The sequence below is a fragment of the Hydractinia symbiolongicarpus genome, chromosome 7 (assembly GCF_029227915.1).
Source record: "Hydractinia symbiolongicarpus strain clone_291-10 chromosome 7, HSymV2.1, whole genome shotgun sequence".
Lineage (NCBI taxonomy): Eukaryota > Metazoa > Cnidaria > Hydrozoa > Anthoathecata > Hydractiniidae > Hydractinia > Hydractinia symbiolongicarpus.
The window spans coordinates 16,243,315-16,365,210 of NC_079881.1; the positions used below are offsets into that span (position 1 = coordinate 16,243,315).

The 121,896-nt window shown below is 33.8% G+C and overlaps 13 protein-coding genes and 1 long non-coding RNA gene across 19 annotated transcripts in view; 9 read left to right on the forward strand and 5 right to left on the reverse strand.

The window, feature by feature from the left end:
• The window catches only part of LOC130648958 (vasorin-like), a 7,246-nt gene extending 5,652 nt beyond the window's left edge, over positions 1 to 1,594 (forward strand). For 4 of the 5 annotated variants that reach the window (XM_057455107.1, XM_057455108.1, XM_057455105.1 and 1 more), the window contains 4 exons: positions 1 to 75; positions 268 to 450; positions 649 to 769; positions 860 to 1,594. The exon at positions 1 to 75 is cut by the window's left edge and continues 77 nt beyond it. In XM_057455107.1, the coding sequence (XP_057311090.1) occupies positions 1 to 75; positions 268 to 450; positions 649 to 769; positions 860 to 989 (509 nt within the window). In that variant the 3' untranslated portion in view covers positions 990 to 1,594. The remainder of the gene's footprint in view (positions 76 to 267; positions 451 to 648; positions 770 to 859) is intronic. The other variant, XM_057455109.1, reaches the window with a different exon arrangement.
• Positions 1,595 to 4,215: 2,621 nt separating this feature from the next.
• Positions 4,216 to 6,541, forward strand: LOC130648991 (amiloride-sensitive sodium channel subunit alpha-like). Its single transcript, XM_057455163.1, is given in 2 exon segments — positions 4,216 to 4,909; positions 4,912 to 6,541. Coding segments are annotated over 2 exon segments (1,434 nt in total). The 5' UTR covers positions 4,216 to 4,240; the 3' UTR covers positions 5,677 to 6,541.
• A 3,917-nt stretch (positions 6,542 to 10,458) lies between these two features.
• LOC130648990 (fibrillin-2-like) lies at positions 10,459 to 22,743 on the forward strand. Its single transcript, XM_057455162.1, has 15 exons — positions 10,459 to 10,489; positions 12,070 to 12,133; positions 12,449 to 12,550; positions 12,632 to 12,838; positions 12,947 to 12,976; positions 13,249 to 13,362; positions 13,790 to 13,918; positions 14,441 to 15,769; positions 16,507 to 16,743; positions 17,193 to 17,507; positions 17,708 to 18,046; positions 19,019 to 19,612; positions 19,809 to 20,543; positions 20,997 to 21,314; positions 21,975 to 22,743. Exons 1-15 carry the CDS (start codon positions 10,466 to 10,468, stop codon positions 22,358 to 22,360), a joined length of 4,923 nt encoding a protein of 1,640 aa, XP_057311145.1. The 5' UTR covers positions 10,459 to 10,465; the 3' UTR covers positions 22,361 to 22,743.
• Positions 22,744 to 23,254: 511 nt separating this feature from the next.
• On the reverse strand, positions 23,255 to 30,178 carry LOC130648733 (uncharacterized). The gene is made up of 19 exons (XM_057454812.1): positions 30,055 to 30,178; positions 29,743 to 29,789; positions 29,558 to 29,600; positions 29,240 to 29,346; positions 28,736 to 29,008; positions 28,447 to 28,564; positions 28,133 to 28,234; positions 27,380 to 27,459; positions 27,152 to 27,270; positions 26,773 to 26,911; positions 26,215 to 26,315; positions 25,900 to 25,988; positions 25,101 to 25,137; positions 24,867 to 24,901; positions 24,488 to 24,570; positions 24,174 to 24,255; positions 23,747 to 23,778; positions 23,463 to 23,575; positions 23,255 to 23,388 (listed from the first exon to the last, which is right to left on the reverse strand). Exons 1-19 carry the CDS (start codon positions 30,113 to 30,115, stop codon positions 23,292 to 23,294), a joined length of 1,758 nt encoding a protein of 585 aa, XP_057310795.1. The 5' UTR covers positions 30,116 to 30,178; the 3' UTR covers positions 23,255 to 23,291.
• A 360-nt stretch (positions 30,179 to 30,538) lies between these two features.
• On the reverse strand, positions 30,539 to 37,222 carry LOC130648735 (WW domain-binding protein 11-like). Its single transcript, XM_057454815.1, has 15 exons — positions 37,172 to 37,222; positions 36,609 to 36,816; positions 36,154 to 36,248; positions 35,261 to 35,298; positions 35,085 to 35,134; positions 34,968 to 34,987; positions 33,159 to 33,234; positions 32,837 to 32,894; positions 32,456 to 32,618; positions 32,183 to 32,285; positions 31,787 to 31,911; positions 31,574 to 31,688; positions 31,360 to 31,431; positions 31,068 to 31,205; positions 30,539 to 30,970 (listed from the first exon to the last, which is right to left on the reverse strand). Exons 2-15 carry the CDS (start codon positions 36,796 to 36,798, stop codon positions 30,732 to 30,734), a joined length of 1,482 nt encoding a protein of 493 aa, XP_057310798.1. The 5' UTR covers positions 36,799 to 36,816; positions 37,172 to 37,222; the 3' UTR covers positions 30,539 to 30,731.
• Positions 37,223 to 41,087: 3,865 nt separating this feature from the next.
• On the forward strand, positions 41,088 to 43,550 carry LOC130648545 (uncharacterized). Its single transcript, XM_057454597.1, has 2 exons — positions 41,088 to 41,707; positions 41,762 to 43,550. Exons 1-2 carry the CDS (start codon positions 41,088 to 41,090, stop codon positions 43,548 to 43,550), a joined length of 2,409 nt encoding a protein of 802 aa, XP_057310580.1.
• Positions 43,551 to 45,552: 2,002 nt separating this feature from the next.
• LOC130648732 (inactive rhomboid protein 1-like) lies at positions 45,553 to 59,375 on the forward strand. The gene is made up of 16 exons (XM_057454811.1): positions 45,553 to 45,648; positions 51,356 to 51,556; positions 52,159 to 52,278; positions 52,410 to 52,531; positions 53,050 to 53,225; positions 53,295 to 53,599; positions 53,687 to 53,959; positions 54,961 to 55,072; positions 55,557 to 55,640; positions 56,135 to 56,296; positions 56,970 to 57,019; positions 57,163 to 57,229; positions 57,616 to 57,795; positions 58,271 to 58,371; positions 58,581 to 58,734; positions 58,880 to 59,375. The coding sequence occupies exons 2-16, from the start codon at positions 51,363 to 51,365 to the stop codon at positions 59,318 to 59,320; spliced, it is 2,541 nt and encodes an 846-aa protein (XP_057310794.1). The 5' UTR covers positions 45,553 to 45,648; positions 51,356 to 51,362; the 3' UTR covers positions 59,321 to 59,375.
• A 2,542-nt stretch (positions 59,376 to 61,917) lies between these two features.
• On the forward strand, positions 61,918 to 64,211 carry LOC130648741 (uncharacterized). The gene is made up of 2 exons (XR_008982961.1): positions 61,918 to 62,517; positions 63,500 to 64,211. It is a non-coding gene; the product is annotated as an uncharacterized LOC130648741 (long non-coding RNA).
• Positions 64,212 to 66,066: 1,855 nt separating this feature from the next.
• On the reverse strand, positions 66,067 to 75,533 carry LOC130648737 (BUB3-interacting and GLEBS motif-containing protein ZNF207-like). The gene is made up of 10 exons (XM_057454816.1): positions 75,236 to 75,533; positions 72,518 to 72,644; positions 72,305 to 72,443; positions 69,707 to 69,904; positions 69,602 to 69,623; positions 69,248 to 69,368; positions 68,891 to 68,957; positions 67,266 to 67,375; positions 66,945 to 67,131; positions 66,067 to 66,540 (listed from the first exon to the last, which is right to left on the reverse strand). Exons 1-10 carry the CDS (start codon positions 75,274 to 75,276, stop codon positions 66,239 to 66,241), a joined length of 1,314 nt encoding a protein of 437 aa, XP_057310799.1. The 5' UTR covers positions 75,277 to 75,533; the 3' UTR covers positions 66,067 to 66,238.
• Positions 75,534 to 75,696: 163 nt separating this feature from the next.
• Positions 75,697 to 82,293, forward strand: LOC130648740 (ubiquitin-conjugating enzyme E2 S-like). Its single transcript, XM_057454820.1, has 5 exons — positions 75,697 to 75,846; positions 78,740 to 78,887; positions 79,210 to 79,287; positions 79,439 to 79,551; positions 81,379 to 82,293. The coding sequence occupies exons 1-5, from the start codon at positions 75,838 to 75,840 to the stop codon at positions 81,637 to 81,639; spliced, it is 609 nt and encodes a 202-aa protein (XP_057310803.1). The 5' UTR covers positions 75,697 to 75,837; the 3' UTR covers positions 81,640 to 82,293.
• Positions 82,294 to 82,519: 226 nt separating this feature from the next.
• Positions 82,520 to 90,431, reverse strand: LOC130648739 (uncharacterized). Its single transcript, XM_057454818.1, has 5 exons — positions 90,033 to 90,431; positions 88,448 to 88,582; positions 83,681 to 83,779; positions 83,049 to 83,145; positions 82,520 to 82,950 (listed from the first exon to the last, which is right to left on the reverse strand). The coding sequence occupies exons 1-5, from the start codon at positions 90,276 to 90,278 to the stop codon at positions 82,847 to 82,849; spliced, it is 681 nt and encodes a 226-aa protein (XP_057310801.1). The 5' UTR covers positions 90,279 to 90,431; the 3' UTR covers positions 82,520 to 82,846.
• Positions 90,432 to 90,552: 121 nt separating this feature from the next.
• On the forward strand, positions 90,553 to 108,423 carry LOC130648734 (eukaryotic peptide chain release factor GTP-binding subunit ERF3A-like). Of its 2 annotated transcripts, none has more exons than XM_057454813.1 (14): positions 90,553 to 90,853; positions 94,967 to 95,092; positions 99,175 to 99,279; positions 100,297 to 100,330; positions 100,857 to 100,934; positions 101,122 to 101,167; positions 101,269 to 101,403; positions 101,541 to 101,599; positions 105,009 to 105,104; positions 105,193 to 105,254; positions 105,453 to 105,976; positions 106,535 to 106,590; positions 106,720 to 106,832; positions 107,679 to 108,423. In XM_057454813.1, the coding sequence occupies exons 1-14, from the start codon at positions 90,655 to 90,657 to the stop codon at positions 107,738 to 107,740; spliced, it is 1,695 nt and encodes a 564-aa protein (XP_057310796.1). In that variant the 5' UTR covers positions 90,553 to 90,654; the 3' UTR covers positions 107,741 to 108,423. The 2 variants fall into 2 exon arrangements, with proteins under 2 accessions (XP_057310796.1, XP_057310797.1); XM_057454814.1 differs by having other exon boundaries at positions 90,554 to 90,853; positions 94,967 to 95,083.
• Positions 108,424 to 110,524: 2,101 nt separating this feature from the next.
• Positions 110,525 to 112,279, forward strand: LOC130648738 (actin, non-muscle 6.2). The gene is made up of 3 exons (XM_057454817.1): positions 110,525 to 110,877; positions 111,075 to 111,185; positions 111,292 to 112,279. The coding sequence occupies exons 1-3, from the start codon at positions 110,623 to 110,625 to the stop codon at positions 112,054 to 112,056; spliced, it is 1,131 nt and encodes a 376-aa protein (XP_057310800.1). The 5' UTR covers positions 110,525 to 110,622; the 3' UTR covers positions 112,057 to 112,279.
• A 2,751-nt stretch (positions 112,280 to 115,030) lies between these two features.
• On the reverse strand, positions 115,031 to 121,586 carry LOC130648726 (RNA-binding protein with serine-rich domain 1-A-like). Its single transcript, XM_057454801.1, has 6 exons — positions 121,446 to 121,586; positions 121,171 to 121,329; positions 118,045 to 118,163; positions 117,401 to 117,579; positions 117,203 to 117,262; positions 115,031 to 116,154 (listed from the first exon to the last, which is right to left on the reverse strand). Coding segments are annotated over exons 1-6 (1,524 nt in total). The 5' UTR covers positions 121,448 to 121,586; the 3' UTR covers positions 115,031 to 115,149.
• Positions 121,587 to 121,896: the final 310 nt, after the last annotated feature.

The following is a 121,896-nucleotide window of genomic DNA, read 5'->3' on the forward strand; positions in this document are numbered from 1 at the left end:
TAAAAGACATCAACCAAATCACCTGTGTGAATGAAACAAAAACAGTGTCTGAAGCATTGATGGAATTAAATTGCGGTGAGTGTCGTAGACAATGTCTTATCAATTTGCAACGTATTCTAATACAGACTTAATGTTTGTTTTGCTCAATTGATTCTCACCATGGATATACGAAAAGATATCTACGTTGTCACGCAACGTAGTATTTACAAGGAACTCACTTGCACTCACTTGTGGAAATTCTAAGTAAGGAAGTTTTTTGTTTTACAGTCCCCTCAACAACTGCAGCTCCAACCACCATTGAAAAGAAGTCGTCATCATTTACAGGAACAACAAAAGCGGGCGGTCACGTTAAAGTTGAAACTACCGACACAATAAGCACGACGATGACAACGACGTCATCAAAAAGAATAACTCGAACAACATCTACATTTGGTGGGGAAAAAATTAAAAGTATGTAGCCTATGTTTTGTTTCTGTTTTATTTTGTTTGTTTGTTTGTTTTTTTGCTTGTTTGTTTACTTTCCTAATTCCTGCTTCCGTCAGAACATCGAACCAACACCAACCATGTCGTTAGATATAGATATTGCTAGAGTGTAAGTCTGTCAGCCGATAATAGTGGGCTTTTACACTGTGATTGTTTTCCTTTTAGGAAAACGAGAAAGCAACTTGGCTCTTATACTTGGTATTGTCCTGGGTGTGATTGTCTTAATTGTGGTTGCAGTGTTATTTACTTATTTATATAGAAGATTAATAGCCGAAAAAATATACGAGTAAGTATGCGGCTGTGGCTTTATCAGCTGTCTTGGTCCTATTTATTTTAAAAAAAATTGCACGGAACTTTTATTCTTTGTCATTTTTAGAGCTGCAACATTAACCCTACCTCGTAAAAAGAGAGAAAAATCTTGCACAACCAGTACGGACGATCTGGCATTTCATGGCTGGAACGAAGCAAGCACCGCCATGTTGGCTAAGACTGAGGGTACAATTTGAACTCACGTGAATACCACACGTGACAATCAAACTAAGCCACACGTTTACGCTCTTGTCGTATGTAAGTGCATGGATCAGTGACAATGCTGCCTTTACTTACATCAGCCGTTACACGTTTGATGAACTTCCTAGTGATAAACATTCAGATATTCAAAAAAGATTTTTGTACTCGTAACATACACGCTGTTAAAAGTGTATACACGTTTATGTATATCAGTTCCTGATCCATAATCAGATCTATTGCAAGTAGGCTCGATGTATAATTAGGGACAGACTAACTCTACTTATTAGAACAAGGATTGCACTGGACTTACTTGCCAGAAATAAACACATTCGATACTGATGATGCTTGCGAGTTCTTAACGCAATCCAAACAGCTGCATGGCGAATCTTGAAGGCGTTTTTAGTAGTATATAATTGTAGATAATAAGTTTTTAATAAGTATCTAGCTTAGTGCAATACAATTTTACAATATACTTTAAAATATGTTTGTTATTTATTTTACGTTTTTCAGATTTTTATTTAGAAATATTTAAGTTGTTAACTTGTAAATAACTGTTTTAAAAGTAAATATTTTTAACCCCTCTTTCTCAGGGTTAAAGAAGTGTAAAGTGGGCGTTCATTCTGTATTTTGATTCTAGGCCTGAACTTTTCTCCAAGGCCTGACCAGCTAGCATTTACTTTAAAATGATTTGGTTTCAGACGCTTATCAGAAAAATAGAGCTCATCAAAACCACCTCGATAATTCTGATCTCTTAAATTTAGTCACGATAAAGCAACGTGAAAGTCATTTCTTTTTGTCAAATGAATTACTTTAAGGGATTGATTTTGGCAAAAATTGATTCTCTCAAAATTTGCAAAAAAAATTGTTTGGTTACATAAGACTTTTAAATTGTCTTTCTGTTTGTCTGTCTTTCTGTGTGTGTGTTAAAACTGTAGCTGCCTATCGAGACGGGCGAATTGTGATAGATTTATGTACAAGTTAGCGGTATGTAAAAAGCATTACATTTTTGTCAAATTGTTGATTGGAAAAATTTGCGAAAAAATTAATTTCCGCGAAAATTAATTGTCTGAAAGTAAGTCTGCGCGAATTATAGCAAACTGTGGCAATATGCGAAAAAGTAAACCCACTGAAGGTAGATGTTTCATGACGAAGTGCTTTGTTTACAGCTATTTCTATCCATAAGATTTTAATCTAATTAACATTTTTAAGGTGATTAGTGAGTGTGAAATTTACGCCAAAAAAACAATCACGAAAATAAGAAGTGAATATTGATTGTGGACACCTTAATTTAATTTACGCTAATTTACAATATGCTTTAGCAAGAGTTTGAAATATTCAGTTTCTGCTGAAAGTGATAACAAACATTTTGTCAGACACATTTTTTTTCATCTGCAGAATTAAATTGAAGAAGCATTCATAAGTTTAAACTAGGTGGTAATAGAATAGAAGGTACTACTCTGGTTCAGTGGTACTTTTACTGTTTTTTCATCTCATACTCCTGATTTCTTTTTCTTTTTTCTCTTCGTCGACCGTTTGTGACTTCGAGATGTCTGCAACCCCAACAGAGTTTCAACCTTTTTTAACTTTTATTTCTCTTATAAGTACTCGTTGTTAATAAAACAGGATCAGATATATCGGTCTTCTTAATTTTCTCAATTTCCCTTTACTACCAAATACAACCTGTAAAAGTTGACTTGACTGAATTGTAGTCAGCAGAGATCTCTACATCTATTCATGCAAAAAGGAGGTGTGAAAAATATGTTGCTCGGGCAGAAAAAATAAATTAAAACGAAAAGAGCTCTATGCAGCTTTTAACTACAAAAAATTCTGCAGGAGGTCCAAAATGATTTTTTTAACCATATTTCTGCTCCTGTTCTTTCGTATTTTACGTCGAAGATTGATCTAAGGTAAATCGGACCGTACCTGCGGTCGGAGCGTTTAAGTTTAAGAGCGCTTAGTACATGTGTACTACACGACACATACCTGTTGAATTATTATTAAAGTTTCCCGTAACAACGGTTTAAATCGAAACAAATTATATATAAAGTACAAACTACCGCCAACCTTATATATGAACAACAGGACACCCAGGATTTTCTATTTCGCGAATATGCTTCTGTAAAAGTTCCAAAAGTGAATCGTAACATCGGTTTAAATAGGTTACGATTGTTTGTTTTGAACAACGTGGCCTTAAGTTAAAAAAACGTGAATAGCTAATTTTGAGCAGTGTAAAATATACCTTAGAAGAAGAAACAAATCTTTCATCTCGTGTTGATAAAAAATTACAAACAAATGGGAAACACAGGCCTGTCTTTACCCCGTCGTAGCAAAAATTCAAAAAAACAAGAACGAAAACGGTGTGAGAGCTTTGAATGTTAAGCCTTGTTGTGTCGTGTTTTGTTGGACTGTTATAGCCTAGAGTGAGTTTTTTGTATTTATATCTAAAAATGTTTGCCATTATTGCCACATAAGATCCAACAACATTTCTCATCACCGAAAAAACTTTGTTTAATTAGCGTCAATTAAGCTTCGAAGAATTTTAGGCTAATTAAGTTTTTTTTACGGTTATCCCTTTAGCCTTTTCTCTTTCATACATGAATTCCATGCATTGGAAACAAAATTATTAAAACAAAGGCAGTTTTTGTCATCTTTAAAATATGGATAAATCAAATGATCAATACTTTGAGACCGGTGCAAAATTGTATTTATAGGGATGTTTAAATATTTGAATATTTGTTTTCCAAAGATGACCATTTCTAAATATATTATGTCAAGGTTAGTTAGGTGGCTTTAATGAGTTCTACATATGGAGAAAAATAAAGCATTTTGTTAGCATTTATTACATATACAAAAATACATCATCTTACTTTACCCAACGTCAAAAAAAATTTCTAACACTCCGTTTCGTATGGGGCCTTAAACGTGACTTTGGTACTTAAACGTCCAGGAATTCCAGTTATTTGTCGGAAGTAAAGAGCAATGGTACGTCATATAATTTCTTGTAACAATGCTTAGACTTTAGAAATTTTAAACGACCAATTAAAGCGGCGATGAATGTATATCTATTATTAATTACTATGTAACAAATCAATATAAATTTTTCATAAGGTTTTTTGAAAGGATCCGTAGTGAGTATAGCGGAGCTTATCCAATCAGAAGTCAATTGTAATAATACTGATTTTTTTAGCAGGTGAACAAAATTCAACATTTATTTCTACATTTTACTAGCAAGAAAACAAACGCAATAATGGAATTGAACGCTGCCGTGTCAAAAGATACCCAGACATCGTCTGCAAAGAAATTATTATCCAGATTTGCTGAAAACACCACAGCTCATGGCTTTGCTCAGATCGCACTAACAAAAAATTGCTGGGTTAAATTGTTTTGGCTACTGGCAATTACTGCTTGTCACATAGGAATTTATTTTCAAATTAAACCTTTACTTACACGGTATGCAAAGAAACCAGTTGTAACAAAGATATATCAAACTACTGATAATTTGATGACCTTCCCTGTTGTTACAATTTGCAATATGAATCCTGTAAGAAAAAAATACGCAGATGCAATTTTTAATGCTACCACTGATGAATTTGAAGCGGATAGCAATAACACTAACACTTCCAACGCGTCTGTCTCAACATCCCTTCAAATGACTCAAACAACGTTAGGGAAGGATAAGACTGTCAAAGAGTCAATACTATCCAACTTAAGTTTCAACTTAGGGGATAAGATTTTCGAATATGGACATCAATTTGAGAGTATGCTATCCAAATGTGAATGGAACTTATTCTACGATTGCAAGAATTTGATATACTGGACCAAATTTGGCATTGGAAGTATGGTAACTGTTTTACTTTCAATAGCGGTTATGCACGCGACAACCAAACTGTCCCAGTTTTGCACTCATCGCAAACAAACATTAATGAAATACTCTTATTAGAGCTTGATATAAGCTTTAACGATTACTACCTGCCATTAACGAAAAAAGCTGGAATTATTCTTCATGTTAGTGATCATGATGTAGCAAAAGATATAACGTCACAGTCCCACTACTTGTCTCCAGGTTACGAGCATCTTGTTTCCATGGAAAAAACAAAACGAAAGAGAGCTGATCCTTTTAAAAATAAAACATGCATAGAGCATTATGAAACTGATTTTGGAAAGCAGCCGTTCAATGACCAAAGAATTGTTAAGAAATATACCAACAAAATATGCATGGATGTCTGCTTTGCTCAAACTGCAATAAAAAGATGCAACTGCACCCCATTTTGGTTGCCTTCCTTGAATGGCAGCAGAAGGTGCGTTTTCGGTGACGCAAAATGTGCCCTTGATGTTGATTATGAGTACAGTCGCAGCAATTTGTCATGTCTAGCGGGGTGTAAATTTCCCTGCGATGAAATTAACTATAAGTTAAGCATATCGTCGGCTAAATTTCCCTTGGATGAAAAAGAGACAGGTGCGCAGAATAAGTTAGGAGTTGCTCTCTCTTTTGGAAGGCGTCAGACAGTTGTTATGCAAGACGAAGAGTACTACATGATTCAGAATTTGTTGAGCGATATTGGGGGACAACTTGGTTTATGGTCAGGTGTTTCTGTGTTAACATTAGTTGAAGTAATATTTTTCTTAGCATATGGGGTACGCATTTTCGGTGAATGGACAGTAATACTTAAAAAGCGTCGGTAAAGAAAGGTAGAAAAGAAGGGCGAGGTGGAAAATGCTATAGAGCTGGACCTTAGCACGATGTTTGTTGTTGTTGTTGTTGTTGTTGAATATACGTTCACGTTTGTATCAAGTAATATTCTAAATAAATAAATCAATAAATGGTGATATCAAAAAATTAGCAAGGTTATGTCAGCTCGCACGTAGATTATCACTGTCAACTAACGTCTAGGTTATTGTGTTTGCTTCTGATTTGATAGAGAATGATGTCTGGCATAGTGGACCTTCGTTTCATCAAGACCACTCCCTCATGGTAAATTTCAATCGAAAAATTGCAATCCATCAGTATGTAAAAATTGTTTTGAAACACTGGATTCCGTTTTAGCACGCTGAGATGAGTGGGATGATTTCGGGTGTGTCAGTACAACTTCTTTTATGTGTCGGAATTATTAAAAAATTTAAACTATTTAGTTTATTGAAGAAAATTTCGCCATTATGAAGATGGCAAGCTTTTTGTCACTTTTTTTTATCATAACGTTTGTGTTGACAACTAGTCGTGACAAAAGCCTGAGAAATCACTGTCGCTACTTTTAGAGGTCAACATTTCCATTTGATTAAAGATGGTAGCGTTGTCCGAATTTTCATTGGCTGTCTAAAGCTGCTAAATTACAGACGCCGCAGCTAGAAAACAATTTAATGCGTATGGACAGATACTAAACGCTGGGACCCGCACCTACAAAATTTTTTATGAACCCATGTTTACCCATGTACATTATTGCCTTTCCTTACATCGCGCATCCATATTTAAAGTTTCAGTTAGCTTTTTATTTTAAGACTCCGTTTTATTTAGCACAGTACTCTAACTCACTATTACAGCGATGTATTAATATCATTGGCGTAGTAACTTCAGTTTAGTCACCTAAGTGTTGCATTTGGCGATTTTTACTCGGATTTTTGCGTACGTTGCGGGAGGCTATTGCACGTGTTGAAAAAAGTTATTGCAAAAGTGCAGTTTGCCCAACCCCGATGATAAACTACATGTGAACAGAGTTCATGAAAAGCTTATTTATGGACTCTGACAAGACAAGTTTGCCTCTAAAGGAAAATACCAGACCAGGCCAAAATTCGTCTTTCTAAAAAGATGTTTTTCCCTCCTAAAAAATGCGCAGTTTAAGTTCAATAACTTGAAAACAAGTGGAAATAACTGACGTCATCTCCTACATGGTTAACTAGGGACCACCTGGGACGTTTTTGAGTCTCAAATGTTTAAATAACTCGAATAACTCGACTGTTAAGCGAACAACTCGACTTTTAAACGGATACATCGACTTAAGTTGTGTGAAAAAACGATATTTCCCAGGTTTTAAAATTACCCAAAAGACCGCAATTCTCTGAATCACCGCCTACTTTATCCTATTTTTACTGTTTAAGTGCTTTGCAAATGTATAAACAGGAGAGAAATGCGGAGGATTTATAAATATTTATCATATTCCATTGATACGTCATCATAAATGTGTCAAATGTTAATGTCATAATATTTTTTTGCAATTGACTATGCGGTTTTATCACATCTATGCTGCATCAACCACGGGGGACAGCTATAGTTTGTAGTTCGTAGAGAAAATCACATTTTTTGACTAAAGTTTGATTGGTAATGCTTTTACAATCATCTAAACACGTTAGAACAATATAATTGCAAAAAATTCACCATAATAAATGTGCTAACTTATACAACTTGATATAGACCATTTTTGGTAGAAGACGGGAATTGTATTGACTTCAGTAGCGAACACAAGCTCATTGTTTTGATACAATATTGCGTGAGACTGTTAACATGTGTTAAGAGAATTTCTAATCTTTTTTCTCGCCTTGTGTTGATGACATGTTCAAACATAAGTTAGGTGACAAGGTCTTACGTTCTCCTTTTAATACGTGAGTTTTATTTACCTTTTTTATCAGGAAAAAGTGACCATTCTGTAAATAATGACTACGAATAAATCCAAACCCAATTCTATCCACGTTATACATATACTAGTCAACAACCTTTGAAAAAAACCACGGGATCACCCGTCCTTTATTTATAGCATTTTGTGTTTTCGTAACTGACAGGTAAACAGACAGACGACGGCTATTATTAGAGAGAAGCATGATGGAGTGTTTGATATGTATAGAAAGAAAAGATAAATACTGTGGAGATAAATACTCTGGAGTACTGAATGTATTCAAAATTAATAGTTGTAGGTGTGGAACAATTAAACAGGAAAACATGGATATTTGGGAAAAAATCCCAAATTTTGGTTGTTTAACTTAAATATCATTCACAACAGCAGTACGGCATTGTTGGTAATTGGCTTCTGCAGACTTTTGCATGATAAATGAAAAATTGGATTGTTACGATAAATAAATCAATAAATATGTGAAGAAACTAAGAAGGAGGGATTGTAAAAAATATCAAAACAATAACAATCAATTCATACAAAAAATTTAACACGCCTTTGTTTAAAATGTTTGAACAGTTTAAGAATAAAAAGTAAGAACTTGCGAGAAGCTTTTCTTTTCGCTGTTATCTTATTTTTTGTTTTTGTAAACAAAGATAATATATGATGGAAACAAACATTAAGGAGAATTTGATAGACAGTTAAGATTGACAGTTTGACATGCATCGTTCGAGAAAACTTTCGAAAACAAATAAACTTTGTTAATTCGTCTATTAAAATTGTTTTTAACAACACGTTGAATCGTTCTTGATAATTCGATGAAAAATAGTGTGCTCTGTCCATGTTTCATTTGACCCTGGGTTTACGTCACTATTTGACCCTGGGTTTACCTTATCATTTGACCAGAATGCTCTAGGACTTTATGAAATCTCTGCTTAGCCTTCATAAAAATCTTTGCTTGACTTTCATAGCAATGTTGTTCATAGATACATCATCTTTAGATATAAAGATTTGATATATATACATTTGAACAGCTAACTTCCTTTAATTTTTTTATGTCATTTTGGTCTTCAAAAATAGTAAATATTTAGATCTTGGAAATATTTCGGTACATGAAAATTTGCAACATTTCAATTATCTTTAAATCGACTCCTTTGTACAACAAGTGTTTGCTTGATGGTACTTCAAAGTTCTTTAACTTGTAGCTATTTTTCTCACACGTGCTTTCAACAAAACTTAAAATTATGGATCATATGCAAGCTATTGTCTGTAAATATTGAAAGCTCGATATCTAAATGCTTACCATCACAAATATTTTCTTAGTAAGTTAATATTCTCCATATTTTCATATTTTGTTATGTTTATTAATTCGTTACTGTACTAAACTTTTGTAATATATGGCGACCTTTGTTGTTTTGGAACAGTGTAAGAAAGAAGCAGCGGTACAGCGGAGCCTTTTAGGAGCTTAACTGTTGCTTTGAAATACGAAAGAATGTCTCCATGATCCCATTCAAAAGGAAACAGTTAACTGCTCTAGCTCTAGGTCAAAAAAATTATGTATTTGTGTTTAACTGTTTCATAAATATGTCGGAATGTAGATTTTTTTTATTTATTTATTTATTTTTTTTCATTTAAAAGAATTAACCATCTGAAGTGACATCGTAAAAACGTTTGTATAAAGTATTAGCCAACAAAAGCATGTCTTCTACTAGGTTTTCCAAACCCCGTTTTTTCCCTTAACAGATATATAGGGCTGTATTCTAACCCAATCAAAAAACAATGTTACGTAAAAGTACGCAACCAGAAAACACAGTGACGCCAAGGTATCCAATCAGAAAACACGGTTACATCAGGGTAATCAATCACAAATCCCAGTTACGTTATGGTTAAACAGGACAAACAAACAAGTAGTTCTTCTTCAATAAAACAAATTGGTGTTTATAAAACAGTTTACGGATTAACGCAGGGAAACTTAAATCATAGACAAACATAAAAGAACACAAGCTGTGCTAATTCATTCCCTAGAGCCGTTATATGCTGGCAAGAGAGAAATTTTACTGTGGTGAGGAGACAACGTGGCGAAGGTTGGTTTGTATAGACTTATATGCCTCTTAGATTCAGAATACAACAATATTTTATATCAGCGTTTCATAATTGCTCCACTAACCATCTCCTAATCTTAAAAGTTACTTATTAGGGTAATTTGAACAGGTTTTATGCAGTGTTATATAGAGCGTGTTTAGCTGACAATTTTATAACATTGATCAAATTTCACACTCAACTTTTCCATGCCCTTCCTCTGCTCTCTCTCTTTACAGTGCGTTAATTAATTTAATGTTTATTTCGCTTAGCAAGTACCTCTTCATTTTTATTTTTGCGCAAAGGAAACATTTGAAGTTAATCAAAGTATATCCGATACGTTGTCAATCAAAATTGACAAGAATTTCGTGTATTATTATCATTATTGGTACAGCAATCGATAAAGCAGAAACCACAGTATCCGCTATAGTTTATTTGTACAAGCTTGCTGCACTGCTCGTCTTACATACTAGTATACTGAAGCAGTTGCTGAGAAAGAGTTAGTGAAAATAGTATAAGATGTTTTTTTTTTAATATAGTGTCTAATGATTTAAAGTTAGTTTAGAGATGTTAGATCTATTTTTACGTATTAGTCACGCATGCGTCGTTTTTAACATTTTTTTTTCTTTGCTTGGAATTGGATATACATATACATACTTGATAAAGTATTTTTATATATATGTTAAAGGATAAGTGTTCAGGTCATAAAAGCATGTTTAGCTGATAATATTTATCTATCTTTTTTAATTTTATAATAATGTATATTATATTTCATTCGTTTCTTTTTTAGGTTAAAAATGAAATTAATCGAGTTGCTGACGGTAAGTGATTTTAAAAAGAATGAATTAATAAATGAATGAATGTTTTTTTATTTTTTAATATCTAATGCAGATACAACATTCCTTTGAATATTAAAATATTCCAGTACTTGAAAAAGGGACAACAATTGCTTTAGAGAGCTAAGGATGAAAGTCCAAGTAATTTGTTGGAAGGAGAAGTGTCGATGTGCGTTGTGTTGCACATTCTATACCTCAGCTAAGATAATATTCTGATGCTAATATTTTCGGTTTAGTTTTTGCCTAAACTTTGTTGTTCTTAAGTAAAGTAAGAAGGAGTAAGTACGAAGTAATAAGAGGCGAACAAAAGTATGGATCATTTCCAATTTTTGTTGCTAATTAAACCATTGCTAAAGAGTCTTATTTGAGTAAATTTTGAATAAGTCACAAAAAACAGACCTCTGGCAAGATACATGTAAAATTAAGTTACACCCCATTGCTGAAAATAAAAAAAATTCTCTTTGCTATAGCAGTAAGAACTTTTTTACTTTTTTAAAAATGTGTGAAGTCAGAGAAATATTGTTATATTCTACAGTTTCCTCTTATTACTTCCATATAAAGAAATGATTCATCCTCTCGACGGAAAGGAAGTGTTATTTCATATCAAAACAAGGAATCTATTAACATCTCCCATTTGCGTTTTGTTTCACTGTATGACTTTGTTTAGTTCTGATGTTGTTCAAAAAAATGTGTCCTTAGAAAAAACAACTGAATTTGCTTTGCTTAGAAGTTCCGATTATCCGTTAACTTATCCGTCCTGTCCAGGGATAACCTTGCGTACTTCACACGTGAGGTGCGAAACGAGGATATTTGAGTCCATGACCTTAAGTAAATTATTTGTCAATATTTGGATTATAAGATAATATGCAAATGGAAAAAGTATTTTAAAATAAGCAGAGCTCAAAAGTATTGTTCGTCAAACAACAAAACTAGAGGAATGTTGAAACCTTCCTCCAATGAAGTCAAATCTTTTTATAGTTAGATTTGTTTACCAATGAAAGAGATATCTTCACGCGATATTATTTCTTAGCCAACCAACCGTAAGTAGGTTAGACAGAAATAGACTTTTATACTTCTAGGCGAACAGGCGAACAAGCGAACCGGCGAAGAAGCGATCGGGACAGCTGGGTATTAATTTAACAACTAAACAAATTAAACAGGGGTAGTACATCATCACATCCTGTTTCGCTTTTTATTTTGTTTGCTAAGTGGGTATTACTAATGAAATCTGAGAAATATTTATGGAGGGGCTTTAAGGGGATTTAAGGCTTAAGGTGATTTAAGGCTTAAGGAAAAAAATTATGCACATTTCTGCTGAGGATGTAAGTGTGACCATGCATTTTAAAACGGCACATATGTAGACGCCATTTTAAAATATATTTTCTTTCTAACTCCGAATTCCTTCTCCGTTCATTCATAAACGAAGTATTTACATTAAGAATTTGTTCGAATAAACCCAGGAAAAAAAATAGGAAGTAAATTTTGAAGTGAGTTTAAAAAGTTTAATTTGCTATTTATGACCACATTTTTACTTACCAATCCGCATTGTATTCTTGTCTTTCTAGATCAGCTTGTGTTGGTCCGTCGTAGCGAGTGTGAAGATGACGTATGTTACTTATGAAAGTCCAGGTAAAAAACGGCATCAAAAAATAACGTCATTGACGCGTCACCAAACGTTAAAAGCTTCCCTTAGTTTAAACATTTTATTGACGTTAGCATACTACTCTGGTATTCTTGCGAACGCTCTCTCAAAATAATGTGTCATATTAAGTCTACGGTAACGCAAGAATTGTAATAATAAATTCGGATTTTATCATATTTTGTTTTGCCACATTCGGGTTCGGATTCTCTACAGCAGGTTTAATATTAACTAATGACCTACTCAAAGCCTGATTGTTTTAAAAGGAAGCTACTCATAAAATTTCTGACTTATTTCTCTCACAGAGCGGTGTATTTCTCAATGCATGAATGGTATTTGCATCATGGGATCGGACAACACGACCTTTTGCAACTGTATAAATGGTTACCATGGCAAAAACTGTCAAGGTAAACAAATCTTCTTATAATTTTTTAGATTCTTATTGCTAGTGTAGACGATCAACATATTGCGTTTATTTTCATTTTTAGAGCATCCCTGTGATCAGAATCCCTGCAAGCATGGTGGAAAATGCATCCCAGAAAGCATTGATGCACGTTACTCAAAAAGTGCTTTGCTACGAATGAAATCAATGCCCAGTCTGATGTATCAGTTGATGTCGTCAAAATATGCTAACAATGTTGTTCTCGGCTACCGTTGCGATTGTCCCAATGGATTTCCTGGCGAACATTGCGAACGTAATAAGACTTATATTTTTTTGATAATAATTCGAATGCAACAAGACTCTATGTTCGTGTATTTTGCAGAGCAAGGTTAAGTAAGAAGAATGTTTTATTCTTTTCTAGGTCGGGCGGTATGTGCAGGAAATACTATAGGTATGTTTATGTTTCATAATTACTTAACAAGTCTTCAATTTATAGCGTTTACAGAGACGTGGGTTTGAGTGTAAAATGGGTGGACCTTACCAATGGCCTTTCATATAAAAATATACTGCTAAATAGGAAATTAATTCTGTTTCATATGGCTCAAGTTTGATTATATCGACGTTGAGTGATTACGGGTTACGGTTATTAGATTGCATGTCTGTATTTCAGCCTTGCTGTTATGTCAATTTCCATCTGTTTTTTTTATCCTTCATGTTTACCAGAAACACCGTTTGATACTGATGTGGTTACATGCGCTGGTGTGGGAAAGTGCATAAATGATGGTGGTTCTATCTCGTGCAAGTGTGAGCACGGTCATGAAGGCATCCGTTGTCGAAGTAAGATAATTATCAACAACACTGTTCACATCTGTTCTGTTTTTTATACTTTCACGTTAGTAGTAGGAGACACAAAATATATGCCTTAATGTTCCACAGTTCTTTCTGACTCGTAGTTAATGCTAAGCAAACTAATTTGTCTATGATTTCATTGAAACCTTGACTGACAAAAGGGATGTAATAAAAAAAAAAGCCACTTCGATCACAAAACTTTTACAGAGGCGGCGTCTTACGTCGCTAATAACATCGATTTTCTCTTCTCTTTGCTGAATATTTCGTCTCATAAGAAAGAAAGTACTTACGTAGTGGCTCTTTTTAGAATTTTGTGATCGGATTTGAATTTTTTTAAGCGCTATATAATAAGCCACAAGGATATGTAGCCACGTATATCATTGAATATATATCACTACATATATTTTTATTTCAGCATACACGCCGTGTGTACCGAATCCGTGTGCTAATGGATTTCCTTGCTTACCCTTATATGGGCCTGCTTCTCGATTCACCTCCAATTTCTCATGCGCGTGTCAAGGATCTGATAAATTCTGTCGAAAATGTAAGTTGAAATGCTGCAATAATTTTGTGTGTGAAGATAGCCAAGAGATAAAGAGTTTAATGTGGTCACAACATCTGACAGTTAATCTCTTTAATAAAAACCGTATTTTGACTGTCTGTCCGCGAGAAAAACGTCGTGTTACAGAAACACGAAATGCGATACATAACGACCCCGTGGATTTTTCCACGGGTTAACGACTAGCCTTTTTAATAAACGCCGTATTCCATCTGTCTGTCTTTGCGCAAAAAATGTCGTGCAATTGACACACAAAATGTTTATTTTCAGCAAGAAAATAATCTCTGTCTATGCGCAGAAAAGTTCGGGCTACGGAAACGCGGAATTGAATTATAAAAGTTGACTTTTCCACGGGCTACCGACTAGTCTCTCTATAATAATAACAGCCGTAGTTTGTTCAAATTGGTAGGCGAATTGCTACTTTGTGTAGAGGACGCACGAAATGGTCCAGAATGTGTCCAACTGGCAATACCGGAGTTTAAAATGAAATCAATCTTTTCTCCATAGATGATTTGAACGAATGTTTAGTTGGCGCCAAATGCCATAAAAGTGCTACGTGTCGGAATACTATTGGTTCATATAAGTGTAGGTGTAAAGCTGGATATATCGGAGACGGTAAGACGTGTATATCACGAGATCCATGCAAAGATGGTACCGCAAGATGTGATAAAAATGCTGAATGTACGAACTTGCCAGGCGAAGATTTTATGTGTAAATGTAACAGCGGCTTTAAAGGTAATGGCTTCAATTGTCAAGATATAAACGAATGCTCTGCAGATTTGAATATTTGTGATGAGAATGCTCTGTGTGAAAACACACCAGGTTCCTTTAAATGTAAGTGTAAAAGTGGTTATATTGGCAATGGTCAAACATGCGAAGTATTAAATGCTTGTTCTGCAAGAGGAATTAAGTGTGATAGGAGCGCTAATTGTAACGAAAATGGAAACACACCGACATGTGAATGTAAAAGTGGTTACCGTGGCAACGGTTTCAAGTGTACTGATATCAACGAATGCATAGCAGGGCATGCGTGCCATAGCAATGCCAATTGCGAAAATACTATTGGCTCGCACACCTGCAAGTGTAAACCGGGATTTACAGGCAATGGACTACATTGTGAAGATGTAAACGAATGTCAAAACAACGCAAATAAATGCCACAGAAACGCAGACTGCATAAACAATGTTGGTGCATACTCGTGCAGATGTAAAAGAGGATATTTCGGAAGCGGATACAATTGTATTTATACGCGGGATTGCAGCCGAGCTCAGTGTCCGACAGTGAGCGCTATGTGTTCACAACAAGACGGAAAAGAGAGATGCAGATGCGAACCGGGGTATGATTTGCATGGGTATAGGTGCACAGATGTGAATGAATGTGAGAGAGGCACGCATAAATGTCACGCACACGCAAGTTGTAGCAACACGATTGGTTCTTATACCTGTCGCTGTCACTCAGGATGGACCGGTGATGGAGTGTCATGTCTCGACATTAACGAGTGCAAACAGTTGTCATATAGATGCCACCATAATGCAGATTGTGTAAACTCGAATGGTTCGTATAAATGTCGGTGTGACCGCGGTTATCGTGGGAATGGTTTCTATTGTCTTGATATCGACGAGTGTCGAACAGGTGTGGCTAGGTGTCCACGTAACAGCGTCTGTGTAAACTTAAGAGGAACATACAAGTGCACATGCGGTAATGGGTATGACCGACATGGATCGGAATGTGTTGATTTGAATGAATGTGCGCGAAGGACGGACAACTGCGATAAAAATGCTGACTGCTTAAATACAGTTGGTTCGTACCAATGTAAATGCCGCGAAGGATTCAAAGGTGAGTATGGAAACCACTTTCAAATAAGTTTACTTTTAACACAGCTTTCTAAGTCAGCCCAATTTTCTGTTTGTCAGTTTTGTAAATAACGCTCCTGTTTTATCCACTTTGCTTGATCCTATTTGACACGGAAAAACATGGCGTCGCTACAGGTTAAAAATAACAAAATAAATTATTCGCAACAGAGATATGAACTTTGTTTTAACAAAAGTTAGCAAAAAGTTAGCGCTATATTTAGCATACGCTCTGCAATACCAAAAAGAAAGTAAAACCTTATTCACAAGTTGTTTTTTTCACAAGTAACATTTAGTTAAGTTCGCCTTAGTTTTTGAAAATTAATCAATTTATCATAAAAATCTTTGATGATAACTATCAACAAATTCTTCTGCGGTAACTGCAATATGAATTATCTGCATTTCACACCAAGGTCAGACATCCGGACCTCCTTCTTTCTCTCATATTACAGAGTGTTTTACATATTCATCATGTAAATTTATGCAATTTTCAAACAGCCTCGTAGCAGCATAATCTTAACTAACGATAGAGTTTATAAAACGTTTAGATTTAATGTTGGTGTATATTAAACCTTTTTGAAAACGGCTGTTTAACCTTGGCGTAAAATTTATGTTTGGTTTCAGATAAGCAGGTTGTACTGAAGTTATTCCTCGTAAAATAATCTTAAAAGAAAAGATGTTTATCCGCGCAAATTATACATTGACCATCTTGCTCTTCACTAGGTGACGGTACATCGTGTAACGATGTCAACGAATGTCAAGATGGTAGCCATAGATGCCATAAAAACGGTATTTGTAGAAACAAACTTGGCTCTTATTCGTGCTCTTGTAAGCCTGGTTACGACGGAGATGGTTTCTATTGCACCGATATAAACGAATGCTCAAGAGGTACGCATGCGTGCAACAAGCTCACAACAAACTGCGTGAATTTCGACGGCGGATACACCTGCAGGAAAAATGGTACAGTTTTTTTTTTATTATCCACGCTAAAAACTTTATACCTGTAGCTATAAACCTTTAAGGTTATATTTGATCTCCACATGCATTGTTAATATGAATACAGTGTATTCTGTGTAGGATTTTTAGTTTATTAACACTTAAAACTAACTGCCGTTCCACTTGTATGCCAGACAAGTAGGTGACAAAAATGCTAGCTACAATTTTATTACGTGACGCAAGACGGACTTTGGCACTTTTGCTAAGAAAGTGCAGTGGTATTGAGAAGTACATAGGCTTAGATAAGAGGTTGGGCCAAAGGGTTTCTGTCAATCGACACAGATGTCGGTTGTTATGGTAAAGTGACCATAAAGATTTTGTGGTACAGATCAGAAAGAAAATTAGCAAAGAATAGAAAAATAGAATAGAAAACTGATTGATTAAAACCTGTGACATATTTGTACATTTTTTAGAAGACAGAAACTTTGCTCTTCACTTTGCTGACCGTACTATCACACGTGACACGCCAATTATTTATAACGTCAAAAACAAACAAACGCGAAATGTAGCAATGTGTGCATGGTACAAGCTCTCCAGGTACCCTCAGCCTTATGAACGAAGTTTATTTCAATATGTTATTGAACAGAGAGTTGAAGGCTTTCAAGTCATACTTCATTCAAGCCCGGAAGAAAAACTCGAAGTGCATTTTGGGGGAGAATCTCCGTTATTCATTCCATTTCCCGTCAAATCCTATAAATGGACTCACTTGTGCGTTGTCTGGAAAGCTGGTAAGGAAGTTGCTTGTTTTATTATTTTTGTATAGGACAACTTCGTACTTATTCCACAATTCGTAAACAGTTAATAATTTGATTATATTTTGATTTTTGGGTTTGTCAATACTGCCCATATAGATACGCCATCCCCTTAAATAGACCATTCATCAGATTTTCGCATACAAACCGAGTAAAACATCACTTTTTACGTTTAGGTAAACTTCGTGTGTGGAGGAATGGAAAACCACACAACAATGGCCGCACGTACGATACTTATTTTTTAAAAGAAGGTATCTTTCCGATCAGTAACACTGGAAAGCTGATCCTTGGTCAGGATTCGCATGACTTTATGGTTCCTTACGGTATCAATGATCCTTCGCGTGCCTTCCAAGGTCTCATTACGCACTTCATGTTGTGGCAACGTGCTTTGAGTAAGAAAGACATCGAAGATGCTTACAACAAGGTACCGCCAACTGATGACGTTATAATGGATTGGAAAGACTGGAAGACAAGAGCCCGAGGACGAACTGTCAGAGTTGTTCGCTTGACTACTAGTAATCAACCATAATTCTATTGTTTATTCCTCTACAACCAACTTAGTACTCTGTTTTTCTTATAAGTTGCAGAATACGTTGATAGTTAATCGAAACACGTGTCATTACTTGATATAAACTGTCACATAGTACAAACATATTTTTTTGTCACACCATAAAATTATATAAAGTACCTACAATCGCACAGTCAGTGCTTGTTTTTTTCTGCTTTTTAAAAATTTATTTAATAAACATATGTAGTATATAAAAATATTTAAAATACAAATCAAAAGAACAAATTTTCTTATAAATTCCATGCCTCATTCAAAAAAATATAGTCACGGTCGTGAGTGATTTAAGAAATTCTTTCCATTTCGTATCTCAATTTATTTAAAGATTGGGCACTAAGTTTGTTTGTTTATTTATATTTATTTTAAGGCTTGCATTCTTTGTATAATACAAACAATTAACAAATTTAAATAGATAACATTAAATAATGACCTTAAGAATACTTTGTTTTCAATTTACAAAAATGGTAAAAATGTACAGCTCTTTGGTGACGCCCTAGATCTGAACTGTTAGTGTGTTGTGAATCCATGGTTTAAACAAACCATTCTAATTACCATATAATCCTGATTTTTTAACTCTGTTTTTTTTACCACTGCTGATAAATGCATAAGCTAATCCCTTGAGACCACCACGAAAAACATACATAAAGTAATCCAAATATTTAACTAAAAGATTTTTTAGGTGTTTCACAGGGATCAGAACTCCGTATAATCAAAACAATATAAACATACAGAAAATCATTTTATAATCCAAACAAACGAGAATGACTGACAGATTGTCAATCTTTTTTTGATAAATTAAGTTTATTGCTTTAACTTAAAAAAAACACTTTATTAGTCTGCAACCTAATTTTTGAGAAAGAAAATGTGACCAAGGAAAAATTGCTTGATTATCTGTCAATCATTCTTTTCGTATTTTTTATAGATGAATTGAAGGAATGTGATGTTACTTCTCATGACTGCCACAAAAATGCAGTGTGTGTGACCACAGCAGCTGCGTATTCATGTGTATGCAAGGGCGGCTTTATTGGAAATGGACGAACGTGTCAGGACATAAACGAGTGCGAAACTAAATCACACAAATGTGGGCGAGATGCAGTATGTGAGAACCAACCAGGGAGTTACACATGCAGATGTAAAAAAGGATATAACGGGAATGGCCTCACGTGTGTGGATATAAATGAGTGCAAAGAGAAATCACAAGCATGTCACAAAAACGCCAACTGCGTTAATAATATCGGTTCGTTTAGTTGCGAATGTAAGAATGGATATGTTGGAAATGGTCATACATGCAAAGATAAAAACGAATGTGTTGATGGTTCGAGCAAATGCGACAAGAACGCAGAGTGCATCAATATAGTTGGTTCTTATCGATGTAAGTGCAATCAAGGATATTCTGGTACTGGTGTTACGTGTGGAAAAGAACTCGATAACTGTAAAGAAGTGAAGTGTCATCGTTTCGCTTCGTGTGTCAAATCAAACGGTTTATATTCTTGCAAATGTAACACAGGATTTATTGGTAGGTAAAGCTATGTTTACATTTATTGAAATTTTAAATTCTTGTTGCGCTCATTGATATATAATATTGTTTTATTTTACGAGTAGGCAAATGCCATGAACAACCTGCGGTACAAACTTTGTGCAAAGTTGCTTTTTAGGCAGCGGACTGAAATTGTGTATTTTTTCTGCCCTTCTAAACTTTCACTTCTTCTCAGGAAATGGCTTGCTTTGTGAAGATATCAACGAATGCATATCGAAAGAAAATAATTGTAGCAAAAATGCAAGATGTGTTAACGATGTAGGGACATACATGTGTGAATGCAAGCTAGGTTTTATAGGAAATGGATATGTGTGTAATGATGTAAACGAGTGTGGCCAAGGAAAACATCTTTGCGATAAACAGAACGCTAAATGCACGAATTTAATTGGTTCATATTCATGTCAATGTAACAAAGGCTACTCAGGAGATGGTTACACGTGCGCGGATGTAAACGAATGTCTGCTCGGAAGTAATCGATGCGACTCGAAGACATCGATATGCGTTAATAATGTTGGCTCTTATTCGTGCAACTGTAAGCGAGGTTACACTGGGAACGGTTATTATTGTGCTGACATAAACGAATGCAAAGAAAATATAAACAGTTGCAATCGCAACGCCAAGTGTGTGAACACTATAGGCTCGTTTACCTGCAGATGCAAAGAAGGTTATCGAGGCAATGGAGTATCGTGCGCCGATATCAACGAGTGTAATCAAAGAAGTGATATTTGTAATGTCAATGCTGTATGTAGAAATATACAAGGTTCGTATGCTTGTACATGTAAACGAGGCTACGTAGGAGATGGACGAACTTGCCAAGATGTGGATGAATGTAAGCAAAAAACTGATCACTGTAGAAGGATGAGAAAAAGGTGTGTTAACATTGTGGGTAGTTACACATGCCAAGATCAAAGTAAGTTTAATTTTATTCTGTCCTGTGTCTAAGTAAGGTTAAATATCAAAATTTACCAGAGACATTTAAGGAGAAAAAGAGATTGGCAGCTAAACATGCACAAAACATTTTCCCTATTAAAAAATTACTCGGTTATCATTTCGTATCATTTTCCACATTATACTAACTTCGTTCCCAGGATATTTTACCTTTTAATCAAAAAATCATTATTCTATTTTTCCTGAAAATGAGGTTGTTATTTGACCTAGTAACATATTTTATTTGGACATAGAAACGACAAGAAAAATATTAGTAATCATTTTTTAATTCATTAACCTATAAAAAAACAACCGTGAAATATAAATATAATTAAAACTACAAAGAAGAAAAATTCATACTGGCTGGCTTGTTAAAGACTTGTTTTGTCAAGTGAAACACAGGGTCGACAATAAAGTTATATCCTTTTTTGTTTAGGAGATATGACGTACTCTATTTACTTTAACAAGCGTACCCGAACAAGAGACACGCCCATATTATTTAACGTTAAGAACAAACGGACAAATGGTATTTCCATGTGTACTTGGTATAAACTCTCACAAGCGCCCTCTCCGTTTTCAAGAAGTTTGTTTCAATACGTCACTGAACAACGTGTGGAAGGATTTCAAGTTTGGTTGCATGCTTTTCCGTTCGAGAAGTTGGAAATACAATTTGGCGGGAAATATTCTATATTTATTAATGGCTATCAAACGAAAGATTTAAGTTGGACACATCTCTGTGTGGTTTGGAACAAAGGTTTGTATTTTTTTTATTTCCATGAAAGATTTATATAGAGTGAAGCAACTTCGGTACCATAGTCTTATCTGAAAACATACCATATACACATTTTAAAAAATTATTTATTTGAGCCTGAAGTGTTTCTTGAAAGTTTCTTAGGTTTCAAGCATTGTAGTGTTTTTTAAACTCGCATTTCTTATGGTACATGTAAATTAACTTTCTCTCTCTCTTTTTTTCATTTTAATAAGCTTTTTTCTTTCTATTTATTTTATTCTATCTTTTATTCTATTCTCATCATTGATTATCATGTTTAATAACCTCTTATCCGAGATAGATTTGTCTTTATTTGGATATTTTTAAAGATTTTTTTTGTTTTGTTTACTAACATCACAGTGGCAGTGTTTTCAAATGTTTTTTAAATTTTTGGCATTCTGAGCCTCATGTTTCTTAAACTCGTGTTCTTAAAAGAATGTGTAGACACTAACTTTGCTGTCCAAAGTGCTAAATTTTGAGGTTACAAAAATTGGGGACGACAACATAAAGCACATTAACATACAAAAAAATTCTGCAAAAACTAAAGCATCACCTTATTGAGAAATCTGTTAAAGAAAACATTAAAGTTAGCGATCATGCATTACAAAATATTGTTTAATAACACACCTGATTTATTTATTCTAGGTTTATTCACAATTTGGAGAAATGGTCAACAGTTTAATGCTAATAGGTCTTACTACTCATATTTTCTCTTTAAAATTTACTTTCCTGCAAACAACAATGGAAAAGTTATTCTCGGTCAAGACACAGACGATAGAAGTGTACCATTTGGTATCACAGATGAATACAAAGCCTTCCAAGGATGGATCACTCACTTCATGTTGTATGAACGAGCTTTAAATAAAACAGATATCCATGCTTCATACAACAGAAGTCCATCAATGGACGATGTTATCATAAGCTGGCATCAATGGAAATCCAATGTTAGAGGAAGAACTATTAGTACTGTCCGCCTTTACGAACATCAACTCCCGAAGCAAATTAAGCAGTCAAGCTTAGAGAGTGCGTAACTATAAATATGGCGGAAACACAAGTCTCACTCTCCCCTTAGTTTGCGAGAATATAAAGAGTTCCAAAGTTCGAAATATAAAGAACTAGCAAGACGGAGAGTTGAATCAGGCATCGAATCCAGACTTTTTTAGATAAAATTTTATAAACAAACAAAACATTGACAATCTCGTTTCCAGAGCTTCTTTTCACAGTTCTAGCCGTACATCCGAAAGCCAAAAAGAAGCCCCTAGGAACGATATTCAATACATTGATTTATTTATTTTTGTATGAGCACATATAATATGGACGTATATATTTATAACATATGTATATATACATAATGCAGTTAGAATGACATCTGAAAAGTTCTTGGTTGAATGTGCATCTTTCCGAATTTGAAAACTGTTTTTTTAGTTTGATTTTTAGAATTTGGCTTTTACAGGTCAACTACAGTATCAGTCTAGCTTTATCATGCAGAACAGAACCTTTTTAAACCCAATTTCAAAAAGAAACACGTAATTCTAAAATCATAACCTGCTCATATGCGCACGCTGCAATGCAAACGCTGCGGCCGGAACTAAAAACGATCAAAAGGTGCCCCGGCGTACATTTTCTTCAGTATAAATTTACCTTTAAATTTAGCCTTAAAGTCGTTTTCATCAATGCGTTTTTAGTAGCGGCTCCTAGCGTTTAATATCTGGGTACGCGCATTAGAATTTGCGGGCGCGACGCCTGGATTTTGGCAGCTTTGTAAATAGTCAATCATTTGCAGAAGACCTTTTTTAGAACCAATAAAAAATTCGAAAACGCTACCATCTTTAGTGTATTGCAAATTGAGTCGCTAAGAGATGCGGGTATTAACGCTATAACGCAAAGCAGCCCTTAGTGGTATTTACAAAAACTTCAAGCACGTATTTTAATTTAAAACATTCTTCTTTTATGAAATAATAACTATGTTGTCACTTTAACAAAACAAAGTCCTTTTTTAGCTTTCTTAACTGCGTTTTGCACTATCGTGGAATTTCTTTTTTCTTTGTCTTTCGCTAACCTGGAATATAAAATAAAAAATTTATAAAAAAAGACTATAGAAAAAATTCAAAAAATAAGAATTTAACTACTCACGCTACTATGCTTGGAGGAATGAAGCCACTGCTAAGCGAGACAACGATCAGACAACTCGATGGCACAACTGATACAATCTGTTGTATGGACTTATCGATTTGCTTTAACATAACCTGAAACAGTAAAACACCAAATTTAAAGAAAATCGCACAGATTAAAGCTAAATTCACACTGAAAACACAGTTCCTTGTGGCGCGGCACGTCGCCGCATAGCTTTTGTATTTTTTTTGTTCACAGGTGATTCCAGAATAACAATGAAAAATTCCAATAACAGTAATTAATACCTGTTTTGTTTCCTCTGACGGATTGTCTTGGCCTAAACACAAAACAATACACAAAATAAAATACGAGTTTTGAACTTGTGAACAGCATGGATAGGTCTAAAATTCTAAGCTTTACTTAACTTATACTGACGTCAGCATAAATTTCTAAATTTGAAAAATTCTGCAAAATCTTAATTTTTCAAATGATAAATGTCGTGACGAGAGTATGCTGTACACTGCGGAAAGCTGATTTTTTAAGGCTGTTTCGCTAGTAAGTTTTTAACTTTTCACACAAAAAACAAGCCTGTCTTTGATTTAAGAAATTAAAATGAAATCCAACAAGATGCCTAAATGGCAAATATATCATCATTTACAAAAAACTTTGTTCTCTAATACACCCGAGAGAGAAATAGAGAAGAAGGGCCAATGGTCTGTAGTTTAATTTCACCTTTTAAAAACTGTTCGTATGATTTTAGATGAGTAAAGATGAAGTCAGCATGATTCATGATACGTGTTGACTTTAACACCGCCTAAAATTGAATCAGTGGTTTTAGAAAACAAGAACATACAGTAACCAAAAGTTCTTCAATAAGCAAAATGAAATCACTTTTGCTTAATTTAATGAGTTGTGCAGGAAAAAAATAGTTTTAAATTTTAAAGCACCTTAATCTTTCATTCGAATTTCCACTACGCTTTATTGTAAGCAAAAAAGTATGACAACAAAAAAGAAGAAAGAAAAGGAGGTTGTTACAAGGGCCGCACCTCTTCATCTGTTTCACATGGCAATCCATGGTGGTCTCCATCGCAGTGCTGACGGATAATATAACTCGAATCAACCAAAGCTCCTAAAATAAATTTTTTGTGTCACATATACCGTTTACGCGATGACGGTGAAAAATAAAAATCTCATATGAAAATCTTGACATGCGTATTTCTGTTCATTATCGACGAAGTAAACATATCTTTAATTGTCGTCGTAATCCATGCCCTAACCAGGCAAAAAGTCATGATGAAAAATTCAAACCAATACAAATTCTATAAAACCTGTTACCTAACAAATCACAAAAAGGATAGCTCCATTAACAAAAATTTGCGTTCATCACTTAAAGTAAAAATTCGCCACACAACATAGTCAGCTTACCTCGTTTGCCAACTCTTGTTAAGGCTTCGTATACACTAGCAAAAGAAAACACGTGATGACGCAACACAAATGAAATAAATACGAAAGGACAAGGACTCAAAAAACAGCGCTTATAAGTGCAGCAAGCGACGAGATGCTTTTTCTTAATTTGATTTGATTTATAGGCGCAAGATTTATTTCAGCACAAATCGATGACGCAAGATTTATTTCAGCACAAACGACACAATTACCAACCTTTCACTCTCTAGTTCAGGATTGCCAAAATTTGCTCCTAAAAACATTGCCATAAGAAAATCACCAGCCGTACGTAATTTTTAACAAAGTTGAAAGTGGATTGTTTATTTCGTGTATTTATGGCTATGTTATATCTGCATACAATAAACTTATATATTCTCCTGAACACGGTGTTACAGGGTGTCCGCCATTTTCTTTTTAAAGGTTTGCAAGGGATTTCTGTCGACAGAAATATTTTTGAAAGTTTTCATACTTTCAGGGATATTCAAGGTTGTTGAGTTCACCTAGCTGATTTTGAGATTTTTAAGGATCGCCTGATGCCTGTTTTACCAACGAATAAAAGTTAATAACTCTCTTAAACCTAGCTCTTCCCTCATATTCATAATCCTTAACACATTAAACAGCAACAAGCAAGGTATGTTAACATGACTTTACATGTATTTATGTCTAAACAGAGGTGGTGGCCCAGTTTGGTAACAGATTCAACTCGTTTTCCGAAGTTGCAGTACTGTAGTAAGAAGTATTCATTTCTGTGATAAGAAAGTTGGTCGGATTAGTTATGCACAAACTCTTTTCCGCTTTTTCCAAAAATTTCACAAAGATTTACCGACTTTCCTTCTTTTTTTGAAGGCATGTGTATTCCCTGATTTCGCTGATCTGACAGACACCTTGTGATAAAAAAGGGAGGCTAAGTTACAGTCAGTGTATAAAACATCAAACCAAAAAAATGATACTACTAATAATGTTTACTAACAAGACTAAACACCTTGTAGAGTAAAAATTTCATTAAAAGACTCACCTTTCTTTAGTTTCAAGAGCACAAGTTCCATACAAGATTTCGCATCTTCTATAGAGCAGTGGCCATCCACTGAATTTTGGATGTGACGACTAATAAAAAACAGAATGGTCAGAAAATGGACTCCATGTCAATTTATTTTTACTTCAAAGAACTTTCCAGAATAAGTCAGATCAAAAAGACATGAGATAAACACACTCTAAATTTTGCTGGGTATTCGTGCATGCTGTACTGCACCGCTTAAGTCTTTTCAAGACACAAATAAACATTCAGCAATTTTCCAGAACAGTGACGCAACTACATACTAACCATCCTTACTTTAAGTAAGTTTTCATCAAATATCGTAAAGATGATTTAAACCTTGGTCCACGCTGGTCGGGATATAAAACAGCAGTGTCGATAATATTATCATGGTGAAGCTAAAAGAGAAAAAAAAATATGTTCACAACGTGTGGACGACGTAAATTCTTCATTGAATTTATTGTCATATTCAGGCTCAGCAAGATAATTATAACGACATCTTTATAGAATTAGGTTCAATACTACTCTTTTATAATTTCATGCGTATATTTTAAGGAAAAGGTATAAGTATAATATATTTGGGTCGGTTGGTCAGCAAAATAAAAATAATCATACTGAAAATATAAGTATAAACATATTTTACGAGCGTGCGATCTTCAAACATTAAAATTTATAGCATTTAATGATATGAAGTCACAAAATTCACAGGGAATGCTGCTTTGATGGCAGACACATTTATACAAGTTTTGAAGTTCAAATGAGAAGACAACTTAAAAAAACGTTTATTATTTTTTACCATTTAGCCAAGTCTAGCGATGGCATTATTGTAGCACATTTTCCACACAAAAATAATACCTTCAAGGACCGCAAGTCAAAATCCAGGGAATGACCAACTAGAATAGCGTCAGGTGGAATGATCTCGAGCAAATCCTTTTGAACGTCTTCTAATCGTGTCGTTACATTTTCCAACATTTCAGCTGTTATACCACTGAACCTGAAGAAATGAAGAAATTATAAAAACTCAATAATGTATTTTTTGTTTAGTCAATTGCGTAGCCAGTCAAATAATTCATAAAGCTGACTTACTGAGTCAAATAACCAATAAAGCTGACTTAGTGAATCAAATAATAAGCTACGAAGCTGACTTACTTAGCCTAATAATCAGTTACAAAATTAATAATTAGTTACAAAGCTGACCTACTAAGTCAAATAATTAGTTACAAAGCTGACTTACTGAGTCAAATAATCAGTTATCGGATGGTCAGGTTTGACCAGCTTATCATAAACGGTATTCAAGTCTCGATCAACAACTGATATTCGAGTTAATGCACGGTTGTCTCTGGAAGTGTTACACTACAAAAGAAAAAAAAATGAAGTAACAAATCAAGTTATCGTACGAACAGATACGTTTAAATAGAGAAAATGAAATCAACTTTTGAGTAAATTTCGAAAACCACCTTACCATTTCACAGTCGATTGCTAACAATTTACTTGTCTCGGTTGGTGCTGTCCTCTCATCACGTCTTCTAGTAGAAACCACACCTAGGTGAAACATCTATATAAGACGTGCACAAATTCTGTATCACAGATTTTTGTATTGAAAAAATGGTCGCCAGCAAATAGAAACCACGTATAATTATATGTTTTTATAAAAACAATGAACTGTAAGAAAAACTTCAGAAGTTTGGTTGCGCCACCTGAAATGAAATGAAGTGAAACCACTTTGGTCCACGTTGAGAAGCTTTAAAACTTTTATGATAGACCAAAATAACTTCGGTTTGAGATTTCATTTTACGTTAATGCTGCCTCAGACATTTTTTGCAAACAAAAAAAATTAATGACCAGTCCCTTAATCAACGTTCTAGCAGCTTTCTCACCGAACTTTCCATAAAAAATAAATTCTACTCATATAAAAAGCAGGTTAGCTCACTAAGTGAGATCTCCCTTCAGATTGCACAAAACTTAGATAAAAATTTTCCATACGACCACGCCAGCCGGGCTGGGGTAGGGTATATTTTGGACCAAAGCTCTTCAGTTTAAAATAATCACATGACTTTAAGACGAAAACGCATTTTGTAGCCCTGCCAAGTGGGATCAAAAAGATCATCAAAATACTGGATGAATTCCATATCACTAAGCCATCCTGGCGTACTGGGCGATCTCATTTCAAATTTCAACAAATAACACATCATGCAAATGTATGAACTTATCTAACCATGCTCTTTTGCTGCGGAATTCCAGTCTGGGAAATCGTTCGCACTTAGTTGACTCGGTGAAAGAATGAAGTCTTGAAATGTAGTCATTGATGAAGGCTTCTCTAAATAGAATCAGTGAAAAATTTTCCTATGTAGAATTTATCGTATTTATTTCAGCTAACTGAATAAGAATCATCCGCACTAAGCCAGTAACAGGTATTTGTGCTATAAATCTTGCAGCGGAGATCATATTCCAACATATAATGCAGACAATATTTATTTGTTGCTTCAGTGACTCATCTACACGAAAAGAAGAAAGTAATGAATTACTCACCTAAATTGAACTGTGATTTTTTCTTCTGCTGTAACTTCTTCGGCATACGGTAACGCAACATACATTCTAAGGGTGACCTTATCATGCTGCTGGAACCATCATTCCAAACAGGCAAAGGCTAATAGTGAAGAAAATATAAAGAGTTTTTCTTAACGAATGATTCTGTATAATTTGTTTTTTACTTAAAAACAAGACTTTAGAAATAGTTAAAGAAAATCCTCAGTACAAACAAACATTAGACACTCTACTAAGTGTCTTATAAAAAATATATTCGTGCTCAAAGTGATACCTTTCCAAAGTTTGTGTTCAAAAAATTGAAGCAACTTTTATTTTGCTGATAGTCGTCTTCTGAAATATAACCTGCCAGTATAACAACAGTCTTTAAAACTTTTTGCCATGCATTGAAACTACACCAGGTTGGTAAGCAAGGAAATTCACCCCCATGGACTGTTAACATTATTAATGTTCGAATGTCAATCATGTTCAAGTGAGAACCTTGAGGTCGTTTACCATTTAGTGAAAACAGTTCATCTAAGTCGTATGTAATAGATAGTTCCTCACTCTAAGACAAATAGTAAGAACGATAGAAATGAAGCAAACACCACCATTAAAAACAAAACTAAAACAACAGGATAGTAGCAACAGCGACAAAAACAACAAAAAAAACAACAATAACCAAAACAACAACAACAACAACAACAACAACGGCCGCTGTCGCCACCAGCAGCATCTTTGCCACCAACATTATCGCCATCACTGCAACAACAACAACAACAATGTAAACACAACTCACCTTTTCTTTCTTTTTCTTTTTTCTTGACACTATTTCAACGTCTTCATAAGTTTTTCTTTTTTTGTTATTATCATTGCTTTGAGCATCAACATTCATATTTGATATAGCTAGATAAAACAAAGGTACACCTTAATTTCTCCCCAACCAAATATATACTGATGTATATATCTTTTCCACTCAATCACTTGAAAAAACCGGACACAAATTCTTGTCAAAAGGTGCAAAACAAATCGCTTCTTTCATTGTTTAATAAGTTAATAAAAAATTAAGATGGGTTGTTTTGTCACGTGACAAAGAAATACACAGCTAACAACTCACATTCCTGAATATCTTTACTGCTGTCAGAAGTTTCAGTTTCTTTCTAAAAAAATTATAACAAACAGCATTGACCAACCATTTTTCTTTGTTGCTTACATCAACACCTCAATTATCAAAAAAGGTAGCTACTGCATTTTTTTTTTACATGATAAATAAATTTGTATAATGATACAATTTTTCTATACCTTATGCAATTTCTTCTTCCTTTTTCTTTTCTTTTTTACGTCTAATTCTAAAAAACAAAAAACACATTAAGGCAAGCTACGATGTACTGAATAAGAATGTTTCCATAATATAGGATTTGACAACCATCCCCTTACTCAAAATTTATTATGCTTTGATGACTAGACTCACAATACAGATTGTACACATACCGATATCAGGGAAAAATATTTAACAACAATAACAAACATTTAAAGGATAGACCAGGATATACTTTTGAAAGAGTGGCTTTTAAGAACTCAGATAATTAAGAAGGATAGATGTACCATACTAACCAGAATTTGTTGGTATTTTCTCTTTTTCTGTTGTTTTACTGACTTTATTTTTCTTGCCCATTTTTTTATTTTATGAAATACTAAAATAAGAAAAATATTTATTGAATACCGAAGAAAAATTTGTTGCTGCATTGCAATCATCAAAAAGCAGTCCACAGACGACTAAAATTTCTTATATCCATCTATCTATTTCAGGGCATAAACTGAATATGGAAGTTTGTTGGGAGACTGTAAATTAAAAATCTATAAAGGCAAGCTGTATTCTATTTTTAACTAATTTTCAATTACAGAAATAGAAGTTCTGATGTATTGGAAAAAATTAAGAAGAAATAATTCATTTTTGTGATGGAGGTTCACATTCAGGGAAAGTTAAAACGTCTTTATTTCCTCATTTTTGTTATCCCCTCCTCTCCTCCTCCATGGTATCAGTGTTGCGACCATTGATATGTCTCAAAATCTATCTCAAAAAATCAACACGCACATATACAAATTGAAGATTAAAAATATGTATTAATAAAATATGCAACCAAATTTTGTTTCACTAAACATTATCTGTGTACAGAGTGTTATAATCATTGTCATGTCATTTATAAGTGTAGATCATGGGCCGGTTTAAGTTTTGTTAGCCACTAGCTACACATAAGCAGGTATCAATTCGACTTTATGAAGACACCATGCTACAGAAAACCAGTCATTTCTTTCATAAAGCTTGCGTACACATCGTCTTTTGTAGGTCCCTGGTTTTGTTTTTGTAACGGTTTAATTTCGTTGGTGTTGGGCAGGTTAACCTTCGGTGGTGCCTTTGATTTTGTGGAAGATGGATTACGTCGAATTTTAACAGCAGTTGGAACAAATCTTGTTAACTCAGCACGAATATTTCGAAGTTGTGGTTCAGCACTAATAATTGGTGCGTTTCCTAACGTAGGTGAAATTAAAATTGCGTTTAAAATAATCGAAAATAACATAAGAAAGAATAAAAAAACCAAGAAAATTCAATTTGCATAAGTACTTACCTTCTTTACCAGCAACCTTTTTGATCTCTGGTCCTTTCTCAATAACATTTTGGGGACCAGGGTTTTGTGCTCTAGAACCAAACAACACATGACCAGGACCCATAAATGGTGGTCTCATTCCAGGCGGTGGAGGTAAACCTGTAAAAATGAAAAAATTAATATCCATTTTAGAAATAAAATTGTTGAAAAAAAATGCTACAACAAACTACAATTTTTTTTATATTTTGAAAACTTTATAGATAATCCCAACAATAAGCCAACTTTTACTCTGATTGACCACTGAAGCATTTACCTGGAGGCATTCTTGGTGGTAATCCCATTGGTGGTAACCCAGGTGGTGGGCGTGGTAGACCAGGTGGTGGACCTATACAGAACATTATAATGAAAACAAAATGATAGAAACATGATAAATTTCTTTTTTTGACACTATAGAATTCATCTTAAATTCAACATTTAGGGCAAGTAAAGTAATGGTTTAAAGATGCTAAACAAGAACAAATCATTACCAGGAGGTCGACCTGGTGGTGGGCCTGGTGGCATAACTCGTGGTGGAGCACCAGGAGGAGGCCCTGGAGGTCCTCCTGGTTGTACAGGATTTTCTTGAGTAGTAGTTGCTTGATTCTAACAATACAAAAAGTTGATATGACAAACTTTTCAGTCAGATAATAATGTACATTATTGTATTGTATTATGAATCAAAAAACAGTGGCCAAACTCACTGGGTCATGTCCAGCAAGTTTTAGTAGTCTTTTCTGCATAGTCATGGAACCATCATCATCCATTTCAACATCATCACCATCTTCGTCCTCGAAATGGACCTTCCTACTTCTTCTTGATCCACCGTCTAAAAAGTTACACGTAAACTACAATGAAAATGTGTACTATGTTAATAATTATATTATTACAATGTCTAACACACAAGTATTGAAAATAGTTTTCAAAGTGGCAATATGTAAATTCTTTGCAGGCTTACAAACTTCGAAATAAATTCTTAGACTATTGTTTTTTATTTTAATAATATTTATACAGGTTCAAAATAAGATCAGTTAAAATATAGTTCTTCCTATAACGCCCTGTGCATAAATAAATATCAAAAGTTCAAAAAAACTTTCCACCTTCCTTATTACCCTCTCCATGTTTCATATCTTGAAATTCATGTTCAAGTTTTTCAAGTTCAGCAATTGGATCACTTCCAGCTTTTCCATGGACGCGAGATTGCTAAATAACAACAAAACACACCCACCATGCTAATATTAACATGTGCTTTACATATATTTCAAAACACAACACCACAAAACAGTAAATACTGGTAATTATTTTTTACGATGTGTTTCAAGTCAAGTAAATAGGAAGGGATAACATTTGAATATTGCATCATATAGACGTACTTCATGTTCTGCATCATCATCCTCATATTCTGGGCTTGGAGGTGGTGGTAAACCTGGAGGTGGTCCTGGAGGTATAAGACCTGGTGGGAGACCAGGAATCTGTGGAATGTTGTGTTCTGTTGTAAGATGGGAACCTAGCATGGGGACTTCAGGTGGCTGCATTCTACAAAAGAAAGACACAAACACAATACAGAAGAATTTTAGGTATTTAGGGAAAATAACATGTGTTAAAGAGATACACAGAAAGACATATTGCTAACTCAATAATATAGAAAGATTTTCTGTGAAAAAAGTTATTTAATTTATAGGAAATTGTGCATTACACATCATACATCAGGTTATAGTCAGTTTAAACTGCTAGCAAACTTGAGAAGCACTTACTCTGGCATACCAGGCATCATTTGGTGAGGTAAAGGTATCTCATCAGGAGCAAGGTTTCCTATTGATTTTAACAAGAGTGTTATAGAATCTATATTTAAAGTTTATATCATACGTTTCACATATTTTTAGGCACAAGCTTTTTAGGGTAGAAAACTTCCCAAAGAAGAAAAAATGCAAAATTTTGGGCTTTTGCCTTCGTGAATGCACGATTTCGACATAAATTCAGGGCAAAAACTTTCACAAATGGGAGTATACATCACTGTTGAACAAGAGTTTGTACACAAAGAATGTTATGCATAAATAATCCCGATATATAACATACCAGAATGTGGAAGAGCAACATCAGAAAGTTGAAATGTGGCTTCCGACTCATCTTTCAGTCGCTGTACTTCTTCTTGCTGTTAAGAGTTAGAGGACATAAAGTTATTTAAATTAAATATTTGTTATAATTTGTTGAATAAAATTCTAGATGATTCTGGAAAATTTTCAAACAGAGACAGGAGTAAAAGAGATCCAGCCATAAAGTGCACCAAATATTATAACATCTTTGCTTAAAAACATACTTTATAAAGCTTTATAAAGCTAATGTTTTGGACAACCTCATACTTTAATTTTTTTACTTATTACTGAAGTGTGACCTGTCCTCCACATTTCCATTCAGTGTTTTTATGCTGTGGAAAGAAAGAAGACTAACTCATCTTGCACAATACATGTGCAATGAAAATAATTGCCGCTTACCTGGCACAAAACATTACAGCATAGATGTAGCATAGATTAAAAATTTAAACTAATTCAACTTTTGTATCTAGAAAGTTGACGTTTTAGCATTTTATACTAACATTATTTGGTGAATTTAGGTACAAAATATATGTATATATTCAAAAAAAGGTTTAGCTAATTATTCTGAATTATAACATCATTTTAGTTAATTGTTGAGAAACAATTGCAGGGCTCGAATTAAATATTAAAATTGATCACTGAAAGTTTTTTTGCCTATGAAGCTTACGTTGAGCAAAACATGTTGTTTAAGCTCTATACGATTGTGTTTTGATAATTTTAAAATAATACCTGGCATTGGTTACGTTTTTTACGAACACGTTTTGAAGATTTTTTAATAAAATTTGGCATAGGTTAAGCTTCTTATGATCATGTTTTAATGACTTTAGAATAAAATATGGCGTTGTTCAAGCTCCATATGATCGTGTTTAATAAAACACTACGTTGTATCAATCACGTTTTGATGTAGTAATACGAACTTTGTTGCTATTATAAAGATGTGTGATTTGATAAAATTATAAAGGTATATTTGATATGCGAAAAAAAGGAAATGGTTTGTGAATCTTAATGCTGACTTGCTAGTATGAACGATAATCAGAATAATCAAATATTATATATATATATTAATATAATATTAAAATGAAAATATCAAAATATTTGAAAATATCAACAAAAAAATTTAAACATATTTACATGACCCCAAATCTTAATTCCTAAAACAGCACCTTATGTATTTATATAAAATACATGTCATGCATTAATTAGCATAATTATCAAAATTTCTAAGTCAAAAATTTTGAGAACCGATCAGATTCAAAGGCAACTTCTCAAGCTTTTTCACATGAAGCCAACTTGTTTTTCATGGGAGATAAGCTTAAAAATCTAGTATCATTTATTTAAAGCCTCCTATTTTTTTTAATAACTCCTTAATGCTATGGTACATGGCTACAATACTTAGTAAGTTTAATAATTATCTATTAGACATCTGCTTGCAAAATTTTTAGGTTTAATACCTTTCAGAGGCTTTGATATTGGCTATTACTTGAAACTACCCAAAAAAATTTCTATGAAACCCTTATAATAGTCAAAGTATAATAACTCATGTTAGGATTATCCTTAGAATCTGAAACCTACAACACTTTCTTTCGTCAAGAAGAATCATTCTGCAAGTTTTGGACACATGATTAATCCGATTTCCCGATTTTTTTGGAATATACCCAAAAATCAGAAAAAACGGATTTTTGGGCAATATTTCATGTGATCTATGTAACATGTTCAAAAAACCCCAGACTGAATAGGGTTAAAAGGCATTGTGCCAGGTTTGTTGGGTGCGAGAAAAAAACAAACTTGTCACCTCTTTCATCCGTTGTGTTTCTAAAAAAAATAAAAATATGTCAACTACAAATTTACAGAAAATTTTATAAATTGGCCAAACTTAAAAAACAATAGCAAAATAGATGCTAAAACTTACGATAGGTAAGGTACGCTCTATGACGTTTGCGATCACATTCTGCTTGAAATCTATTGAGAAAAAAAAACTTAAGTATATATACAAACTACACAAGAAATAAGAAATAATAAGTTCTTAATAAGAAATGCCAGCAGCATTTAAGAAATTCTGGCAGTTACAGAGATTTCAAAACCTACTTTTTTATTTCCCCAAATTTTTCTTTATCTTGCTTCTCCTATTACAAAAACAAGAAAAAAAAGTCAATTACAAGCAAAAATAGTAAGAATTGTGATAAATAGCTGTAAAGTTATCAGAATTATTTTTTTTCTCCCCAGCACATTATGCAAAAATACAGATCAACTTCCACATAGATTCTATATGAATAATTTTTACAGGAGTATAAAGTTGAGTGCCAATGTTCGATGATATGGGTGTAGTTTAGTCTTTTTTTAATTATTCCTGGAATACTTAGATAGAAGTCCTTCATTTCTAATACAATTTTTTTTGCCTGCCTGCCTGCATGCTATGTTAACACATCAGCGTTCACACCTGTAATTAATGACATAAAAAAATGGATAAGATACATTTAAATTGTGGCAGGAGTGGGAAAAATAAAAAAAATGGATATGTTAAGGAAAAATAAATTCTGTTGTTTTGATCTGTTTAGAGGGAATAGTTAATTGGCTGGTTCTTTCAAACAAGTTGAATACTTTGCTCATTTCACTAAAAATTGGGGTTGGATTGAACGCAGGGGATGACACATTATTTTTCTGGTAGATTTATCTCTGTTTGGTACACTAAAATACTATCCATAGTTACCACTAATGCATCTAGTTTGGAGTTTTATTGACATCCAAAACACAAATTCCACTTATTCTTTTGTAAAATAGAAACAAATCTCACCCCAGAAAAAAGCCTGCATAAAAACAAAAGACACTACATGTGTATACCTGTACTTCTTTATTGGGGCACAATTATTTTAAGTGTCAAATTGCAATATACAAAAATTTTATGTCAGTATGTTAAAAAAGTTTACCATCACACCATGAATAATGTAATCCAATGTTTACTTTACAGTAAAAACACTTACATACAGAGTCAGAATTCTTGTCAATGTTTCTTGCAGTTTCTTTTTCTTGTCTGAAATAACTTTGTCGTTTACTGCATCTGTGAGTCCCTCGATTTCTAAAACAAAACAAAACATATAATTTGATGCAAGCAAAGAGGCACACACATCACTTGAATCCCAGTTCCAAGATCCTATGCTAACACAATGAAAATGTTGACAGGGTATACATAATTAACTTAAGTAGCACAGTGCAATCAGGCTTTTTAAAAAAATATGTGTTGTTTGCTGTAGTCTGAACAAATTACTACAGCACCAGGTGGAAAATTTGTTTGTCGTTAGACTCACAAAAATGTTTCAATAAGTATATAAACTCTTTCATCTGCGTAAAAAATTGTATAGATAAAAGATAACTATTCATCTATAAGTTGATTTGTGGTTCTTCGTATCGTGAAATCAAATAAAATGCAAGATCTTACCAAGCAGATCAAGTCGCAACATCTCCTCAATTATTTGGGTAGGATCTTTTAGTTTCAACACAGTTTCTCGCACAAGCTTTCGTTGTTTTTTATTCTTTTTAAGCTCTCGTTTACGGGCTTCTTTTCTTGCCTGATCCGTTGGATTCATAAACTTTCCACTTTTTGTCGTATTTGTTGATCTTCTACCCATTTTTTTTTATTTATATATCTATGAATCCAGATTCAAAATATTTTAGAAAGCTTAGTAGTTGTGAACACAAAGTAGCTGTGTTTAATACTAATTAAATGCATCATTCCCATAGTAAAAAGAACAGTGAAAAAAGCACATTGCGCAAAGAAGATATCCAATTTGCTTTGCTTCTCTGAAAACAACAGTTTTAAACACTATTACCTAAAAAAACAAAATAGAAATATCTGGAAGTACATGCGGATGCCGAAAATACATGTTGTGTTGGTTTAAAAGGGAACTAAACACAAAAATTATATTTTGATATATTGTCAAAAACGGGTGGTATATATCTTTCAAAAAATATAGAAGTGCAGTTTAATTATGTCTCTTTTACCTTAATACAGCAGTTCCTTTGCCAACAATATACCTTTTTTTCAACAGGCTGCTAAAAACAAGATATAGTATTAAAAACAACGTCGCAAAATGCATCATTGAGCAAACTGCAGTGAGATGTAGGGGTTGGGATTTCTAGCTATATTTTGAGGTGATAAAGTTCGAATTGCGTCACTTCAGAGACATTACTTGAATTCGTTTTCTTATAGTGTAGTAGTAACAACATATCAAAAAATAATTTTTGTGTTTAGTTCCCCTTTAAAAATGGTTGTGTTGGCACTAAAATTACTCAACTTCAATTTCTTATTTTAAGACAGAAAAAACTGACAAGAAATAAATTACATACACTAGCTGGTTTTAAACAAGAGACTTTGTGGACTCTGACACCAATGGAATGTCACATATAATGTATTTTTAACATTTGAAACTCTTTTATAAAGCTGTATAATATCCTAATCATCTGGAAAGGTAACATACTACATACTTTTAGCATTATATAGCCAATAAACAAGTTCAGCATGGCTAAAGAACCGGTGCCAGCTCTTTAACTAAAGAACCAGTACCGGCTCTTTAACTAAAGAACCGGTAAATTTTTAGGTCACATGATTCATCTGGATTGCATTCCCTCATGCGCACTCTTTCAAAAATGGCTCTTTTTGCAGAAGGTCAGTTAAACTTTTCGTTTGAAGAACTACAACAAAAAATTAGCTTGTATAAGCAGAAAAAATTTACTGAATTGTGGATAAGGGATTGTAGAACCATAAAAGCAGCACAGGGAAGGGTTAAAAAAGAATTAAGTCCTGATTCGGAATATTACGGGTTAGAGTACCTTAAAAAAGGTTTTTTTACCTATAAGTTATACATGTGTTAATGGAGGAAGGTTGTTCAAATCTTGTGGGTCAGGATTGCGAACTTCATCGTGACTAATTTTTTTCTATTTTTATGCTTTCTTGTGAGAAGATTTCCTAAATTGTCAACTCTTTTCTTTTGTAATGTTCTCCATAGAACTATGCAACCAGGATGCCCCTTTACTATAGCTGTAAGAGTGTCTAAGGATGGAAAACACTTGCAAGTAAATTCATTCATTCACGATCCTGTCAGTGAGGTAAATATGCCTTATTCAATGCATATCTACATATTTAAATTGTTACATTTTTCTTGGTTAACCTTTGCCTTTAACAATTAGAAGATGTCCATGTGCAGTAAAAGGTCTTTTGTCTAAATTCCTCAAGTTTAAATAAAAAGACAAGAGGCATATTTCCCTGTTTTTAGTCAGTCTGGTAGCGAGCTAAGAGGGTTCCTTTCATATCCCTGCTGCCATTACATAACGTTAGGGTTAATAATTAGGGCTGTTATTGCGCTATATGTTTTTGAATACGTTTTTACAGTAAAGTAATTTCACAAATCGTTAGGAATTAGGTGAAACTCCTGTGGTCTAAAGGTAAGATTCTTGTGGTAAGAGATCCAGGTTCAAATTTTGGCCTGAGTTAATAGGGCCAATGTAATGCCTCTCTTTGGTCATGCTACTTTGTTTGTTTGTTTTGCAGATACAGTGTGCAAAAGCAGTATTTGGAAATTTGGCATGACAAGTGAATAAAAATATATTTAAGTTTTTCTAATTCTAATTTTAGAATGTTCTCTTTCCATTGCATTTTTTGATAAAATACATATTACCCCAATATCCACTTTTATTTCATAAGTTACTGATTACTTGTCTTTTTTAAAAACACTTTTAACCAGCACTCTAAGTATATATCTCTGAAAAAATCTGGTGCCTTAAGTCTATTGAATCGCACGGAAAAAACCGGCACTCTAAGTATTTCTGAAAAAAAGGTGCTTTAAGGTAACTTTGTCTCCTACAAAAAACCTGAAACTCTAAGTCTAATAAATTTCTGTCAAAAAACACTGGCACTGAAGTATCTCTTTAAAAACCAGCATACTAGGTAACTTTGTCTCCTACAAAAAAACCCAGCACTCTAAGTCCAATGAATGCTCTAATATCTCTAAAAAAAAACGGCACTCTAAGGTAACCTTGTCTCCTACAAAAAAACCTCTAACAAGGTTCGAATTAGAAAAGTAAAGTCGGTTCACAAAAATTTCGGCACTCTGTAACTCTGTAAACCACCATCTAGATGTGGCCTGGGAAGACCTTAAATCATTCTTGTTTCTTAAGCTTTTAAAATGCGATCTAAAAAAGTATTTTTATTGCTGCTTTTCATTCTTAAACTTCTAAAATGTGATCTAAAACAGCATTTCTATCGCCATTCTGTTTAAGATGTTTACTATGTTTACTACTGATATATTTTAGATTAGTTTATAATTGTGTTGTATGACTGGGGGTTTTACCTATCTCAGTAAATAAATTGATGTTAACAGTGGTAGCAGAGGATGAGTCACAATTACAAGATACCCCCAGTCTTTAATGACAAGAAGCCATATAATCGTTATGTTGATGAATTGAAAGCATGGACATAATTAAGAGATTTAGAGAAGCAGAAGCAAGGCATCACAGTAGCCTTATCTTTACCAGAAGAAGATTCAACACAAGTAAGAGATAAAGTGTTCAGTGAGATTAGTATTGCTGATTTGAATAAAGAATATGGAATAGACACTAGCGTTTATGGACAACTTGTTTAAGAAAGATGAATTAACTGATATGTATGAACATTACACAAACTTTGATAGTTATAAAAGAAAAAGTGATGAAACTATGGAGTCGTATATAATAGAATTTGAAAAGTTGTACAATAAAACAAAGAAATTTGATATGGCATTACCAGAAAGTGTTTTAGCATTCAAATTACTTGATGGAGCTTGTTTAAAACATTCGGACAGACAGCTTGTACTTACTGGTGTAAACTATGAAGAAGTAAATACTATGTTTAAACAAATGAAAAGTGCATTAAAAAAGTTTTTCGGAGAACAATCATTACCTACTAATAGCAATGAAAGCATAAAAGTTGAACCATCTATTACTAAAACTGAACCTGTATTTATTACTGGAACTCATGGAAATTCAGTTAGACCTCGAAATGAACGTTTCAGATATGGTAACAGAAATAATTATGAACGAAACAATCAACGACCATTACGTAAAAGAAATAATCCACTCGATGAAAAGGGTGAACCACTTAGATGTTACATTTGTCAGTCAGTTATGCACTTTGCTTGGTTTTGTCCTCATGGGAATAAAACCTTTGACAAGCCAGTGTTCCAAGCAAGCGATGAAAATGATATGGTGGAAAAAGCAGTTCTTTTTACGGGCGCAGTAATTGAAGATAAAAGTGTTTTATTGTCAGAAGCTCTTAACTGTGCTGTACTAGATAGTGCTTGTTCAGCAACTGTTACCAGAGAAGATTGGCTTAAGTGTTATTTGGATTCACTAACAACAGAACAAAAGTGTAAAATACAACAATCTCCCAGTGACACTGTTTTTCGATTCGGTGGTGGGGAAAGATTAAAATCCAATGGCAAAGTTAAAATACCATGTAGTATGGCTGGGAAGGAATGTGAAATTGTGACAGAGATAGTTGAATGTGATATACCTCTTCTTCTTAGTAAAACAGCTATGAAGAAAGCGGACATGAAATTAGATCTGGTAAACGACACTGCTGAAATATTTGGTACATTAGTTGATTTGCAGAATACAACATCAGGCCATTATTGCGTACCCTTGAAAGAGGATGAAGTCTGTTTATCCAACTCAATATTGATAAATGAGCAATTCACAAGCAATTTGGACATCCCACTGCAAAACAGCAAGTTTGTTGGTTGATGCAAAACTATATGATGAAGACTGTAAGAGAATCCTGGATCAAATTGAACAGGACTGTGAAACATGCAAGAAGTTTAAACGGACACCACCTAGACCAGTGGACTCACTGCCATTAGCTACTGATTTCAATCAGTGTGTTGTAATGGATCTTAAAGAATGGGTAAAAAGTAAAATATGGTTGTTTTACCTCATTAATGCAGCTACTCGATTCACTTTAGCTACAGTAATTCGAAGCAAATTACCTTCTGTTATTATTGACAAAACCATGCAGTTGTGGATTGGCAATGGATTTGGTGTTCCTGGACGCTTATTAGCAGACAATGGAGGAGAATTTGCTAATGAAGAGTACCGGGATATGTGTGATAACCTAAATATTGAAGTTTTAAACACAGCAGCTTGTAGTCCATGGCAAAATGGATTGTGTGAACGGAACCATGCAATTGTAGATGATTGTTTGAGAAAGATTCTTGATGAAAACCCAAAATTATCGTTGGAAGTTGGTTTGGTCTGGGAACTTAATGCCAAGAATTCCTTGCATATGAATTCTGGTTATAGTTTCTATCAATTAGTTTTCGGACGGAATCCGAATTTGCCATCAGTGTTAAATGCAAATCCACCAGCTTTAGAGGGTGTAACCGTATCACATGTTTTTGCAAAGCATATTAATGCCCTTCATAATGCACGTAAAGCATTTATTGAAGCTGAAGCTTCAGAAAGAGTTAGAAGAGCTTTGCGTCATCAGATTCGAAGTACTATCACACAGTATTACACTGGAGAGAAAGTCTACTATAAACGTGATGATTCATTAAAGTGAAGGGGTCCTGCTAAAGTAATTGGTCAAGACAGCAAGGTTGTTTTTGTTCGGCAAGGCAGTTTGTATGTCAGAGTCCCACCTTGTCGATTAGTTAAAGTGGGTCAAGAATTTTCTGCCTCTAATCAGAACAAACTTGACAATACAGATCTTAAAGAGAACAAAGATGTAGGTGATCATCAATCAGATGTAGGTGATCATCAATCAGAAGTAGTGATTGATTTAGAGGTTGAAGAGTCAAATGCTACACCTGTGCAACAAGAACAACGTAACAGAAGTGAACATGAGGAAAATGTTTTAGATGTACCAGAAGCAGAAATGAATTTGGAAGAACAACAGGTGTCTGTTCGAAAAGAGCATGATTTTCCTAAAGTTAACAACCATGTTGAAGTGAAAATAAAAGATGTACCAGAAGGATTTTCAGCAAAAGTGATAAGTAGAGGTGGAAAAGCTACAGGGAAGTACAGCAGTTGGTACAACATAAGGAAAGAAGGTACAAATGATGAAATGTGCCTAGATTTTAAGGACGTTGAAATTTGGAAAAAAGTTGAAAGTGTCAATGTAGTTATTCTTCCAGAACATGTACATGATACTTTAGAGGCGGTTAAAGCAAAACAGAAGGAATTAGACAACTGGAAATTGTTTGATGTTGTTCGACAGGTTCCGAATGATAAACAAAGTAAGATATCAACAAGATGGATTATCACTGAAAAAGAAGTGGATTCTTCTAAAGTTGTTAAGGCACGTCTTGTTGTTAGAGGATTTGAGGAAGAGCACAAACTGCAACGTGACTCACCAACTGCAGCTAAAGACACTCTTCGTATGTTTTTTGGAATAGCAGCCTGCAAGAATTGGAATTGTGTGGCATTAGATGTAAAGTCTGCATTTCTGCAAGGTCACACTATCGATCGTGATGTTTATGTTACACCACCCAAAGAAGCAAATGTTCCAGATGGATTCACATGGAAGCTTGTTAAAGTCGTTTACGGCTTAAACGATGCTTTAAGAAATTGGTATTTCAGTGTACGTCAGACCTTATTAAAGCTGAAGGCAGAGCAGTCCACAGTAGATAAAACACTTTTCTACTGGAAAGATACAGATAACAATCTTTGTGGCATCTTTATAATGCATGTAGATGATTTTGTACTTGCAGGAAATAAAATTTTTGAAGCATCTATTATGTCACAGTTGATTAAGACCTATAAGGTTGGTAAGATAGAAGAGACCAACTTTAAATACATTGGGATAAACATTTCTCAAGATGGTGGAAATATAACTATGGATCAAAAGCAGTATGTTGAATGCATTCAGGAAATACAGATTTCAAACAAACGATCCACTAGAAAGCGTGATGAACTCAATGATGACGAATTACATGAGCTTAGATCTGCAATAGAACAATTGAACTTGATAGCTACTCAAACTCGCCCAGATTTGGCTTTCGATGTGCTGGAATTAAGTGTTTCCATTAAAAATGCAAGAGTAGAGCATCTTTTGGTGGCGAACAAGGTTATAAAGAAAATGAAAGCCACTAACAATGTGTGCTTAATCTTTCCAAATATGCCAAAGTATGAATTGTGGAAGTTGGTAGTCTTTTCAGATGTGTCATATGCAAACTTACCAGATGGCGTCTCCAGTGCTGGCGGTAGTATAGTGATTGTCTTTGCAGAGGATGGGAAATGTTTCCCAATTTCTTGGTGTTCAAAGAAGATCAAGAGGGTTGTTAAGAGTACCATTGCTGCTGAAACCTTATCCTTAGTTAATGATATTGATAATGCATACTACATAGGCTGATTAATGTCACAGATTTTGTTTTCACAGAGAACAAATGAGAATTGTATTCCCATAACAGCTTATATTGATAATAAATCTTTGTATGAAAATATTCATGCTACTACTCTGGTGTCAGAAAAACGTCTTAGAATCGATATAGCAGCTATTCAACAAATGGTCAATGAAGGAAAAGTCTCTGTTCGATGGGTACCTGCATCATTACAATTGTCAGATGGAATGACCAAGCGAGGAGCATTCTTGCAGCGGTTGATGAATGTTTTAACAAATGGGAAGATTACGCTTGATTGATTACGTTATGAGCAAGTTGTTGTAGCCCCTAGGAAGATGATATGTCAGGGACAATAATTCTTGTTGTTGAACAAATCAAAAAAGAAAACAAAACAAAACTACATTCTTTTATTTTTAAACATTTCATTTTGTTCAGAAGACAGTTATTGCAGAATGCTATCTCTCTTAAAAGATGGGAGAATGTTTAAGATGTTTACTATGTTTACTACTGTTATATTTTAGATTAGTTTATAATTGTGTTGTATGACTGGGGGTTTTATCTATCTCAGTAAATAAATTGATGTTAACACATTCTTCCTTCTAAGTTTTTAAAACGCGATCTAAAAAACCATTTCTATTGCCGTTCTTTGTTCTTATTTTAAAAACGCAATCTAAAAAGCATTTTTATCGGTGTTCTTCATTCTTAAAATGCGATCTAAAAAACCTTCCTATTGCTGTTCTTCATTCTTAAACTTTTAAAATGCGATCTAAAAAAGTTTTTCTATCGCCATTCTTCGTGCTTAAACTTTTAAATAGGGATCTAAAAAAGCATTTCTATCGCCACTTAAAAATATTCGATTCGTAATTTTATCATTTTCTTTGCAAAGTGGTTCTCGAAGCATCACTGGAAAAAAACAGGCAATCTAACTTTTACGAAAAAAAACGGTTCTCTAAGTATCACTGCAAAAAAACTGGCACTGCAAAAATCCTACTGTTTTTTACAAAAAAACGGCACTTTAAGCTTTAGAACGCTTAAAGTATATACTGGTACCGTCTCTTTAAGTAATTTCCAGCTTAAAGCACCGGTAGCTCTTATACACGCCATTCGCTTTGGTTATTTAAAGAGGAGGTTAAAAGCTGACCTCATAGAAGTATTTAAATTAATGAATGGGTATGAAAATTTGAACCCTTAATGACTTTTTGGAAGTGTTTGAGAATACACTGACAAGAGGGGACACTCCAAAAAATACGGAAGTCTCATAGTATGCTGGATAAAAGAAAATTTTTATTTGTTTCTCGGGTTATTAATGAATGGAACATTTAGCCAGAGAAAGCAGTGTCTGCTACTTCAATAAACAATTTAAATAACTTTATTCAACCACATTTCGAGACTGTTAGGGGGTTTTATACAAGTCAATGAAGACTGCCTGGCCTTAGTTCTAAAACGACCACCAATGTTGGCCTACACCGGTAAGTTATCCAGTAAGTTAGTTCATTCAGTTAACAAATATCATGTCAATATCTTACGTATCGTTGCGAACATGCCATTTTTAAATTTACCACTTCTTTAAGCAATTTTGAGCTTAAAGAACCGGTACTACTGGTGCAATAGCAACGTCCAAACAAGTTTGATAAGTCACCCCTCCTAGGCGTACACAGACAGAGGAAACATCTCCCTATCTATTTCTCATCTCAAACAATTGACAAGGGATGTTGTTTAAAATTAGTGAGGTTAACCACATTTTAATTAGCTAGCTACCAATCTCTCCCTCTACACCCTGTTGTCAGAGCAGCTGCTAGACTGATGAAAGAGAAAACTCAAAGACATTTAGATATAAATCGCATTACCATAAATAAATAATACGTCTTTTAACATGTATTTATACAATATATAAAACCGGACAGGACAGAAGGACGCAAGAAAAAAAGACTAAAACTGATAAATGCGCATTGTGGTTCCGCCAATATGCGCCCCTCTATCTACACCTGATAACTGGAAACATTGGTGCGTATGAGCAAACCGGGACCCGCGACCCCAGAGTGAGACCCAAGACGATATTCAGAAAGAAGTACACATTTAAGGTAACCGGTCATTGTGGATAGTACATGTGTAAGTAAAATACTCTTTTTAATGTTTTATTGTCTTTTTGAGTCAACTGTTTGTTTGTATGTTTGTTTGTTTTTATTATGTATGGTATACAATATTCAAAGAATAATAAAACGGGTCAGCCGCCAAAACGAGCCTTCTTTCACGTATCTATCATAACTATATGTTTCCTTATAACTACTACCGCGCATACAACTTACATAATGCATTTAGTTCTTTATTAGCGTCGCTGTTTAGGAGAGGTTGGATGTGTTAAACCAGGTCTACATTATACTGGATAGGTTTTAGTACCGATATGGAAATCTATGTGGTATGGTTGGAACAAAAAATCGTTACATGTAACATATAACGTTTTCTGGCGTTCCCATTATAATCTTTGAATTGTTTGAAACATACGTGCTTGTAAATCTATTTTAAAAACACGACGGGGAAGTGTGTCTAGACTTTCATAAGTAGTACTAGATGCCTAAAGTGATAGTTCGTCGCACTCCTACCGAGGGATTTTTTCAGAATGATTATGTGAAGGAAAAGTGGAGAAATAAATGCTGTTTCATATTTGATTAAAACAATATTTATGATCAGCAACTGGCTGGACCAATCAATGTGTAACGGCTTTTTCGATTAATATACCTGTCGAACTATTAGAAGGCCCTTTGATAGATATATGTGTTTCATTGTGGAAACCCGTGTTTGGTGTAAAAAAGAGCAGAGAATTCTTTAATCTCTTCCTCAGAACAAGTTTTATGTATTTTGATGCAAAATAATCGGAAACAGGTCTAGTAACACGCCGAATGATATTTAAAATTGTACATTTTTCAGGTCTGAAAACATTGACAATTTTTCTCATTCTTTTTTCGTCTGCCAGATGATAAAGTGTCAGTGCCGTAACCACAATTTTAATAATAGGGGGGGGGGGGAGCTATATAGAAAAATTACATTTTTATGAAAATTTTAAATTTTAGATCTCTAGATTGGCGGAAAATGCCCTACTAGACGTCAACGATCTCATGGTTTATTATTAAAATCACGATAGATATTTACATATTTTTGTAATTTAGAAAAGTTGCATTGTTTGATTGGCATCGCAATTTTGATAAAAATTTCCATCAGAAACCAAAAGATAGAAAGAGATACATATTTACATTACAGGACTACAATAACATAAAAAATGTTAAATACACTAGAAATTTTAAGGGTGATGGTACTTTTTAGAAAATTTACATCGCATTTGGACTTTTTAAAATGTGCTGCCAGCCCCCTTAAAACATTTAGTGACATTTATAGTTACCAGTAGCTACCAGCGATGGACTCTATAATTTATTGAACGTGTACTACATACTCAGGAATTCATTCAGGAATTCTAAAAACATATGCAAAGGTGATAAAAATTATTTATTGATGAAAGAGGAAGCAAATCCAGCTTTTAACTCATTCTTAGATCAGAAGTCTGGTGGTGCATTTGGGTTGCCAGCAACATAGCTGAGTTAAAAAAAAATTCCGGAGATTGCAGCACAATTGCAAAAGGTTATGGAAAATGAAATTCCCGCTAATTTCATTTCTGCGTTTTTAAAGAGAAAATTTCCTGATAAAATATCATACGGGAAAGAAAATCCAATATGGTGCAATACATTACTGTATAGTTAATTTATTTAATTTGATTCCGGTTAAGCCGAAAACGTTGCTTTACTGCCAAAATATTTTACAGAAAGAAAATTTAAGTTCAAAATTATAATATATGTTTCTGTTGTTTTAGCATATGATGTAATTTACTGTTTGCGTTTTGTATGAAGTTTATTTTTATATGGCTTCAATTATACTAGCTTTAGAACTTTGTTTTGTCTGCTGTTTCTATATGTCAATGACTTTTTATTATGCAATGCATACTTTTATACTTTTATACCATTGTATACCTTAACGCATTATCGAATTCTGTTCCTACCAAACATGTCACACTCCGCAAACTCAGCATGTCACACTCCGTCTACCAAGCATGTCACACTCTGTAATGGCATACTTCGTATATTAAGCATGTCATACTACTCTGTATACTAAGCATGTCACACTCCGTATACTAAGCGTCACACTCCTTATACTAAACATGTCACACTCCGTATACTAAGCATGTCACATTCCGTATAGCATATTCCGTATATAAAGCATGTCACGCTTCGTAATAGCATACTTTGTACCTTATAGCACATTCTACATATTTCGCATAGCAAATTCTGCATAACATACTCTCGGTATCTTACAAGCTGTATGCCATTTATCCGTGTATTGCAATCAAACTAATGTTCCCACACTCCGTATAGCTACAATAATCCGTATGTGTACACATGGACAAAAATGTAGGAAAATGATGTGCTTGTCTTTTTAACTTGTTCTTTATGGTAATTATTTTTTATTTCTTTCCGAAATAATGTTAAACAGTCATATATTGCAATATTTCACTTTAAAAAAATGATTGAGATCACAATACTCCGTTCTTAGATACTTCTTACATAGGTCGGATATGTGATATGTACTTATGATAGATACGTGGAAAAGCACCCGCCAAGACATTGTACTCTCCATCCTGGTGATTATTGCGTGGCAAAATGTTTTTAGCGATGTTTTCTGCAGACAGGACAGGATAGGTGTCTTGCTTTGTACAGCACCCGTCAAATATTGGTGAAGAAATAATTTACTTTGAATGATGAAATGATGAATGATGATCTAGTCCTATATTACACTAGTGTTAACTTAGTAAACTTTACAAGTTCTTTATTATTTAGCAGTCAGGAGAACGGAAGAACGGATAATCAGCCTTTTTTATATATATATATATATATATATATATATATATATATATATATATATATATATATATATATATATATATATATATATATATATATATATATATATATATATATATATATATATATATATATATATATATATATATATATATATATATATATATATATATATATATATATATATATTTATATATATATATATATATATATATATATATATATTTATTTCAAAACAGCTCTCCTACACAAATCTAATGTAGTTGTAAGAGAAAGTTGATGTAGATACCATTTTATCAAAAAATAAACACTGAGAAAAAGAGTTTTAAAGTTTTCAAGTTTTTACTCACATGCGGCTACTTGCATTACTGTCAAATTACACTTGACAGGTTTTCCATTTTTAAAGCGTGATATTTTTCTCTTTGGAAAGTGAGAAAAATATCAGCTCTTCAACATTTTTTTTGTTTCAAAGGAAATATGCACACATGAGCACATAAAAGATCATCACAGCGTTATTAGCAAGTAAACATAAACAAACAAAATAAACAGAGATCCAGATGGAATTTTTAAGAAAAAAATTCATAATTAAAAAGTTTAGTATATTTTGCCCTTATTTCACGAAAAAAAACCCCGAAAAAAAATCATTTTTTTCCTTTACACTCGCCTTAAAATTAAAATCAACAGATGAGCAAAAAGCCATGTGGCCACATCTTGCCCTCTAAAATAATAGGGAAATTAGTCATGTTTGTTTGAGATCATTGTTGTTCAAAACATAAAAGAAGAAAGGATTTTCCAATAATGATGACATGAGCAAAGAACAATAGAAGTCCCCAATCAAAAAGCGTTGTCAATATTCTGACCACATAAAATTTATTTGCAACCCAGCAAAATTTTTCTCACCTTAAACTCTGATTTCCCATTTTCCTGCTGGGTTTTTATTTAGAATTATATATACGGCGCATCACAATATTTCTAAGGAGTTTTGTTTTTTTCTGTGTACTCCACCGTGTTAAATATATACCGAAAGTTTTAAGTTAAAAGTTTTAATAAATGAAGTGAGTGAATGAACAAAAAATAGACAACTTTATATTCTGTTCTAACCAAGTACAAATTTTAGGAGAAGAAAGTTATGTTGTTAAATCCGAACAAATATTTTTTATCACGTTAGGTAAGCTTTTAAGTGGTCCTTTATTGCTGAATGATGTGATATTGTTGGTGGCTTACCTGTTAATGTAGTCACATGTACCTGCTTACCCAAATCTTTAAGTCAGTATCATTAGCCTAACTTATGTCAGTTGGTAGACATCCTATTCATGTTCCTAGAGGTTGCCTTTCTAGACATGTTGTCTAGTTAGGCAGAAATTTCAAAAAGATTTCTGTAGCGCCAATGGGAGCTTTAAACACTCTAAAGCTGCTTTTGTGGTCCCTCCTAGAAACAATTTAATGGATAACGCAGACCTGGAAATTTGTTGAGTCTGGGGAAACGATCCGTCTGGCAGAAACGATTAAAACGTTTTTCATTTCTGCAATGTAGATTTTTTGGCGAAAATATACTGTAACAACAGTAACGATTAGCTTTAAACCCATAAATACCTTCGTATTTCTGACAACATTGAGCCCAGCGCCTTATTGACAGAAGACAAGTGTAAAATATACCTGTTTGGTTAACAAGCCACAATAATTATTCTCTAAATAAAAATATGAACAGCGACATATCCAGGATTTTTTTGGGGATGCCAGACTGCCAGAACAAGACAGCAGGTGTCTGGGGCAGCTGTGACAGCCCCAGTGGGTTTAGGGCTAGATTTTTTTATGTGTTGATTTCACATAACCTATGATGATGGGTGCGAATTGCCTCGACTAGCCTGGTTTTTTTCTTGAATTTGTCTTTATTGTTTCGTGGAAACGTTACAAAAACAAAACAATCATTTCTGCCAAATTTACAGACCTGTAGCGATTAAAATTAACTGGATAACATGGAGATGTTACAAATACAGCCTGCTTCTTAGTTCATCTGAACCCTTTCTGTCTTTTAAACTGGTGTTACACATCCAATTAACCATTTTCATTATTTCCTTTCAAAATGATCAAGATTTTTTGCTCTACTGAACTTTTTCCACTACTATACAATATACAGTTTTATGACTTCGCATAAACACTTTTAAACAATTATTATTTTTTTCATGTTGGAGACAAGTGTGGGCAGTTAAGTCTCAGTCAGGTTTTTCTAAATTAGTTTTGAAACTTGTAAGAACAACTTTGTGAATTTTAAATTGTGGGTTGTGTTAATATTAAAATATTAAAAAAAGCAACATTTCACATTTTTACAAGTTAATTTTAAGGGCTAAAATTAAATTCATTGAAATATTTTCTGAACCATCTTATTTGAATATAATCATTTCCAATGTTTTATTTCAGGAAAAATTCTTTTTAAATCTTTTTGTTAAAAACAAATGTTTTATGTCCTTTGGCATATGTATGATTCATAAAAGATCAAAGAAAAAAATTCGAGAATTATTTATGCGTTTTTGTAAGGGTTTTAATAATCTTTACTTAGTTCTGAAAGTTTCTCAAACTGTTGTTGTGTGGAAAGTAATTAATTGGAGGATTGTGGTATATTTTAATGATAAAGATGCTGCAAGGTTTTTATGTGGCAATCTGTTGTTTAAAGTTTACCAGAAATTGTGTATGAAGTTTTGTTGTTTGTGATATGATTGTGAATGCAGTTTGAATGTTAGATTTTGTAGAGTGGTATCTGAAAATAATAACTTTTTAATATTCTGATAAATTATCTGGCCCTTTTATTAAACTTTACTTATTGCCTAATGAATTCAATAAACATGTTTTGAGAGCAGCTTGCTAGGTAAATATGTCTGGGTGTAAATTTACACGAAATGTTTTTGTTCATAAAGTTAGGGCATGAACAATTTATATGAAAAGACAACAGAAAGCTTAGAATCACTCCAGAACACCTCATGTGGAACAAAATTTAAAACTTGCAATACAAAGCAATCATCAAAAAAAACAAAGTCACCTTCTCGTGTTGTTCCGTCTCTCGAAGTTGAAATGGAAAAGTATGAACATGAAGAAGAGGAAAGGGATGATTTTGACCAGTAAGTACAATATTTTTTGAGAATATAGAATACATAACACCAACCATACTCAAACTGATAATGCCAAACTTTAGAAATTTGTTAAAATACAGAAAGACAAGAAGAAGGATTGGCAAAAGAAAGAGAAATATCCCATAACAAAATCAGTGATATTAGTTTTAGCAATAAAGGTTTTGAAGAAAGGATCAATATTGCAAACACCAGCTGTGGGTCCTGTGAAAAATGTATTTTTCCAGTTTGTTTAACCATTGTCTGTTTCATGTAAAATTTAAAACACTGGCATTGTATAGGTATCTGCTTTTGATAAACTGTTGAAAGAAGATTATGGTTTAAACGTTTTATGCTGTCCTCATCCTTTCTGAAATGAGTCAGTTAGCGAAGCTTCAGACAATTTACACAGCTAGTTTACCAAGAAAACACAATCTTCTGGTTTACCTTCCCCTTTAAATTGAGGTACTGGAGTAAAATTAACTGTGACAACTTTAAAATAATTTTTAAATTTAAAAAGCCCTGATATTACAGATTCCTAGTATCTACATGTACTTATCACAATTCACCTCTAACCATGCTACATATTTTAAATCAATTATCTTTTTTTACAGACCTTCAATTGGAATTGTTAGTGGGGGCTCAGAAGCAAGCAGTATCTTTGGAAGTAATGCAGATATCACTATCAATCAACCTAACCGGCCAAGAATCAGTAGAGCTAGGTCAATAAGGCAGTAAGTATGATATTAAAGTAAGGTTGTTGCTGTTACATCACATCAACTGCGACTTCTTATTACATAAACATAAATTTTCCTGACTTCAATGAAAAGCGAAGGCTGTGTCTTTAATTGTTGTTTCGTTTTAGGAGTATTGCTAAAGGAGCAAAGGGCACATTGGACTTCTTTGGTGTCGCTGAACAAAGTGAGGAAGAAGCACAACGTCAGAAATGGAATCAAAGAAGAATAAGACATCTCAGCAGAAGGATAGGTATTCAATTTTAAAGTCTTTGAAAGATTTTATATGCTTTTTTGGCTTATGTACCCTTTCTTTTAAAACTTATGTTTTTTTTCGGTGAAATACAATAAATCCTCAATTAAGTGGCCTTCGTTGTTAAGCATCACATTTTTAATAAGACCCCTTTCTGGAATCAGTGCCTCACCTGAAACTGAAATATGCTGTTTATATGAAGCGTCGTGTAACTCCTTTTGTGCTTATTCGGAACAGATTTTTTTTTAACTTTTACTATTGTATGATGTTATAAACAATATCATACGTATAATCATGCCAACTGAGGATCCCAATAAGAAGGGAGATCATTATATTACTGTTTTTATATTATAAAAACAAGTTAAACAAAAATATATTATTTTAAATTAGGCCTCTATTCAGTGCACCACTAAAATTTTTGAGCTTAAATAAACACTGCAGTGCTTAAACAAGGATTTACGGTAATTGTAGTACTTCGTAGTGAACTGTGGCAATATTTTTTTCTTTAAATCAAACAGGTCGCATGAAAGAATCAGTTTCTGCACCAACTACACCTGATACTCCAGATGGATTACGTTTCCCCACAATAGTTGAATATGCCATGCAACGGAGTTATATTGGGCAACATAAAGCCAGAAGAGAAAATGCTGCAAAGTTGCTCTGGAGAACAGCATCCAGAAGACTCAGTGCAAAGGTGAGTTTTAAAAGAAACTTATTTTTTTAAAAAGCATCATGGCAACAGCTTAATTTTTATCATTTTTAGCCTCAGTATGATGTTTCCACTATTCAAAGTTTTGGTGGACGAAGTTTTGCTCCAGCTGATTTAATGGATGATGATATCTCTGTATTTGATTCAGCCTCAAACTTAGATGAGAGAAAATCTATAACTCCGACTCCTACTCCACTCCTTACACCCTCATTTATTGATGACCGATCTTTTTTTCACTTCGATACTTACCATCCATCAACAATTGAAGAAGAAGATAGTCTGGATATGACAGACGGCGGAAGACCTCCTTCGCCTACCATGCAGGAAATATCTGCTCCATCTACCCCTTCTCCAAGAATGTATGCCAAGTTAATTTTCTCTCTGAAGTCCTAAAGTTTACATTTCTTATCAGCTTTAAATAACCAATGTTAACTTCCATACTTTAGAGTAACTCCATGGGACAAAAGTCTTGGTCCTGAGCCAACAATTCAATCAGTAAGCCCATATGCAAAACGACGTAAGCCAGAATATATTCGCCAACCAAGTGATCGTCGTTCAAGAATGCAAGTAAAACCTGTAAAAAAAGAAAAGAAAAAGAAAAAAATATTAAAACGTGAATTTGGCAAAGGTTTAGTTGGAAATTTACTGAATCGTACTTTCAATCGTAACCGCATAAATAGTAAAGTGCAAGAACAAATGGAGGATATCAGCGATCATAGGTATGTTGTTGCTGATATATTGGTGATACAATCTTTTTTAAATAATTGAGAATTTACTTTCATTAATAATGTATAACAAAACATGTAAAACTGTCATGCATTAGAACTATAATTTGTTTAATAAAAAATCCAGGACAGATCACCTGCAAATCAATTTTACCCAAACCTAAAAGGTCACAAAATCACAAGCTTGTGCTTAAAGATTTTAACCCTATTTGTGAGAAGGGGTATTTCAGGTCATGTTTTAAGGGAAGGTGGAAATTTTGCCACCCCATTGAATTCAAAGAAGGACGAATGCTATGAATTTGAAACTTAACGCAACCAAAATAAAAAAATTGACTTAAAAAAATTAATGCAGATGTCATTATTTGTCATCATTTTTTCTAAAAAAATGGATTTTTTCAATTTAGTCAAGGGCAGGTATATTTAGATCAGAATTTATGTTTATTTATCAAAATGTTAGAAGTGTTTTTTATGTTATTTGTGTTTTAATTTTTCCAACCAGCTTCAACAAGATATAAAAAATCCGTTTTTGTTTTAACAACAGAAATAAATCTTTCAAATTTTCTTGTAATAGGAAAGAAATAATGGTCATAAAATTTCTAGCCTATACCTGTAGTATGAAACAAAAGTTATTAAAATTGAAGCAACAGAGAAATAGGGTTAACACGTGGCCCTAAGCAACAGAGATTGCCGCCCCGCAAAATAGAGTTAACATGTGGCCCTAAGCAACAGAGATTGCCACCCCCTCAAATTAGGGTTAACATGTGGCCCTAAGCAACAGAGATTGCCACCCCCTCAAAATAGGGTTGACATATGGCCCTTGTTTTTATAATACAAAAAGAGATAATTTTAAACATTTCTTCTGATTATTATGTAACTAAAGTATTTTAATTTGTTTAGTTGCTTTGGCAATAATACTTCTTGTCCAAGCATTTTTTTTGAATTTTAAATTTTTCTACGGATTACACTAATTTAAAGAGCATTCGCTTTCTTTTTAGACCTTACTTCACTTATTGGTTATCTTTCGTGCAAGTAACCATATTGATTGTTATGATTAGTGTGTATTCTTTTGCACCGATTGGTGTAAGTCAAAAGAAAACTGAACAAAATGTAAGTATTGAGATGTTTAGTTTTGAGATGTTTTTTCTGACAATATTTTTGAAAATATTTATGTGCTCATTTTAACTGGTTTACCTAAGTGTTTATATGGAGATGGGCTCAGCAAACCAAAGCTGGCTCACTTACCAGGCTGGTTTTCAGTTTTGTGTTTAAATACAACCTGTAAGAAGAAATTTATTATGTGAGCATAAAGAACCATATTTTCCTATAGGTGGGCTAGGTTGGTAGAATGCGTTTATGGACATCAGCTTGTCAACTCAGCCTGTTTAACTCGTCCAGCTTGCCTCACATAAAAAAAATGGTGCAACATAAGGATTTAGGGTTAAAACATTTCAAAATTGCTGCTACTTTAATTCAAAACAAAATGCTTCTTTAATCGAGCATTGAGTGTCCTTTCCTTCAACAACAGGTAGTTTAAAAAATCCTTATGTAATGTGCATAGCATGCATGTTGTTTCCCTTTTCTTCCATCTTAGGTTTTACTAAGCAGGAATGGAATTCTACAGCATGAAAATGTTAAAAAAGTTATTGTGGAAAGTTTCTGGATTGGACCAAGGCTTGTAAGTATGTTTATGCGAGATGTTCAACTTCATGAATTCAGTTCAAATTCATGAATTAAATAAATAATCTCAATGTCCATGCAAACTGAAAAATAGTATATACAGAATTCTCATTTCTTTTTCTGATGCTTCTCCTTGAAAATCCTGGAATTTTAATCTCAACTTTCTTATTATTTTTATGCAGTTAAATGGTCAATATTAAACAATATAAATATTGTTGCAACAAACATGACAGCTATTCCATGTTCTAATTTTTTCCTTATCTTGTGATGATTCAAAGTTAAAATTTCTTCTTGTAGAAACATAAAATCCTGAATTTTAATATAAGTTTTCCGGAAGGTACCAGAATTTCAGTTTTCATTTTGACTGGCAATCCTATATTCCTTAACTGTTTTCTTACAAAAAACAAACACCACCTTAAAGAATATCATCCTCTACATAAATTGCAAACTTTTTCCTGCAATATTTTGTCACGTGATCTACCTTTTTTTTAGAACACGTTGATTTTATTAGGAGCGAAGTATGCTCCATGTATGAGACACGACAAGCTGCTGTACAAGCAGCTGTTTCAAGAGAATTTGGCTGAAAACAAAACAGGATGTTGCATGCAAACGTTAAACACTGGTTGTATTCAGCGACAACAGTCAGAGTGTAGTGTAAGTGCGAAAGCGAGATTTTTGAATAATTTGAAGTCTTGAAAATTCCACAAGTCATAAAAATTTAGTTTAATTTGCAAAACTCGTTGCAAACACCTTCTTTTTTATTGAAATATTACAATTATATTTTGATCACTCCTTCTTTAAAGAGACCCTGAATCTACTTGATAAAGGATGAAACGATCATGAAACGATCTTTTTTAAACTTAACATGTTTGGAACAATTTTCTTTTGGTTCATGGGACCAGATTTGTTTAGTTCATTTGAGCATTATGTTCCGTTCTAAAACTGATAAGATGAGTCGTTTCAGTTTTTTAGTTGTTTTCTTTATATGTGATCATGAAATGTTTTTATAGAGACCTTGGAACGTCATGTCAAAGTCATTTTAACTCGTGAATGTGCATAAAAAACTTTCCTGTGCTCCAGTTGGTGCTAATTGGGTGCACATATTCATACAAATAATTCTACAGGGTTGTTCAGCACAAATCTGTTTAATTCAATTTTTATTCCTTGTTTAATTCCTTTGACATTCTTAATTCTTATGATTCTAAGTTACACTTTCACTAATTCAGTTTTGAAATAAATGCTCCTTCTATATCCCCTACGGTTTGTTACGCCCTGTTACGCCCTGAGTGCATTTGCAAAAACTGATTTATTGTTTTTCTTAACATAGACCTCATTTACGAAGTTTAAACCTAAAACTGTATGTGGACAAGACCCTGAGTAAGTTAGACCACTTATTTTTACGGCTCATACCAGCAATAAAAACATGATTTTCATCACATTGAGAAGTCAAGCCTTTTTTATTGGACTCTACTAAACTAGCACTTTGCGTTTTCATGATGTTTTCTTCTTGTTTTTTTTAGTATGTGTCTTAATCCCGCCTCAAAAGCGCCGAATGAATGGGATAAGAACAGTATTATAAACTGGCCAGTAAGTTGTGCTTGACTGTTTGTAACTATACGTTCCTTCACTAATATTCTCTACTATACGTTAGCCCGTATGAATATTAGTATTTAGGTTGCTTTTTTTCGAGTTGCATGTAATACCTGGCAACCATGTTTATTTCTCTTTTGGCTGGCAATTTTGTCGCCCTTGCAAAACTTTCTGTACCTTATTTTCTTACCTTTGCAGTGTATATATTTTCTACATTAAAATTTTTCTTCTTTCTTAACTTTTAGTTTCTGTTTCTACAATAGTGTTGTGAATCTTTCTAATAAACTACATGTCGAGTCCACAAAAACATTTGACTTTTCTATTGTTTTGTTATTACTGCACTTTTGAACACCAATTTTCATGTTCTAATCTCTCCCTCACAGGTGTGTCGAAAGACTGTCAATTTAACAGGTATCAACAAAGAAAATTACCCTCACATGACGTGTGAAATAACTGGTCGGCCATGTTGCATTGGAACACAAGCGCAGTGCATCATCACCAGTCAAGCTTATTGTGAATTTTTAGATGGTGTTTATCATAGCGACAGGACTCTTTGCTCACAGGTATCCTGCTTTACATCAACTTGTTATGGTAGGCAGATTAAAAATCATGCTAATAGTAACTTTGCCATTTCACATGTGCTAATATTACCTTAAATAGAAAATCGAATTCTTTGGTATCATCATACATCGCGACCAATTTATCAAACCTAGCGTCTGAGTAATCATATGTTGTTTGAAGGGGTGCTCATTCGAAGTGACGCATATATGAAGGGGCGCTAATTCGAATTCGGTAGTACAAAGGAAGGAAAAAAATGGGTTCTAAGCTAAGTGACTTAAAGGGCAAGGCCTTCTACCCTTCAACTATCAACCCAAAGCCTGATCCTAAAAATTTGGTTTCGTATAAAAAACAACGTGTATTACTCTATAGTGTTTCCAGTACTTATATTTTTAAACTTCGCTAAATTTTGCTATCTATGCAACATTTCTATAATATGTAATATTGCCCGGATAACAGGTGGTGGTTGTTGTGTTTTAGGTTGATTGTCTGTCTTCAACATGTGGCTTGCTACCTTTTGCAAATGAAAATCAACCTGATCAATTTTATCGCCTTTGGCTGTCACTGTTTCTAAATGCTGGGTAAGCGATTTTAAATTTGTTCTCTGGCTAAAAAAATCATTTAATAACCAACATTGTTTTTTATGAATACCTGTCTTCGTTGTTATTTGACTTTTAATAATTAAATAAAAATCATTTTAATTAATTCCTGTGAAATAGTTTGTTGAAAAGTTTTTCGTTTTTCCGCAGTTTAATTCACTGGATACGATTTACATATTTCTCTTTTTCAGCATCCTTCATGTCGTTCTAATTTTAATTTTCAATTTTACCATTCTGAGAGATATTGAAAAAATGGCCGGTTGGTTACGAACTGGGTTAATATTTATACTAAGTGGCATATGTGGAAACCTGTGGAGTTCCATATTGATACCTTATGAACCAGAAGTAAGAGTGTTTTTTTTTAGTCATCAAACTGAACCTTTAACACATTTTCTGTCATTGTACAACTTAACTAACCGTCTCACTTAGATGAAAAAGTATTTTTTGTTTGCTATTCCTGCATTGTCTGGTTATACTTTCTTTTTTTTAGGTTGGTCCCTCCGGTTCTTCGTTTGGAATTATCGCATGTTTATTTGTAGAAGTTATTCAAAGTTGGCAATTAATAAGAAACCCTTTTGTAGCAATCGGCAAACTATGTGGAGTAGTTTTAGTATTATTTTTACTTGGTTTGCTACCATACATCGATAACTTTGCACATATATTTGGTTTCATTCACGGCTTCTTTTTAGCGTTTATTTTCTTACCTTACGTGACGTTCGGGAAATGGGACCGGCGCCGAAAACAGATACAAATAGTAATAGCTGCTGTTGTCTTGATCATTATTACTATCATCGGTTTCATCTTATTTTACGTGTATCAAGATATAAACACGAGTGGTGTGACGTATTTCAACTGCGTTCCCATCACTACTGACTTCTGTAAAAATTTCCATCAGGGGAAAGTTTTGGAACGGCGGGAAACTATTTACTAAATGTGAATCAATTTTTTGATACAATCAACGATGAATCCGTTTTTACGCTTGCATATGAATGTGTTTATTGATTAATCCGTTTCCCGATACGGTTTGCTAATTAATCCGGTCCCAAACACGGTTTCCGATCAATCAGTTTGTTGAACGGTTAGTAACGATGTTAAATCTAGCGTTTATTTATACCACTGTCGCAACGTAACACATCATTCTATACTATCTTGGGAACCAAAGTGTTGTGTTTAAAGCCGTGACACTCAATCTATTGATATCCTACACTATCTTGGAAACTGCGGTGTTGTATTGGAGGCCGTGCCACAGCAGCTTAATGAAATTTTGGATTTTAGTAAAATTAACAACCTTGTCCCAGGGTCTTTTTTCATCGACAAATTTGATCGCCTATTACATTCTGTACGTTCAAACAATATGAGCTAGCTCTTTTCGCATGTCACTGAAATTTAAATTGCCTTGCCTAGCTGATTAACAACGTTATGGATGTCATGTAACGTGACGTTACGTCGTCAGTTGGCCAGCCATCGCCTTTCTCAGGTTTCACTGGTGAAAAAATATAAAAGGATTGACGAGAAAAAAAACTACGTGCAGTATTTCAAAAATAGCCTCGTTTTGAGTTGAATTTTAGTTGCAAGCTGTTTTAGTTGTTCGAGATTTCAAATTTGTAAAAAAATAAAATTCTTACATTTTGTCTAGGTTCACAATATTTCTTTTATAACAATGTACATTTTATTTGTTTGTTTTTTACGATTTTTTAAATTTTTTCAATTGTCTTTTTGGTTCTTTAAGCGGAGAAGATTTGGTGCAGGTTTATTTTGACGGATTGAACAAAAAACAACACAAAATAAAATTCCAATACGATTTTCTAGTAAGCAAATTCTCCCTTTTACCGATTACATCTTGCGTCATACTCGAGCTTTTTCTCGAGTGGATTTTATTTTGAAATTTATATTTTTTAGTTGTGTTTTGTCTTGAGAAAATTAATGTAATTTATTTTGATAATATGACGCCTTAAAAAACACGTGTATTTTTTTGTTCTACAAATTCTTGTGCGTTTCACAGCTTTTTCAAGTCATAAGAACTCGTATTGGCGACCTCGTCTCTACTATAACCGTTCCAGATTGAAAGAAATAAAAACTTCTAAGGACAAGGCTGGCACAATAGTTCGTTTGTATTCTTGGAATGCTGGTCACTTAAAGATACGCATTCTCCTTGGCGTGAACCATCGCGACTGGATCCCACCAGACCCACCCGCTGGTTGTCTGCGACGTACGACGTGCCTTTACGTCAGGAGGGGGCCACTAAAAGTTTATGGTTGTTTATAGGGGACATGGACACACCTTGCGTCAGCTGTGAATGAAGGTGAACTTATAACGGCAATATGTAGTCGTGTTTGCTCACCGTTACATGGTGATATCCTCAGACAAATGTTGATTGGTACGCCACTGACTTTATGCAAAAAAAACAACACATTAATAGCATGAATAAATCCCTACTTTTTATCCATGAAGTCTTCTTTAAGAATTGCATAAAAACTATGAAAGAAGGCCAACCGTAGTCCTTAGAAAGTTCAGTCAACTCTAGGGAATTAAAACCTATTTAAAGATAGTTGCGCCCGCGCTCTAACAACCAGGAAGAAATTTGTACCTGTTCTGTTGTGACAATTTCGCAACAGAAAGCTAACACCGCACACATCCTGTGAAAACCATCCTCCTGTCTCTACAAACGTACGTAAATTATTCGACAACGCTGTGCATTGAAAACAGCTTGCTGACAGTGTTACGTCTGAAAAACCTGTAATTCCCTCAAGCCTAAGGCACAATCAAGGCGTTAACAACTATCCGCAATGCCAAAAGCACTTTAACCGGCCATTCCGTTTTTGTAAGAAGATGCATGTCAAAGCATCAAATGGCACTACACTTGTTACCTTAATAGATAAACAATGGAAGTATTCAGTCAAAATCGCTGTCCAAATCCGTCTACCTATGATTCCACAGACCACAGCTACTATTGCTACTATATACAGCCAACACCGAATTATACTCTGCCACAGTTGCGTTTATGACTAGAATACATACAAGCGTTAATGTTGTGCTTTTTCTCAAAACGGCGTAAAAACGGTGAGCAAAAAGTGGTGGGTAGAGGGCGACGATGTGTTACTTGATAGGGTCCTTGGACCTTCATCAACATGTCATGTAGTCAAGTTACATATTTCACAGTTTAACCAATTAGGAGACTTACCTCCTACAATATAAACGTGGAATAGTTTTTAAACGTTTTTATTGCATTTGCTTAAAATCTTCTAAAATTATGAAGATATAAATCTGCAGTAACCCTGTTTGTAAACCCACGATTGTCGTCTCTATAAAATTATCAACCACTGCTAATATTGGAACCAGTGTGTTGTAATTTCCGGTGTAAAGCCGCCATTACAATCACAGAAAAAAACAACTTAGGAAAAGGGTGAAATTTAAACACAGGTAATTATTATGAACGCTGTTTCTATTCACACGTTTATTATTCTCGTCCCCAGATTTTTTTTCCTAATGTCAAAGCCGAAAGTGCTTAATTGATGGTTTTAACATATCTGGCATGGCTGTCAAGAAAACAAGAACCCCTGCAGATGTGATTGCACATTTATTATATTTCACTGGTTCACTGGTCAGCAGACTTGTTATCTAAAGTTACTTTAAGTGCAGAGTTTTCGAGAGACCATGTTTTTTTTACAAATTTTGCGGAAATAATTTAGCAAGTAATTGATTTCCGCCGGCGAGGGCGGAATCTTTAAAATCGCCTGGGGAGATAGAGAGATAGATAGATAGAGACAGCCCAGAGCCTGGACGCCTAAAACTTTCCAGGCTAAAGCCTAAATTCTCGTTTTGACACATTTAGTTCTAAGAACGAGGCTATATTGCGTTTTAAACCAATAGAAATATATATACAAAGGGTAATTCCCTCCCACCCAGGGAATTTATTTAGGTAGCCAGAAAGTTTCATGTTGGTGAAAAGCAGTTTGCTGATTGAATTGATTTATTGCTAACTAGCTATATATTTGATACTGTGAATACCCAAATTCTGAAACATTACTAAATTTAGCAAGCTTAAGAAGTGGACATGCCATAGCTTTCAGAACCAGAGAATAATGTGATGTGAGTGCTAATAAGCTGCATATACCGTAAAAAGTGCAGGTAACACCACTGTTTGCACACAGAATTTATGTCAACTTTACTTTGTCTATCAACGAGCCTTTCATCATAGTGGAAAACTGTACGACGTAAAGCCTCTCATACCCCAAAAGTCCTGCACATAACTTTAACGAAAAGCATTTAAAAATCTAGGGCAGTTCTTAAAATATCAAATTTCAAAAACTTGCATGAGCACATAGGAAATTGACATGTTTTTCACAGGTGTAAATATTTTTTTATAATATATTAAAGATAAAAATAGGACTTTGCAACATTAATTCAAGAATAATTTCAGAGTGAAACTTTTCAAGCAGGTTTTTGTGTTGTATGTATATAAAATATACGAGTAGGATGTCACACTCATTGCTTTTTTGCTGAGACGTTGAACGACAGAGATCGATAGAACGTTTACACAAGCACCAGTGTCTATTTTATACGTAATCATTGTATTGCATATTTTGCCGTTGGCTGGGCACAGAATTTGCATTTCATGACTTCTTTGCTTTTTTGAGGATGGATCATCTGATTGATATCAGAATTAGCAGTTGATGACGATTGAGTTGAGTCAGGCTTGTTGTGAGAATAGACTTAGTTTGCAACTTTGATACCGCACTAGCTCTACAGTTGGATAGTACTTTTTCAAATGTGATGTCGTTTTGGCAGAGTAGGCGTTCTTTAAATTTTTTGTCTCTTAAACCGATATCGAACGTGTATTCCATAGACTTTAAAGGGAAAGACTCCTGTTAGGTAGAAGACCTTATATTTAGTAAGAAGTTGGGAATTATGAAACTTTTTCGTACAAAAAATTACATTTTATAATTGAGACTTGAAAAAGAAACTTTTCGTTTTTCGGGAAGTCGGCTGTACGAGGTTTGTACCCTGGGTCCATTGAACGTTGATGGCTGGTCCGTTAAATTTTTGAATTATTATTATTCTGGGTGATTCTGGTAGCTTTTATTGTACTTTCTGTTTTTTCACATTTTAGGGAACCAGCCCCAAATTGTTCTATGATACAAAACATGTTGGCACGATTTCATTGAACTAATTTTGACCCAACAATTCACAATTTCAAGCGTCATTCAAACGTGATTTGCATGTGAAGATTTGTTGACAGAAGCGGTTAAAAAAAAGATGGAACAATGATGAAACAGAAGAGTTTGCTGATTTGCTCGATTACCACTTTTTGTTGGATGCGTTTGAAATAAGAATATATTCGTTAAATACAGATTATGAATTGAAATAAAAAATACTTGTGATAGCCTAATTTGTAAAGTATTTTTATATAATTCAGATTGACTTTCGTGGTAAAAAATCTCACGATTAGGGATTGGTCTAGGCTGAAATGTCTAAAAATGTGTAAATTGTTATCTTTTTCGTTTAACATATATATAACTGTACAATTTTTTTTCATTTGCAATCAGTTGCTAGTCTAACAACAACAACAACAATAATGATAAATATTTAAAGTGTTTCTAGCCCAGAAATTCACAATAACCTATTGTTAGTGGATTATTTCCATTGGGGTCCACTGAGTCTGAGTGAAGCTAGCTTTCTCACATTTACGTTTAGTTTTAGCAGGCTTCTAGAAAACTAATCAAGACCAACGTTGGAGGTAGCTAAGGTTACAGATCAGATGAATTATTATTTTCCTTTTAAAATTTAATTTTAGAAGTATAATATCGTTGTTCTTTGTTTATTAGCGTCCATTTTACATTTCTAATAGTTGTCAACCATTTTTTTTGTGAAAACGAAAGTGAAATGTATGGTGTAGAAAAGCTCAAAATTTTAGTAGTAAAAAAAGTGGCAGCTACTAACTTATACGATAGAACGCTTTAGGCAAAACTTTGCGTCAGAATGTTCCTGTACTGGGGACACTAAAACAAGATAATAGGGAGTGAGGTCAATATCGATGACGTCATAATGTTATGCCGTAGTCGCTTTTTTTAAAAAAATTTTTGGCACATGCGCACACTTTTTTTCCTTAAAATCGCGGTTTGAACGACCGTATTAAAAGCAACAAAAGCAAGCACGAGGAACCTGCGTACCCATTTCTGTATCTCCAACAGACGGACCTAGGAAAAACGGAAACCTCACAAGAGCTTATGAGTGTGGCGGAAATTGATAAAGCCGGTCGACTTCCTATATCTTTTGATATGCCAGCGAAGGCGGAATCTTTAAAATCGGCTGAGGAGATAGAGAGATAGATAGAGACAGCGCAGCTAGGCTGGACGTTTAGCGAGGCTAAAATGACTTTTAAGCCAATAAGAATCCTAACAGTGCAACAACTTGTTTTATTATCCAATGAACAATACTTTATTTTAAATTTTATATGCTATCGAAAGATAACGCTTGTGCAGTGTAGCATAATGAAGATCGTCTTATAATGCGCCATCTTTGATGTTATTAACGTTTCCCTTTAATAATTACGTCATTTCCTTCTGTACAATTTTGCAAGCAGTGGACTAAAGCTATATTCAGCAGAACTAATTAATTATTCACTATTTTTAATTTGAAGAGGAATTGTTGAGACTGAATATTTTTGGTGAAAGATAATGTATTATAGCTATAAAATCGTGACAAGTGTGTTGCAAAAGAAAAAAGAATATGTAGTCTGATGAAAATAACCTTTCGTAACTGATTATGTAAAAAAAAAATTCCTGCCACCTTTAAAGATATTTTCCAAGTTGTTTTTCAGAGAAAAAGAGAAAATACATAAATTTTCAGCCTTGCCATTGTTCTTATTTTGTTTTTATTGTTCATCAATTTTCAGGTTTATTATTTTTTTTTAAATTGTTTTTATAAAGAAATGAAGTTTATGTAAGTTAAGTTACCTATGATTTACAGTTACAATAATAATCAAAAATTTAAATTTAAAATTTTAGAATATTCAATGATTTTGTTCCCCCATACTTCTCAGTCCTCTTTAAAGTTCCGTACTTTTTCAGATTATTGCTAATGGCGGAAATCTTTACGCCGCAGGGCTTCTTGTTCTTAGCTTTTATTTTCGCGTGACTTGTAAAGTATGTAAAATGTGGGACAGGGAAGCTCAAATATTGAAATTTTATTCTTACATTTTTATAAAGAACCCAAAGAAAAACATTAAACAAGTCAATCGTCTCTTTCAGTAACTTCATTTTAATTAATGTTACATTCATCGTGATTTGAGAGAAAGGAATTCTTTCGTCGTTGGAGCCTTGACTTTCGACCTCCGGGGGCAAGTAAGGATGGGAGAGAGGCATTTATGAAATTTAGTTTTAGCTACGCCAACCCCTTCCAAAATGTGAAAAGAGCCCTGGGAACAAGGTTGGACATCAGAGAAACTTTAGCGAGCCGAGAATGTAGTTTTGTGAGGAAAAGCTTGCACAAATTTTGATTTAGAATATTCCAAATCATACAATCGCGAAAAGAGTCGAAAACTCACATTCTTACCCCACTTATCCTGCTTCCAAAAGTATATTTTAAAACTGCTACTCAGTTTGGGTGTGTGAGGGAAATTTGGTTTCAACTTAAACGTTTGCATAGAATACAACAGAAGAAAAAAACGAGAATGGATATTTTAAAACCAGTACTTCCAAAGATAACGTATTATACAATAAGGAGCAGAAAAAGTTTGATGAAAAGTAATATCAATCTTCGTATCGCATCACATCGCGATCACAAAAGTATACGATGACAAAGAATTGAAACCGTGTTATGTCAAACTGAGCCAAACGCACAAAAAATATTAAAAAGGCGGTCGGGAAGGGCGGTTCCACTGTCCAGGCGCCCCTGGCGGTTGACTTATTGGTTGACGTGGTGGCATATTCATCGGTGCTGACATTAGCGGTTGCGGCGGTCCTCCACCAAACGATCCGTTCATATTGGGTGGCATAAATCTGTTAGGTGGTGGCCTAGGTGGACAAGGTGGTGGCCCTGGCGGACCCGCAGGTCTTGGCGGACCGGGAGGCCCATTGTGATGATTCATTTGTGGCATTCCAGGCGGTGGTACTGGTGGCAATCCTGGAGGACCTACTCTTGGTGGCATGCCTAAAACATAATTAGGTAAACAGTAAGAGTAAACAAGAGTAAACATTTGTACAAAATAAATACGCGAATAACATGTAGATAGATACACCATAAGCAAAAAGTGACCAAAATTTGTCACAGCGACTAATACTTTGTGTACCGACAATCCATTTTTACTGAATTTATTTTTTTCAAATGTTTTAGAATTTTTACATTCCTTATTGCAATGCATAAGACCCAACTGCGTTCAAAATGGGGAAACAAACGCAGGATGTTTTAAATCAAACCTATTTTTAAAAAAAATCCTTTTAAATACTTATTTTGTATAAATAGCAAAAAAATGACTGTAAAATTCAATGACGCCATTTTGTGCAGGCACTTCTTTATGCACACTAAGTAAGGTGAGCCGAACAAATGCAATTTACCTCCTGGCACAGCATTGTTATTCATAAGTGATGGAGGCATCCGAATAGGAGCAGATGAGCCTGGAGGCATGTTCGGCATACTAGGTGGAGGTCCAAAAGGATTGGGCGGTCCTGAATTAGGAACCGGTGAAGGTACGGGCTCAATTGATTCTTTTCGGTATTTTTGCAGACTTGATTTTATCTCTTCCTGAATAGAAAATCACAACATGTACACTCTGTGACAAAAATACTGGTATTACTGCGGAAACGTAAGCTGCACACAGAATGTCATTTTCACAATCTCGCATCAATACAACGGCGACATAAAAAAATAGAACTTACTAGTGAGTTGTCGTCAGACGGATGGATAATTCTGCTGGTTGCTGACAGTAAAGGTATCGCAGCAGCAGTAGGAGCCACGTAGCTCGATGTTTGAGAAGATGAGGGAGGAACTAAAGGAAAAAATATGAAGTTTAGCGCAGCTAAGAAAACATTATATCGTATTTAACTCTGCTCAGATGCAATTTATCAACGTGGACATTTTGTCGTAGTCTAGAACTATTATCCATGTACAGGGTGTCTGCTAAGGTTTTGGCATTTTGTAAGGTTCTTAAGCATACAAACACAAATAAAATCCCTAAAACAAATCAAGGCAGATGTTACAAAACACAGAAATTTGACAAATACAAGCCTAAGGGAAATAATTTTTTTATTTGTTGAGGGTTTATCAATTTTGTGAAAATGACAGTTGTTCTCCTTTTTGACAATATAATCCCCTTAAGGTACACAAAACGAGTTTTCCATGATGGACATCTAAGATTTCAAGGTGGCTAATCTCATTTTAAGGTTTATACATTTAAAAGGTCAGGTATCCTTATTCTGTTACATGTTAAAATACAAGAAACAACGTATATTACAAAAGAACGTTATTCTAAGAGATCTTAAAATTGTGAATCAATCCATACTATATACTTGGCAGACATATTTTTGACTGGAGAAAATATTACATTAGGTAAATAAAACAAATTAGAAAATAAATAAATAAAAAAAGGGAAAGGAAGGGTGGGTGGGTAAATGGCCTAAGCGGACAGAGAGTGAAACATTATAGATTATACAAAATCTGTGTGATGCATTTACCTCAAGGAAACACAATTTATTTTTGCGTCCCAATTGCTATAATTTGCTGAGAATTTTTTGTGGATTTTGATGATTTATTAATCTTAAAAAAATTTGCAAAGATTTCACGTGCAATTAAAAACTCATGACAAGGTACGACATGGAATCAAAGAGCGAAGAAATGAAAAATTTCACGGTACTGCGGATACACGAAACGAAAGATTTTTCTAACTTCCTTGTTCCTTGATTTACAAAACAAATGTTTTTGCGACCTGAAGAGTTCTGAGGGCGCGTGGTTTTCTAGGCTTCCGCGAACTGTGTCTATCCAAGAAAAGTTTGCGGAAATTACATTCACAAAAATATACGAAAAAACGCGAAATTCGGGAAAAAATTTCTGCAAAAATAGGTCCCTTAAGGTATGCATATATAAATTTTAGTATAACCATCTCTCACTTCCATAAACAAGACAAAAATTGAAAGTAAATTAAGCAAACACAAAATCATATTAAAAGTATACAGGCCAGCTTAATACAAATCAATACTAAACAATAGAGTTGATAGAACTCTCTTTTTAACATAATATGATACATTTGACTCACTGTTATTACACACAACTGTTCTGCTCTGGCCTGTGTAAGCCAGTATGAGTTATCTGGAAAGAATGATTAAAAAAGTACCAATAAAAGTGAAAATCAAATCTTTTAATACGCTTACTTATTTCAATTTAGACTTTAAAAACATAGTATAAGGGGGCGAATTAGTAAATTGTTTGAAAAAGAAAAGTATCGCTTTCTACCGAGATTGTATCAAGTGCTAGCTTAGTGCACGATGAGTGGAAATAAAAGACTAACCTGTTTGCGGAGTGTTGAGCGGCTTAAAATCTGCACCAACAGGACCAGAAGTTTTATTATCATTGCTCTAAATTTGGGAAAACGAAGAAAATTATTTTGTATAACAGCAAAACAACAACAAAAATAGGGGTTGCCTTACTCAAGGTAGTTTTTCATTAACACATTTTTTAGCCACAGTTTACAGCGTTTAGCGTTAACCAGAAAACACGAACATCTTTAATGTTATGGAAACTAAGTATATTAAGATTCAAAAAAAGTAAAATCTAATAGTCCACGAAAAAACATGCTATGGTTAAGAAATTTGTATTTGTAACCAAACATTAATAACTTGTTCAATCTGTGCTAACAAACTGGTACCTGTGAAGAGGCAGCTGCCGGAAACAGAGGGCGTGGTTGAGAAGCAACTGAAGATATGTCACTTGTAGGAGCTCCAGACGAAACAGGTTGAACAGGAGGCATGCCTGTCATTGGTGGCATACTGAAACAAAATTAATTCACAATATAAATCAAATAACAACACAAGATGGCAGCGAATTTTTATTTTTATCGAATTAAAACTATACAAACTGTATTACAAAAGAGCCTTTATAAGGCAATATTCCATTTACACTCAGACAGTTCATTATTCCAATTTTAAAATTCGTTCTCCACCTCCACTTCTATTTGAAAATTAAGTTGAAAAATAATGAAATGAGGAAATAGTGAGATTACCCTGGTACCATTGGTGGCATTCCTATAAAAGAAAAACATATTTAAAACAATTATTAACAAACGTTTTTAAAAGAATAGTTATTATAAATGAGACATTCTTCTTACCTGGCATTCCAGGCATAGTTGGCATTGGTGCCATTCCATGCATTCCCATCATGCCCATGGGTGGCATCATATTTGGGTGGAATGGCATTCCAAACCCTGGCATCCCTATCATGGGCATCATTCCATGTATGGGCATCATTGGGTTTGCATTTTTTGATTTCTTTCTTTCGGTTTCATCATCATCACTGTCACTGTCATCTTGGAAAAAAAAGTTGTTAGAAAAATTAAATTGCATGGAGAGTGAGGATGAAAAGAGGGTAATATGTAAAAGATTACTAAAAAAAAAGCAAACTCAAATAAAGTTTAAACATCAACTTTTTGATTATGCATCAACCTGTCTGTTTCGAAATAAGTGATTTTGGTAGTACATGCTCCCTAGTTACTCATGCAGAAGATCATGTCAGTTATTTCCACTTGTTTTTAAGTTAATTACGTAATCAGACATATTTTTTTAAATTTGCTCTTTTTTGGAAGAAAATAAATATCTCTTTTGGAATACAAAATTTCGGTCTGATTAAAAAATTTTCAGTCAGAGACAAACTTCGCGTATTAACATAAAAGATTAAAAAAAAATTACAAGCACTCTTAATATTCATGTTGCAAAACATTTTCTTATCACAGAAAAAAACATATAATATTTTCTCTTTTCATACTATTTACATAATTTTATAATTTATTATTTTACGAAGGAATTGTGGAGAAATCTAAGAGAACCTTTTCAAACGAAAACCACTGTCAAAACTAATAATTAATATTCTAATAACAATAAGACTACAAAAGAATTATGACATTCAAATTTGAAAACGTTTTGTTATTTGCTTTTTACAAAGCCTTTCTTAATAACATGGAACTTATTCATTAACAAATTTGAAAAACTCAAACACTTCCAAATTGAAGTTTAATGCATTCCCTTCTAGCACAGGTTTCATAGTAGTTAGTCCAAGTAATAAGCAAATGATATCATATTCCTAGACAAATAGGATTTATAAAAGAATATTTTCAACAAGTCCCTTATTAGTAACACTAAAAAAAAGTGTTGACAGTAAAAATTAATTTCCTTACTTTTCCTGACCACTGAATGAAAACAATATTTTATCCTGATATAGACAAAAATAAAATTGCAGACCACAGCTGGAAGAAGATCATATTACAGTCTGGGATAATTATAAACCGATAGTACAGTTGGACAGCAAGAAATGAGGAAGGATCCAAAAATATTCAATTAATAGTATTTTATGTCAACTATCAACTAGAAAGGTGGTCACGCATACTACAGAAAGCCAATATTTAGAAAAAGTGAAAAATTGTTACAGACAAACGTAACAGAAAGCTAACTTTCAAAAAAATATTAAAGATTTTAATCAATCTACTGTTTCCATCTAAGTCTGGTAAAATTTAATTACTTTAATTGCTGTGATCTGATTGGTTGATTTTGTTCCTCTAATTATCTGCTTAACTAATAAAGAGCCAAAAACAATTTTGATCATTGCCTGACAATGAAAGATGTAGCTGTCAAAACATAGCCTAGAATAAACCCACTTTTTCAGGCTTGGCCGTGAGAAAAATTGGTGGCATGTGGTACTTACATATTATGAATAAAGGCTTAATGATCATTGTGATTGCTAGAAATTCACAATGGCTGCAATATATTTGCAATTTCACAGCGGTTAAAACAAGTAGTGTTGCTCACAGTAACCCCCATCTGAAAATTATTCTATACCTATAACAATTTTCCACGTAAATTAACTTGCGTTATAGTGTATATCAACAATTTTTATCAGCATTTACCAGCTTATGAATATGAATACCCAGCATCTTAACTGGCTTAAGTAAAGTTATTCGTATTTTTTGTAATTTAAGGTGTATCTTAACATATATGATATCTTCCAACAAGCCTAAAGAATTTGTCAAAAGTATCCACACCTTTATTGCTTTTGATTGTTTGATTGTAATATGATATGAGAGTGTGATACCAAACAAACAAACAAAGGGAGAATACTAGCATTCAAAACTAATTTTGAGAAAGTGTTTTGAAATTAATGTGACTTAAACTTTTTTTAGGGTTAAACTTAAATCTCTGTTTTTATATGTATATGGAAGTTTTTTTTCATAAAAATAAACAAAAATAATAATTATCCCACAATGTCTGCAACAACGATTTTCAGAACATTTTTTTTAAAATTTTATAATTTTATTATCTGTTTTTATCTTATTTTAGCAATCACAATGGAGGACATAGTTGCATGTACCTTAGCTAGTTAAAAGAAAAGAAGAAAAAGAATAATATTATTATTGAAGTTTAATATCACCATTTTTTAATATTATCAACAGCAATTAATAATTAAACCCTGGGCAGTAGATTGTAAAATACATATAAAAACACTAAGAAATGATACCTCCTATACTACTCTATTACCAGAAGCAAATTATCACAAGCATAAATAAATACTGACGTGTGTGGGAGCCTGCTTGTTTATGACATGATAACTTATATTATTCATTTTACCCTGACTTTTCCTGGCTACTTGGATACTTTCTCCCTGCCTATAAATCCTACAATAAGAACCATAGAAACTAAATAAAGAAAATGCAAACTACCTCTAGCTTTTGATTTCATTTGTTTGCGTTTTTCTTCAATATCTTTTTCTGGAATACCTTCCATGCCATAAATTTCTATCTCAATATCTCCCCGTCCTGTGACTGAATTGGGTATCATAGTAATAGGCTCTTTGTGTACCTATATATTAAAAATGAAAGATAAAAATAAACACCATCTATTAAAATATATAAAAAAATAATTTATAATTATACCTGCATTGTGTGAATTGCCAACCCAGGTCCAGTGTATAGTTTTTTATGGCAAACATGACACTTGAAATGTTTTGCCTTTTGATGTTGGATAAGAATTTTCTCTTCCTCAAAGTCACGGTTGCAATACCTACATTACTTGGTTAAGGATAACAAGTATATAATAATCATTATTCCATGGTGCTTAAAAAGTACATTTGGGGATACTAAATTTTTTAGATAATCGTTTGCAAAATTTTTACAGATATAAAGATTTATTGCTGGGTATAAGTCTATTGACTGGATAAAGCAATCAATTTGGGTAGCAAGTTGTCCTTGGTTGATTTGAGTCTGTTTTCATGCTGGCGATCCATTTAAAACACATCCATGTTCAGCATTCGTGAATAGTGTTTATATTAGAAGTTCAATAACAGGATCTTTAAACCCAACCATGAAAAGAAAACGAGATAGTCAGATGATTGCTTCAGCCTAGATTATGCTGGGAAATTTACAACTTGTTCTATGGTTAAAAAAATAATTTCTTTTCTCATTACCACAATATTACACTCATTCATTGCAAATTTCTGAAAAGGCTATTCCAGAAATATTTTAGCATATAGTTTACCATAGTCAATGTCAATGTAAACAACATTAAGACTTTTTCCCCCGATATCTGTTGGATTTGCAGAGTGACAATCATTTTGGATAAAATTCCTTTCCACGGCACCTTTTTTGGTTGGACTGCTTCTTGGCTCACAAAACTTTAATTTGATAATATTTAGGTTTTTATCAAAAATTTCAGCCATATTTATCAGTTGTCTCATGTAAATAGTAAATATAATAAAACAATATGTATATATACAAAATAAAAATTACAATGTTGTCATATGTGTTTGTCCCTGTAAATAAGAGATGACATCTCGTAGTGTAATTTGAGTGTCAGCTTTAGAACAGTATATGCATTCTAGCTTAGGGCCAATTTCCCTGATCCCTGTGCTGCATGCTACCAGTGAAAAAAACAAATTTGTCCAGAATTAATATGATTTGCTAATATTCCCGCAATTACTCGTGGAACTCTTCCAACAGTGCATTCAGCTATCCTTCTGACTGTATTCATTGTGTACTGCCTTACCACAATGTCTAAAATTTCTGGATTAAGTTTGTGTCATAGAATTTTTAGCATTTTTCGATAGCATTTGTATCTTATGCATTAGAAGGCTATTGTACAAGCATCATTGACATTTCCATGCCAACAAGAGGGCTCACTTAAAAAAAGTGAAACTTGTTTAGGTGGTAGTAACCCTTTTAAAAATTAGAAAAATCATTTTTCCCTTTTGCGATAGCGCGCTAAAATAAGCAGGCTTACAAAAGCAGGACAGACATCAAAGCGCGAAAGCAGAAAAGAGAGACATGTATCCTGTCTCACATCAACGCTGCTGTGCACCTCCATGATTAGAACGAAACCTTCATAATTCACCATTTTTAAAAAAATATTAATTCTAAAAAATATTTCTACTGGAGAAAAGCAAAGAAACATAAGAAATAAAATAATAATAGTTAATTGCGTAAATATTAAAGTTCAACACAGAAAAAAACGGCATTTTATTAAATATATTTCAAAACTTGGGGGGAGACAAAATTATAGCTGCAGCATACGGATATCGTTGTATCTGACGTTATTTGTAACCACCGTTAATCCTATTCGGGCTGGAGGGGTGATGCACCTTTCCTCTTCAACTTTTTCCATAACTTTTTATGGGCTTATAGTCACACCTTGATATTTCGTTACTTTTATTTGCCTTCAAAAATATATCCTTAAAATAAAAACCATACACAAATGTGTGACATTTTAAATGATCAGTAACTTTCACAACCTGCGTCTCAAATAAAAGTCCTTTGAAACAAAAATCATGCACAACTTGCGTCCCAAATAAAAAGTTTGAAAAAATTTGCAGAATTATTTTAATTTTTTTTAAAAAAAATAATTGTTCGTAGAGAGCTTTCGTTTCACTTTCCTGCTCGAAGGTATATGTTCTGGCTATTCAGTCGGTAATAATTAAAGCACTACTAAAATAATATGTAACAGGGTCACGTGCCACTAAAGAAAGACTGGAGCTAGAATAAAAATTTTTAACGAAAAAGAAGGTCGAAGATAACCAAGATGGCGGTCGAGGGACAAGAAAAATAAATAATTAAAAAGCTATATCTGGAGTTAGCTACAAGAAGTTTTAACAAAAAGTAAATATATCTTTTAGCATTTCTCATGTAAATCTTTCAGACGAGTCAAACTTGTAAAAGTAGCTTGGGAACCCTTTAACAACACAAACGCCATAAAAATTACTCCATTTTCTTCGTTACACCAATCTCTTGGCCTATAATTTTTATTACTGCGAAGCAAATTAAACGAAATTTTGCTTGAGCAAAGACAACTAGACAAGCCACTGAATAGCCAAAAAAGTATAGCGCAACTAGTTATACATGGTTGTCGTTATATTGAGAAAGTTATACCGTTATACCGAAAGTTATGCCGTTATACTGAGAAAGAAGATAGGAGATGCTCACCTAACCTCTAACTGAATAATAGACTAAATTACTTGCTTTATTCCCATGCTTCAAAACACAAAGTCAAATTGGCAATGAATGAAAAGTAAAAATTTCCAGCATGTGTTTATAGCTAGCTAGCTTACCTCTTTCATCAAAATAAAAGCAAATATTTCTGAAAAAAAATAGTTGAAAAGATACCAACACCATGGTTTCATTTGCTTCTTCTTCTTCCTGCCCATACTTGAGATACAGGTACCTCTTTAAATCAAAATGTAAAACCACAAAATTAAATGCAATTCTGATGATCTTTCTTTCTGTCTCTTCCTTTCCCTATCCGACCTGATCTGGATCTTGCGGCTTGCTTCACATTACTTTATCGGTAACCGGCTTCTTTACAATAATGGCGAAGATTTTAAAAGGTATGATTTAATGTTTTTCGAAATCGCAGGGTTTTTTTTTGTTATCTTTAATGAACCGATTAGGAATCAACTATATAACTTTATGAGGATTAGATGTTATTTAAGTACCAGGAAACGATTTTCTGAATGCAGCCCAATAAGTATATATCGCTCTTGCCGTTAACTTTTGTGAGCGGTAAGCGATTAGTAAAATACTGCCATGTCATTGGATAGAATGGATAGAACCCAGGCTCATTTAACGAAATTCGAAATACGCGTCGTCTATTTTGTTTTTGAAATTTCGTTTGTTGTTTTCTTCAGAAAAAAACAGCTGATATCAAGAGTAGGCCAGTGACAACAAAAAAAGCCGGCTATCAAGCTATAATTTTACAACCTTTAAACATGACGTCTGTAAGTATATTCCTTAGACTTCATACCTAAGATGTACATATTCCTTTTGATGGGAAATTTGGGCAATGTCCTGTCAACACTGATTTTTATGTCATCCAGCAGGAAGGGGTTAGCTAAATATGATTAGCTTAAATTAAATAGAAAACAGTAATTTTTGAAGAGTATATTGTACTCTTCAAAAATCAAATACTAAAATTACCTTGCTGCTGGCTGCGCAGCTATATTCAAAATTGCATTCTTTGATATTAAACCTTACCATATTCCATATATACTCTGCACACGCGCAATAAATTTCGAAGCCCTTGACCTAAACTTGCCCTGGCTGCTTGCTTGACTACAGGTTCATAAAACCAACGTCAAAGCATTGGTTAGGGTTTGTAGCCACGAAGCTATGCAGCTGCGCAGCTATCATGTAGCAATAAAACCACGCAGTCACTCAATAATTATTAACAGAAAAAAACAGTGTTGATTCTAAAGTTGTCCAGTAAGATTATTTAAAACCAAAATACACTAAACATCAAAAATAGGGTTAAAGTCTAATCTTTAAAATCTGATTTGAAAATTTTATACAACTATCACGCAACATTCGGTAACCACCAGACCTGTGAATCTTGCATTTTACCATCACTACCATGTAGTGGTGGGATATATTGATATGGTAAGCGCCATGCTATACTATTGCTTTTTATAAAAACCACCGGATTATGGACCAAAATGTAAACAATAAAGTCAGGTCAACCTACTCGGAAAGAGACAGATTGATGCTGCCATAAAAAATCTTAATATTTCTGTAACCGTTTATCCAAGCATCCTATACATTTTCTTGAATGGTTTTTTGAGGTAGTTTTTCCTTAATTTCTTAAATTTTAGTTTTACCAAGCTATACATATGGTAAAATACATAGAAAAATGCTATATGGTACAACATAATTTTATTTCTAACTCATGACATTACCTTGAAAATGTCAAACTGCCAAACATTGCAGTGAGACTGTATAATTGGTTTGTTCATAATTACATTTTCATTGCATTTATATTTACAATGACTCAAACATTTATTATTAATTTAATAAACAAAGTAAACAAAGAGCCAAAAATTGTTTTTTGTTTTTAAATAATATATATAAAATTATGAGAATGTTAGAAAAAAAGAAAGAAAAGAAAATAAGAATCAAATAGCAGACTATGAACAGAAAAATAGCAAAAATGGGAATTAGAAAAAATTTGAGTTTAGGATTCAAACTTCACAACATTAAAAATCAGAGAAACAATAGCGAGACACCCTGTAACGTATAGGATCAAGCTAAGGTAAGTTGCCAAAATCGAATTTGAAAAATAGGATTCTAAATTCACAAAGCCTTGTAGCTACAGGGTATCTCAGCAAAAAATTAATCAAGCTAAGGTAATAGACCTAGAACTCACTTTGTTTCAAAAACTTTTTAAAATTTATTATACTCTTTTCTTCCCTGATATTAGAGGGGAGACTATTAAAAACTAAAGCTCCTTGATAATACGTAAGCTTCCGACCAGCTTCCGTCTTGATGATAGGTAAGACTAATTTAGATCTATTTCCTGTTAATCGAATGGCTAACCAATTTGTAATTGCTAGAACTTGATCGTTTAAAACGGCGATGATGATAATCTCGCGTATTCATTAAGTTTCTGATTTCTCTGGTTACCAGGGGTTGGATTTTCCACGTACAGTTTTTTCTTTAAGTAGCGCATGTTTATTGATTGCGGTTGATAAGTAGTATTTGAATAAGTTCCATGCTTGGTTTAAGTTGGTGACAGTTAAACAATTCTCCCATGGCACGTTGCGAATTTCATTCTTTAGATCTTCTTTGTTTATTTTGAGTAATCACGTGCTTTGATGTTCTTTTGAGGATATCGTTTACAGTTTGCTTTTCGGCTGATTCCGATTAGGCAGTGATCGCTAAGAGAGTTAGTGTACACTAAAGAGTCGTATATTTTTGATTTATCGGTTGTAAAAATTAAATCAATTAGTGTTCTACTTTCTTTTGAAATGCGTGTAGACGATTTAATGACCTGACTGTAGTTATACAGTTTAACCAGATCTTTTATGTTAGAGTGTACTCTTGGGAGATTGTAATCACAATTGAAATCACCACATATAATTGTTTCTTTATTTTTGACTGATATTGTATCCAACATATTATCAAACTTTGAGATGAAGTTTTTATCAAGAAACTTTGAGGAATCCGGGGGGCGATAAGTTGAGCAGAGTAACAAAGATTTTGATTTCGGAATAAATAATTCTATCCACAAAAACTCAATTCCATCGATCTCTAAATCACACCTTCTGTGATATTGTAAATCTTCTTGAATATAAAAAGAAACACCACCATCACGACCATTCTCGCGATCCTTTCTCTCAAGTATATACCCCGGGACAAATAGCTCCGAATTCAATACAGTGTCGTTTGTGTGTGTCTCAGAGAAACTAACGATATGAAAACAGTTTTTCGCGTCGGATAAGAAAGATTTTATAATATCCAACTTTCCGCAGATCCCATTTATGTTTTCATGCCTCTCTTTGCAATGAAGTCTGACATAACAGGATCAAAGGTATACGGAATTTTTGGTTCATCTGGTGGGATACATTCGCTGCAGTAAAATTTCTCTATGTTTTCATCTATTCTGTCTGTAAGGCATTTAAGATGGAAAATATTTCCACAGGAGCAGCATTTATCAGAGGTTTGATTTCTTCTAATACTTTCACCACAACCATAACAAGAAATACCATAATTAGAAACCATAAACAAAACAGCAAGTAGCATTATCGAACGCACGTCTGCCCGTGCTGCCATCTTTTGAGAAATAGTGTCAGACACTCAAATTAAGACCTTTGTTGACAGTTATTTACATTTTTTCAGGTATCTAACTCTGAGAATTTGTCACCACAAGTATTACGTGAGGTGGCAAAGCAATTACATGTGTTGCAAACAGAGGCTCCAGAAGGAATTAAAATCTTTGTAAATGAAGGAGATATGACAGATATACAAGCATCAATAGAGGGTCCTGGTAAGCTTATACATTTTTTAGGGAAATACAAAGGGATGTTGAAATTGAACTTTTGCAAGTTTTTTTTAATTTAATCTCTAATTTATGCAAAATAACTAAATGCTTAAATCTTTAAACGTGAATGTCTTTAAAAAAAGAAAAGTACTTTTTCCGAAATTTAAAGAGCTGTTAAACACCTCTAACCTCTACATCATTTATTACCCTAGATAAATTTGCCTGACAAAAACATGAAACCCTAGAAATGTAACCCATTAAAATGTTTAATGCTTAATGTAACAGATTATTTTTAATAAATAGTTTGTTTTTTAACTTCAAATTTTAGCCGGCACACCTTATGAGGGAGGCCTATTTAAAATGAAATTGGTTTTGGGAAAAGACTATCCACAATCACCACCCAGAGGTAATTGTATGTTAATGACCTAGCAATGGCAAAATGTCAAAATTCTTACCAGAATTGTGTGACACATTAGTTGCAATTCAGATGACAACAAAGACAACTTCCTGTTATTGTTGTTATAAATGAATGTATGTATAAAGGTTTTATTTTGTAGGTTTCTTTTTAACAAAAATCTTTCATCCAAATGTGTCAGCAAAAGGAGAAATTTGTGTTAACACACTAAAAAAAGATTGGAAGGCTAATCTTGGTTTAAAGCACATTCTCATAGTAAGTCTGTTTGTCTTAACTTCAAAATCCATATTTCAACCTTTGATGTTTTGGAGACGTTATATAAATTCTTTATATCTCAAATATCAAGTACATACAGTGGACTCTCTGTAATTCTACTCCATATAATCAGAACACCCCTTCTTTAATGAAACAACTTTTCTTGCACAGTGAAATTTCCTTAACAAAGTCTTGTACTTTAATCACCAAATGTTTTGGTACAAAATGTTTTCACACAACACTTCAGTCAAGATTTTCAGACAAAATTGAGAAATTAAAAAAAGGAACACAAAGCAATGGGAAAATTACAAAGAAAAATGTAAATACAGACATAACAAATGCAAACAAACAAACGTTGATGTTAAAGGTCATATTTTTTTGCTCAACTACGAACAAGAAAAAAACTAAAACCAGAACAAATATTTCTAATGAATTTCGTTTGACTTTTGAAATAAACATAACAATTACCATAAGGGAAGCAATTTTTGTGAGAACTCATTTTCAGGAAATTGGCAAGTCCTAACATTTCACAAAAGGGTTTAAGATATAAAATAAAAACTGTTGAAATTAAATTTTATATATAAATTTTATATAGTTTGAGGTAAATAAGAAGGGAAAAAATTAGTGTAAATCATTTTTTAAAAAGGAAAAAATTTTAGCTGAAATTAGTTTTACAAATAGCATGTTTCCCAATGATTTGTGTGTAAAGTAATTTTCACAAAATTGACCACAACCCACATTTTTATTATTACAAGTGGAATGACAAAACAAAAAACAATTATTCATAAAATTTTAGCATGAAAAACAAATAAATTTTTGGTGGAAAGTTGTTGCGTTAAAACTTTCCATATAAATTGAACTATTTTTCATCTCATGAAGCATCTCTTCTCTTTATTTTAAAGCAAATCGAATGTCCATTTTGTCAAATAGAATGTGATATTAAGAGAATGTCCATTTTGTCAAATAGGATGTGATATTAAGAGAATGTCCATTTTGTCAAATAGGATGTGTGTCAAATAAGATGTGATATTAAGAGAATGTCCATTTTATCAAATAGGATGTGATATTAAGAGAATGTCCATTTTATCAAATAGGATGTGATATTAAGAGAATGTCCATTTTGTCAAATAGGATGTGATATTAAGAGAATGTCCATTTTATCAAATAGGATGTGATATTAAGAGAATGTCCATTTTGTCAAATAGGATGTGATATTAAGAGAATGTCCATTTTGTCAAATAGGATGTGATATTAAGAGAATGTCCATTTTATCAAATAGGATGTGATATTAAGAGAATGTCCATTTTGTCAAATAGGATGTGATATTAAGAGAATGTCCATTTTGTCAAATAGGATGTGATATTAAGAGAATGTCCATTTTATCAAATAGGATGTGATATTAAGAGAATGTCCATTTTGTCAAATAGGATGTGATATTAAGAGAATGTCCATTTTGTCAAATAGGACGTGATATTAAGAGAATGTCCATTTTGTCAAATAGGACGTGATATTAAGAGAATGTCCATTTTGTCAAATAGGATGTGGAATGTCCATATTGGATCAGATTTTATTATTTTAGTTCTGATTTCTTTACAGAAAATGATTAAGATGACTAATTTGTTGCAAATAGTCCAATTCGAATTTTCTATAATTCGAATTAATTTTTCCTTTATTCCACTCTATGCACTATTTGAAAAGATTCTCGTCTCTGTAACAATTAATATAGGTAAACAGCTACTTGGTACCGTAAACATTTTTGACCCTGAACAGTTAAATATATGTATCAAGAGCAATGATTTCTAATGTATATTTCATCGTCTTTTTTAGACCGTAAAATGTTTATTGATATATCCAAACCCTGAATCTGCGTTAAATGAAGAAGCAGGGAAATTATTACTCGAACAGTATACGGAATATTCAAAACAAGCGAAATTGATGACCGAAGTATATGCACGTCCTCCAAAGTCCAGTCAAGCTGCATGTGAACAGAGCGTTTCTTCTAAATCTTCAGCACTAAGTAAAAAACGTGCAGCAGAGAAACTTGACAAAAAGAAATTAGAAAAGAAACGTGCCCTGAAAAGGCTATAATGCTTGGAGAGAGTTAGAATTGTTAATAAAGTTGTTGTTGTTTTTTGTACAAAAGATTGTGTGAAAATTGCACGTGAATTCAAATGGAATTTTGATTTATAGATCTTCATGGATACTTTTTGAAACAATTTAGGTGTGGTTACAGATGTTTCGTTTATCGTTACCTTAAAATCTAGAAATTGTTCATCTATGCATTCATGTTTTATGTTATTTAATTGTTTTTTAATGTCAAAATCAATTAATCGCTTTCTGATTTTTTTTTTCTTTTGTTCTTTTGAACAATTGACATGCCTGTCTAAAGTTTAATATAATCATTGTTCCGTTATTGCTGCTACCATATTCTGTAGTTGTTTTGGTGGCAGGAATTATGTATAAAACATGTTTCCAATCTCACCTGATTTTTTATGTTGTAATTTATATCAGTGTTTTTTTGTGTTTTTTCTTTTTTTTAGAGTTCTTGTTTCTGTTGAACACATCAACCAGTTTCGTACAGTATATGACTCATTTTCTTTATTTCAAAATTATTTGTGGTACGAATTTTTCAAAAAGTATTGCTTGAAATCTTAGCTGTATATATATGGATGTATATATAATTTGTGTTTTCTTTTTATTATTCCACCCAAAGATATTTTCATTAGATGTTCAATTGGAAAACTATTCTTAGTTATCGCTGTCATTAAAATTTTGGGTAATTGCCATCTTATCGTGTCTCTAAGATGAGATGGGAGGGGGGTGCTTCCGCGGTTAGGCGAATCCAATTGGTCAACCCCATGGACATGTCTGACTCTAGGTTTACTCAAGTAGGCGTGAAGGCAAAAAAGTTTATAGTCTGAGGACTATTAGGGATATCTAACCTAAGATTCTGGCAGACAAACAGCCGTTTCTTATTCTCCGTATTTATTCTACAATTGCAAAAGTTACATGGTAATGACGTTATAATCTTCTGACGCATTGTTTTATTTTCAAAATGCGTAGAAATGCTTTATTCTTACAGCAATCTTTAGTTCTTCACTCATAGCGTCACCTGTAAAATTTCAAATACTCCTCATTTTTTTGATCCAAAAATTCACAACAAACAAATTCAGAAATTTTTTATAATTAATTAATTAGAAATATAGACAATTGTGGTATAAAATTACTTTGTGTATTTACAATCCTCGCAAACAAGACTGTACAAAATCAATATAAAAATACAAGGTTGAAAAATTTAACCCAACAAAGGATCCTTCGAATTGTTTCGTAGATGTTGCAAGACACGATTTCCAGAAATCAGCCGGTAATCTCTATTATGCGAGTATCCATAAGATGCACCTAAAAGGGTTGAAATAACTTTTATTTAACTGAATAAAATGTGAAAAATTAATAAATCAAAAACGTAAATAAATTAATAAAAAATAAATGATAATTACCCGTTATTATGTCAATTTTCTCCATTGGTAAATGTTTGTATAGAAAAGGCGTCTTGAATGAATTCCTTGATTTATCATAAGTCGTACTTCTTGGTACCTTTGAAACAATGAGATAGACAAAATTATGCAAATAAGCAAAAACTTGAAATTAATACAGTGCTACTTTGTATACTTCTTTGTTATGTAGAACTTTCCATGCATCCAGAATCAAACTTGATGTCAATGCATACCCTTATTTAAGCCGGCATACTCAATTTTGTTGTTGTAAATGATTGGCTTCAAACGAAGCAAGGAAGCCACACAACATAACAGGTTGGAAAAACCCTACACAAAAGTTATTCCTTCGTTTGAAGCCAATCATTTACAACAACAAAATTGAGTATGCCGGCGAAAAATCAATACCAGCACACAGCAGAGATGCTGCAGTGGTTGCGCATATTAAGCATAAAAACCTCTACATCACAAAAAAAATTTAGAAAACAGCAACTTCAAATAATAAAAAATAAAATCAACAAAACAAAAAGTCTATGGCTCCCAGTTCTGGGGACAGCGAATCGAATCCTGCTGACTGCCAGGCAGTATGTTAGTGATGAGTAAAGTTGTTCTTCTTCAACACAACAAACAGTATCTACCATGTCGTATGATGTTACATTAGATGATAACACACGCTGCATATTCTCCCCAGCCATTTGAGATTTCCACCTGACTCTATCTTCATGCACAGGCATTTTCTAAATATGTCAAAAACATTGTTAATATATTAAACTAACAGAAAACATGTTACAAATTTATAATTGTACGCCACGACAAATATGGATAAAGTTGTGATGTGAAAACGACTCGAAAGACGAGGGTCGTATTTTTTCTGGCATATGATCTCCCTATTTTGAGTATGATTTTTGACGTTACCAATTCTTTAGCTGTTTTGGCCGATAAAAATATTCTTCTTGAACCTTTGATTACCTTAAAAATGTGAATTCGATACAAAAATATCGATAGAACAGCTCTAAAAAAATTATAACTCAGTTCAGTTCTGAAATTCAATCTTCGCCAATATTTCAAAAAATAAAATTTTCAAACATCTGTATCAAAAAAACAAAAAAACATTCCTACTCTCTAACATTTTTACAATGTTTTGAAAATTACTGACAATTTCTGTCAAGGTGGACATCTATGATGGTCTGAAAGTATCATGCAGAAAACAAAAAAAACAAGAATCCCTACGGCTTTAAGATTTCCGTAATTAGCCTTAAAGATTTTGAAATTTAAAGTAGACCTTGAAAACGGAGAATTATGGGGTAAACAAATCACGAGTATCACGATTCTTAACTATTTTTGTGACTAACCTGCAATGTTAAAATACACTCAATAAATAAAAAATAAAATTTTTACATAGCTATATGAAGTATTCTAAAATAACAGTTAAAACTTTAACTGGATATTTTTAAAAGGGATCAGGAAAATTCTGGAAATTTCAGAATACAAGTCTTGCCATGTAGAAACTTCACGATTCGAATTTGTGAACTTCTGAACGAGCTCAATTTGAATGATGAAGTAGTTCATTGTTTATTAATAAAGCAATAAATGCATATTAGCATTTCAGTATTTAGGCCTTCAAAATTTACTCTCTTGTTGAAAATTTTATGAAAATGGTGATGGTGCATGGTTTGATAACAGCTGATCTGAAAAAGAAAGTACGTTTTAAAAATAAGAAACAAGAATACAATTTAACCATAAACTGCATTAAAACCAGGTTGTTTAAATATTGTCTCTTTTTTAACCTCTCTTTGCCTCTTTGATTTAAAAAGGGAATTTAATACAAAGATACAAATCCATGCGATGTGATGCATAGGTATATTTTGTGAGATTTTTAAAAATCAAGTCATTTCTAAGAAATCTTAGAAAAATATTTTGTGATACTTTGGGTTGATCGCAAGAAAGATTTTCAAGCAAATGAGGCACAAGGAGAACTGATAATTAGACAGTAACGGAATAGTTAGCCATTTTCAATGGCGCCATAGCTTGATGGTTATAACTCTGGCGCTTTGCGCGGAAGAGAACGGGGTTCGATTCCCCTTGGCGGCAATTCAATATTATTATGCTACCATAGCCCCAGACTAGGACTCCCTATCTAAGCTATGACCTTTCCTGGAAATAATAGGCAGGATTTGTAAGGCTAGCCATATAAAATATACAGACATTCTATTTATCTATGCAGAATAATTATATATACGGTGCGTACAGTATAATTAGCCGCTTATACAGATATATATCTTATGCGATATATCTTTTTACTTAAATTTTCAGTTTTCTTCGTTATCGATCTCCCCATAACCATCTATATTTATATAGATCAACATAAAGTTGTGCTTCAATTAAAACCAAGAAAAAGAACAAGAAACGATTTTACAAAAAAGTATAATTTTACTGTAGCTAACAGTACATATGTCGTCTATATTATTAAACAACAAAACTATTCTGATTTCAAGAAAAAGCATGGAAAAGGCGCAGTTAGCTGTAAATAACACAAAAAAGCTTTTAACAGCTAATTATACTAGACGTAGCATCTAATTATCCTGCATCGACTAACTACATATTGTTACAGGTTAATTATCAGTTCACCGACTGCTCAGTGCAAGCAACAATAAACTTTTGTCACGTTTCGACAACTTTTCTTCAAAAAATATAAAAAAAATCCTGTGCAAATATATATATATCTTTTTATCTGATAGAAGTAGTCCCACAAAGTGTCATTTGGAAGTTATTTTTAGCCCCCCTTTTTCCCATAAGAACAGGAGTTGAGTGTCCAGTTATGGAAGAACTACACAAGACAGGATAAAGGTTTTTTGTTGCTTGCTCTTTAAGAAAAAAAGGCACTCTAATCAAAGCACTATTTTGTGTAGCTACCTCCATAGCTAGCTAGCAAGTACGTAATTTTAGCACCAATCAAAAGGAGATCCAAGTCAGCACCAAAAATTGAGATAGCTAGCTAGTCAGCACACCTTTCTCACTTAGCTATATATAAAACAATTCTTACCTGATAAAATACACGAATTTAAAAAATAGTGCTTAGCTCTCCATCAATAAAGCTACTACGACCAAACCAAAGAGAGCAGCAAGGGGGGGGGGGGCAACACAAAATGTAAGCACTTTTAGTCATGGCTGCACACGGAATGTTCTGGCCACACGAAGAGTACACTCTCTGTTCAGATTGGTCGTTTAATTGACAGAGATTAAAATAAAGTATCTTTATTGGCTTTCGAAAGAATGGAATTTTCCGAGCGTTTAGCCTGGACAAAAACTTAACAGCATCCAGGCTTTGTGCTGTCTCTCTCTATCTATCTCCCATCAGGCGATTTAAAAAATTCCGCTCGCATAACGGCGACGGAAATCAACAATTACTTCTGAAAGGAAAGGCCTAAATTAAATGCATACTTTCAGTTTACGTTGTCTCACATTGTTATATAGAAGCACCGCATGTGTTTCTATATATGATACATGTCTAGTGTCTAAAGTTCTAAACCTTTACTGCAATTTGAGTTATTTATGAAAATTCTGTAAAGTTTTTGTAATCAATACAATGACTTTTTCTAGTTGCTATTTTAACCTAATTTTTTTACATCGTCAAACACATATGTTACAGTCAAAAATATATGTTACATAGTTGATAATGCACTTAATGTCATATTACTTATAAGCTTTCACAGTTTTTGTGTAAAAAACGTAATGTTATTATACTAGAATTACAACGTACACCAAACAAAATACATTAAAAAATTTCAGATATTAAATTTTCGGACATTATCTTTCACAGACACTATCTCAACAATTTCGGACAAACTGTGGACAAATTTTTGCTTTAACAAAATTAATTTTATAATGGATAAAAAAAATACCTATCAAGAATCTACCTGTGTCATAACTTTAAAAAATAAGGGTAAGACTGAACTTTTAAGAGAATAAGCAGGTGATTCCCGAGTGATTTAAGTGAGATTTAATTTAAAAGCGATTTAGTGAGAATTATTTTTAAACAATAGAGCTATTGTATCAAGATTACCATACAGAACTAATAAAAAATGTAAACACAGCATATGAATTTTTCCTCATTACGATGGAGAAGAGAAAACTTGTACTTTTTCTTATTGCCATGAAAGCATGCTTAATGAAGAAAAAATCTGCATCACGTAAAAAAAGACTATTACTTCTCAATTTTCAGCACAGACGGGAACGCACTAACAGTTTTAGCTGACATTTGGTGCTTTTACTCGTCATTACCTTAACAATGCCGCTATTGGATGATGGAATACAATCAGCAATGGTTTAATGAAATTCTAGATGTTCAACACAATCCTATATTTGAGGATTGTGTTGAACATCTAGATTGAGAGAGTTTCGTGTATCGTCAACCACTTTTGATTACCTTGTAAATTTGCCCCATCATTCGCTCAAGAAACACAACACAAACTTTAGAACGGCGATCAAAGTCGAAAAAAGAATAGCAGTAGCTATCTGGAGGTTGTCCACTGGCTCCACCGTTCTTTTTTCGCCCTAACACAATTCGTTTGGGAGGCAATCTTCTCTAATGCAGCATCACTCTCGTTGCTGCACGATGCTTGTTGAGAATTGGAAGTTTGAGTAACATTATTTGGTGTTTTTGACAAGATGTTGTACAAATGCATCTACTCTTGAATTGAAGGTGCTTGTACGCTTGGAAAAGCTTGTGAAAAATATTGCAAGTATGCTTGATAAGCATCTTCCATGTTCACAAAATTTTCATCAGCAAGTTAACAAACTACTTTCACAACAACTTTATTTTCGTCATGTTTTAATTTTTCAGGTGGCTGCATTGTTTTTATTTTTTTAATTCTACTAAAATCGCAATAGGACTTGCCTCGAGGCATGTCTTATTTCAAGATTTAAATTAAATCATTCTCACTTAAATTAAATAGATTTTATAAATCAAAAGATGAGGTCACATCAAACTGCGCTTTATCACCATAACAACGTTAAAGATTAATCTTAAATCTCGATCACGGAATTTAGTGTGACTCCCCCCCCCCCTAATAGAATACAGAATGCTTAGTCTAAATCTGAAAATAGGTTTTCTGCTTTGAGCTTTGTCATTAAGCCAATAATCCATTAAGCATAAACAGGTTTTATTACAATAAGATTTATTACAATAAGAGTAACTACATAATTTATTAAAAAAGGAGCAAAAACACTATTAGGTATACTTTAGATTTTATGGCAATTACAAAGTTTGGACATTAAAAAAAAATCAAACAATTAAATTTTTGGACGCACATTTGTCCGAAAATAAAAACTTCTGAAATTTGTTGAAGTTAATGTTATCTATATGGCAGCTATTGTACATCTAAAACATACCACAATAAACTTACAGTGATTACTTTAAGCAAACTATTATCCCTAGTTGGAGTATCTTTTGCATCCCCAAGTGAGAAATGTGATTTATGCTGAGATGGACATCTTGGAGGCCTGTACGACTTTGGCAGGTTCTTGTTTCCGCTGAATTCCTAAATACAAATGTGACATGCTAGCTGCTAAGTATAGTTTAAAACAAGAAAGTAAAAGTCAGTGTAGAATTTATAAACATTTTTAACAAGAGGATTAGGCTTTCTATACCACATACAAATTTAAGAAGCACCATACACCCATTTTATGTTTGTCTACCTTTAATCATGTAGAGAAAAATAGATGTCACAAAAAGCATAACAAACATCACAAAAAACAAACATCTGCATAATTCTGTCACATATATATAAATTCTAAGTACTAGAAACTATTTATTGGCTTTTCTGAACAAAAGGAGTGTATTTATATAGAAAATTTTATATGATGAATTTTTGCCAAGGGACTTAATTTGATTTGATTAAGAATTGGCCTTGGCAGTAAACAAATTAAATTTCATAATCTTTTGTTTACAAATTCTATAGTGGTCTCACTGAAAGTATTCTCAAGCTTGTAGTTTTAGGTGAGTCTTTGCTAATTTAGCTATACTTTAATTCACATACATGTGGTTCTTGTTTAATCAAGACTTCTTCTATGAAAGTTTGAATGTGAAATGTCTGTGTTCTCTCAACCAGACATTTCAACAAGTGATGATTACAAAGAAGGGAAGTGGTAAAACATAAGGAGCAACTTTAAATTATATGGAGGAAACATAAATAAAAATAAAATATGCAACACATATTCGCTGATCTCTTTTAATAATTTGGAGAGTGTGTCTGTCTGTGACAGGCAAAGGGGATATCTTCATTTTCTTTTGATGTCACCAAAAAATTAGACTTTAAAGTAAAATTTTCTGATGTTACCGCACAACAATAATAACCTTAAAGTAAGTTCAAAATCTTAATTTAAATAAATTATAGCTATTACAATGTACTTTGAGGCCAGATAACTTGGAAACAGGGTGGTGACGTTTTAGAAACTGTTTTTTTTTTACTGTTCATGATAAACACATTATGCTATACATTTTCTTGATCAGTGCAGTGTTTCTAGCAGAATTGATAAATTCTGAAAAAAAAAATTGTCCATTGGCAGGTTCTAGCTGACATGTTGCAACACAGATAGCCAGACACACCTTATAGATGACACTTGCTGTAAACTTTGTTTACATTTTTTTAGCCAGGAAAATAGTTTTTTAACTAATCAGATCTTCTAAAAAGAATTTTTAGCTAATTGAATTGCTTTATTTTGCCTGCTAAAAAAACAAAAACAAAAATTTTATCAAAATAGCAAGTCATATAATAGAACTAGAATTTTCTAGCATCATATAAAAGTGCAACACAGATACGCAAATATGATCCTTTAAAGAACAAGAATTTTAGAGCATTGTAGCTAGCTAGAGCTATAAAATCTGGCAGTGCAGATGACACAACCATGTAGCTATCGTCCTGTGTGTTGCGGTTTTATTTTAAATTATAAGTTTTTCTGTACGTATTTCGCCAAACATAGTTAGCTTACCCTTTTAGTTGTTGATACATACGACTGTAAAACTGGTTGAGTTTCAAATGTAAATGTAGTTCTGTGCATGGCACGCTGACCCTTCTTTCTAACTTGTTTTACATTATTATCATTTAGCGAAATTCTAGTCTTAGGCGATATGACAGTCAGGTGTTTAGCTCTGTTCGTTAATACTGTTGCAGTTGCACTTCCTTGACCTGAGCTATACTGCAGAATAGGTTGAGTTGAGATAGCGACATTGTGCATTTCAACTAACGTTTTTTAAACACCACGTGAAGTAAAATAAAAACAAAAACACCATGTTGGAAAAAAGCATCCTGACAACAAACATGGTAGATTTACTTAAATGCATTACGAAATTTTTATGGCTTGTTTAACCCTTCTATTTTTAAAAAGTTTTTTTGGAGATTATTAAGATAATCGAGACAATGTTTCGCCATGATTTTTTTTCTAGCATTTGACGTACTGACCTTACCAAAAATATAGTTTAAACCCCACATTATTCTTTTAGTAAGTGTGGCTCAATAATAAATAGCACATTTTGTCCATGTGTGGTTGGTAAAAATGGTGTAATATGTGATGACAATTTTTTTCTAAAACAGGAAAAAATTCAAAGTTAAAGATGGATTCTAATACAGATATGGCTCTCAATGGAGTGTCTAGTTTAAGTGTTAGTGCTAAACCGTTTGTTCCAAATGTTCATGCCACTACATTTGTTCCATCATTTGCGCAAAAATCTGTCACACCATCACAACCACCACCACCACAAGCATCTCAAGTTAGTACTCCGGTTGAAGAAACAAAGAACGTTGAGGCAGATGGTAAGTGTTTATGTTCTTAGATAATATATAGCTACTAGACCGTTATTTAATAGTGAGGTGGATGCCACAAGGGTGCTGACTCGCTGGCATTTTTCTGGGTTTTTTTTTCAAGGTATTTGTCTGTACCCGCCTGGAAAAGCCTGGGCCTGTCCAAAACTGACTTGTTTGGGCCCGAAATGAAATATACACCATATGTAAATTTTAATATCATTTGCAAAAAACAACAATTCTCAAGTCAGAAAATGTCACTTAAACCAATTACAGGTCCGTAATTGGGGGAAACACTCAGTCACCTCTTCATAAATAAGGGTTAAATATTTCGTAGAATCTTTGTTTTCTAGTTTCATACCTGCCAAAGAGGGTGGCAATAAGCCGCAAACGCCAGCATATATAAGAGTAAGTTTGGGTGACTTTTGACTTAACTTGGCAAACCAATTAACCAAGCATACCTGAAAAGCAATTCCTTTTCACATACCATGCAGATGACAGTTGAAAAAGGTGCTTTTTCAGGCTTTGTTCGGGCTAATACTTGGTTTTTTTCAAAAGGCTAAACTCACCCAAAAAACGCCTGCACTTTTTACGTTGCTATACTTGACCAACTAAGTTCTGTTAAAAAAATAATCAGAAAGCCATTATAGCTCTTATTTTCTGATTTCGTAAGCACAAATTCGGGTGTTATTTTTTTGTCTTTCTGTTTTTTTGGTGCTTGTAATAACTATCAACTAAAGGTAGCAAATTATAAGTAAGTAAGTAAGTTATATTTGCCATCATTATAAAATCGTTAAAAATATTTACAGAGAAAAGAAATTGAAAACAAATAAATAAAATAATAAACTATATATAATATTAAAATGTATCATAAAAAATATAAAATAAAATTAAATGCAATTTTCCTGAGTGTTGATATGTTTGATGGCTGGATAACACAAAACAAGCCAAGGCGAGATTTCCATTGTGGTCCATTCAGGTTAAACATTACCTTTATCCAACATTTATTGCAGTGTATGCAGGTCAAAACGCTGGCACTCGTTACTGCATATGCGGCCTAAGAGCTTATATTATATAATTTAAGATAAGTAGATAGACTTTATATGTGTATATATATATATATTTAAGGCATGAAGTGAAGCCTTTTTGTATTTAACCATATTAAGAGGCTGACATGTTATTTCTTGTCCTGCTAATATCTTTCTGGCCAGTTTATTCCAAGCTTTATTACTGTATTTTCTGGTATATAACCCGCACATCGTATTACCAACAGCTCAGCTTTTTTAAGGAGTTTCAAACCAGATGTTATCAGGTAGCCCGGACCTTTATATAACCTGTGTTTTAGTTCTGTGTCATTATTTTTTTGTCATGCTGGAGTCAAATGGGGGACCTTTAAACTTGTGAACCCCAAACACGAACTAGCGACTCTCTCAGTCTTAACTTGCTTGTCTCTGATTGCTGACATAATAATAAACAACATAATAACGAATTTTCTGTAACAGCAATGTACAGAAAATTTTTTTCTAATGTTTATATAATTTTGTTATTTATATCTTAGCAATCACAATGTGCATGATAAAATAAATTACAGCAATCCTGAAGGAGACAGTTGAATGTGTCTTATTAATTGTATTTTTCATATTTTCAATGGTCACCTGTTGCTTGAAGGTAGTGAAGATAAAAAAAGAAGAATATCATTTAATACAATATTTAATTTAAATTTTTTTAGTATTTTTAACAGAAATTAATAATGAAGTTCTGGGCACCAGGTTGTGAAATACATGTCAATAACACCTAAAAATGATACCTGCTATACTGATCTATTACCAGAAGCAAATCATTCCAATGTGCTCAATGTGATTGCAAAGATATAAATAGATTAGAATTCCGTTCAACACAAAAGAAAAAATGATCTCAAGAATCGTGATTTAGAGAGAGATCGTAATAGGAGCACTTCACCGTATGAAGAAAATTAAATCACATAAGTGAAATAAGGTTCGCGCATGTAGTTATTTCAATCTTCTGTACCTAACTTTTTTCCCAGATATACTGTCAAGTTGCGCAATATCTGCTTTTTTCATTTTGCGCACTTTTATAAGGTTGTTAGTACTACAAATAAATGAAAAACACCCCACAAAAGATTCTGTTTAAAAAAAAGAAACTTTAAATTTCACAATAAGTGACTGAAAAATAAAACTTATCATATAACCCTCACTACATTATAACCCGCACCAACAGTGGAAGTCGTAAAAATTAACATACAACCCGCCGGTTATATACCGAAAAATACAGTATCAATTGAAGGCATATTTTGATCTAGAAATTAAAATATAGTTTGCATGGTTTTGATGTAGAACATATCGGTGAAAAGCTGCTACTATAGCTAATGTAGAAAAAATTTTAATTATTATATATTTAAATTTCTTCACCTAAAGTAGGCATTTTATTGGCTGTTAATAATTTAGAATATTTCCCCATTTAAACATAAACATTAAAACGTGTCTATGCTTAAACCAAGTCCTAAAGCATAAATCACTTTTTAGGCTCATTTACCAGCCAGATTTCACTTTTACAAACCTTTCTGAAAGCAGTTTGTGCACTGTGATCAATAATGTTCTAAACCTCTAAGATGCAGAAGTGATCAAAATCATTCTTCAATGCCATTTTAAGGATCACTGAAGGTGCAAAAAGATAAATTTTCATGTATAATCAAGTTTTTAGGTTGAAAATAGATGCTTCAAATTTAATCTACTTTCTTTGCAATAGTGTCAGTCAATTTTTTAGTACTGTTGAAGGACTTAGTTCCCAAGGCTTTATTAAACTAAGATGGTGCTCACATGGCTGCTCACAAACGAGACAACTGATGCAAATAAAAGGATAACAAGAAAACCGTCTGGTTTGATCACACATTCGTATTGTACACATACTTTATACTTAAATATTGTATTGATTAAGTTTATATATCTTGTGTCTATGGCAACTGTCTTGTTATATAGACCTGTTGTGTAATTTTTATTTTACTTGAAAATGGGTGTATGACCGAAACGTCATAAAATGTTTTAATTTGTACACATACACAATGGATGTCTAAGTTTTCACATAAAATATTTTCAGTTGAATTTCTAATGTCTCATGTAAAAACAACAAGAACTAAAGTAGTTTGTTTGAACACTCACACAACACTATGATGATAAATAATTAAAATGTATTTATTAAAATATAAAATATACAATGATAAAACTTGGTATAAAATATTAAGGCACAAACTTAGAGAAAGAGATAATGGTAAATTGAATCATATTAAAAGTTGTGACTATTTTTTGATAACTGAGATATGACTGGAGAGCACACAACTCGAGTCAATTTTCGAACATTGTCAACATACAGTAAATCAAAACAATCATTTTAAGACAATGAACACCTTCATTTGATGCAAGATTTCTCGAAATTTGAACAGAATATATATCTACTTGTTTTATTGGTTTGGGTATACTATGTAAAGCTACACTATAAGAAGAAAACAACAAAAAAACGCTGCTATACGCAAAAAACAATACATAAACAACAACTTTTGGTCAATACCACCATGACAGACTGCAGTCCATACCAAATTACACATCTCTACGAATGTGTGAAAAAATGATAAGTCTGTATTTTTATTTTATGGCTTATAAAAAGTTATTTAGATCTATTTCCTCTTTGACAATTTTTATATTGTCTCTGAAATAACTTTCGAGTCAGAAAATGTCCGAGAAGGCCTTCATATATTTGATAGCTTTGGAAATACTTTGGGCTGCATCGTTAACAAACTTTAGGTTTTGATTCATGGTCTTATTAATAAGTTAAAAATAATAACACTTCAATGTAAGAAAAATAAATGTCAAGAAATCAAATAAAAAACAAAAGTGTAAATCATTTGGTTCATTCTGCAAACATATTCTGTGCATTTTATGTTAAGTAAAAAAAATGTCAGATAATAAAATTTTAGTTACCATTGATTTACCTAAGTTCAGAAGGCTAAAAAAGACAAAATTTCTATAAAAACAAAAAAAAAATTTTGCAGTCTTTTTTTATCACCCAGTGTGCTGGAATCTTTTTATTTTAGCCTTGTTATATTTTTTGCAGATACTTCAGATAACTGGGAAGATAATGTTGATGATGTTCAAGATGAATCCAATGAAACAAATGAAAAACCTGTTGAAGAAGAAACAAATAAGGAAACAAATGAGGAGGAAAAACCTGGTGAGAGAAGTAATTAAATTTATTTTGAATGCAACAATGCTTCCTATTTTTTTGTATGTTTTAACGACTCTGATGAACAATTACTGTGGAAAGTTTATCATTTCTTGAACATGATAGTTTAGTAGGCGACGTTTCGGGAGATCCTTCTCCCATCATCGGGCAAAGTAAAATGATGTTGCGCATGTATTTATATAATTGCAGAGGATCGAAATTCATAAAAATTAACCAATCAAAAACGAGCTGATAATTACAGTTAATTACGGTAATTAACATTTTCGGACCTGGATGTAGGTAACTACTTCTTCTGTAGGGCTGGTAACCAAATCTCAGGAAGTTGATACGAGATGCTGTTTATGTGTTTGTTACGTTCTACACTGTTGATGGTTTCTTTAATCTTCCTGGCCGTTGTTCTGAATTCTCTGTCAATGATTTTCTTCTCATCCCAATTAAACTGATGACTTCTGCTCCAGCTGTGGTCCGCAATTTCGTTTTTCTTCACATCTCCGTTTCTCACTGCGCGCATATGTTCTTGTACTCGTTGCTTAAACTTTCTTTTTGTTTCGCCTATATACACTGCATCACAATCTTTACACGGGATTTCGTAAACAACATTGTTTTGCTCTTCCAGGTTTATTTTGTCTTTTGGTTTAGACAAAGTGCTTCTTAGGGTGTCTTTAGAGGTAAGAATGCATTTGATCTTGTGTTGCCTTAAAACTCGACGAAGGATCTCGCTGGTACCTGGTACGAAGGGTAGGAATGCTGATGCGATAAATTCCTCTGATGTTTCCTTGTTGTCTCCGTTGCATCTTCTCTTCATTTTATTTTCTACTTGCGTGATGACTTTATGACTGTATCCATTTGTGATTAATGCATTTTTTACACGTCGAATTTCTATTTTCCTCTCCTGTTTGTCACTGACTACACTGTTGGCACGATTCAGTAATGAAGATATGACACTTTCTTTGCAAGATTTCTGATGGTTTGATTCGAAGTTAAGGTACTGGTCAGTGTGTGTTGGTTTGCGATACACTGAAACTGAAATGGAACCATTCTTGCGTTTGACCAAAGTGTCCAGGAAAGCGATACTTCCATCGTGTTCAAGCTCAACAGTGAATTTGATTTGTCGATGTAGGCCGTTGATGTGTTCATGGAACTCTTCTAGATGAGATCTTTTGATTATGGCGAATACGTCGTCAACAAATCTTTTCCAAACCTTTGGACGTCTGTCTGATGTGACTAATGCTGTTGTCTCGTGTGCTTGCATGTATATTTCTGCGACTACTGATGATGCAGGGCCTCCCATGGCAACTCCGTCTGTTTGAGTGTAGAAGTTCTTATTAAACAGATACCATGTTTTGGTTAGAACAAGTTCGACCAAACGCAGAAAATCCGGTACTGGAATCTTTGTCTTTTCACCGAATGCAGCATCGTTTTCGATAATGTCTTTAATGATGTTTAAGGTGTCTTTTATGGGAACATTTGTGTAGAGTGATGTGACATCAAATGATACCATGCATTCGTCGTCTGCTATCTTTATTTCTCTGATGTATTCCGAAAATTCTTTTGAGTTTTTGCTGTGGTCACTTGCTGTGAATTTGCTGAGGATGGAAGCAACAAATTTTGATAGGTTGTATAACGGTGTTCCAGTGCAGGAAACTATTGGTCGAATTGGATTTCCCTGTTTATGAATTTTGGGTAGTCCGTAAAATCGCGGTGGTGGTCCGTCACAAGGTTTCAGTCGGTAATACTGCTTATCGTCGATGTATTCTTTTCTCTTCAACTCCATTAAGATGTTCCTCGCTTCTCGTTTGATGACTTCTGTGGGATCTTTCTTGAGAAGTTTGTAAGGCCCGTTGTTGATGTGTTCGTTGCACTTGTTGATGTAGTCAAGTGTATTCATGATAACCGTTGTTCTCCCCTTGTCTGCCGGTAGGATTATGATATCTTTGTCCTTCTTTAGATTCTTCAATGACAGTCTTTCAGATTTTTGCAAATTGTCCTTTGGTGTTTTGCTTTTCTGTAGCGTGAGGCTTACTTTAGCTCTTACTGTGTCTGCCTCTTCTTTTGGTAGATCTTTAATTGCCTCTTCCACTTTCGCAACTATTTCTTTCTTTGGAATTGAAGCTGGTGTCATGCAGAAATTCATTCCTTTTGATAGAAGGTTTGTTTCTTCTGTCGTGAGTTGTCTGTTGGAGAGATTGACAATCCATTTGCTCTTTTCTATACCCGTTTGTGTATCATCATTGAATCTGTCATTGATTTTGTTGAACTTTTTAAGGTGTCTGTCTTTAACCGATCTCATTTCTTTTTCATACACGCTATCATGAATATTCTTAACCTGTTTATATTGGTCGGTGGAGAGTCTCGATTTGATGGTGTTGTCAAGATCAAGTATTTGGCGATGTAGGGTGTTACGTGTTACGTGATTTAGATGGATTCTTTTTTGCAACAACTGGCGGCTTGCGCATTGTAAGATTTTCTTACTTCTTTCAGTCTTGACTCTGCAGGTAAGTCAAAGATCTTTAGGTGTTATCTCGTTGTGAAGACAACGTAGAGAAAACCGAAGATGGTTAGTGTATCTTGCGTATTTTATTCTTGATTTCTCTAGCGATCTGACTTCTGCCAAGATGGATTCTCCATATTGCTGTTTGATATTATTGAAGATATTATTTCGGTTTGTCTGTTCAGTATTCATATTACTGTGGAAAGTTTATCATTTCTTGAACATGATAGTTTAGTAGGCGACGTTTCGGGAGATCCTTCTCCCATCATCGGGCAAAGTAAAATGATGTTGCGCATGTATTTATATAATTGCAGAGGATCGAAATTCATAAAAATTAACCAATCAAAAACGAGCTGATAATTACAGTTAATTACGGTAATTAACATTTTCGGACCTGGATGTAGGTAACTACTTCTTCTGTAGGGCTGGTAACCAAATCTCAGGAAGTTGATACGAGATGCTGTTTATGTGTTTGTTACGTTCTACACTGTTGATGGTTTCTTTAATCTTCCTGGCCGTTGTTCTGAATTCTCTGTCAATGATTTTCTTCTCATCCCAATTAAACTGATGACTTCTGCTCCAGCTGTGGTCCGCAATTTCGTTTTTCTTCACATCTCCGTTTCTCACTGCGCGCATATGTTCTTGTACTCGTTGCTTAAACTTTCTTTTTGTTTCGCCTATATACACTGCATCACAATCTTTACACGGGATTTCGTAAACAACATTGTTTTGCTCTTCCAGGTTTATTTTGTCTTTTGGTTTAGACAAAGTGCTTCTTAGGGTGTCTTTAGAGGTAAGAATGCATTTGATCTTGTGTTGCCTTAAAACTCGACGAAGGATCTCGCTGGTACCTGGTACGAAGGGTAGGAATGCTGATGCGATAAATTCCTCTGATGTTTCCTTGTTGTCTCTGTTGCATCTTCTCTTCATTTTATTTTCTACTTGCGTGATGACTTTATGACTGTATCCATTTGTGATTAATGCATTTTTTACACGTCGAATTTCTATTTTCCTCTCCTGTTTGTCACTGACTACACTGTTGGCACGATTCAGTAATGAAGATATGACACTTTCTTTGCAAGATTTCTGATGGTTTGATTCGAAGTTAAGGTACTGGTCAGTGTGTGTTGGTTTGCGATACACTGAAACTGAAATGGAACCATTCTTGCGTTTGACCAAAGTGTCCAGGAAAGCGATACTTCCATCGTGTTCAAGCTCAACAGTGAATTTGATTTGTCGATGTAGGCCGTTGATGTGTTCATGGAACTCTTCTAGATGAACAAATTTATTTACCAAATTTATTTTATTTTAGATTTGTAATTCAATATTGTGTCATGTCAAAAAAAAATCTCTAATTCAATTCTTTTAAACAGAGACCATTTACAATTTTTTAGGATACGTCCATCTCCATTTTTTGTCAAATCAGATGCAATCTTATTTCATATTGAAAATTAAAACTTGTAAATTGTTAGACACATTTCTAAAACTAATTTTAAAATGCAAGTTTTGGGGTTACATGTTTGCTATATTGGCTTGGCAATTTTCGAAGCATCAATTTTGTGTATATATATATTTTTTAAATATTTAGACAAGTCACAAGTAATTTCAAAACCTAAAAAAGATTCCAAACCTCCTACTCCAGAACCTGGAGATGGTAAAGAAAACATTAATATCATATTTATTGGACATGTTGGTAAGTAATAACAAAATAAAAGCAAAACATGAAATTAATAATTATGATAAGAAATTAACACTGATATTGGTTGTAAGAGCATTCTGCAGAACTGCCAGGGCTTGAAATCCCATGTAAGTTTGTGAGCCCAACTTGCATTAAGACTTCCATAAATTGTGGGCACATGATTCCATTTAGGCTTGCACTAAAAATTGATGTACATAGAAAATCACATAGCAAAAACATGTATATTTAGATAATTTTGCTGATTGTTTTAATTCAAAGGGGCCACAAAGTAAAAATAGAAGAATAAATAAAAGATAAAATAAAAATAAATTCCCCTAATAAAAGATCTAAACCTAAAGTAATATCTGTTTTTATTATGTCAATGTAATTTTGTTGGCATAAAAAGAATCAATTTTTTGTTGCTTGAAAGTAGCAAAGATAAAGAAGGAAAGAATTAATTAATTTTTTTAATATTTTTAACAGCAGTTATTAATGAAGTCCTGAGCACTTAAGTAAGCCTATGCTGTTGTGCTAGCATTAAATCCCATGGGTATTTTTTTTATCAAGATATGCCTGAATAAGCATTGTTTTTTTTAAGTAAACTTTGTCCAGATTATCGTATTTAAATGTGTGTTATTTATGTGATTTGTTTTGATTATAAGTAAAATAATATCAATAACAAATATTCAGACTCAAAAAACTTAATTTTATGTGAATGTTTTTGACTCAGTGGAAGTCTAAAGAGACAATGCCAGAAATAGGGTCAGATTTCAAGCCCTGACTGAACAATAACTTTATTTTTCTGGTTCTTTTTAGCTTAGCTTTATCCACTAATCTAATTAAATTTTGAATACTTTGCACATAATGAACTATCAAAACGCTTTTCCTGTAATGATGAGAAACGCAAATGAGCAAGCTAAGAAACCGTGATCATCAGAATCAGAATTAGTTAATGAGAAAGGAACTTATTATTTGTTACCACGTTATGTCAATTTTTTAATTATTTGTAATTCAACAAAACTCAAAATTTAGATGCAGGAAAATCAACAATTGGTGGGCAATTATTGTAAGTTTCATGTACTTTTGTTCTCCAGGGTGCACAATCAGTTTTCTATCACAACGAAAGTTATCATCAGTCATGAGTGGTTGATAATAGTTTTCGTTGTGCAATCATTACAATTTGTTCCTATTATTTCCCTTGCAAGGTGTATAGATCTCTGCAACATCAAATGATAGGCATGAACTTATATTGGCTTAGTATTTAAAATCTATGCAGCTTCATTATTTTAAAGTTTTATAAAGTGCAATTGCTTCTTTGTTGTGAAGAAGGTTGTAAAATTTAGTTTTGCATGATGAAAATATTTGACAATATGTTCACTGTTTTTTTATAAAGTGCAATTGCTTCTTTAAAATTTAGTTTTTCATTAAGAAAATATTAGACAATATGTCCACTGTTGTTTTTCAGTTTGACATATATGAGAAGCATGTTGAAATATGTCATTTACTTCCATCATCAGGCTGTGAACAGGTGTATTTGATTTTACATAATGGAGTTTTACACTTACTATAAACCACACACCATTCTTTTCTAGGTTTTTAACAGGACAAGTAGATAAAAGAACACTAGAAAAATATGAGAGAGAAGCCAAAGAAAAGAACAGAGAAACTTGGTATATATTCCTTCAATTTGTTTTTTTTTTTAGAATTTTTTCCTGCTTTACCCAATAGCTCAATGCAAAGGGTGGAGTTGTTATAGTTTTTTTTCTTCTAACCCTAGGTTTACTATTTTCTGCCCAACTTATAGTTTTTGTATTTGAAATTTATTTGTGTGCTATTTTTACTGTCTTTTCTCCACAGGTATCTTTCATGGGCATTAGATACAAATTTAGAAGAAAGAGATAAGGTATTTTTTGTCATAAAGCTACTATAGAGGTGTAGCTTAATAAACGATTTTCTACCCCGTTTATGTGCAGATCTTAAAAGCTAATCAAATTTACCTTTTAGGGAAAGACTGTAGAATGTGGACGAGCTTCTTTTGATACGGAGTCAAAACATTTTGTTTTACTTGATGCACCTGGTCATAAAAGCTTTGTTCCCAACATGATTGGTGGTGCCGCCCAAGCTGATGTTGCTGTTTTGGTAAATTAATTTGTGTAGGACTATAAGTAATTAAACCTGTATAAAACTTTCAATTTGATTAGTGCATAGTCATCAAACTGCTTGAAACAGAAAAACGACTTATTCTACCTTTTTTGCTTTATTATTTCTTGTTAAAGGTTATATCAGCAAGAAAGGGTGAATTTGAAACTGGATTTGAAAGAGGTGGTCAAACAAGGTATGTGTATCGTATTTTCCAGTATATAACCCACGCGTTATATGTTTATTCTTACCACTTCCACTGTTGGTGCGGGTTATAATGTAGTGCGAGTTATAATGTAGTGCGGGTTATATGATAAGTTTTATTTTTTAATCATTTATTGTGAAATTTAAAGTTAACATTTACTGATGCACGCAAGTCAAGGTTTCTTTTTTTAACACAATCTTTTGTGGGTTGTTTTCGTTTATTTGTAGTACTAACAACCTTACAAAATTGTGCTGAATGAAACATAGCAGATATTGCACAACTTGGTGGTGTGGGAAGAAAGTGGGGTACACAAAAAAAAAATATAACTGCATTTAATTTTTTTCACCTATTGAAATTCCTTTATATTTCTATTGCTTGCCAGTGGCTCTATTACGAGCTCTCTCTAAAACACAATTCTTGAGATATTTTTTGTTGGATGTAATTCTAATCTTTGCAATCACATTGAGATGATTTGCTTCTGGTAACAGAGCAGTGTAGCAGGTATCATTTTTAGGTGTTATTGACAAGTATTTCACAACCTAGTGCCCATGACTTCATTAATAATTCCTGTTAAAAATATTGAAAAATGTTTAAATTAAATCTATAGATGATAATTTTCTTTTTTTATCTTCGCTACCTTCAAGCAACAGGTGACCATCAAAAATATAAAAAATAAATTACAAATACAATTAATAAGACACATGCAACTATCTCCTCCCCATTGCTGTAATTTATTTTATCATGCACATTGTGATTGCTGATATATAATTGGGTAGTAAAATTATATAAACATTAGAAAAGAATGTTACGTACATTGCTGTTACAGACAATCCGTCGTAATCATTATGTTATTTATTACTAGTCGATTAGGCCTGTGGACAAAAATCCAATCATCATCATCATCATCATTCTCGGCTTAACGTCCGTTTTCCATGCTAGCATGGGTTGGACGGGGTATATTAATGACCCTCTTCCAATCTGATCTAGACTGTGTTAGATTTAAACTCAACTTCCTCTCTATCAAGTCTGTCCTTATAACCTCCTGCCAAGTCTTTCTCGGTCTGCCTCTGGGCTTTGCCCCAGGAACTATCAAGTCTCTACACTTTCTTACCCAATTATCCTCCTCCATTCTTTCCAAGTGCCCCAGCCAATTCAATCTTCTTATCTGGATAACATCTTTAATTCTACGGAGACTTAGCCTGCTTCTTAGCTTATCTGAACTCTTTCTGTCTCTCAGACTGGCATTACACATCCACCTAACCATTCTCATATCATTCCTTTCTAAACGGTCAAGATCTTCCTGCTTCACTGCCCATGTCTCACTACCGTACAACATAACACTTCTTACACAGGCCTCATACAACCTACCTTTTACCTCAATTGACAGGACTCTGCTAGTCAATAAAGGAAGTAACTCTCTAAACTTTTTCCAAGCAGAACCTATCCTGCAAGTAACACTTCTTCCAACATATCACCTAAGTAACAGAAGCTCTTAACTATCTCTAACGAGCCACTGTTGTACATCATTAAAGCTGGAAATACTTCATTCTCTATAATCTCACCTTTGCAACGCTTGCATACAAACTGCATGTCAGCTCTTAACCTTCCACTAATACTACTGCACTTCTTATGTACCCAATGCTTGCAAGTCTGACAAAAAATTAAGTTACTACCAACCCCTTTCCTGCAAACTCCACAAGGCCACTTTCCAACTACAAGGTCACACTTGGCTGCAATGCTACTTATCAAGACTTTAGACTTTGCTGTGTTTACCTTAGCCCTTTCTCTTCTAGTCCTTTCTTCCACTTCTCAAACTTTTCAACTAATTCTTCCATCGACTCTGCTATGAGAACCAAATCATCTGCATACAATAACTCCCATGGACAACCTGTTCTGAACTCCATCGACAGCGCTTCTAAGACTAGAATAAATAACAAAGGACTAAGTACAGAACCCTGATGTACACCAACATTTACACTAAATTCATCACTAAGTGAATCATTAATCCTGACACGACTTCTAGCATTGCTGTACATAGACTGTACCATCGTAACTAGCCACTCATCCACACCTAATTTTCTCATAGCCCACTAAATAACTTTACGTGGCACTCTATCAAAAGCTTTCTCTAAATCTACAAAGGCAAAATATTTTTGTAAGGCAGGATAAAAATTTTGATGACGTCAGCAACTCATCCACTAAAAAAAATTTGGAATTTTGTTTTCACATTGCCTCTATTGTGGAGAGCTTAAAGCGCTGATCAGGAAAATGTATATGATCATGTGCTTTTGATGAGCGGTTATTGAGATAGGAGGGTTTAAAAGTTTTGCTGACGTCAGGAATGACCTGTGAAGACAAAAATATTGTTGAGAGATTTGCATTCCTGGTGCCTTCATCGTATAGATCTTAAAACGCTGATCAAGAAAATGTATAGGATCATGCATCTTTGACAAATGGTTGCAGAGATATTAGGGTTTGAAGGTTTTTTGATGACGTCATCAACCCGCCCATTCCAAAACCGATTTGGGGACCCAGGTTTGCGAAAATTACCCAAATTGGTCCTAGGTGGTCCCTGGTTACCCATGCGGTGAAAAATCATTGACGTCACCACCTCGTTTCCCAGTTATTTGGCCTCAAAGTTTTAAGTGCACTGTAATGGCTTCATTAATTTAATATAGGATATTGATGTTAAAGTAGTGTGATTGACGTCGTGCCGTAACGTCCTAAAATTTAACATTTGAGACATATTTTTTCGGCGACTTCAAAGAAAATTTTGGCGACATCAAAGGAAAATGACGATTTCCACTATGATTGTCACATACAATCCGTATTATTAAAAGAGATTAATTCAACAAGGAAGTTAAGTTTAAATGTCACTCACTTGTCTCAGTCATAAAAAAATAATAACACAGTACTAAAAAACTAACGAAAAGAGGAACCATGTTTTTAAAATGATCCGGGTAAGTTAAAGTATGCTGAATTTTTTTCTTAACACAGTGCAGGTTATACAAGTGCGGGTAAGGAAAAACTTGCTGATTGATATTTTATGCGGGTTATACGAAGGTGCAGGCTATCTGGTAGCATCGGCTTTGTGATTCCTTAAAAAAGCTGAGCTGTGGGTTATACGATGTGCGGGTTATATACCAGAAAATACGGTAATGTGCAAAGTCATTCACCTAAGAAAAAAATTGACAGTAACATAATCCAATGCAAAACTTTTTTTCAGCAAAAAAATTGATTTTCTGGAATTGTAAAAGTTTTACTTCAATCAAACATTTTGTGGTAAATCTGAACCACAAAATTTTATTTGGCAAACCCTTTCTTCTTTTAAAGTATGTACATGCTTTTCTTGGTAGACCTAATGCAAATAACATGTTTTAACATGCTTCTTCTATTCTAGAGAGCATGCCATGTTAGCTAAAACAGCTGGTGTAAAATATTTGATAATACTTGTTAACAAAATGGACGATCCTACCGTAGAATGGGCGGAAAGCAGGTGGGTTCATGAGTTGCTTCTGCTTCTATATGGCAGTAACTTTTCTTTTTTTACTTGCTGTGTCTAAATAAGTTCTTTATATATTTAGGTATCAGGAAGTTACTTCCAAGTTAACACCTTATTTAAAGAAAACTGGATTCAAACCAAGTGGTAATATTTGTTTTATTTTTTGTGTAAAAGTTTATTGACGAAAGGAAGAGTAAAAAAAGAAAGGCCAGTATATAAAATGAATAAAAGTTGGATAAGCTGAAAAAAAAGTAACGATCTGCTTGCCTGAACAATGCGTGTGCTTTTTTTTGGAAATATTCAAAAAGTTTATTGTTTATGTGTAATAATTTGGTTTTTTAGAAATGACTTTTATGCCATGCTCTGGTTTTACTGGTGCCAATCTAAAAGACAAAGTAGATGCATCTGTCTGTTCTTGGTATAATGGTAAATCCTTCCTAGATCATCTCGACACACTACCAGATTTTGAGTGGCCTTTTGATGAGCCTGTTAAAGTATTGATCAGTGAGAGATATAAGGATATGGGTACAATTGTTATTGCCAAGGTTGAATCAGGAACTGTACGCAAAGGCGATAGTTATATGTTGATGCCAAATAAACACACTGTAAAGATTGTAGCTATAGTTGGGGCTGACGAGAATGAAAAAAATACATGTCGTGCAGGCGAGAATGTGAAACTAAAGTTGTCTGGTGTGGAAGAAGATGAAGTGTTGCCAGGTTTTGTCCTCTCTGATCCAAGTGCTTTATGCAACACTGGTCAAGTTTTTGACGCACAGATTGTTATCTTGGAACACAAGAGTATTATTTGTGCTGGATACAAAGCTGTTTTGCATATTCATAACGCTGTTGAGGAAGTTACACTTGTGGTAAGTTTAAAAAATCAGATTTTTTCTAAATGCTAATGGTCTGTTGTACTTTGTTAAATGCAGGGTAGTCGATAACTTATGAAAAAGATACAAAAATCTGGGAAAAGGGGGCTAATTACTTTTTATCGCGAAAAGAAAGATGGCGAATTATTTGGCTAGAGTTACAGACTTTCAAAGTCGCTCGAATTCTATAATTCCAGTCGAATTAATAACGAACACGTGCTGTATTCATCTTTGTAGTTTCCAAGGTTAATTTTGTTGCTGTGCTGTTTTTCAACATTGGTTCATTAAAGATGGAAATAACAGAAACTTGATAATTTCAAATCACACAGCACATAAGCAATACACTGGTACTTTCTCATATTTGGCAAATTTGCGTACCTACTAACTTAACTATGTATTACACAAAGATGGAGAACTAATGCATAAGATGGGGAGCAAATCCATAACTTTTAGATGAGCCATTATTTTTTGTTGAGGGCGGTCAGGAAAGGTTTTTACATTTAAGTAAAATAATTTAGACTACACGTTGATTAATTTATCTGATTATTTCTACAGGGATTAATAAGCACTATCAACAGAAAGACAGGTGAAAAGAGTACGACGAGACCCAGGTTTGTTTGCTACTACGGTTATGTGGAAAGTGTATGAACAGTAGAAATATTATCTTGTGAATATTAGAATGTATTTCTTCACAATTTTTTTTATGTTTTTTAACATCCTGACAATCACACCATATTTAGGTTTATCAAACAAGACACGATCGCTATTGCACGATTCAAAACCGCCAATTTAATCTGTATGGAAACATTTCAAGCATTTGCACCCATGGGTAGATTCACATTACGTGACGAAGGTAAAAGATTGTTGCGTTTTAAACTGTAAATTCTCAGTGCGCCTGCTTAGTTTATTGCAATTATTTCCTCATCCCTGCATCACATTACTTGAAAAGAATATTTGACAAGTGCACCCTTCGTAGTTTCTTGCATTGCACGCGCCTGAAAGTCGCTCTTGTAGCCAGATAGGCACTATGCGATTTTGTATTTTTGTTGCACTTAATTTATTGCGTTTTAAAGTCTTTAAAGTTAGCTATTCTGCGGTAGGCTTCACATATCGTTACATCTGACCCAACTTTACTTCGGAGAGGTTTTGTGACTTTTACTTAAATCTGCAATATTAATTTCTCAGCAAAAAAATTACTCGTTGGTCATTCGTAAAATTAAAAAAAACAACCAAATTCCCAGTTTTTTATATCACCTTTTAAAACACTTGACTGAAATGAAAATGCTTCAAATAAATGTTGCAGTACCTGGCTACGCTATGCAAACAAAATTCGTCAACTATTGAAAAATAGCCTAATGCAACAATGTTGCTGCATGGTGCAATCTTATCACTAAGGCGCATGCAATGCAACAGATTGCATGACATGCGTATGAAATGCGTGTCTCGAAGGAGAAAAAAGCCAGATAAGTTCTCTGTTTGAGTTATTAAGAAATGTTTCTCTGACATAGCTTTCTTTGTTCTTCCTTTCCAATGAATGCGACGTTAAGATCTGACGTTTTGTTTGGCAGTATAAAAACTTCTTTGGACATTTGATAGAACTAGATAATATGCTGTTGTTTGTCCACAGAATGAGACTTTATCACGACTGTATAAACAATGAGTCACGTGTTGTTGTAATGTTCCATTCTCTCTCCTTTAGGAAAGACAATTGCTATCGGTAAAGTGCTAAATGTACGGCATAAGAAAGAGCAAGCAGATTAAATGTTTTTCATATTTTATCATTGGATTGGACAGCTCTGCGGTGCTGTTATTTCCACTTTGATCGAGTTGGTGAATCTCATAATGGTGGCGAAGTTTGTGTACGCAAGCCGAAGCGGAAGCAGAAGAAGACGTATAAGAGGAGAAAAAACATTAAATAACAATTTACAATAAACACGTTGACGGGTTTAATTACATTGTTTGGTTGTGTCGTTATTACGTTATTACGTTGTGTCGTTGTTACGTTGTTGTTGTGCCGTTGTTACGTTTTTTTGATCTCGCAATGAAGTTCGCAACAGGCAGGATACTATTTCTAGGGAAAATATTCAATGTAATTTTTTTTTAAAACGTAAACGTTGCGGTTTTCTTCCCTGTTATCATACAAAGATAACACTGGATTTCACTGGAAACTATGACTTTTTCACTGTTCGTTAAAACTGACTTTCTTACTGTCCGTTGAAACTATGACTTTCTCACTGTTCTTTGAAACTAACTTGTTTCGCTGTGTATTAAAAAATCATAAATTATGTTCGTAAAAACTACGACTTATTTCACTGTTCGTTGAAACTATGACTTATTTCACTGTTCATTGGAAATATGAGAATGTTTAATGATATTTATATCGAATTTCTAAGCGATATTTTATTGATACAAAGATGAAATATTCTTGCTGGTTTTATTTTTTATATATTTGCAGTATTTGTTATTTTCATATTAAGCAAAAGAATGGTTTTGATAGAAGGCAAAGGAATGTTTCGAAACGTCGAAAAATGTTGTCTCGACGTCATCCGATGTTTAGATTTGCCTTCTTCCCGACCTACCCCGATCTTTAAAACCAAGAATTATTAAAGCACAATCCCTCGTACATATGTTTCAGTAAAGTGTGTGAACGACAAATCAGTTCGTAATAATTTTATTCTCTAAAAAATTGATGCTTCTTGCATAAAATACAGTGGTCCCAGCCGACATTATCATAAAAATTCATAAAATGAGCAATTTTTTCTCAAAAATGATAAAGTTAACATAAAATTGATTTGTTGACAAAAGATCATAATTTTTGCACATCACGTGTTCTCCAAAATTTTGTTTATTGCGCAATATTCAGGAGCAATTTTGCTCGCACCGATTGTTTCAAAAGTCAATCCAATACCCACTAGAATGCGGTAAGTTTTACTCGCATTATAGAGACAAAATGTATTTTTTTCTGTTGAGCGAAGCGCGATCGTCGCGGCGAAACTTTGATTCCCAGGGCCTGTGTTCTCCTTGTTAGATCTGACGCCAAGCAGACAAAAAAGATCTGGAAACGAGGTTGTGCGCAGAAGAGCAAGGATAGGCTTGTGTTTAGTTTTGAAACTAATGGGTTGAGTTTTCAGGCTCTTCTATTCTCATTTTATTTTTTAATGTCAAAATCATGAATAGTGTTCTAATGTGTTGGCAATTACTTGTAATTTCCATCTCGTGTGTAATGAGTAGCTTTCCTCTTATCTACTAGAAGAGTGCGGATATATTGGCTTTTTGCGTGCAACAATCTGATTTTTTTGATGTTATTAGTATTACTGTCAGCTGTTTACAGCTTGATGTTTTAAGTAATTTAATCCGTTTGCTGCTAAAAATAAAACTGTTAAGGGGGTGGATTAATGTTTCATACTTTCAATTTTGTTACATATTTGTTATAAAGCTAGGCACACCTGTACTTTCAAAAAATAAGAATGTCTGTTCAGCGTTCTTTAAACTTTAACCATTTTAAATTAGTCAAAACGAGAGTTTACAGAGTTTACTCATTCAAAACCACGTTCAAACTAAAAGTTTCTTTATGCGTACAGTATTGAGGTTTTTATTAGTGCGTTGTAGTGTTGCCCCCGTGTGATTTTTGTTTAGAAACGACAACAACAACAGAGTTGTACAAGCTGGTGTCAGGGACAATCTAAATTTACGTCAAAAACATAACGGTTGCGTTCTATAATGCCCATAAATAGTTTTGCTGGACTCTCTCCATCATCGTGTCTGTTGTTTCAATGAAAAACTAAAAAATTACTGCGAAGGAGTCAACTTTCACTTGGATACATGGTTTCTATTCAGTGATTAATCCAATAAGTCTTGTTGCGTCCATAGTTGAAACTAAATTATGTTTTCTTTCTTGTTCTGTTAACAATTGGTATATTTTATACAAAAAAAAAATGCAAAGCGTTGTAACCTATGTTGCGATTAAACTTTTCCAATAAATTTCAATCTTTAAAAATGTATGATCTTGTTGAGAATGTCGACCAAAAGTTAGCAAAAATTTACTTATAACTATGAGAAAAAAAGAAGAATATAACACCAGCAGGGATTTCGTAGCTTAAAAAAGAAAAAAACGACCGGAAGAAATATTTTTATGGTCTTCAGTACATTGTTCATTTATATTTGCTCGTAGAAACCACCTTGATCGCTGTCTCATTAAAAATTCAACATTTCTGCATGTTTGTTATGAACTTTCGAGGGTTGTTGTTAATATTTAGGGGGTTTATTAAAAAATTATTTTGGTTGAATGATAAAACAACTCATAATTAAAATAGTCTTTTATTATAATATTATTTAAATGCAGTTAAAATCCCTGGTAAAAAGTAATTATAAAAAATAAAAAAGCACTTAAAAGCTCAACATAATTTTCTTGTTTTTTCTAGCCCCCGTACAATCAAAAGCGTTCTATTGTTTTGAGCCAACAATAGAACTTGCACGCAGAATGTTCTTTTTGCCATATATGGTTAGAAAACTTGCTATCGTGTATGAGCTTAAATTCGCAGCCCGGAGACGAAACGCCCTCACCAGGTTCATTACGAACTTAGCATTAAATTGACAAGACGTTCATTTTTTTCTCTTACACTTCGTAAAAAACTAAACTCAAAATGGCCGATGATGATGTTGCCGCTCTCGTCGTAGACAATGGATCTGGTATGTGCAAAGCTGGATTTGCTGGAGATGATGCTCCAAGAGCTGTCTTCCCCTCAATCGTCGGACGTCCCCGTCATCAGGGAGTCATGGTTGGTATGGGACAAAAAGATTCCTATGTTGGAGATGAAGCTCAAAGCAAACGTGGTATCCTTACCTTGAAATACCCAATCGAACACGGAATCGTCACCAACTGGGATGATATGGAGAAAGTAAGTTAAAATGTTTTCGCTAAATACTACGCCGTGAAATATTTACTGCCTTTTTTCAGAAAAAGTGGGAGTGTCTTCTGTTGTAATTTTTTCACATCATCAATGATTTGTGAAAGCAGCTCTAAATTCAATTATTAATTGTTTTTGTCACGAGATTAAAGGGAATAGCTAGATAATTTCGTGTTTGTTGTTTTCAGATCTGGCATCACACTTTCTACAATGAACTTCGTGTCGCACCAGAAGAGCATCCAGTCCTTCTTACCGAAGCTCCATTAAATCCAAAAGCCAACAGAGAAAAAATGACACAGGTAATAAATATGTTATGGGTGAAAACGCTTTCTTAATTTTTTTATTCAAGCCACACCCTCTTTGCCGTCAGTAAATCATTTCTTTTAAAATGGCGTTTTTTTATAGATCATGTTTGAGACCTTTAACTCACCTGCTATGTATGTTGCCATCCAAGCTGTCTTATCCTTGTACGCTTCTGGTCGTACCACTGGTATTGTCCTCGATTCTGGTGATGGTGTCTCCCACACTGTCCCAATCTACGAAGGTTACGCCCTTCCCCATGCCATCATCCGTTTGGATTTGGCTGGACGTGATTTGACCGACTACATGATGAAAATCTTAACCGAACGTGGTTACTCATTCACCACCACCGCCGAACGTGAAATCGTTCGTGACATTAAAGAAAAACTCGCCTACGTCGCCTTGGACTTTGAACAAGAAATGCAAACCGCTGCCAGCAGCTCGAGTTTGGAAAAATCATACGAATTACCTGATGGACAAGTCATCACCATTGGCAACGAACGATTCAGATGCCCAGAAACCCTTTTCCAACCATCCTTCATTGGAATGGAATCTGCTGGTATCCACGAGACCACTTACAACTCCATTATGAAATGTGACGTCGACATCCGTAAAGATTTGTACGCCAACACTGTCTTGTCTGGTGGTACGACTATGTTCCCTGGTATTGCTGATCGTATGCAGAAAGAAATCTCTGCCCTCGCACCACCAACCATGAAAATCAAAATCATTGCACCGCCAGAGCGAAAATACTCTGTATGGATTGGAGGATCCATCTTGGCTTCTCTCTCAACCTTCCAACAGATGTGGATCTCCAAACAAGAATACGATGAATCTGGCCCATCCATTGTCCACAGAAAATGCTTTTAAGCTCCTTGAAGTAAAGGTCCCGCCCACAAACAACAGGGCGGTAGACTAGAAACTAACTTGTCATTTTGTCACCTAATTTTGACATTTTTCAAAAATCCATCTTGTAACAGGCTTTTTGTGCACAACTTTGTAAGCCTTATAATTTTTGTAATACAGATATCCACTAAAAATGTAAATAATTTAATAACGGGATTGTTATACAATAACGAATCTCTCATAATAATTAATTTTTTTCCCCCGGTGGTCGTGTGTCTTCATCAGAGGCAAACTTACTTTTTTAAACCACACGAAAACGGAAGATAACACGCAAATTTGTGATGATCTATCCCTTCAAAAAATCGCTGGCGCCCTTGGTCATTTGGAAATAATTCCTGCCCTGACTGACGCATTTTTTGATTTTTTGTTGCGGAGAGGCCGTCGAAACGAAGTTACGATAACTAACAAGTATCGACCAGCCTATTTTGCGTCGATACTTTGGGTAGCATTTTCTTTATTCGTACTATTCGCGCTTAATAATTTTCACGCATTTGCCCCCAAAAAGTTAACTATTCTTCCGTTTTTATTAGTCACACTACTAAAAATAGATATTTTCCAGATAACTCATAACTTTTTCTTTTAAAAAAAACTCTGTTTTGGGAACAAATGTGTGCGCAGACGGAAGGATTTAAAAAACGGAATATACAGCCGACTCTCAATTTGATTTTTCAGGAGGATAAAATTTCTATCGAATTAGGTATAGAATCGAATTAGAAATTTTAGGAGGGTAAAGTAGAAAAATTGAATAATACAGGGAAATTAATGCAAACTCCCCAAAAGGGAATAAAATATGCATTTTTAATCTGGATACTTTTTTATCTTTTAAGATCTCTGAAAATAGTCTTCAATATTTAATACTTCAATGGTTATGTTAGTATCGGACAAGGTCCCACTGAAGGATGTTTGAAACCCACGTCTACATCGGTTTCTAATTTTCTCATGACGTTTTCCTTTAATTCCAAATCCACAAACGGGTTATCCTCATCATTTACAACCTCGTCCCCAGGACCTCTTTTCGCTTTTTTGATATCGATGGCGCCATCCCCGATAACAAAAAAGCGAAAAGAGGTCCTGGAGACGAGGTTGCATCATTTAGCGCTCTTTCCACAGTTTCGCTGGATATTTCTGCTTCTTTAAAACAGTTCGTGAAAGTTTGACTAGAAACAGAATCCCATGCTACTTGTAACATTTTCATAGCAGTTGAAATTGAAAATTTGGGAAGCCGACTGTTCTTCCCAAATTTAGGATCTGCTCTTGCACCACCAGAGAACGTTATTTCGCTTTGTCTTTTGTATCAATACTTCATGGAAAATGTGCTTACCGTAATGCTTCGAATAAACGCCCCCTTCTATTAAACGCCCCCTTGAATAGACGCCCCTCCTTTTCAGTCATTTTTTAAATAAACGCCCCCTCTAATAGACGCCACCCTCGAATAGATGCCCCTCCCTCATAAGGGGCGCTTATTCGAGGCGATAATAAAAGTATACTTACTTACATACTCTTTTCCTAAATCTTAGGTTTAAGGTTGGAAATTTAGTTTTTCCCTTTTGAAGTTCATTCTTTAAAACATGTGAATATCTTTTATTTTCTGTTGTGAAGATATATATTATAGGTATCCTTAAAAACTGCAAAAGAGATGAAGTGTAAAAAATTTAATAAACACCCCCTCTTTTAAACGCCCCCTCGAATAGACGCCCCCCAAAAATGTCAAAAAATTTAATAAACGCCCCGGGCGTTTATTCGAAGCAATACGGTATGCATTTTTTTACGCCGTAATGTGATATCAAATACACCTTTCCCGAATTTATTTTCTTTAATGTGCCGCAGCTCATTTTAAAGAAAATGAATGTAATTTTCGAAATCCTCACATGAAAATTGATAAATCGTGAAATTTTCATATTCATACATCAAACAAACAACCTGTTACAACAGTTTTTTAATTTTGTACTAATTAACCTTTGCTCGAAGATGAGGCTTATTAGTACAAGTCGAAAATTAAGAAGGCTTTGACCGTAACAATGATGCCACCAAAACAGCAATTTCCGATGTCGGATTAAGTTGAAAATATATACATTAACCAATTTACTGATGCTGAAAATGATGTTAAGGTCAAAACATCAAAATTCCAATATTTTAAAACGAAAATCTTACCTGGTTTTACCGCCTTTTTGAGTGAAAACGGAATTGTTGGACGAAAACAGAACAGTGTGCTTCGAAAGGTGTTTCAAGTCCATATATTGACCAACACCCGGAATCTGCTCTCCTTCCTTTTTGTTGCGGAAATTAACATGCGTAAAAGTTAACGCATGACCAAATGTGACAAAAAGAAGCCATGAAAATCAAAAAGCCTTAGGACTGTGTAGTTATTTGGTTACAACCGAAATCTCAAGGTTGCCAGTTTTTGCCGACTTCAACATGACCCTGTTCACAAGCAAGAAAAAAATGCGTGTAAGTGGCTTTGAAAAAGTAGGCACCAAACTACCTTTTTGACCAATACTTCACGTAAGGCTAAAATACACGGTAAGTTTAAACGGACCGTTTGTTTGTAAGAAAAAAAGTTTCGTTGCAGGTAATATACCTGTCACACGCTAAGATAAAATGTATATGAATACCAAAGAAAAACACGTAAATATTTCGTTGCGGGTATGTTAAAAGAAAAATGCGGTTATGATCAGAAATTAAAAAAATATGCTCAGATGTTTAGTTTAAACAATAGCTCATTAATCATTCTGTTAATTTCAATAAAAAAAACTTGGTAAATGTTGAACATGTCAAACTTTTAAAAAAACTTATAAAACCAAAAAAAGTTGTACATCTTTCCTGTTTACACGATTTATCTTACATTTAAACGGTCCGTTTAATCTTACCGTGTATTTTAGCCTTTAAATTCTTAAAATTTTGGTCTTTCTAATATAGTTTGGGAAACAAACCACAAGTGTTTTTATTAGTATAAATTCATAAAATAATTACAAATGTGACATAAAAATCTGACAACACACTTATGTCATCCAACGACATATCAAAAGGGTTTGTCCGATGTTTTTGTTTTTAAGCAGCTTAATCGGAATCTGAGCTCGATCTGCTGTATCTCCTCCGTTTCCCTGCTGATGGAGGCGAGGATCTTCTTTTTGGTGGCGGCGAAGGTGAGCTGGAGCCACTCGTCACAGAACCTCTTCTCCTTCTTGGTATGCCTCGAGGCGATCGAGATCTTCTCCTTGGACTTCTAGACCTTCGAGGTGAAAATCTTCTGTTTCCAAAACGCGGAGGTGAACGACGTCTATTTTGCCATTGCGGGGCACGACTTCGCAGGGGAGCACCAGCTCCACCTCGCCCTCTGTTTCCAGATGGAGGACTACTAGGTCGAAGGACTTCTTTTGCTGTCACCTCTTGCCCATCTATCCAACCTCCGTTCATGTGACGAAGAGCGTCCTTTGCATCGTCTGTATGATCGAATTCTACGTATGCATATCCACGTGGTAGATAGTTTTTCGTGTCCAGTGGTAAATCAATTGAGCGAATGCGTCCGTAGACACTGAATATTTCAAGAATATGGTCTTTATTAATATTACGCGTCAAATTCCCAATATGTAATTTCAAAGGCTTCGCGGTCGGCGATCGTTTTCGGCGACGCGGGGATGGCGATTTAGACCCACCACTATCAGGTGACGAAGAAAACCTTCTTCTAGGGGGTGGTCTTCGTAAAGGCGATCGTCTTCGCGGGCTTGGGCTTCTTTTTCTTGGACTCGAGGGACGACGACGTGGACTTGGTGAACGTCTTCTGGGGGGACTTCTTCGCGGGCTGATCGAACGCTTTCGTACAGGACTTGCTGATCTCGAGGTTGACACCCTACGACGGGGTGGAGATGGTCGTTTAGGCGGAACAGCAACAGCTTTACTACTTTCCGCACTCAAATCCCTTTTCGGTTTCGGGATATCTATGTCTTCGGGTTTAACTGTAGGTACAGTTTTTTCACTAACTACTGTCTGTTGCAACTTTAATTTTTCTTTTTCAACCTCTGGATCTTTTTTCTCTTCGTCAGCACTGCTAGCAGCATCGCGTAGCTGAAAGATAAAATAAAAACTTTTAAAGTAATTTATTCAGGGTACCTGACTTTATATTCATACAACTATTTCCTCCAATAATTTTCTCCTCATATCGTCATACATATATGGATTTTTTAAGAATATGTTGTCTAATGTTTATAAACATTTTATTTGTTGATTCTACAGAAACTACAGAAAATGGAGGTAGTGTGCACGACATTTAAGGCCTTTTTACACTGAGCACGACATTTTAAGGCCGTTAAAATTTTTATATTTAGTTTTCTCCAAAAAGTTCTAGAATCGCGGTTGGTGTGTCTACTTTAACCTACGGCCTCGTCTGTGTTTTCCAATTTTTCAAGTTTACTGTCGGCTTTGTCTACAAAAATGTTATGTCAGGAAAACTACTCTTGTAGTACTTGCTAAAGTCAAACAAACTTAGGGTGAAGCGTATTGAACACCGACTCATTGTAAAATTCGAAACTCCACTAAATATTTCATAGCGACGATTTAAAGTCTGAGATGACTGACTGTTTCACAGAAAACATTGATATATGTATGTGCTAAAAGGTTTAACGCTGATCACATATTTGTTATTGATTATTGAAAATTTTAAAATTTAACAAGAGCTTCAAAGTTTTGACACTTCCTTACATTGTTTACAAATTTCCTGTGTGTTTAAACAACTTCGACTGAACATTAAAACTTAACATCAATCAGCAGTTTTATTATCTATATTATTTTACTAAATTTGACAAAAACAACTGTTCGGGAGGTATTATGTAAGTAATCCGTTGGTTGATCGCTTGATTACATTGTCCTGTCTCTACATAACTGTCGTTATGATTTAGATAACCTGCGATAACTATATACCGTGTTTTTAAAAAATAGCGAAGCATCAACAGAAAATTTGAAATTATTCTTATTTTGTAGAGACATAATCAACAGTACAGAAAATATCATTGGAAAAATGACAGACTTTAAGTAATCTTGGACAAGTTGGAATGTACAATCCAAATTTCTAAGAACATTTCTAAAATTGAGATTACAGGACGAACACTACACCTACTTCTTGCTGACGTTGTTTTAGTTGCTTGATCTCTTCCAGTTCCTTCAGCTTTTGCTGCTCCTAAAGAACGTTGAAAGTTACACGTGTGTTAATCTGACAAAACAACAACAACAACAACAACAACAACAACAACAACATCAACCACAACAACAGCTCATTCATAGTAGCTCTACCTCCAAGATGTGAGTAATAGTTTACCACTTTTTGTCTTTCCTCTTCTTCCTTCTCCTCCTTCTTCTTTTTCTCTTTTTCTGCTTTTAATTTGGCTTCTTTTTCATCCTTCTCTTTTTGTTGTTTGCTTTTTTCTTTACCAGTAGATGGTCGTCGAGCTGCATTTTTAGGTTTCAAAGGTTTACGTTCCTTTCTTGATCGTCTTCCTGTAAAAATGGATACAACAATTCTCCCATGACACTTTGCTCTAGTATATAGTAGTACAGTATCTGACTTTTTCCAATTAAATTTCCATTTTAACGTGTTTTCCACATCTTAATTAAGCACTCTTGCTAAAAAACCGTCCACGCATCACCTTGTAAGTACAGATTTTCATTGTGTTTCTGGATGCTTTATTAATGGTAAAAAAGTTTGTCACTTGGTATCAACATGGTGCGTTAAAGTATATTGCAGAGCAGAGTATGTATGAAAATCAACCTATGTACCCCCTCCCCCCCACTTTCTTGAATAGTGACATTCTCTTAATCAACTTTATAAAAACTTCTGTAACTCATGTTTTCTGCTCCAAAAAATGCACCTGCTAGGTGAACAAAGTAAAAAAAAAAGGTTTTTCTGCAACCATAAGTTTGTGATTGAAAATTCAGCAACTAAAATAATAGAGTAATTGATACCTCTCTCGCTGGAAGAGCTGCTGCTCGAACTTCCAGTGCTAGATGAAGAGCTATGACTGGATCCAGTGGACGATCCAGTGGAAGAGCTGGAAGCAGATCTTGAACTTGATGAGGAGCCACTAAAATAAAATTTTCATTAATTAATGATATGTTGATAACAAAAGATTGCATGTTGTCTTCACATAAGTTAAATCTAGACCCTGCTCAAACTTTAGATTTGATGTATGATTGAGAAAACAGTGCTGCTTAGTCACAAGTGCTTAGTGCAGAAAAATACAGCAAAAAAAGAAGAAAAAAGGAAGAAAAAAAAGAAGAAAAAAGTTGCAATATATAATTAAAATCATTGTGAATACCTTCCCAAATGAAGTCAGCAATGTAACCTGTTATATGAGGGGACAACAAAGCAAGGTGCTAAATCTTAGGATGGCTTCTTTATTTATTTCATAAATTTATTGTTTATTTAGGAATTAACTTTCTATTTATGAATTTATTTAAAAACAGCACTTCCATCATCTGCCTTTAAAAGTTAAAAATCTTGTTTTTACTTCTTTAGGTTTTGCAGATACAGTTTTTATAAAGGTTATTCATTTGTAAAAAATGCGTTTAAGTTTAACGAAGAAAAAAACACACATGCTACAAATCCCATGCGTGAATCTATATTAGAGAAATTACGCATGCGATTTAATTTTTTTTCAATTCAATTTATAGAGCCCCTAAGTGATGCAAGTGTTAAATATATTAAAGGGAACCCGAGGTGTAAAATGATGTTGGATTTATATTATAGAGCTTAAAAATCGTTCTCAAGATATTCACATTTAAAGAAAAAAGGGTGAAGTTGCTAGATCGTCGCTAGACCTGTTTGTTTAGATAATCATGTAATATGGACGATATACGCTATAAAGAAATTGTTTATAGACGTATAGAGTGGTATAGCACTGGCAATTATATAATATTTATAATATTATATAATTATATTATATAATATTTCCATATTTACTAATATATGAAATTTTTGCTGGTGATCTAGACTAGACAGTTTGGGAGATGACATAAAAAGGGAAACCAATATTGGGTGCAAAGTGGCAAAGAAGTGTAATTTAATTTTTCATCCTAGCCTCTTTCTGCAATTCCGTAACATAGCCTTAAAGGCGACTAATCATCCTTTTGGCAAAATTATTTAAGCTATTTTATTGTAAAAACTTAAAGATATAGATGAGAAAAACATTATCCTGGAAATTTTATTGAGAACTGAAGATCATGTTTAAATGTTTTAGCAAACACACCCAACTTTTTCTCTGCCATGATTTACACAATCACAAACGCATAACAAAATCGACCATGTGCTTGCAAAATACATATCACTCAATATTTAATTAATGAGAGAGAAAAATGTGTAGCTGCATTTCCATTGTAATGCTTTTTATAAATTATATCAACAAAGTTCCCACTATGATAAAACAATCGAAGTTTTTTTGTTATTCTCTGATTTAAATGTTTTTTAACTTACTTAAATCAGGCTTCTTTGTAACACACAGACACCTCTCAATGTTGTTTTTAAAGACAGCTTTGCCTTGCTTTTGCCTTACTTTTTGATGGTGGTCCTTTGTTGAAACAGTTAGTTGCTTTCTTATGGAGAAAGTATTGTACATTTTGTGTTCGGAATTTCTCTTTTTACGCTTTAAAAATATTTATCTCCATAGTTCTTAAAATTGTGACAAAGTGTCAAAAATTATGCAATAACCCTGGCCATACATTTTAATAAATGAAAGATTGTGTGATAAACATTATTACAATTAGTGGTCATAAAGAAAAGAGATATACTGACGATTATTTTTGTTGTTTTGATCCTTATTTAGCAAACTCTGCGGCAGTGCTCATAAAAGGCCAAGTTGTCTGTTCACCTATGCTGGAAAACAATTATTCAGACCACTTCTTGGTCGGAAATGATTGGTTTAAGGAAATCGTTAAATACGGGGACTGGAAAACAACAACAAGAAACTTAAGAATTTAAAGTATATACCGTAAATGATGGAACAAGTGCCCTCCTGCTGAAAAAGCGAAATGAAATAAATGAAACATTTTACTTGTTTATATTTCAGTAAAGTTAATAAGCGCCCCTGCTTAAATAACCCCACATGCCAAATAAGCGCCCCTTACACATAAAAATTTTAAATTAGCACCCTGGGCGCTTACTCCGTCATTGACGGTACTATTATTTCCAGTTCTAGTAATTTTTTAAATTTTCAGGATAGTCATAAATCGTCCCACACTTTAAAATAAATGTATATGTTAATTTTTTTCAAAAGTTGATTTGGTGCCTTAAGCAGTAACTGTTCCCCACAAGGAAAACTCAATTAAAAATCATTGGTTGACACACAGATTCGCAGGAATTCTCCCAACTACTTTGCCTGCAATATCTTGTGCAACTTGTTTTGGTCATTCTCTTTTCTCAACTCTGGCAGTTTCTTCATAAAGCTCTAGAACAGTTTTTTCTAACATTGGCATCACAGCAAAAGGATCAAACTGATTGCTCACTTCTTTTTCTACTTCTAATTTAATGCTATTATGTCGAAAATATAATACCCTTTGATAAAAGAATTTTTATTAGTATCTTATTTATTTCCGTGCTTCTTATAAGTTGTTAGCGATTCAATATGGGTGAATGAATCGCCGGTTTTCCAGGCAGACAAAAACATTGAAAATACCTTAAAAAAACGCCTGCGGCCGCCCTAACATATATGCCGTTTTCGGCCAGTCGGCACCCTCGTTGAATGTCACAGGTAGTTGTCTGGTAGATCGCAGAATATAATTGGGTCTGCAAAGCTCAAAATGAGCTTTAAATACTCTAGTCATGGCCCCTACTGGATATAATAGAAAGGGTATATTCCTTGATATCTAGTTAATTTTTGAAAATTCATTTTGGAAACATAGTTTTTTTAAAACAGGGAAAACTATTACCTTTAATAGGATACGGTTTCCCAGAACTAGGTTCAGGAAAAGGTTTCCCATATGCGTTATAGGAAACCTTCTATCAATATATAGAGGATTGGTTTATTTGTGTCATCTCTCAAACTGCTAGACTGTTCTACACTAATGATTTGCTAAAGCTGCAGACAAATTTAATACCTGCTAGAAGAACTGGGGGCTCTTCTTCGACGTTTATCTCTACCTCTATCGCGAGAAAGTTTTGATTTTGATTTTCGAGGACTAGGGCTTCTTTTCCTGCTGGATTTTTCGACTTTGCCTTTGGACTTAGTTTTTTCTTTAGTTCTGCTTTCTCGAGCCCTAGAAAGTAAAATACTGGTATAAAATTATTGCATGGCTTATAAAATATCAAACTCCATTCGTAATTTTAAAGTGAACCAATAGCTGGCAAGATATATGCAGATAAAAAAACATACATTTGAGATTATGATTGGGATTCTTGCGATTACATGGGTGCCATCTTGAAATAAAACAAGAGTACACTTTTTGCAGCGCCGGGGGAGTTAAGGCGGATTTCCACGGGTCACGGCGAATGATTTTGACGAAGCGAATTGAACGGCGAATTCGATGGCGAATTCGCTTTTTAATTTTCACGACAAAATAAATTAGGCGCCAAAGTCATTGTTTATATTAGTTAACTGCGTTCTGATTTGTCAAAAACTAGCAGCGAAACCTTTAGCCGCGAAAAAGTAGGAACTGTTTCTATTTTTCAGCGAAGCGAATATTTCGATACACAATCAAAATAAACAAAACTGCGCATGCTCAGATACAATTCGCCGACGAATTTGCCGTTCAATTCGTTTCGTGAAAATCCCCCTTTACTTGATGACGTTATTGTTGTGAACAGGCTACCACTTGAACAGGCTA

Excerpts from the sequence above, each read along its gene's own strand:
- LOC130648990 (XM_057455162.1), top strand. The coding sequence starts at position 10,466 with ATGAAATTAATCGAGTTGCTGACG. Across the intron at positions 13,919-14,440 it reads TGATAAATTCTGTCGAAAAT|ATGATTTGAACGAATGTTTA; the intron begins GTAAGTTGAAAT and ends TTTTCTCCATAG. Across the intron at positions 18,047-19,018 it reads AGTTGTTCGCTTGACTACTA|ATGAATTGAAGGAATGTGAT; the intron begins GTAATCAACCAT and ends TATTTTTTATAG.
- LOC130648733 (XM_057454812.1), bottom strand. The coding sequence starts at position 30,115 with ATGGGCAAGAAAAATAAAGTCAGTAAAACAACAGAAAAAGAGAAAATA. Across the intron at positions 28,235-28,446 it reads AAAATCACAGTTCAATTTAG|AGAAGCCTTCATCAATGACT; the intron begins GTGAGTAATTCA and ends GATTCTATTTAG. Across the intron at positions 24,902-25,100 it reads CCTGAACTAGAGAGTGAAAG|TGTATACGAAGCCTTAACAA; the intron begins GTTGGTAATTGT and ends TTCTTTTGCTAG.
- LOC130648735 (XM_057454815.1), bottom strand. The coding sequence starts at position 36,798 with ATGGGTAGAAGATCAACAAATACGACAAAAAGTGGAAAGTTTATGAAT. Across the intron at positions 32,895-33,158 it reads TGTTGCTCTTCCACATTCTG|GAAACCTTGCTCCTGATGAG; the intron begins GTATGTTATATA and ends TAAAATCAATAG. Across the intron at positions 31,206-31,359 it reads ACCACCAAGAATGCCTCCAG|GTTTACCTCCACCGCCTGGA; the intron begins GTAAATGCTTCA and ends TCATTTTTACAG.
- LOC130648545 (XM_057454597.1), top strand. The coding sequence starts at position 41,088 with ATGGATCTTAAAGAATGGGTAAAAAGTAAAATATGGTTGTTTTACCTC. Across the intron at positions 41,708-41,761 it reads ATTCGAAGTACTATCACACA|GGGTCCTGCTAAAGTAATTG; the intron begins GTATTACACTGG and ends ATTAAAGTGAAG.
- LOC130648732 (XM_057454811.1), top strand. The coding sequence starts at position 51,363 with ATGAACAATTTATATGAAAAGACAACAGAAAGCTTAGAATCACTCCAG. Across the intron at positions 52,532-53,049 it reads ACATCTCAGCAGAAGGATAG|GTCGCATGAAAGAATCAGTT; the intron begins GTATTCAATTTT and ends TAAATCAAACAG. Across the intron at positions 53,960-54,960 it reads GAGGATATCAGCGATCATAG|ACCTTACTTCACTTATTGGT; the intron begins GTATGTTGTTGC and ends CTTTCTTTTTAG.
- LOC130648737 (XM_057454816.1), bottom strand. The coding sequence starts at position 75,276 with ATGGGCAGGAAGAAGAAGAAGCAAATGAAACCATGGTGTTG. Across the intron at positions 72,444-72,517 it reads TGGCAATTCACACAATGCAG|GTACACAAAGAGCCTATTAC; the intron begins GTATAATTATAA and ends TTTAATATATAG. Across the intron at positions 69,624-69,706 it reads AACTATGCCTGGAATGCCAG|GAATGCCACCAATGGTACCA; the intron begins GTAAGAAGAATG and ends TTTCTTTTATAG.
- LOC130648740 (XM_057454820.1), top strand. Across the intron at positions 79,288-79,438 it reads TCCACAATCACCACCCAGAG|GTTTCTTTTTAACAAAAATC; the intron begins GTAATTGTATGT and ends TTTATTTTGTAG. Across the intron at positions 79,552-81,378 it reads GTTTAAAGCACATTCTCATA|ACCGTAAAATGTTTATTGAT; the intron begins GTAAGTCTGTTT and ends CGTCTTTTTTAG.
- LOC130648739 (XM_057454818.1), bottom strand. The coding sequence starts at position 90,278 with ATGCACAATGTCGCTATCTCAACTCAACCTATTCTGCAGTATAGCTCA. Across the intron at positions 88,583-90,032 it reads ATGTATCAACAACTAAAAGG|GAATTCAGCGGAAACAAGAA; the intron begins GTAAGCTAACTA and ends ATTTGTATTTAG. Across the intron at positions 83,780-88,447 it reads GTTTGCTTAAAGTAATCACT|AAAATGCCTGTGCATGAAGA; the intron begins GTAAGTTTATTG and ends TGACATATTTAG.
- LOC130648734 (XM_057454813.1), top strand. The coding sequence starts at position 90,655 with ATGGATTCTAATACAGATATGGCTCTCAATGGAGTGTCTAGTTTAAGT. Across the intron at positions 101,404-101,540 it reads AAGCTGATGTTGCTGTTTTG|GTTATATCAGCAAGAAAGGG; the intron begins GTAAATTAATTT and ends TTCTTGTTAAAG. Across the intron at positions 105,977-106,534 it reads TTGAGGAAGTTACACTTGTG|GGATTAATAAGCACTATCAA; the intron begins GTAAGTTTAAAA and ends TTATTTCTACAG.
- LOC130648738 (XM_057454817.1), top strand. The coding sequence starts at position 110,623 with ATGGCCGATGATGATGTTGCCGCTCTCGTCGTAGACAATGGATCTGGT. Across the intron at positions 110,878-111,074 it reads ACTGGGATGATATGGAGAAA|ATCTGGCATCACACTTTCTA; the intron begins GTAAGTTAAAAT and ends TGTTGTTTTCAG. Across the intron at positions 111,186-111,291 it reads ACAGAGAAAAAATGACACAG|ATCATGTTTGAGACCTTTAA; the intron begins GTAATAAATATG and ends GTTTTTTTATAG.
- LOC130648726 (XM_057454801.1), bottom strand. Across the intron at positions 117,263-117,400 it reads AAGAGGAAAGACAAAAAGTG|GAGCAGCAAAAGCTGAAGGA; the intron begins GTAAACTATTAC and ends AACGTTCTTTAG. Across the intron at positions 116,155-117,202 it reads TAAAACAACGTCAGCAAGAA|CTACGCGATGCTGCTAGCAG; the intron begins GTAGGTGTAGTG and ends TTTATCTTTCAG.